General features: G+C 39.7%; 10 protein-coding genes across 12 annotated transcripts; 4 read left to right on the forward strand and 6 right to left on the reverse strand.

The window, feature by feature from the left end:
- Positions 1-14,665: 14,665 nt before the first annotated feature.
- On the reverse strand, positions 14,666-18,598 carry emx2 (empty spiracles homeobox 2). Its single transcript, XM_030772556.1, has 3 exons — positions 18,208-18,598; positions 16,626-16,810; positions 14,666-14,833 (listed from the first exon to the last, which is right to left on the reverse strand). Exons 1-3 carry the CDS (start codon positions 18,596-18,598, stop codon positions 14,666-14,668), a joined length of 744 nt encoding a protein of 247 aa, XP_030628416.1.
- Positions 18,599-27,580: 8,982 nt separating this feature from the next.
- Positions 27,581-40,433, reverse strand: eif3s10 (eukaryotic translation initiation factor 3, subunit 10 (theta)). The gene is made up of 22 exons (XM_030773056.1): positions 40,385-40,433; positions 39,118-39,308; positions 38,204-38,340; positions 37,666-37,829; positions 37,326-37,525; positions 36,836-37,044; positions 36,499-36,670; positions 36,209-36,313; positions 35,863-35,961; positions 34,644-34,760; positions 34,051-34,236; positions 33,485-33,832; positions 33,243-33,347; positions 32,901-33,014; positions 32,124-32,246; positions 31,746-31,899; positions 31,305-31,489; positions 31,009-31,091; positions 30,117-30,541; positions 28,943-29,081; positions 28,463-28,635; positions 27,581-28,321 (listed from the first exon to the last, which is right to left on the reverse strand). Exons 1-22 carry the CDS (start codon positions 40,431-40,433, stop codon positions 28,134-28,136), a joined length of 3,666 nt encoding a protein of 1,221 aa, XP_030628916.1. The 3' UTR covers positions 27,581-28,133.
- A 649-nt stretch (positions 40,434-41,082) lies between these two features.
- On the forward strand, positions 41,083-47,511 carry dennd10 (DENN domain containing 10). The gene is made up of 10 exons (XM_030771402.1): positions 41,083-41,201; positions 41,698-41,767; positions 41,965-42,161; positions 42,409-42,488; positions 42,859-43,007; positions 43,327-43,438; positions 43,742-43,842; positions 44,933-45,040; positions 45,536-45,630; positions 46,049-47,511. The coding sequence occupies exons 2-10, from the start codon at positions 41,722-41,724 to the stop codon at positions 46,214-46,216; spliced, it is 1,056 nt and encodes a 351-aa protein (XP_030627262.1). The 5' UTR covers positions 41,083-41,201; positions 41,698-41,721; the 3' UTR covers positions 46,217-47,511.
- A 464-nt stretch (positions 47,512-47,975) lies between these two features.
- On the reverse strand, positions 47,976-52,077 carry sfxn4 (sideroflexin 4). The gene is made up of 14 exons (XM_030772561.1): positions 52,035-52,077; positions 51,725-51,790; positions 51,375-51,437; positions 51,260-51,286; positions 51,018-51,072; positions 50,874-50,899; positions 50,661-50,714; positions 50,517-50,579; positions 50,207-50,275; positions 50,001-50,091; positions 49,519-49,634; positions 48,967-49,052; positions 48,394-48,511; positions 47,976-48,269 (listed from the first exon to the last, which is right to left on the reverse strand). Exons 1-14 carry the CDS (start codon positions 52,071-52,073, stop codon positions 48,192-48,194), a joined length of 951 nt encoding a protein of 316 aa, XP_030628421.1. The 5' UTR covers positions 52,074-52,077; the 3' UTR covers positions 47,976-48,191.
- A 565-nt stretch (positions 52,078-52,642) lies between these two features.
- On the forward strand, positions 52,643-56,216 carry prdx3 (peroxiredoxin 3). 2 transcript variants are annotated; one of them, XM_030771094.1, is made up of 7 exons: positions 52,643-52,720; positions 53,166-53,283; positions 54,014-54,155; positions 54,490-54,625; positions 54,893-54,996; positions 55,258-55,423; positions 55,895-56,216. In XM_030771094.1, the coding sequence occupies exons 1-7, from the start codon at positions 52,685-52,687 to the stop codon at positions 55,943-55,945; spliced, it is 753 nt and encodes a 250-aa protein (XP_030626954.1). In that variant the 5' UTR covers positions 52,643-52,684; the 3' UTR covers positions 55,946-56,216. The 2 variants fall into 2 exon arrangements, with proteins under 2 accessions (XP_030626954.1, XP_030626955.1); XM_030771095.1 differs by having other exon boundaries at positions 52,685-52,728; positions 53,171-53,283.
- Positions 56,217-56,958: 742 nt separating this feature from the next.
- tm9sf3 (transmembrane 9 superfamily member 3) lies at positions 56,959-68,585 on the reverse strand. Its single transcript, XM_030771579.1, has 15 exons — positions 68,419-68,585; positions 65,243-65,438; positions 64,619-64,741; positions 63,631-63,791; positions 63,367-63,444; positions 63,033-63,164; positions 62,653-62,819; positions 61,962-62,056; positions 61,455-61,585; positions 60,802-60,941; positions 60,392-60,460; positions 59,699-59,845; positions 59,345-59,428; positions 59,073-59,149; positions 56,959-58,677 (listed from the first exon to the last, which is right to left on the reverse strand). Exons 1-15 carry the CDS (start codon positions 68,503-68,505, stop codon positions 58,610-58,612), a joined length of 1,755 nt encoding a protein of 584 aa, XP_030627439.1. The 5' UTR covers positions 68,506-68,585; the 3' UTR covers positions 56,959-58,609.
- A 504-nt stretch (positions 68,586-69,089) lies between these two features.
- On the reverse strand, positions 69,090-73,991 carry LOC115809213 (lysophosphatidylserine lipase ABHD12). Of its 2 annotated transcripts, none has more exons than XM_030770787.1 (13): positions 73,798-73,991; positions 73,387-73,475; positions 73,127-73,232; positions 72,730-72,849; positions 72,105-72,135; positions 71,970-72,015; positions 71,470-71,599; positions 70,966-71,003; positions 70,384-70,463; positions 70,085-70,167; positions 69,851-69,929; positions 69,597-69,721; positions 69,090-69,254 (listed from the first exon to the last, which is right to left on the reverse strand). In XM_030770787.1, the coding sequence occupies exons 1-13, from the start codon at positions 73,899-73,901 to the stop codon at positions 69,227-69,229; spliced, it is 1,059 nt and encodes a 352-aa protein (XP_030626647.1). In that variant the 5' UTR covers positions 73,902-73,991; the 3' UTR covers positions 69,090-69,226. The 2 variants fall into 2 exon arrangements, with proteins under 2 accessions (XP_030626647.1, XP_030626646.1); XM_030770786.1 differs by having other exon boundaries at positions 73,354-73,475.
- An 876-nt stretch (positions 73,992-74,867) lies between these two features.
- polr1b (RNA polymerase I subunit B) lies at positions 74,868-83,177 on the forward strand. The gene is made up of 15 exons (XM_030771206.1): positions 74,868-75,044; positions 75,337-75,504; positions 75,859-76,005; positions 76,252-76,384; positions 76,485-76,621; positions 76,977-77,200; positions 77,445-77,616; positions 77,966-78,134; positions 78,412-78,693; positions 79,219-79,352; positions 79,862-80,032; positions 80,364-80,520; positions 80,877-81,073; positions 81,610-81,860; positions 82,295-83,177. Exons 1-15 carry the CDS (start codon positions 74,868-74,870, stop codon positions 83,175-83,177), a joined length of 3,402 nt encoding a protein of 1,133 aa, XP_030627066.1.
- A 347-nt stretch (positions 83,178-83,524) lies between these two features.
- On the reverse strand, positions 83,525-85,288 carry nanp (N-acetylneuraminic acid phosphatase). The gene is made up of 2 exons (XM_030771207.1): positions 85,180-85,288; positions 83,525-84,358 (listed from the first exon to the last, which is right to left on the reverse strand). The coding sequence occupies exons 1-2, from the start codon at positions 85,267-85,269 to the stop codon at positions 83,720-83,722; spliced, it is 729 nt and encodes a 242-aa protein (XP_030627067.1). The 5' UTR covers positions 85,270-85,288; the 3' UTR covers positions 83,525-83,719.
- A 35,744-nt stretch (positions 85,289-121,032) lies between these two features.
- cyp1b1 (cytochrome P450, family 1, subfamily B, polypeptide 1) lies at positions 121,033-123,892 on the forward strand. Its single transcript, XM_030772323.1, has 3 exons — positions 121,033-121,126; positions 121,391-122,383; positions 123,283-123,892. The coding sequence occupies exons 2-3, from the start codon at positions 121,392-121,394 to the stop codon at positions 123,890-123,892; spliced, it is 1,602 nt and encodes a 533-aa protein (XP_030628183.1). The 5' UTR covers positions 121,033-121,126; position 121,391.
- The last annotated feature ends 7,652 nt before the right edge of the window (positions 123,893-131,544 follow it).

Here is a 131,544-nt window from a genome sequence, read left to right on the forward strand (position 1 = left end):
TTTTTTTCTGTTTTTTGTTTTTTTTTTGTTTGGAATTTCCCCTCATTTGAGGCCAGTGACCCAAATTCTACGCCTAAATCCTAGCAAGTATTTTAAACTCACCCTCTTTGGGTCTCACTGACATGTGCAGCCCAGGTATGAGCATAAAAGGGTATTGGGCATCAGCAAAGAGGCTTTTGTCGGTGAGTGTAAACAAAAGCTCTAATTCTAGATAATAGTTCACTTTGCAGGATGCTCTGGGAGAGGCATTGACCATTCTCAGTGGCTTCATTATCTGGGTAATTTGTATTAGTGTGGACCAATCCTCCCAGGAATAATTACAGTATCTACTGTGTTCATTCCTAATGAGGTTAAACTTCAGGCCTCACAAAGAATAAGGGTTCAGCCTTAGCGAGTTGTGAAAAAAAACAGTATTGCACATGCTTGCATATGTTTTTTCCACTCTATTTTGTCTTTTAATTGTTGTGTGTTCCTTCCCTGTTCTCTTCTTGTTGGTTCAAGATGGCCGACCAACCCAAGGCAGTTCCAGCGAACAACGAGCCCAGACTAAGACGCAATGGTAGCTGCCATACCGTCAGAAACATCACCGAAATCCCTCTTACCGAAGAAAATCACAATAGCGAGGAAAGAATCAGCACAGGTTAATTCTAACGCTGGCACTTCCTCATGCCACAAAAATGTTCAGACTGGCAAGCTGCTGGTAGATGATGGGACCGTGGTTACGTGAACTTAAATTTATCACTGGACACTCCCATGAAACTCAACAAAGTGATTCACATTACTTTTTGTGCACGTTAATCCCACGCAAAAAGAGGTGAGAACTAGTTCACTTTTTAGTAAACTCATTTTGAAGAGATGAGAAAGGTCTAACCCTCCAGGTCACTCCAGGTCTAACCCTGCAGGACAGCAGTTTCTCTGAACATAAACTGGATAAAGAACATATCAAATACAAATGGATTTTTGACAGCTGCCCAAGTCACTGTCATCAGTCAGTAGATTTGATCTCGGTCCTGCTGACATTTACTTGGAAACTGTAATATTTAGTAGTGCCGATATGTTTATGTTTGCTCACTTGTTGACCAGCGTATAGTCAGTGGTGTCAACAGTATCTGGGTTTGAGTTTGTTGGGTTTGCTACCAGCATGGATCAAGTGAAAAAAAAATGTGATTTGTGTTTCTGTGTGAGATTTGAAGTTTCAGGGTTCATGTGTGCACCTGTAACAAATTGTTCTCAAACCTTTCAAAGCTCTATAGCTTGTTACGGGTCTGGGTAGTTTTTATTACTGTCAATTTTATGTGTTTCTCTCAGCATTTATTAACACACTTATTTAGAGGCATTTTATGTATCAATGATATATAACATAAAGTTAACCTTAACCTTAACCTTAACCTTAACCTTAAACTTCAGCTTCAACTTCAACTTCAACTTAAATTTAAACATGTTCTTCGGACAACTCTGAAAAAAGAAAGAAAATTCAGATGGTTTTCAATCATCAAAACCCTGAACATTCTCTTTAAAAAGCACTCAATAACCTGTCACCACCTACTCACTTATTCCACACACACTACACACGCACACACACTCAGCATACGTTTCCATGTATCCCTCCTCATTACCGAACAAATGGCAGTTCTGAGCGCAGGCAGGTTTAGGAGAGGAAAGCACCTTATCGGTGACTGAGGGGATTTATTAGTGAGAAAAAGATAATTGTAGCCCAGAGGCCATAGAGGGCTGATTTACAGCCACTAATATTTAGGATTCCTTCAGCTGTTCTTCAGCCTCTTTATCTTCCCCTCTGCCTGCAGCACAGAGTGGAGGAACGGGGTCAGAGTGGACGTGGAGGGGTGGGACTCCAAACAAAAATTCTCCAATCGCTGTTGGGTTTTGAAAATGATTGATGTATGAGGAAGAGGTCAGTCTGAATTTACCCAGAGCTTGGAACAGACACACACCTGTTGCTTTAGAAATAACCAGGAGGACAGTGCTTGTGAACATTAGTTTACATTAATGTACTCGTTGGCAAATCTGAACTACTGTATTCACTCAGCTCTGAATGTCTCCATCTGTCTGGGGAAATATTCACCTAAACCAATATAGGTGTGATTTATGCTGGTAGTGCCCTGGAGAGGTGAAAACCATTACTATACCTGAATTAACAGCTTTATGTTCAAACACGACATGTTAACTAGTGAGGAGCATATGCCTGATGTGCTGCTAAGTGCAATGGCATTAAAGTAAAACATTCTTTTGTACTCTTTCATAAAAAAACACACAAAGACACATGCCCCCCTTTCTTTCTGTCTCTCGCTCTCATACACACACACACACACACACACACACACACAGACACATGCATGTACACAGTCACAGTCTTATGAATATATACATTAATTTTTCAAAGTAAAAACTGTTCATTGATGTGTGTGTGTGTGTGGTTGTGTGTGTGCGTGTAAACACGCATGTGTGTGCGCGCATGTGTGTGCGCGCATGTGTGTGCACGTATATGAATGAGCAAATGTGAAAGCATGTGTATCTGCGGCCACAGCTGTGCAAATTACATTTTAGCTCCCCAGGACTTTCCTATGTTAAAAAACATTGACAGAAGTACCTGAACACAGGTGAAACGATGTTTTTTTGGGGGGGGGGGGTGCAGGGCGGGGGCAGTTTGAGGCAGGAAAGAGGAGGGGGGCGGTTTGAGGCCAAACAGGAAATGAAGACTTCTGGGGCTGTCTGTCCACACTGATCCCCCCAGCTGACTGGGAGGCAGTTGGGGGGGGGCTCCAGTGAGTGTTCTCTACCAGAGGGTCATAGGTTCAGATTGCAGGTGTTGTGCCCTGCAGCGGGACACTTCCAGTCTAAACAGTGTAAATGATTTTCAGGAATGCTAAAGCAGGCCTCAGATCAAAGAACACCAGACAAACAAGAACCCATCTATAAACAGTATCTCTGGAAGAGACATCAGGACAGCCTGAAGACATGGGCCGTGCTGTATGACATATCACTGTGTCTTAGAGAGGATATCTGAGTGTTAAGAGTTAAGCTCATTTTGGAAGGTGTTTAAGTTGACTCGGGATGTCCTGGGACAATTTATAGCTGCTGTGCTACAAGACCAAAACTGTAAAACATCAGTAATTTTACAAGGTTAAACCAACTGAGAGTGATATATAGAGTCTATGAATTAGATAGAGACATTATTGACCACAAAGAGATGATTTAGTGAATTGTATTGGCTCATCTCATATGATGACTTACATTTCTGATAGGAAATGTCTAAAATATTACATTTTTGATTGGTAGATTTGGATTTCACGATTATACTTTTGCTTCATACAAACACAGTTGAATACACTTTGCTTAATTTTAAGGTGATTTCAGATAGGACGGAGCTTAAGTCAGTAAGTATAAGAGAACACTCATGACTTACCAAAATACATACAACACTTAAAACTAATTCAAATTCATTAAAAGCTTTGCAAGTTTAATGGGAAAAAATGTACAACCATTAGACCCGCTATTTTCAACGTGTGTAAAAATTTTAGGTGGAGAACAAGGCACAATTTGACGGTGCTTTGTTTTGATTCAATTTCCACTCTCCATTCCTTCTTTTCTTTTTCTCTCTTTTTTTTTCTTTTTTTTTTTTTTTTTTTGCTGGAGATGTCACTTCATGAGAGCATTTCATTCCTCCTGCGTATCGCCGCCTCTTTAAAATAATCTCCACGCCCGAGCAGAAATCTCACTGAAGGATAATCGGAGATAAATATGCCTAATTGAGGCCAAGTGAACTTTCTCTATCAGCACTACAGTCAACGAATCTAAAGTAAACGAGATAATTAGAACGGAGCAGCTCTTCCTGCAGAATGCTTAGTGGATCTGTCTGGCACAGAATGGCATGCCTGTCCTGGCACAGACAGAGAAAGGAAAAGACAGAGAGAGAGAAAAGGAGAGCGAGAGAGACAGACAGAGACAGACAGAAAGAGAGAGAGAGAGAGAGAAAAGCTTCACACACGATCCTAATGGGTGATGTCATAGCACTGAGTGAAAATAACCATGTTAAAGTATTGCAATTTGAGGCAGCGCCATTTGAACATCTTGTAACTGCTTGTAAAAATTTGACTTTTCCAGAATGATATGGAATTAGCATGGTTAGGATTTACGGGGAATTTAAAAGAAACTCATATGACTGAAATCGAGACATTAAAATGAAGTGCTTATTGTGTTCCTTCACTCTATAAAAACATGATTTTAAAGAAAGACAATTGACCCTGCCAATTCCTCTACTAAGTGTTACTCTCTTTGTGCCGGGAAACAAAAAAGTATCATATATTTAGAAATATTTGCACCTCTATAGACAGATCATCTCTATTTCTGTTCAGACACAACCCATATCTGCAGAGGCCTGGCTCAACTCTGTTTGCTAGCTTGCTGCTGTCTGCTAACAAGGTTACATCTTGACCAGGACACAGAGTGGGAAGATAGCACATCTCTGCCAGCGGACATGTAACAGGCTTGGGTCATAAGACAGTGAAAATTAGCATTCCTCTTTCTTTTTGGAGGGAGGCCTTAGATGCCACCTTCCCTGGTCAGACTTGTTGCCTTGTGTTCTGATGAGCCTGGACCACTAACACCCAAGGGAAGCTAGCTCCTAATTACCCATTGTGCCTGACAGAAGTGCCTTAATTACAAACTTCATTAGCTGACTGGTCTTTGTTTTTCTTCGGAGGGGGCTGGCAGAGTGGGGGATGGGGCATTGCGGCGGAGACTGAAAAGAGTTGGTGTTTTAGCACCTTTTCTCTCCTCTGTTCCACTCATTTCTTTTTTTTTTTTTTCTTTCCCTTCAAGGAAATGTTGAGACCCCAGTCAAAGATCTAATTAGATTCATGGTGAGAATCAGACACCTTTTAACTAGCCTCTGGAGTCCCCTAAAAGGACAGCAAGAAGCTGGAGAGAGAGAAAGCAGCAGAACACACAGACACATGCACTCATACTCAGCCTTTTATGTGTGAAGTGGCCAGTTTTGCTCTCCCCCCCCCCATCATCAAAGACAAAACAACCTCTGATACACACACACACACACATACGCATACACAAACATATGCACAAAAGCAAAATATGAATCTAGAATGCTTAATGCGTATTACTATACTTATGAGTGTGTCTTAATAGTTATGTGTCTGAGTCATCTGAACTGGGAAAAGATGGCGTAAAAGCCACTGTGTGATACACTTCAGTGGATATAAATAATGTTTTATATTTATTTTTTTGTATGAGCTTTGATAAAGGTTTGCGTCAAATGGTTTTTGAATCTTGTCTGTTTTTAGTTTGGATTATGTCCTGCGTACAAAACTATGACATCATGTATCGGATTCAGCTGTTAACCTTTGCAATATCACCTGAAAAAAAAACTGGGTAAGAGATTTTATTAAATGACTAATAGGACTTAAAACACTAATTATGTTTAAATACAAATGGCCTGTGCATATTGACTGTCCTGCCAATCAGCAAAACTATCCTTAGGAACAGATATGCTTTAAATGAATCAGTAGTGGTGATTCTTTAGAGAGACCGTCTTTAGTGAGATGTCCTTCAATGTCTCTTTCGGCCTCTCGATTGAAACTACTCTGGAATTCAGTAGTTGGTTCATCCCACATGCAACAATACTCCTGCATGCTGAAATAAGTGAGGCAAGCCCTCTTGCACCTCATTGGTGGAACAGGCAGCCTCTGAAATTGTGACTGGCTTTTGCTGTACAGGTATCCAATACCCACACACCATACAATACTCAGTAATGACACCATACAGTACTCACTCAGAATAAGAACTTGAACTGTCTTTATGAAGATGACACAGTTTTGTTCAGACCTCATAAAAAAACACAGTGGGGTTCCTGCATAAGCCTCAGTTTCCCATACATAAGTTACAAGACAGTTGCTTTATGTGGAATGTGATAGCAGGATGCTTTGGATTTTATCAGTGTAACTTTTGTTCTGGACTCCTAAAGAGAGTTCTTAGTTTCAGTTGTACTTTCCGAGCCCAACTTTGCAAGAACTCATTCTCTTGAGACTGACTTTGGTTGTGACACTGACTATCGTGGCAGAATCTCCTTATGTTCCTCATGAGAAGGCCAAGGATGGAAAATTTTATAAGGTCCACTTTTAGCATCAGATTGTCTTGGCATGTGGAAGGGCCCGTTCCAGCTGAAATATACTGAAGCTATAGGAACACCAAACCACACAAAGAGGGTTATATAGCTAAAGTCTGATGGTGATTTATAACAGAGAGAGAGATCAGGTTTGACCCTGACAAAAAACTCAGGCATAAATTCAGCTGAGTTAGATGCAAAGCTGGCCAATATCTCATCCTCGCATTATATATTAAATCTTCTGATTACAAAAAAAAAAAAAGAAGCAAGTTTCAATCTGAATGGACAGATAATCTTGCGGGCTAGTTAGTGTGTTAATATAAATTGGAAATGATCTTTGTATATGAAAGCACAAGCTCTGAGAGTCTTCAGTCTTGTGTTAGAAAGTGTCAGCCAACCCTAAGATCACGTATGTTTGTGTGTGAGTATTTTGTGCGTACGTGTGTGTTCGTGTGTATTTTTACTTCAAACCACAGCATACTTGAAAGTTGACAGGAGACAGGTGACAATACTAACTGAGGTTTAAGCATATGTTGTCTTCTAAGCGCTATTTATGTTCATCCAAAAAGAGTATTGCTGGTGACTGTTGTGTCTGCTTTTCGAACACATTTGGCTAGTGAAGCTGTTCATAGCTTGAAGCTGGATTTTTTCATTGTACCCAAATGAAAGCACACAGGCATAGGGTATTCATGTGGTTACAGCACCCTACACACTGACATAGTGACAGAATTTTGGACCAAGTACACCATTGCAAAGACATTCATGTCTCTTTAGATGTATGCTGAACACTGACTTGGCTTTTTACTCAAATAAAAGTTTAGTCATGTTACGTGTCATTGTGTTTCTATAGAACATTTTCCCAGATATTACTTCCTGAAGTGACATCTTTGGTATTGCTTTAATTACTGCTTTAAAGGTGCACTATAGGCATTTCACATGTACAAACTAATGCAAAATTGTTTTGACACAACTGGGATGATATGGTTTTACATCATTACTTATTTAGGAGTAAGGAAGAGACTGAACCATAATTTGCTATTTTGCTTAATAATATGTATATTCTACTTGAAAAGATAGCATTCTACAATACATTATCTTAGCAAGAGGAAGACTTGCTACCATAGGAAAGGTTAGTTATAGAGGGGCTCTTCATGTTTCATCTTTCAGCCAGCTTCACTTACTTGTTGGCAAACAAAACCAAACACCCACTTATAACAAGTGTAAGAACCCTATTAATAGATATGAAAATCGTTTACAAGGAAAAGTTGTTCCAAATATGTTTTTGATAATTCACCAAAGTATCTTAAGTTGCTGCGTCTTGAACGGTACACTGTAATGATGACATTTCAAAACATATGGATATGTTCAACAGACCACCGTTATAAACTATACATCGCGATAACTTAACAAATATGCTGGAAAAGACAAGAAAATCAGAATGGTAACACGTGTGATATATTTAGTCAACCCACTGTTTATTTTATTTAGGGAATGAAACCCCTGAGGTATTTTATCAGGTGTACAGTCAGCACATATGCTCCCCATAAGCGCTCAGAAAAGGAATGTCAGTTGCAGATACATATGCAGTAAATGCTTTTTATTTAGTGTTCTTCAGAAGAGTAGGGCAGCAGACAATTTGTTTCGGAGGAAGGGGTGCGGGTAAGTGAGCCAATACATTACACGGGAAAACAATAGGGGAGCTGCGCAAATGTTCCTCGCAGTGGAAGCTCAAGGAAAACCTCTTGACTTTTAAGCCTCGCGCTGAACAAATGCAAAAATGTAATCTAGCGTTCAGAGAGCCCTATTACATCAGTTTATCCCCGGGTTTTATTCGAATAAACCAACCGCCTGCGTAGCTCCTAGAATCCCAGTTCTCAGGTCTGAGAACTGAGAACTGTTTAGCTGTCCGTCCTAGATACAGGCCCTATGCTAAATTACAATACTTTGAAATTTGGGATCTTTACGCAGTTGTTTTACTCGAGTGCTATGGACGAGGGTAAATTGGTCTACGTGGGAGGCAGAGTTTAAATTAAAAATGTTTCATGTTGTCCTGAACTGCGGGAGGGTCAGCTCACCATGCAGGCCAAGTGCAAGCAGAAGCCGAAACTCCCCGCGTGCCATGGGACACGCGCCAACGTGTCCAGAAGTCTGATGAGAAACAGAGAGATACAGAGACCCCAAGAGACAGTTGCAGGTGGAAAAAGTTTCGTATTTCTGTGCGTTCCATCGTTCCGACATGCAATATGAATGATTAATTATAAAATGGGCCATTTGTCAGTATGTAATTTCGCTGACTTTGCGACGTTTCCTCATCAAATATACTCCTAGAGATTGGCATAGCAATACGTGACTAGTTGCAGCGTAGCCTATTTTCTGTTCAAACTGCCATACAAGTGCGGCCCTAATCGCCAAGCTGTCCCCATATCCGTTTTAGATTAAGAAAGCTCTTCGCGATTCTTTATTTCTTCTGCGGACCAGACATAAAAATGATAAAGTTAACTTTAGTCATGATATAGGCCTACCCGCAAAGAGAAACACAGGCTACACAAAATGAATGGGTACATAGCCTAATTGATTTCAATTATGACTAGTTAAGTCTCCAGTATGATTAGGAACGGTGTTCTCAGTGCATCGTACTAATTACCAGAAAACTGCAAATCAGATAGGTTACAGCTCATCGACCAGTGATAATGATATGTCCTTGTCTTTGAATGGTGGGCTTCATTTTATTTAGCGTGCGGAAAGGATCACTTTTCATTTCAGCGTTGCCTCACACTTTCAGTGTTTGCCGTCTGACATTGAGAAAAGCTCGGCACGTTGACGTGTTATTGCGCACTCTAGTTGTACTAGAAAGTCATTCCAGTGACCTAATATTTGACGTAATTTGGCCAAGATATTGCTCAGCTATGTAATGTCAGTGTTTCAGTTTGAGCTACCTATATGTTTCAACCATACATTGTTATTTCAAACACTGATTGTTCTATTTTATTATTTTATTATTTTTATTTTATTATTAAACAGGCAAAAATACTCGCGGAGGTTGTATATTTGTCTGTGTGATTGAATTTGTGTGTGTGTGTGTGTGTGTGTGTGCCCTCTTCGAGTTCTTTGAAAAGCATTCAAATGAGGTTGAAAAGGACAAATCCCTGAGAATGATCTGATGAGCGTTGCGGTGGTTGTTCTCTCGGAGTCGCTGCACAACTGTAATCATAGTCTGCTGGATAGGAGCGAAACGGGGGAATATGTAAACTCAAAGTCCAGACATTCCGAATTGATTGCCCTCTAATTATGCACTTTCTTCGAATGAACTACATACTCCATGGCTGGTCCAGGTCAAACTCACCCACAAGAACAATATTTGATCGATCAAATTATAAAACTGACATCCAAATCGTCTCTTGCCTATTGTTACATTTCTGCTCATCTTAAATCGACATATCTAGCGCCAATTCACACAGAATATAGACTACTCTTGTTGCTGTATTCATACTATTGTTACTAGAAATTTTTCGAATGATTATCCTTTTTTGTAATCATTGGTCATCAATAGCTTGATTTAATGTGTTTGACCTCACAGTTTCACATTGCACATCTGGAACCATTTTCGTCCATAAATGCACAATAGTGACAGCATTCTCCTTACATTTTAATCTTAAGTATTGGTGTATTCGTGTGCGCGTTTGTGTGTGTGTGTGTGTGTGTGTGTGTGTGTGAGAGAGAGAGAGAGAGAGAGAGAGAGAGAGAGAGAGTCCGTGGGTTTGGTTATTTTAGTCAGTTGTTTTCTATATTTAAAGAACTTATACCAGATATAAAAATAAAGGAAACGCACCTACCGTTTTTAAACTATATAATTTTGTTGTACAATTTTCACTGTTTCATAATATATGGGCCTTTATATTATTTCACAATCTGTTGTCTGAAGTAGTAATAGAGTCAAAGGAGTAGTGCCTCGTCAAAGGTTCGTTTTGTCTTATTTTTCTGTTTCTAAATTATTTTTATAACATAGCAAGCCTAATATTCTTTTCATAGTTCATAAAACCGTCATATTTGTCCCCATGCCACAGAAAATGAGAACAAAACGTGTTCTTCGACGATATGCTCACATAAACACGTAGTGCATCTCATTTAATAATTAAGGCAGAAGCTGAATATGAGACAGAGTGATATTTAATTTATTATATTGTAAGCTATTTGAAGGGTGATTGTATGGTAATTGCTCATTAGTCTTGTATATTTATCGCTGTACCTTATGTCAAGGCCATGGGAATTATGTAGGGTCCAATCTCTGGTTTCAAGGATCAGTTTCAGAAGCAATTTGTGAAACGGGATAGATCAAGTTTGTCGTGACGTCATATTCCACCACCGCGACTGCGGGGAACGGGCTATAAATATCACCTTAAAAACACACGCGCCAGTTGGTACTTTGCACGAGATCAACCAGAGGGAGTAGGGTGGGGGGTACGAGTACAAGTAGAAGTACAGTATAAAATGTTGTAGACTACAGACAGGCGGCGAGGTTCCGGCGCAGTAACGCCATTTAATGATGCGGATGCTCATCAGTTCAAATAAGTTTGTGGATTAAATAGGACAGGCAAATCCAGAATCAAATATTCAGAATAAATAGTGCATTACTCATGTATCTTATCGTATTAATATGGATTACCCCTTTCTTCGGTTATAATGCCTAATAAATGTTTTTGGGAAAGATATTTAAACTGAACCTGTGTGCACCTAAACTCTCGCCGTCCACCGTCCTGTGAAAAGTGTTATTCACATTAGCAGGATCAGCGGACGTAATTAATGCTAGTAATTGCAGATTAGAGGTTTTGGGTCAGTGGGGTTATTTGATAGGAGGCTGTTTTAAATGACGGGTAATTATTTAACACCATGCTAAGAAAAGGGCCCAAGTTTTACACCTCGTTTTAAACCTTGAGGTCCGTTATAGGAAAAAAAAAAAAAAAAAAAAAAAAAAAAAAACAGCTGCAAGCTAAATCGACTCTAGACTTTGTTTAAGATAGTAGGTATTGTATGGTACACTTGGACTCTCGGGGATTGATCGCTTTCTTATCCCGGAGCGTGGCTTTTTTTATGTTTTGGTTAATGTTGCCCCTGAACGAGTTATCGCAACAGGGGGTTATTTAAGCAGGTCAGAAGGTCGCCGGTACTCCTCTCTCCAAAGCCCAGCATGCTTGTTTGGAAAAGTAAATCGATTGATATATGAGGTCGACTGCATAGGCTAATCCAGAGCTCAGTGACTCCGATGGCTGATCAGTGGAAAGGAAACCGAAATTAGAACGGTTGGAATAATACTTAATACTGTCACTGTGGAAGTGGCAGATATGAACTTTTTATCCAATTAAAACTTAATGCGTTTCAGTTTCACTGTGATATCAGTATTGCCTGTTACGATGTCTACAGTGTTGCATCCACGCAGACTTAAAATTTGCATGCAATTTAAGCACTCATTCCTACATTGCCTTATATTTGAATTGCATACCCTGAAACTGAAAAAAAAACTCTTTTATATGTGTAAAAATAGACACTATTTCAAAGGGAAAAAAATATAATGGACAAAGGAGTATTTATACATGCCAACAAGTCGGATGAGAAGTTGAATTTAAGTACTGTGTTATCAGTATTTAAATTTTAGACTTTTCAGATGGAACCATTGTATTTGTTTGCAGAGTTACACGTCGCACATTTAAATCTCTGAGCAGGAGCGGACAAATTCTATGTGAATTAAAATTTTAATTTCCTTTAATGAAAAGTTTCCAGGCCTGATTGTGCTTGAAGAAAATAAAATTTCACCTCATTTAATTTGATCCGATTGTCCGTCGTTAAATTCAAAACACTGGCACATTTTAAATGGAGGGTGCAAAATTAATAACAGGAGAGCGGGCACTAATGAGGGGGCTGTCCTGCCTTTTGAGGCTCGGCGAGGAGAGAAAGTGCGCCAAATTTGTTTGCCGCGGATCAAGGCTCACCGCCTTCACTGCACTTTCTTTATCTTAATTCCAACTTGAAAAGATATAATTATCTAGTTTGAACAGGACTGCTATCAAATCCTTCTTTAGGCAGGGTAGGGAAAAGCTCGAGTGGATTGCGGGCTCTGAGCCGCTCGGTGTTGCCCGAGATAGGGGTAATGAAGTTGTGGAGTCCAGAGATACAAAGGGCATTAACCTCATTACCATGAAACCTTTTCTTCTAACTATTGTGGGACCCTTTCAGCCTCCTAATCCCTCTATTTCAAAGCTGGGTTTGTAATAAAGCTTTTAGGGGTTTTTCAAAGCTAATGGTATTCTCTGAAGATTTTTTTATTGCCGTTATAGTCCACAGACCGTTTTAAAATTCCCCATCCATGGTGTCTATGTAAAGTCCCCCTCCCAATAAAGCTTCATTATCAAACCGTTAAAAAGTGTTGGACAGGAAGAAATCTGAGCAAAGTATCTAAACTCAGCCTATAGCCTACCTCTCTCAGATATATCTGACTGTATGGTGAAACGTTTGAAAGTGAACCAAAGCCAAAGAGGCGATTATTTTGCGCCCCTCGTGATGTCTCATTGTCTTATTGAAACGACAAAAATAGCTAACAAGTTCAGCACTGTCCTGACCAGAAAGAAGGGGTTTCTCAGGTCCTACCATGAGTTTTCTGCACAAATATAAAATTCATTGGTTTATTTTATATTGTTTATGGCTAATTTGCGGAAACGGGGCATGCATTCACATCCCAACCGTGTCTGTCTGAGACAAGATTTTAAACAAAGCTCCTATTTTGCGGCACATTGCAACCTTCCCTTATCGCATAGTGAGGGGTAGTCAGATTGTACTAAATTATGTCCAACCAGGCCCCCTTGGATCCACGGATTAAGAGATTAAAGTGGACCACTGGGCAATGCATCCCCTTTCCCCCCTCATATTACTCGTATGATAATTGCCTACACTGATTTGCACTTTCACAAAAGCTCGGAGGACTCTTTGTAGCCTGAACAGCCCAGGCGCTGCAGCTCCGTCAATGGAAGTAAACCTGATTAATGCCGTCTATCAGACTGAGAAGCAAACGGAGAGAAAAAATAAGTCCTTGGCCCCCGAAAAAAAACGAGATTTAGACTGGTAACAGCAGTCTTTTGTGTTACGTTTTAACCAGTTAATTTCTGTGTTACGCGGTTCTCTTTTCAGGTTAATCATAAAGGCTAGCCGGTGTTACTATCTGCCCTACTCCACCGTTGTTACAAAAATTAAAACGTTTCAAGTGTCCAGTGAGCCTGCGCAGTGGGCATAATTTGAGATCGTTGACTCAAACGGCAGCTGAACTGCCAGTAAAAATATGCGCCTTTGTCCTCCCAACGACGTTGTGACAGTTTTATCAAAACTACCCCAGCCATAATGTGAACCCTAATGAAAATCCCAAACTATTCGCGAGGCCCAAACTATTAACAACCGATTGTCAAAATCAAAACCCTGTGATTTTATTCTGAGCAACATATTGATAAAACTTTATTGACAAAATATTGACAATTACATACTTCTTGGAAGTATACTTTGCGTTAAAATTGTAGCAAACTTAACACAAACACAAATTATTTACATTCTGGTAAAAGAGAATTAAACAGAAACATTAATTTTTAGTATCTCTATACATGGAATACGCTCAGTGCTTGAAGTTTTGCTGCCAAGGCGGCCGTCAATTCGCTCATTTAGTCCTTCGTGGCAACTCATAATAAGAGGGGCGAGTCCAATATATTCCACCGAGTCCACCAAGATTAGGGAGTCATTGTAAATCTTAAATTTTTAGGAATGTTGTGGATAATTTTTTTCATCGTAAGTACTCTCATCCGTAGTAAACTTTTATAAACTTTTTTTACTTGAATATTTTCATTCGTTTTTTTTTCTTCTTGGTTAAAAACACTAACGCAGCACTGCTAGTTCTTTTTGTTTTCACAATCACTTGAACACGATAATCATAAATTCAAAGACGCCACACTGTCATAGAAAAAAAGGAAGACAACATTTCGGGATTTGAAAATAGAGTCAAAACGAAGTTTGTTTTGAAAAAAAAAGTCAAATTAAGATATGTTTGCTCTACCATGCATTTCAGGTTTTACAAAAACAGTTGAATATTTTGGTATTTTGAGTGGAACGTTCATGTTTAAAAAAATACAAAATAAAACTTCGAGAAGTGCAAACGTCCTATGCGCATTGAGCTGTATTTTAGTTGGCGGTTTGTGAGGGAATAGTGGTGATGGGAGGGGGTAGGTGTGGTGGGTGTGGTGGGGGCAAGGTGGACTGCAAGTGATACCTGTCAATCACATTGCCATGACAACGTGGGAAAGTATTGACAGTTTATTCGTTGTGGCAGCAGTGCCACCAATCGGATCTCTCACCCTCAAGCTGCCGATCTCCGAAGAATCGAAATGTGACATTGGCTTCACTCTCTCTCTCTTTCTCACATTCTGTCAGTACACAACATCCTTATCCATGTCATCCAAAAAGCCACGCGCTGTCCCGGCTTCGAACAGTTTAAGTCTTTTAATCGTCTGAGGTGACGTCTATTTCCTCGGGGCTTCCTTGTTTCGTGGCCAGTCTCCACCGGTTTATGTGATGGGTCCCTTTCTTCTTTTGCTGTGATTCCGAACCCTCCTCCTCAAGTTTCTGTCGTTTGAACTTCGTTCTTCGGTTCTGAAACCATACTTTTACCTGTGGAACAGAAAAAACGAAACCTCCGATTAACAATGAGTACACACACACACGTATGCATATACACATACGCACACACATGCTTTCTCTCTCTCTTTCTCTCTGTCTCCCCCAATCTCACGCACACACACACACACACACAGCCACAAACCAGCCCATGCAAACTCTGAAAAACAGAGGTACAGATAGCAGTCGGTTAGTGATACTTAACAGAAAGTATCAGTAACGGACCTAGGAGCCTAAAAGACTCACACAGACAAAAGGCTCGCCAACCCCCTCGTGCATCTCGCATTAATGACAGACCAGCCCAGAACAAATTCTCTTTCAGTAAAACACTGTGAATGATTTTACCAGAAAATAAATAAATAAAAATACAACGCGAAAATCGAATAAAGGAGATTAACGGGAATTTAGACAGAAATTGTGTCCTTCTTCTCAAAAATCGAAACTGGGCTGTTTTGTCTAATAGCCTACCATGCGGTGACGGCAAGCAAAAATGGTCTGTTCAGCGAATACATTGACTGAATTCCCCAATATGAAACCAAAGCGATGACGGCTGCAATAATAATAATAATAATAATAATAATAATAATAATAATAATAATGTCCTTTGCCGTGATGTATAGTAATGTTAAAAGACAATTTACTATTGTTTGAAATTAGAATGCCACAATAATCATTTTATTGCTTTTAAAATCCTTTGAATGATAGTACATTGTATAATGTCTAAAATGTCGTCTTAGATTCATAAACGAACCTTATCATTCGCAAGACTAACAAGAAGACAACTTGGCAAGTGAAGTGTATTTAATCTGCTTTCAGTGTGCTAATTGTAGTACTAAAGAGTAGTTCATTCCTCTTTCCAACACTTAGGCCTACGAAAAAATCCATTTATTCATTTATTTATTTAAAAAAAAAACGCCGATGCTGTTAGTAGGACAAAAGGCTCCGACCGGCTCAAAGTGCAGCAGGCACAAATGCGATCTTAAACATGGCAAGGGAAATTCATCGATTCCGCCTCTTTCTTTGAAGTATCCCTTTTAAACTGGTTAACTGGTTAATTGCCAGACATTTTGCGAGAGAGCTCTTGTCTGTCTGAAGCAGAGCCATTCAGCCTCGCAATAATCGCGGTTACATCATGACCATGAGTATGATCAAAACAAAATCCCTCCAGCTACGACAGTAAATATTTATTCTCAAGAACAGTTATCGCAAAGCCAAGGAGCAAACGCAGGTAAATTAAATGACAGTTCTAATGAATAGTTGCTTACTTTACGGGTTATTTCACCGCATAATTTCGTAAAACATATTGTATCTGGTTCAATAACTGATACTTTTTAGGGACTAAGTACAAAAAAATATAAATAAATAAATGATGGTTTCCCGTGAACCGCAAAAAAACAGACATGGGTCAAAGGGCCATATTAAATTTTGTATCACTTTTGGTGACGATCACATTATGAAAGGATTATATTATGACTATATTACGAGGTGTAGCCTACGCCCAGCGTCCAGATCCGATTAACAGAATGGAGTAAAATTGTGAAAGGTGACAATTGTCCAAACACCGTGGTGTACATCGCTTAGTACATCGCTCGTCATGATAGCGCAGCAGATTATGCATCATTTGGATTCAGCGTTTCCAGAGAGAGACTGGGCCTGTGTGTGTGCGTGTGTGTGTGTGTGTGTGTGTGTGTGTGTGTGTAAGTAGGCCAGTAATAATAATAGGAATAATCGAGATATATGAATAACAATGCATGTGAACCCCTCCCTCCCAAAAATATCTCCTTACCTGAGTTTCTGTGAGGCTAAGGCTGTGCGCGAGCTGTTTTCTCTCCGCACCGACAACGTAATGGTTTTTTTCAAAAGCGTGCTCGAGCCGCAGCAGTTGCGACGGTGAAAACGCTGTCCGGATTCTTTTGGGCTTTCGGGCCAGTGCATTGTGCAAAAGGAAGCTTTCCGGACTGGTTTCATTACCTGGTGTAAAGGGGAAACACCAGAAGAATAATTACAATCTGTCCTATGTGTCTCATAAACAGTCTACACTTTTGATACTAATCTCAAATTTATTAGCTGCAGACGAGGACCAAGAGTAGGACCACTCTATCTGTAGCTGGCAATTTGGTGACATTTCAAACGAATAATGCGCTATAAAATAGTTGTTCTTCTAAGACAGGCCAAACTGCATTTTAATATTAATTGATGGAATAGCCTCGGATAATTTCGTAATTGTTCGCGTACTAGCCTTCAAGAATGTAAAATATGAGAGTGAGTAGGCCCAATTGACAACGTTTGTTTAATAACAGTTCTGTAATGTTTACTCAGCGTGAGGCTGTTTGACCCACATTAAGGACAGGTATTAAAAATATAGCATTTGAAGTCAGTTTGTGTTTATCGTTCAGTAGGCCAAGCACAAACTTTGTAATGACAATAGTACACAGTGACATTGAAACACAAAAAATGTTGTATTTCTAGAGTGTTTCTGATGTTGTAGCCCATGATAAGAATGAAATTCATTTAAAATAATTATAAACTAGACACCACATGACAAATTTGAGAAAATGATCTCTCGCAGCGGAGCAATGATACAGGCCAAAGTCTAAGACCATAAACGTTCGCATCGCACGTACAAGCAGTTTCACAGGATTCATTTGATTAATCAAATGCACAGGAACATACGGATAAATCTGGCCAAATAGAAAACTATAACACACTGACCACGAATAAAAAAGGGAAAACTGGAATGTATGAAAATGAATGCATGCGATCCAGGTATAATTATTCTATTACAAGGACCAGAAAAAGGAACTCGAATCTGTTAGCAATTAATCAAATCCTTCACGAACTGCATTGTTTATTAAATAATATAACAGTATTTGTACTTGATTTCTTCCAACATATTTTATTTGGTTGAGACTTTAAGCTGAAGTCATGCTTCTGTTTACAATTTTTCTATCTGCTTTTTTTTGCGATATTCATTTTTAAACAAATCTAATCAAATACATTTTAAAGGACTGATATATCGTTACAACTATTTTATAATAAACCTAATGTGTAAGCAGTTATTGTAAATTCTGCCCAGAGAAAACTGCATCTGTTTTTAAAGTACTAAGCGAAAGTACTGAAAATGTGTCAAACAAAAAGTTAACATCTTTTTTATATAGTTTCTTCGAAAGCTATATAATGCTCCATATTCAGCTTCGGAATATCGCACGGATTCAGAACTGGAATATTTGGGGAAAAACAAAAGCAGTTTTGCCTGGCGGTGAATTTGTGTCTAAATTTGGGGCTGCAATTTCCCATCATAACTAGTGCACACGTAGAATACTTCCTAAATCCGGACGTATGAAAAGAAAGTAAAAATTCCAACCTACCTTGGAATCTGTGACCCAAGTATCTATATCTGTGTATTAACCATGGGTAAAAAGTTGAAGGGTCTCTTTGCTGGCTCGCAAAAAGAGGGTGCGGGCTATGTGAGGACGAAAGCGGGTGGGCAGCCAACGCGTGAGGAGGGGGAACGGGATGCACTGGGACTGCTGAGTTTGGAGGATGTGAAACAGCCTCCGCGAACACCAAGTCCGGGTTAGAGTAGACGCCCCTGCTGCTGGAATGAAAGCCGTTTAGAAAAGGGTTCATCTGGCTTGAGTTTGCATAGCTGAGAGCCGCTGGTCGTATGGGCTCCTCGGATCTCGACGCTGGCAAAGGATTATCCTTCGCTACCAACGATTCTATAGTAAAACACCTCTTCGGTGTGGGTTGAAACATGGTTTACCAGTTCAAGATTCCCCAGTTTAGATGAAAGAGGTGCCCAGTGCTCTCGCTCAAAAGTACTCCACACACCAAGAACCAAAGTTTTGTCAGCAATAAATAAGTTCGGGTGGAGAAAGCACCGTAGAAGATGGTTGCCAAAAAAGCACAAATCAACAAATCGCAATAGAGATGGTCGACTTCTCCAGACAATCCATGGATGTGATCGGTTCCTCACCAGTTGTGCTAGCGATTTGTTAGTTCATGAGCCTAATTAGCGCTGGAGTCACATAAACAGCTTCCTCTGAAGCCCGTAATGGCTCGGTGATTGGTTGCTGCTGCTTGCCTTAAGGTTGAGGGAAGAGTCTTTAAGTGCGTCAATAGGAACGAGTATGGAGAGGCGGATTCAAGCAAAACGGAACGGATTCGCCCAGAACCAGAGCTCTGGAGTAATTTACATACGTCGCTGATCCATGGGAGAGGCTTAAGGTACTTCAACATGTATTTCTGTACAGTTACCGGGCCTAAGGACAAATATACCGAATTTTAACAAACCGTTACGATTTTTTAATGTTTTCATGTTAAAGTAAAAGTCTTTGACGTCTCTTACTTGCTAGGGTTAAATATGTCAAATGTTTTCCCGTTTCCAATCTGATGTGCGCTGAAAAAAATCACTGAATCTATATTCCCGCTAAACAAAATAGTTCCAGAATTTTCTATTGCGGAACCATCTTCCACTTTCACAACCTCTGTCTTTCGATCATGTCTCTTGATCGGAATCACCTCTCAAGTTTTGTGGGGCTTAGTCTCGTCCTGTCTCTCCGCGTTTTCATTTTCTCCGATGGGTTTCTGATTAGTTTAGGGGTGAGGGCTCCTCTCTTTCTATTGGCCAGTAGATTGAGATGAGGCTTTCTAGACACACAATATTTTCAACTCCGTTTGTTTGTCGTATTACTACAACAGTCTACTTTCAGTTAACCACTCATTAAATTACAGAGGTTCAATCACACATGAGGTGAGGCTATTAGCGCACCTACATAATCTTTCAAAAAAAGTTCCGAAATACAGGAATGGCCGGTTTCAGTCTACCGAGATTTAAAGTCGTATATGAAACATAATTATGCTGTTGGAGTGGACTGATGGTTCCAATTCGATCTGAGTCATCGTTCCCCTTTCCTCACCTTGTATCTGAATAACATACACAACGAACACACGTAGGCCTTAAAGCCCAAGTAGTTACTATATGCTAACTCATGCGACAGTGCTGCTGAAAATATTTAGGCTCGATAATATAGGCATATATAATATAATACAGACATACTTCTGAAAGGGTAAAACACTGGCATTAATTTCGTTCTTATAGTGGCATTAAATTGTTCATAAATCATAACGATTAAGATTTATCACAAAGGTCCGCGGAATTATTCGGGAATATTGCAATACAAAATTGTGCGAAAATGTTCACATTCCAGGCAATTTGGTGACATGATACCAACTTCAGGAGCAGAATGTTCTCTCCATTTTTCCTCTTTCTGTTATTTTTTATTTATTTATTTTTAGATTTGTCTTTGCATTGGAGGGACTTGTAGCCTTCGCTACTGTCTCCTATCAGTACTCTGCACTAAGACGGCGCTATTATTTCTGTCTGTTATGGCCTTTAGCTGATTTTTTTTAACAATTGTACCAGTTACTCTGAGCAGAGGGTGCTCTTGGGTTAATTCTACATATACAATGTTTTATTGTAATTATGTTAACTGGGAAACACAGGGACTAACAATCTTATCCACCATCACGGTAATGCAAATCAGTATTGTTTTTCTGTAGTGCATCATCTAATCTGAATGTATTTTTCTAATCTGAATTCTTGTCTGTTGATGTGCAGATTGATGCACGTGTGTGTGTGTGTGTGTGTGTGTGTGTGTGTGTGCGCGTGTGTGTGTGTGTGTGTGTGTGTGTATGTGCGTGCGCCCACGAACACGAACACGAACACGAACGTTTGCCTGTGTAAGGGTCTAGAGTTGAATGCCAATTTGAGAAATAATTTGATACATTTCTTTCATATTCGTTTTAAGTGGCATTCACGGATGGGATTATTATTATTATTACTATTATTATTATTATTATACATAAATAGGTAGACAGAAACCATAAGGCGAAGAGCCGCACATTAGAACAAATGACGAAATATTTCGATATTTTTGTAACTGAGAGAGTGAACAGCTTTAATTCGGTTTGATGTCCACAGCGTTTTAGAAACAGTTCATCCACCAATGAATTCTATTTAACTCTGTTCGCATCGTATAGTAAATCCACAAAGCCTGATTTACGATTAAGCCGTTAAGTTTACAACATTTAGGTGACCGGTTGTGACAGCTTTTGATGAGTGTGTGTCGGTCCCTTTCTTTGCGTGTCAAAGTGTATTTTCTTTTTGCAGACAACGGGATTAAGTCATTCCACGGTGACAAGGTTAAAATCAAGTTGCCTCACGCTTTAGAAATCAGAAATAAAACCGTATTTAGACCTGTCCTGCCGAGCGCACGAACACTGTTTTTATTTGCAATGTCATAACATGCTGTCGAGGATTAGCTACATGTTATATGTCACTGTACGTACTGCCTGTCATTATATTTATTGCCATGTGGTAAAATGCAATATACAAAATACAAATTTTATGTCTTACTGCGAATTTATTATTATTATTATTATTATTATTATTATTATTAGTTGGTAAAGGCCTTTTTCACTACTTACGGAGCTCATTGCCAAATTACTAAACTGCAGCAACTGGAAAGTGCTATGTTCTGAGAAGTCCGCAGTTTTTTCTGTTAGAGGGTCAGACTTCTATCACTTAGCCGCTCGTCGCCAAGAAGTTTAAGACAACTGTGCCACCTATTGGTGCATCACTGAATTGCACCTGCAATCTTAGATATGAACCATACGCGCAAACAAATTAAGTCAGTACCTGAACATGTGGCCAAACAATCTATCAGCAGAAATATTTTCCGTGAAAGACTTTTTTACTTTATACCGAAAGGTACAGAGTAGGCGTTTTTGGCCGTTTGAAAATAGGTTGTGGGATGTTTAAAGTAGGCTATAGCACACTACCGGCCTCCTGTGGTCACTCGAGGAAACAATTATAAAGGTGAGTCAAAACGGGACTTGTGCGTAAACGTTACATGAAATCTAAAAAGAGGGGGAGCACTTTTATTTTAGTTTTAAGGGATTAAGGGCTTGTCTTACACTTCTTTCTAGAGCTGTGCGTTGCGCAGAAGAATGAGGGGGCCCTAAATTCCAAATTTAATTGTAATTCACTTTGACGCAAGCGTGATTCCCAAATGCATTCCTATGCGCGCCTTTCAGCAGTAATGATCAAGTAAGCATCGACATTAAGAAAGATTTTGACATTAAAATTAGTCCGTCATGCTTCATTTAATCGGAACCAGTGAGTCATTTTACCCCTAATAAGATACAGTCCATAAATCCGCCATCGACTATCTGTTGATTTTTAATGCATATTCACACAAGCAATACAACTCAGAAGGTCAACAAAAACTCTTCTGCAAATGCCATGTAGGACCGATTTGCGCACGCCTGTTTTTGTTAACGATTTAACTTCTTTCTCACTGCTGAACAGGTTGAAATTCTCAGCAGTGGCCTCGTGTTTCGTGCTAATTATTTGATGCTGTCTGTTTTTTTCTAATCTGATTACCACCCCAAGATTCGGAAAAAGACGGGGCAAAGCAGCAATGAACAAAGGCTTAGTAGCTCACTTAAAAACGGGACAACTCTGTTTATTGACTGAGCCAGACATTTTTTGCTCTCCTAAAGATGGCTAATCACGTGGTTTGCTACTGGAACTCTTCCATGAAATGTTAACATTATGGTCTTGTAATCGTTTGACTGAAACAACGCCCCTAACATTTAAAGTGAAACATAAATGAATAAACACAAAAGCCATTAAACTGGAATGAAAGTTGCATTTCAATCCATAAATATCTGTTAGGTCTACCTTGGAATTATTTATACATAGGCCTCCTCTGCGTGTATGTTCACCTTTGCGTATTATATTGATATTCCCAATCTAATATTTGTCTGCGCGCTGATATGAAAGAATGCATAGTCTGTCATTAACAACGACCGTCGGAGCGTGCAGTTGACTATGACGGCTCTTTGAACTTCACACAAGCAGAATGGTTCTACATTTCAGGGTTCCTTTTGTCAGTATGAATAGTCGTAGGCGTCTGAAAATTATTGTTGAAATCCTTTTTTTTTTTAAATCCTGTATAACTTCTCTTCATGTTTCAGGTCAAGTCTCTGTCTTGTGATTCAAACAGAGGTGGACACTAAGGACAAATAGGCCTTTTTACGTCGTATTGGCTGTCTTTCCGTAATTATTTGAGTACATTTTAAAATACGCTTCTGATGCTTTACACAGGCCATTCAGTGTCGGTGTTTTACACAAATTCGACTTTTGTTAAAATATTTGTGAAAAACTTCTGACTCCAAGCCATTTCGAAGGCTTTTGATTTATGATTATCTCATAAACTTAACACATGTTGGAGAAGAACATTTTTGTAAATACAGAGCTTAGGAATGGATGACAAAATGAACTTGAGTTATTTTTTAAAACGTAATTCAGAAGAGGTATTTATAGGCCTACTTATAGTCAGTGTCTGCATGAATAAACATTTGGGAGAGTGTCCATTTGGGGGGTCGTAACAGATCTGGAACTCAGACTTATGAAGATGTCAAAGACCTGGAATGATATTTTAGCGAGAGAAATATTGTGTGATTATGTATAGGCTACATTTAACTTTTAATTGTACACGTCATGAATGCATTTGCTTTTTTACGAATATAAAAAGTTATGAGTGAATAGATGTAAAAGTGATGCCTTGTGAACTGTGAGGGGGAGAGAGAGAGAGAGAGAGAGCAGTAAGCTCGTCATTTACATTTACCAGATCAGCTTCTCATGTTTGAGCTCATCCTGCACTTCTTCGGCGTTGCTCTTCCAGCACAATGCATTAGGCCCAATGCGTGTATTCTCAACCAAGCGTAAAGACGTGTCTGATACACTGGATGCGCTGCTCTGTAGAGGTGAATGTTGCCTTCAGATCGTCTAAGGTGTTTTGCAAACGTCAAATTAAGGTTGATTAATAATTTCCATCCTGTTTGTGATTAAATGAAGGGAAGTGTGAAAATTATAGTAGAAAACATGTTTGCATGTGTCGCTGTCGGGGTGAATGTTTTGGTCCATTTTAAGTAACTAATTGTTTACTAATACAATGTATTATTATTATTATTATTATTATTGATAATAATAATAATAATAATAATAATAATAATAATAATAATGTTAACATGCCATTCTGATCATTAACCTATTGTGGCAGAAACTTTCTAATAACTTTATTCAAATGAGGCCTTTAAAGTAATTAGAGGAGTTTCTCTCACAGTGGTGCTGAAGACAACTCTGATGGTGACAGTTAGGCAGGCAGGCACCTGGCTTCACTGTTAAAAACCATGACTATGTAATAATGCATTTAAACACATAAGGATGTTTGCACCCCTCTGCGAACATATGGCTTTAATATAGGACGTGTTATGGTGAGCACGTGTTAGCTCTTCTGTGACCTTTCTTTGTATTCGTCATTTTCTTTCAAAGAAAGTTTGGGCCGATGAAGAATTTATTAGGTTACACTCAAGCTAGAAATCAACGACTTATTTTATTTCAGCCATCCGTGGACAGAGCTCTGTGGGTTTACGAGCGGTGTTTTATAACAGCAGAAATGGAAATAAATGCAATGTTTGCTACTTTCTATAACAGCTTACCATAGCGGACAGGTGTAGGTGTTTCACTCCATTTAATATTTTAATATGCTCCTGGGGTTTTATAGCTATTTGGGCGATGAAGTAATAATTGTAAACAGTAATATTGTTTTTGTGCTGAGTAAATGGTAAATCAAAAGGTTACATTTTAAAGTCACATTACAGGAGTGAAAAACTTCGAGCAGTAATCAATTATGACACAAGGCTGACTTTTGTAACTGGTGGGCTAAACTTCGGGAAGGGGTGGAGGGTGCGAGTATGTTCTTAAAAATAATAATAGTGCTCCATCTATTCATGAAATGTCCTGATAGATAGTTTTGATTTTCTTTTTTTGTTTGTTTGTTTGTTTTGTTTCTTTCTCTCACAGATCAAACTTTGTCACTGTGGGCCTACGGAGAGAGGATCACGCCCCTCGACTGAGACTCATCATTAGTTTGTCTTCACATAATTTCTATTTAAAAACGAAAGAAAAGAAAAGAAAAGAAAAGAAAAGAAAAGAAAAGAAAAGAAAAGAAGTATTGACAGTTGCTCGATGCGGTAAAACTAAAAATGTGGTTTAGCCAGAATAAAAATGATGGCTAGATGACAAAGTGAAACAAAGTAGGCAATATAATAGTGCCATATTACAAATGTCAAAAATTTATGACACGGTCTTAAACTTACATATTACTTACATGTTGTCATTTTTTTGCTCACCTTGGGCGCCGGTGCTAACAGAACTGATGTACCAAAGGCCGGGGTGTACTCATTTACGGGTCAAGCAAACAGATGCGCAGAGTTTGCGAGTTCAGGGGCACATCCAAAACACGCTCAGGATGTCAGAGATGAGGTCAGCATCGTTTACATACAGTGACCCAAGATCAAACCTCACAAAGCAAAGCTTTTCAAATATAAGAGTCTAATCTAGTTTGGGAGTTCATAACCTTTAGCGTGGGAATTGGGGGGATTCAACTGTGAATTCATTGTGTCTAATTGTGGATTTTGTGTTAAAATGCTGCCAGACAAAAAAGAAAAAAACAAAACCAACGTTCTTCTAAGCTCCGAACTGTTTCACAGGGGTGTATTTTCTTCTACCAAGGCGTAATGATCCACGCAAAAGTTTGTCACCCTCTCATGCTTGATGAACCGTGATCCGGAGTCTCTTTTTCGTTACGCTGGAGACCACAGAAAAGAACAATAGGTATTACGAAATTAGGTTTACCAAGGATTAGACCCACCAATGTGAGTGTGTGTGTGGTCTGGTGGTATAGCAGTTGAAAGCCAGCTACGTTAGACTATACGTGAGTCTTGGGGTAGATTGTTTGAATGTCCAACTCAAATTATTTCGTCTCCAAAGTATTTTACATTCTTCTGTATAAGCTAGACTATTGATCCATTTATCTTGGCACAGCGGAATAAGTTTCTTCTCATACAACACAAAAGAAGTGGTCGCAAAAAACAGTACCTTGTAGCTATATCAATGAATGGGAACAAAACGTCGCCTAATTAGCAAACGTAAAGACACGTATTAAGCTTAGTTCTTCTGAAGTTCGGTAATTTGATTATAGGCCTATTTGTAAAATATACAACAAATCTAAACTGAGAAACTTCACAACTTTTGACAAAATGTCTCCAGTTCATTCAGATTGCTTACTCACTGACCTAGCCTACGTTAAAACAAGCCAAAAAATACTCACCTACCCTACTTTCGATAGGTTGAAGCCATAGACTAATAAAACATACTACTGATACTTTTACAAAAAGAACGAAAAACCTTTGTAAAATAAAATTCCAATAGGTCTATGTCTAACCTACAAATGCGGATACACTTGTGCTATTTCAAATAGCTTTGCTTAATGTTTTTTTTTTTTTTTTGCTTAAGGTCTTTGTGCGTTTGACAATAATGTGCCTTTCTGAAAACCTCTGAAGTCTGTATACGCCTTCTGCATTCCAGAGATTAAATTGAACTAAATGTACATCTGTAGGCCTTTTACATTTATTACAGTAAACTGACAAGAGTTGTTTCAAATAAAGAGAAACAAAACACATTTATTAGTAAGATTTCAGAATACCAAAACTGCAAAATATTACGTGATAACAATCATACAATTTACATTTATTTACGCAGCTGCTCCTCTGACGTGCTGAAGCCAAAATTTCAAAATGTAGACAAAGTGTGACATCTGGTGGCCAGTCCGGTAGTTGGTCGTGTCTCTTTCCCCAGTTCCAGTCAAGGTCATTCGCTGACTGTATAGCGCAGCAGTGCTGGTACTCCAGATCGTGCTTGAAGTGTCAGAATCCAAATGCAGGGCATTTAACTGGCCAGAGTTCTGAAGAACTGGTCAGCAGGTTCACACGGGTCTGCCATTTTATCGAGACAAAAGAGAACATTAAATTTCTGCGATTTATAGCTACAAAAGGTATTTTATTCATCTAGATAATTTTACAGTGTGGTGAAGAAAATAGTACCTGACGTTCCAATCTTCTTTGAGACTTTTTCTGTTGATATCAGATGTCAGGTAGCCCAACATCGTTTAGTGCCATTTCATAGTCGGTTTCTATAAATAGCATGGATACACGTAGGTATACTGCATGAATTACCTGATTATACACTTTTATTTTTTTATTATTGAGTATTTAGAAGTTTGAAATGCTAGAACGTTGATTACTGTTAATTACTGAGCGTATGCTTGCGAACTCCGGCACAGCATCCTAAAATGTTTTTACATTCGCCTTCAGTGTGTATGCATGCCACCCATATGTTATTAGTTAATGCAGTCGAGTCATTACTTAAGACTTCTTTGGTTACATAATTTTGTCCATATTCCGAAGTGCTGTTACTGCATTAGTAGAAAGGACACGGTAGATAAATGCTTGACTTTTCCATTTATAAGTTAAACGTGTTTTGATTCATACAATAAAGCCCTTGATGACATTAGTTAAACCCGCTGTATCAACACTATACTAGAAAAAAAAGCGAGCAGCATTTTTGGGTCCCCTTGACTGGGCTTGGGGAGCACCAGTATAGTTAATTACCTCAACAAAGTCAAAGGACCTCTTAATATTAATGTATTTAGAAGGCGAACAAACAGCTTCTTTTCGTTGTTCTTAACACAAGTGTTAAAACATTTTTCTGATGACTCACTTGCTCTTACTTTCTCAAATTCAAAAACACACAATAGTGACCATTCATTCAGCAAATGACTTTATTAATAAATTGTTTTATATTGTTTTAAAATGCATACAACCATGAGGAATAAGCAGCTATGACTAGAGTGAAGACTCATCTGTGCAGATAGAATGTGCGGACCTCACTTAAAAAATTGCCCACGACTGAGGTTTTACAACGTTCAGCCAAATTAAATTGCAACACCTGGCCGCCCCCCCCCTCCCCCCACCCGAGGAAAAAAAAAAACAAATCAAAACAAAAACACTAATTCATTTCAAGAGTGAGACCAATTTAACACTCTAAGCATGCACAACAAAAGAGAACGGGAATGATCTATGTATTCAATGGAGGTCAATCTGCTTTTTCAACACAGTCAAGGGATATTTTTGCTGATGTAATCTGCCGACTTTGGCACTGCAACAGTAGTTTTGTAATCCTATGCAAGAGCTTTGAATATGATAGCCAGAGCACTGAAAGACCCACAGAGATGTTAGGAGAGATTAGGGGGATATATCGATAATGCAGATGCCGATACAGACTGGCAGAAACACACATGCCATGTGCTAAATCTGGCCATCAGCGGCGTACGGTGGTCCACCCATCGTCGTCAGCCTCATTCTTGGAGCGACGTGGGGTGTCCTTGTCTTTGTCTGATCGCCAGCTCCTCTCGCCCTCCCGGTCTCTGTCGCGACTTCGCATTGGAGCATCGCGATCATCCTTGCGGTCCTCTCTTCTGTCGTCTCCGCCGCGCCGCCACGAACCACCTAACACACACACACACACACACACACACAACACAGACCTTTTAGTAACGCGATCCTGAAAACGTGTGTTTGTGGTACCGATGTCAGGTTAGACTGGCAGGACATGGTCGCTGCGGATCAAAGTGGGAGGATGTGTCTAACCGTCATCGTGGTCTCTTTGAGATCCCCTGTGATCGCGCTCTCGGTCGTCTCTGCGCTCTCTCATATCCCGACGGTCACGGCGATCTTCGCGGTCAAAGTCCTCGCGGCGAGAGTCACGCCAGCTACTGGGCTCATCTGAAGTCCCGCCACCCCTACGCCAACCTCCCTCATCCCTGAAACACACAGAAACACACTTTTAATAAAATAACCATCTTCTGCAGTGTACATATATTAAAAAAAAACACACACACAATGAGCTAATAAAATATCACATACATCTTCTACATCACAAGAAACATAGGAATGTCTATTTTTCCTGTCTCTAAAACCAATGGAATGAACCTTAAGTCTCAATAAGCAAATAATGACAGCTTTGAAGTCACTGTTTGTGGGCAAAAGACAGGCAGAGAGCATCTTAATGAAAAGGTTTTTCAGAGTGAGGGAAGGAATGAATGTGGTAAAGAGTGAAAGAGCCTTTACCGTGGTGGACGGCGCTCTCTGAAGCGATCGCTCTCGTGGCGTTCGTCTCCCTCTCTGTCATCCCCTTCATCACGACCCCCAGCCTCACGAGGAGGACCCCAGCTCTCTTCCCGAGCCTTTTCTCGCTCCCTCCATCCACCTGATAAAGACAGGACAAAGTCATGTAAGAACAAGCCAGAGCAGAGAATACCTAATGATTTAACAAGGTCGTTGAAAGCTATGTGGCAGAAGTCAAAACAATAATTAAGCTCTTAGTCACTGACTTTAGTGAAGCTCTCCTGATAACATTTTGAGATGAAACTAAAGCACTGGATTCCACGGTTGAAAGGCACAGAATCAACCAAAAGCTTAGAAACTGAAGCTCTCTCAAGATTCTGTTAGTACTTAACAGACAGCATTCTTAAACTCTCCAGCAAACTACCCGAAAAAATGTCAGTGCTCTCTTTTGCCTCACTGTGACATTCAAAACAGTACACAGTTCCTGAACTGGGTTTAGTACCTTCTCCAAAGCGGTGCAAAGATGAACTGGCATGGAGGCAGAAACAATGCTTAGCATCTCTTTGACGGTTTTGTCATTGACTCAAAAGAAAGGTTGCATCAGAATGTTTCCTTGCATTTAGTTACACAGTGCATACAGCATATGGCAAAGCAGTGCCAGGAAAACACTACAGCAGGATTTCTAAACAAACAAATTAATAAACTACAATAACCAAAGTGGCCCAGGCAGACTTGCACTTTTTGTTTCTCTTACTCCTAATATACATAATATTCATAGTTCCCATGGTGTGGTGGGAAAGCAAGTGCCAACTACAAGTTCAGGAACTATGTAGCTCACATTCTGGATAGTTCCAGAACTCTTCAGTGAACCTCAGTGGAAAAGCACCTAATTTAGGATGAGGCCATCTTTAGCCTGATCGAGTGTCCTGACAGATGTAATAAGTGCTAGTGACAGGGAAGTGAAAGGCTGCTTGTTCAAGACCTGACAGAGGAGTGCTAAGAAATCGTCACAGAACAGCTGCAGAGAGATAGGTACAGAATGTTGGCAGTTTCTTGCTGAGCGAAGCTTTCAGGACTACTGCATAGTAATGTTACATAGTAACCCTGTATTCTCTTGAGAAAAAAAAGTTCTTAGTCGATCTTCCCTGCTTAAATGTAGTAATGTACTGGTTCAAACCTGGTCTGCCCAGGGGTTTCCAGGGCCGGGAATCATCTCCACGCCGCGGCCCATCATCCATCCCGCGACGGCCTCCTCTCCCTTCATCGTCGCCTCCCCTGCGACCCCAGTCATCATCAGCTCCTCTTCTGGGACCTCTGGAGTCATCCATACCACGCCGGGGACCACGGTCATCATCGAAACCCCTTCTTGGGCCACGGTCCTCGTCCATGCCTCGTCTAGGAACACGGTCGTCATCACCTCCCCTCCTGTGACCGCGGTCGTCATCGAAGCCTCGCCTTGGACCACGTTCGTCATCGAAGCCTCGCCTTGGACCACGGTCGTCCAACCCACCACGTCGTGGACCGTCTCCACCACGCCTGAATGGTGGCTCTCTATCGCGTTCATCGCGGTCATGATCGTCACGGCCCTCTTGACGCCAGTCACTATCATGCACACACAGGACAGGTTACAGACAGAACATAATTATACTTTACACATTTATATTTAATGTGCCTCTCAGATCCCAGTACATCTAATGATAAAACACAAGAAGGGTGCAACAGAACAAAGCTCACAGTGCAGACCACAGTGGCCTCAAATGGACAAACCAGGTAGATACTGCCATTAGAACACATTAAAAAGGTAGCAGGTGGGTAATTTAGCAACACCTAAAATGTCTCAAACACTGTGTGACGCAGTGGTATTCATTCTGACCCATAAGGGCTACAGCTTCTGGAAGGATTTGTTCACAACCCCTGAATCAGCAGATTAACTTGCACCTTGAGCCAGGCAGCTGTGAGCATCCATTATATCAAGCATATCAGGGCTTGGTTTGACCCCTAGCTCTTGAGAACCACTGTTAACAGCAGAGATTGAAATCTCTGAGTGAAGATGGAAGCGAAGAGTTTACCGGTCAGTGCCTGGACGACGCCAGTCAGATTCTCCACCTTCAGTGCGCTTCCTCCAGCCCGGGTCATCCTTCTCTCCCCATTCCTGGAGATAACATACATGTTATACCACCCATATTTAGCCCCCCGAACAGGACACCAACACACGTGCATATTAACCAGGAAACTTGCCAAACCATGAAAACCGACGCTCATAACAGTTGCTTTTCATCGGAACCCAGACGAGTTGGTTCAAAGTCTTCTCAAGCCCAAAGATGGGATGAAGTTTAAATGAAGGTTACAAAATACGCAGTGTTACCTTGCTGGGTCTCTCTTCAGGAGCGCCTCTCCTCTCCTCCTCTTTACGACGCTCTCGTTCCTCAATCTCCTGCTGACGGGCACGTTGTTTCCTCTCCTGCTCTTCCAGTTTGCGGAGGCGCTCCTGGTATTCTCTCTCCTCCTCCTCTCTCTGCTCCTGTTCCAAACGTTCGCGCTCTTCACGTTCTGAAATGCACCAGTCACACACAGCCACCCGTTAGAGCTCGGTTAATTGCGTAGACTTACTCATTAAAGCTCCACTAATCACATTTAGCCGTCCATTTGAGTTCACTAAGTTACAAACAGCCACCAATAACAGCTCAACGTGGAATCCAACATCAAATGAAATGAAGATTAATGATAACTATGTTTGAAGTTTTGGTTTGGCTTTGTACAACATCTCAAACACTAGATGCAGTGTCAGACTGAACAACATCAGCACCTTTCTTCAGCTGCTCCTCACGGATTCTCTGCGCCTCCTCCTCTTTCTGACGGTAGAAGGCGTTACGTCTGTCTTCTTTACGCTGGCGCTTTCTCTCCTCCAAGCGCTTCTTTCTCTCTTCAACCAGGCGCTCCTGGAACTGCTTCAGTTTTTCCTTAACAAACAGGACATATATTTAATGAAATAATCTCAATAACACAAACTTTTGAGGTTCTCAACTTAAAGCAGCAACAAAACAGGTTTTTATTCGAACATGACTTCTGAATTTAAAACACTTCTTTTTAATGTAAAATCCTGTAATTTCTTGTCCCTATAATGTCTGAAGAGTAGGTAGGGTTAGTTGTACTGAGGTCATTGTGAGAAGCCAGGTTGTCTTACCTCGTAGATGAAGCTGCGTGCAGCTGTGATTTTGGACACAAAGCTTTCTTTGTCCTCCATCATCCTGGACATCCTCTGTTTGTGCTCCAGAGCCTTTTCACGCTCCACTTTCATGCTGTTGATCTGTCACACAGATGTAAGCAAAGTACAGTGAGCCTGGTTACTGGCAATCACACAGTTCCCCTCACAAACTCATACACACACAGCTCACTCACACTACAACTCAAATCGAACAAGAAACAAACACATCTGCCGTGTACCCATCTGGGATCTAAATTACCCACCATAAATCTGACAGTTGAAAATAAGCGCGTCTTAGGACGAGTAAACTAACTAACAGTCTCATCCAGGGAAAAATAAACTGATTTGTGCTGAGGAGTGATATACTCTTCCTGCTGAGCGGTTAACTAAATATTTCACAGTTTAACGACTAGAGATTATGCGTTATTCCACACGGAAGCAGACTTAAAATACTGTCTGGCTACCCTTACCCTAGTGAGATCAGAGCTCCTGTTTCAGTGAAAAAAAAAACTATGATTTGCTGAGGGCTCGACCAAAGGAGTCTATTTAAGCAGAGAAACTTAGAGTGGGCATCATCCTCTGGCTGGCACCAGATCCTTGGTTGAATTACTCAAAAACACAAATCTTTTTAGGGAACAAGGATGGATGGGTCTGAGAAGGAATACAACATTGTTGATGTAGGAGTGAGTCTCCTGTAAAACGGAAAGTGTTTTATGTAGTGGCCCGGTTGGTAAAGACTGCAGCAGAATGTCTTACCCTCTCTTCCTCCTGTTGCTCCCACAGCTCCATGTCCTTGACGCGCTGCTCCTCGTAGGCCTTCTTTATCAAGGGGATCTCCTCAAGGCGCTTTGCCCTCTCAAAGTAGTCAATCTGTCGCACAACACAACACACACAGCTTAACACCACATCCAGTCCATGACACCTCATGCCCTGAAAGCACCTCAGTGAGTCCCTGGACATAACACACACAACACTGCTCAAATGCCTGGGCACGCATGCACACATACATACATATATATATATATAAAATGTAATAAATAAAAGTGGTAAGGTAAAAAGTGCTGATCAAATGCACGTGGTGGACAGCGTTATCTCCACCTTCTTCTCCTGGTTTTTCAGCCGTTCCTGAAGCTCCTTCTTCTCTTTCTCAAGCTGCTCCACCTGTTTGGCCATGATGAAGTCAGGGTCCAGCTCCTCCAGGTCCTACACACACACATACAAACATCCAAGTTAACATCATGTTCCTTTGTGTCCCTGGCCTCTGCTTTGTCAACAAAGAAAATCTTCACCAAGCTGTGGTGGTATTAACCTATTAATTATTATTATGATTTTTTTTTTACCTCAATATCAATATCTTTGAAGGCCTTGGCACCCAGCTCAGTCTTCTTGATCTGCTCCAGACGTTCACGAACTGTCTTCTTCTTAATCTGTTCGTGTTCCTGCATAATTCGTTCCTTCTCTCTCTCCTTTGCCTCCTGTCTCAGACGTTCCTCCTCTGCCTTGCGCACTTTCTGGAGCTCCGCCTCTCTCTGCTCCAGCTCCTCTTTCTCTCGCTGTATGTTCAAGCTCTCCAGGCGTTCCTTGCGCTCCTCAATGGTCTGACGACGAGCCAGGATACGCTGGTGCTCCTTACGGGCGTTCTTAAGGTACGCCGCAATGGCCTGCTGAGATTGCTCCTCACGCTCTTGCTGTTAGAAGAAAGGGTAGAGTTACACGAGACAGAGAGAAGAGAGATGGATATCAATCAGAACAAAATAAGTCACGTATGCGTGACTGGTTAGAGAGAGAAAAGAAGAAAAAGAGACCATAGTGGAAAAACAAAAGAGTAGTGGAAGATCTCACATGCAGGCTTTGTGGGCAGGCATTGTGGAAAAATCTGAAGGAAAGGAGCTGGAATTTCTCTTACCAGGATGGAGGCAGGTTTGATGACCTGGATGGCCTTGGCTAGAGAGGCTGACATGGCTGTGAGCTGGTTCCGGATCTGTTCTGAAGGCATGTTCTGGAGGAACGGACCCACTGGGGCATCCTCTTTAGTTGAGTAGTTCAGGTCAGATCCAAAACTGAGGGTGCGAGTTGTGTGGTCAATTCGGACCTAGAAAAGAACCAAAGAACCAGGTAAAGATCTGGGGAAAAAGTTACTGCTTTGCCTTAAAACAAGGCCATGCATAGCTGAACTTGCGGTTAGTGGCAAAAAGTATTCTTTATTTTGAAAATTTGTTAATCTTTCTACAATAATTTATCATTTTGCATCCAGTGATGATTTTGATCATCGCTTTCTACAATAATTTTTATACATCACTTGGGCATATAAACTATTTCAAATAACTTTATGTATGAAAATGTTTATATTTAAACACAATCATTTTTATCAGTGAATTAATTACTCATGTATCATTACTATGTCATATTAACTCATTTTTCAATAATCTTGAATGAATGGATTAATGACATAATAGACTAGTTAATAAACTGAGAGAATTCAGTAGTTCAGTACTCCACCTGCAGGTCACAATGACGAGCAGCATCCACAATGGAGCGCTCCAGTTGGAATGCATCCACAAAGGGCACAAGAGAGGCCAGCCTGCTGAACTCAATGCTCTGATAGATCTGTGCTACCTATGGCACAAACACAAACACAGATACATGACTCAGACAGAGAACAGCTCCTCCAGAAAGGTCAAAGAAACATTACTGCACATAATTCAATTCTACACAGGATTTGTTCCATCTTTGCATGATGTGCCGCTGGGGTCAACAATGTTGTCAAAATCTGTATTTGTTTATCTGTATTACAGAAGAGTGTTCACTCACAAACGCAATAAAACACTATTAGTCACATACACACAGGCTGCACTACGCTATTCAGCAAGGTAAAAAATAAGTCTTTTTATAATTCATGACCTTGTTCAGCTGGAAATGGACCAGGGGCCTGTACTACGAAGCAGGATTTTGGGGTTAGCGAGGTAACTTCAGGTTAACCCTGGATTTTCATTGTCACGACAGTGGTTCACTTTTTACTGGGGTACATCACCATGGTAACTTATGCTGCACACCTAACCTGCTCCGGAGCAGGTTATGCTCAAGATAATAGATCAAAAGTTCAATTCTCTTAGAAATTATTGTCACCATTCCTGGAGGATCCCGTGGACCCCGGTGCGCGGATTACATGACTAATCTCATTATTTTAATGGCCAAATTTGATATCTATAAATGTAAATTTATAGGTAAGATACCATGCTTTATTGCATTTAGCAAAGAGTTCAAACACATTTATTCAAATCAACACTCTCAAACAAAAAGCAATTAAAACTGAAACAGCTTGTACTGCATTAAAAAAATTATACAGATCCTTATTCCCCCCAGCTTGAACTATAAAAATCTACAAATCTAATGAACAATGAATATAAATCTATAAATAATGCAGACCATATGACATGTACTGTTGTATCTTGAGTGAAATACGTGGCTATAGATCTCTCCATGTTTGCGATTGGTCATTTGGTGCCAACATGCCCCTTTTACATGAGCGCACTCAAAGCTAGATTGAGAAAACCTGGGTTGACTTAACCACTTCATAACCACTGTCTTGACATCGCTTATCCGTGACTATGGTTGTTAGGGTTTGTCAAGCCAGCTAATGGAAAGATACCCTGGGTATGCTGAACTTGCTTTGTAGTACAGAGTACAGACTCCAGGTGGGTCAGGTTTTGAGGCTCACCTGCTGCAGGAGTCTGAGGATGGTGTTGCTCTGGAGGTGGGGCACATACTGCTGGAGGTCAGGCTCCTTCTCTGCCTGATCTCTCACCCAGTTCAGCACCTGGCCAAGGGCAAAACCATTAAAATGCATATTCAGTGAACCAGAATTGCAAGCCACAAAACAGATGACTCAGCAGGTGGAGATTTGCAATGTGTGAAGAATTAAATTAATCTAGATGCACAAAAGGATTCTTTAACATCTAGCTAATGGTAGAAGGCATAAAAATAACCTAAGTGAATGTGTCATTTAAGTGGAAAACAAAGGGACTTAGGACTTCAGAATTGGGTCAGAAGGTAAAGTGAATTACCTTGGTGACTCTCCCACAAAGCTTGAGAGGATGGAAATCAACCTCAAGCCAGTTGTACAGCTCCTTGACTTCAGTTACAATGTACTGCAGCAGATTAAACCTCACCTGACAAAGGTAACACACATCAGAGTTCATCAACAAACAGCATGAGTACTACTCTCAGGATTTAAACAGATGAATTCCAAGTCCATTTATTCTGCCTGTCATTAAACTGGGATCTGCTGGCTTCAACAAACTATAGGTCAAACTCAAATACTCCACGTGGGAACACAAAGTTGTTGCTGCGTTACCATGTCATTGATGAGGCTCTGGCGGGTAGGTGGGGACTGAAGGCCCAGCAGGGTGGCAAGTCGGCGGTGTTTCTCAATGATGATGCCATCCATGTCTAACAGCCGGGCGATGTCCGTACGCTCCGGAGTAATGGGGATGGACAGTGTGGCCAGCAGAACTCGAGTGGACATCCTAGAGAGAGAGAGAGAGAGAGAGAGAGAAAAACAGATAGAAGGATAGTACACCAGATCAGGGAATCCACTGCTAAAAAGTGTTTCTCAGAACAATTATAATGTAGAATCAATGTAAATCCCCAAGCTCTGTGGTAGCAGTCTACCTCCACAGAGATTCATTCACCTTTGCATCTCCTCCTGGGTCAGATTCTTGCGCATCTCTCTGGAGAGGTGGTAGAGGCGGTGCAATGTACAGGCATGGAACAGAGCATTCCCTGACTTCCAAAAGACTGTGGACACCTTGTTATAGTAGTTGGCCATCAGCTGAGGTTTGGGGGGTTTCTTAGACAGGGCAAACAGACCATGGATGTCTTCAACTGCCTTGAAAGCTTCCTGTAAAAAGACAACAGTTTCAGAGGTATGTGCCAGCTTTGAAAAGACATACAAAACAAGTACAAAATAATCTAAAATTATTGTTCTGACCAACTATGGTTGGTACTGGTCTAATAGTTTAAGACCAAGAGTGGACTGATCAACATAGCTTCCCAAAAAACGCAGATTTACTGCATAAAGTCAATAACAGAAAATACAAATCAGTACTGATTGGTCAGCTGACTCATTGTAAAACTCATTTGCTGACAAAACCGAAGATTGGTTGTTTGGCGTGTGCGTACCTGCCAGAGCTCCATGCTGATGGCACTGTCCAGTTGGACCAGTCGAGTTTCCAGGTGCATGGACTGACTCTCAGGGTTGTTGAGGTTAATCGCCGTGCTCTGGTTATGGTGGCGCTGGATCTGACCCAGATGCATACGCAGGTTATCACAGAGCTTGCGAAACTCTGCCTTTCGGGTGTACTGCAGACAGAACTTGAAAGCTGTGGACAAACAAGAAAGCACTCTATTAATTAAGATTAATTCACTGTTAAGAAAATGTGTCACATCTGCATCTGAGCACTATAACTGGCTACTGCCCTCCTGCTTATGAGGGAGTACTTAAAGACATCTATGAGCTGACCTTGCTGAGCGATGTCATGGTAGAGACGTTCCACTTTAGAGTTGTTGCGCAGCAAATCCAGGCACTGACGGTATGATTCCCACAGAAACTTCACCCAGGGAGTGAGCAGCAGCCGGTCAGTACGATCCTGAGTGTCCTCTCCACTCACCGCACTCAGCAGCACACTGACAGCACACCACAGATTTCAGTTAACAGCCATTTTGTGATAGAGGCGCAATGTACACTGACATCAGAAAAGCAAACACTTCAGGTGAAAGCAGATGCACACACTGATAGCTCAGAACCCACTTATAACTAGACAGACGGTTTAATCAGGGTCCAGCTGTCATACCTCAGAGTTGCAAAACTTAAACAAGTAGGCTATACGGCCAAATGTAGAGAGACTGACACTACATAAGCTTGTATTTGGATGCATTTAAAACCAAATCTTTTGAATTTCAGCTCACTTTTACTGTCCTGTAAACAAAGTAAAAATACATGAATTACACTGACAGCTTTCACTGCTGGAGTGTGTAAATCATTCCTGCCTGTGGCATACCTTTCTGGCGTCTGAATGTTGTCCAGGTCCTCAATATCTAAGACCATCTGCTGGGACTCCTCCTTTGCAGTCTCAGTCTTCTCCTCTGCCAACTTAAGATAGGCCCGCACCACATCCTCCAGAGACTTGATATTCACCTACAGCGCAAAGGATATTACACTCATAAATGCTCTCTATCCCAAATCTCATAACTCAAAAAGAACATGTAAAGGCAAATCAGCCCCTCCATAAATAGATTAAATGCAGCATTTATCCATCTGAAAAGCCCTGTCAACTGTGAAGACTATCATTACTGTTTCCATGATAAAAAGTGAATATTTTTCACTGTATAAAAGGATGCTATTTTGTAAACGTTGTCACCCTCGTACATACACTACCAGTAAACTGATCTCTACTTCGTTCCAACTTAGCAATTTAGTAAGGCCAACGCTAAAAATTAAACACACTAGCCTCTTCCTTGTTATCCAGTGAAAAAACTGCCAACACAACTGAAAACACAAGAAAATAAGAGAGTAGCCTTCAAAACCATTATGGGAAATCCTGCCTGCAGGAAGCATCTGTGCAGCTTCCAGGACACCACACTGCCAACCTTGAAACACCACTTATTCTGGCTTTTCATGGACGTTTCTGCCATTCTGGCCTGTCTAGTCCGGTTGTGCCCAATATACATTAAAACTACTTCTAGTCTAAACTGTTTTTTAAAATGGGGAAAGTCCATTTAACAAGCAACACAATTTAAAAATAGGGCTAAATTATGTCTGTTCATTGGAAGGATAAGAAAACACTGATCACTATAAATTCTTGGGTCTCAGTAAATTTATAATAAAGATATACAATGGTCATGCTATTGTCAGAAAAAAATTGTAATTTTGTAATCATATATTGTGGTAATGACGTTATATATCAGGACTCACCTGTTGGCAAATGTTCTTGTACTGGTACAGTCCCTCCTTGGCCAGGTGGCTCTTGCGCAGGTCCACACACAGCTCCAGGTACTTGAGCATGATTGGCTCGTGGATCTTCTGCCATGTTCGATGCTTCTTGCTTTTAATAACATCATAGAGAACATCTAGAGCTGGCTGCTTTTTGCCAACCTCAAGGAACTCTGGAGAAACAAATCACAAAACATCTGTGTTCAGTTCTGAATAGAAACCAAATCTTTCAAAATTCCTAAAATTACTGCCTGGACAGGAACATGTATAAAAATTCTATTTGAAGGAAGTCTGTGAGAAAAGAAAGGCATGAAATTCCATAGACAGATATCATCAGAACTAACAGCTCAAAAAAAGTCATATCACAAAGTACTGTGGGAACGAGTAATTTGGATTTCAAATACTGAAATCATTTCCTGCATGAACTACCTCAAATTTACTATGGAAAAATAATAAAATCGCGGGTGTCGAAATGGTACTCAGTGTAGACAATTTCGCTGCCAATTGTTTGCTGTCAAATTTTCTTCCTAATGTCCCATATTACAACAGAAACGCACATTTTTAAGGAGAAAATGTGACCAACATTTAATAATACTGCGTTCTCCTGTTTAACATTTGTATCTCAATACACTAGATATACCCAACAGCGAGCTCTGTTACTTAGAAAAGCGCTTTGGTGCCATTCTTCAACGAGCAGCCATATGCTAAGGTTAAGCTGCTGACCAGCATACGTTCCCCCATGGCTTATCTATACTACAATAGCGAGAAGCTACGACAACGTGGTCTGTCAACAAAGACAAATGGTGCACATATCATTAACTTTATTTTTATTTTCAGAAAGGGCCACGACGTGTGGCGCATTTCAAAAGATGGAAAGCTAGCTGACGAGCAACCATGCTGTAATGAGGACAGCTAGCTAAAGCTACACTACAGGAAAGTTATCCTGCTATCCTAGCATAGCCCTTACTGCACTTGCCATCTGGACTAGTTTGACGTTAACCATAGAACTGCCACTTCACCAAAAAACAACACAACATAGCCATTTTCATTAAAAACAGTTTAAATGAGTGAAGTTATACTACTCAAAATCAAAGCAAGAATTCTGAAACTGAAAAAGTAGAACTGTGGATGCCTATTAAGCATTTTCATCTGTAACATGGCTTCCCCCGCCATGCCATGACGACTGTGCATGAGGAGGTTAGCAAGAAGGCTAAAGGCGAAAAAAGGTTCACCTTGACATATAACTCACCGTTTGCTCTTTTCAGAGCATTTTCCGGTCTTTGGAAATATGCCGGCATTGTTATGGCTTGCTTGCGGAAAGAAATTCAAGTTGTCGAGTGTAATTTCTACAAAATCGACCAGTCCATCCGCACCAGGCACTTCTTTCGGCTGAGCCAAGCTCCTGAGAAAGAAATGAGACATGTGAGAGATCCCCCCCCCCACCACTGACGACAGAAGTTCCCGTATGTTCTCATGTAACTATGGATAGAAAATATTATGAAAAAATAAAACAAAAATCTGTGTTCAAAATTCAAAGTAATATCTACGTTTTACGGAAGATTAAAGATTTATTTATTTTTTTAATTTGAGAAGTTGCTTCTCAATGAAAATATGACCTCCGAAATAGTGTCAAATCACGCTGTAATGTCCTGACACAACTAACGTTGATGTGAATTAAATAATGGCTGTGACTGATGTTGTTTAAATAATTAAACGGAGCAAACTATGGTGATCATATAGAAGGTTGTGGATCTCACATTCTCAACGGAAATAACATTTAAAATGTTAGACTAAATGTTAGATTTAAAATGTGATAGTTCCATTTTTAGAATGAATTAATAAATAAAAGTGTGTGTGTGTGTAGAGAAGGAGAGCACCTCCAGCACATTAGGTGGCAGTACAACGCAGCTGCATATCTATTTCAGCGTTTGGAGATATTTGCGGAAGGGTAGGAAGGGAGTGCATTAACTTGATTGTTTTATATTGTAATGGCTAGTTGTCTCCAAGCTATTTTTTCCTGACCATACCCTTTTATCGACGGTAACATGCAGAGTTAGACACACTCGGTAACTTCATCATTTTTAATGTATTATATCAAGCCAAGCACCCAATCCTGATGCATGCTCAACTTCTGATGATTTCTTCCTCAATTGGTGGTTTAAGTTAAGGCTAGCGTTGGGTTTAAGATTAGTTTAACCATTCGTATTAGATAGGTAAATTAGACGTCCACCTCGTAAAGTTGGTTAAATACGATAAGTGCAAAGATGCTTCCTCAGTTTCTGTGCTGATTTACCTGGTTTTTGACAGCGCCGTCTTGCTGTCTGTTGACAAGAGAATTCAGACTGTGTGTTTTAGACTGGAGTTGTCTTTAGTACTCTACATAAGATTTTGCTTGATTCATCATGTCATTCATTCTGTTAGCATCACATACTTTTTCACATCGTTAAGATCTTTTGGGTCGTCAGGTGAATGGGGTTTTGTCGTTTGTGAGCAGTAATTTTGGCAGTGTTTAATAAGTTTTGAACCGTTAATGAGCCATCACTTTTGTGGCTTTTCCAACAGACAGACGTGGAAGAGGAATGGAATATGGCGGCAACTGACACTCAGCTGATGTTGAGTGTCGGACTCATCGGTAGGGCAGTTTCATGCATTTATTACATTGTGTATGAATCGCTTGCGGCGACGTCTTGTACAAAAGGTTAACAACCTAAATATAATCCTTGAGTTGGATGTCAATAATGGATACGGCGACGACGATTGCAGTGATGATAATATAATCTGTTGCTGTAATTTTGACCATTTATCTTTCTGTCCTGTCCCTGGAAACAGAGAAAGACGTGAATGCGGATACTCTGTGGGTCTGGTGTTTTCCATCAGTAAGTGCTGAACTGAGGGAGGTCCTGCTGAGAAAATGCTGTTTGACGCAGGACAGCAACGAACTCCATACGTTTGTGTTCGGACAATTCTGTCGTACTTGGTACTACATCACCACTGTGGAGGTTCAGGAGCCCACAGTCTTAAACAAGGTTGGGACCTTGAGCTGTATAATTTCTGTATTTCCTTCTGACGTATGTCTGTTGATCATTTTACAAATGAAAATGTTAGACTGTTGCTGAATGAAGTTTATATTTACAACAAATGGAATACTTTTCCCAACATTAACATGCATTTTACAAATGATTTCTCTTTCCTACTGCCACGTGAAATATTTTAGCTTGGCCTAATTTTAACTTTGTTTGACATTTAATGAGCTTAAACATTTATATTTTCTAGGTTACACATTTTTCAGTAATCATTACAGCCAAGGACTTTAACCCAGAAAAGTATGCTGCCTTCAGCAGGGTCCTTTGCAGGTATGACAGCATTTTATTAATTTGGGGTGTTAAATTCAGAGGATTTCAGTTCACTCTTGCCTAACTTTGCTGAGGAATACATCCATATGTCTTTTGACATACAGAGGAATAGGTTATAGAGTTTTAGGTCATTTTCTGTGTGTGTAGGATTAAAATACAATGCATCAGTTCACTACTTTAAAGAAGAGTGTCTTCTTTCTCACACAGAAAGATAGCTCAGGGAATGGGTTATTTCAGATTTGCATTTTTTTTAATCATTATTCCTCCCAGTCATATACCACACTGAGTAACATATGGTCTTTGCATGTGTTAAATAACAGAGCTGCCTGTGCTTTACATTTGATCCTTAATGTCATGACTCCATTCTCAGGATGTACATGAAGCATGGGAGTCCGGTAAAGATGATGGAGGGTTACATTGCTGTGCTGACAAAAGGCATCTGCCAGAGTGATGAGAACGGTTCATTTTTCATCAAAGACTATGATGTCAGAAAGGCTTACCTGGCAGGCTCAATTAAAGGTCAGAAACAATCACATTATGCCAGCATTTGACTTTTTCTTTACTTTTTATGACACGGTTACTTAATATACAGTTTTACATGTAGCAGCAAATGAAATAACCTATTTGTTTCTTCCTCAGTGGTAAAAGTTTACTAACTGTTAATTGCTGGTTCTGTTCTCCATTTCTTTGTGCTGTAGCAGTCATGAGTATTTCATGAGAAGTATTGGATAATATCAAGATTTTGGGGAAAATGGTCTTGTTATTAGCATCATAGTGTCTCACTGAGATAAGTGGTAGGTGGATAAGTCACCAGTAGATGTCATATCTGCCATTTCAGATGTGGTGTCTCAGTTTGGAATGGAGACTATCATTCTCTACACAGCGCTTATGCTGAAGAAGAGGATTGTTGTGTATCACCCCCGAGTTGAAGCCCTGTTGGAGTTTACGAGGTGACAGCCAGTGTTCTACACTGTGCCACTCATAACACTGACTAGAATATCTCTCTGATCTGTCTTTTCACAGTGTTCTTTTGAGACTGGCTGTCAGAGTTTCTTTTAGTCTTTTTTACTTTCACCTGTCATTTTATGACCGAAAGTCGGTTAAACGTCTCCTTTTCAGTGAATGGTCTCATTCCATTAATATTAATAAATACAAAAGGCAAGGTCCCCATTGTTATCATGATAGTTCATATGATCCCAAAGGATATAGAACAGTTAACAGGATGTGTCCCTTTCTTTCCTCCGATGAATCAGAGCGCTTCCAGCCCTGACATGGCACAGGAAAGACTGGTCTATCCTTCATCCATATGTTCACCTGAACGACAGAGAGCTGGACAATTTGCGGCTGTGTACAGGTACTGAGGTCTTCAATGGCTCATTCTCTACTGGGATCAGGATAGAAACTGCTGATATTTACCTGGGGGGGGGGGGGGGGGGGGGGGGGGGGGGGGCATACAAAATAACTGGATATTTGTAAGGGAGGTTTACTACTCCAAACAGCTATCTGCCTCTCATAAATGGCAAAAAATTGGAGGTACAAGGGGAGAAATTGTACATCTACTAAGGGATGCAGTTGTTTTGTACCGAAACTAATAACCATGGTTTTGTAATCCCCAGTCTGGTTCATTGTCTTTGTGTGGTGAACTGTGGATTATTTTTTTTTCCACCTCAGCTCTTATAAGTGAAGTTTTTTTTTTTTTTTTTACCTCAAATGTGGTGCCAAAGCACAGGGAGTACATATTCTTTGTACAGGAGAAAACTCTACACTGCTTGTTAAGAATAATGTCATTCATAATTTGAAGCCGGTATGACTTTTCTTTTTCTTCTCATTTCTCACTGCAAGAAATGATATACAGAATGTTTATCAAATGGTGCTCATGTATTTTAACTTGGCAGAAGGTTGACATTGTCAACTGAGTAGCCATTTTTAATAACAACAAAACACAGGTTGTCATTACACAGACCATAAATAATATGAATAATGTTTTGATATATGAATCCACTCAAATGAATAAAGTAGATCTAGTCCCTAGGCTTCTCTCAGCAAGAATTTTTTTTTTTTTTTTTATATCAAAGTAGTCACGCACTCATCTGAAAAAGGTCAAAGTAGTCTGTCATTATTTTACACTTGTCACATGATTCCTTCTCTGCTGAAATTCCCTGCATTGGGGATAGTGCAAACATTGCCCTGTCTCATTTGGAATTGTATAGCTTCAAATTACAAAGAAAGTAAAACTTCAGTTCTGGGTTGGTTCAGTTTTCTCTCAAGTCAAACTGTGATACAACCATACCTGTGGTTCAAAAACCAATTCAAACTGTGAGTCAGGCGAACTGTTAACAACTCTACACCTACAATAGTAAAGTAGTAAAGTTTTGCAGTAGTAAAGTATGTGACAAGGCCCTCAAATCAGTTATGCACTCATAAATGTCTTGTCTTTTTTTAAGGCTATGTTGCCGGGTTTGTTGACCCAGAAGTCAGTAACAGATCGGACCTGTTTGACGTTTACGTGAACCTTCCTGACAGTGAGATCACCATATCCCAGAGTGCCAAAGGTGAGAGTGAGCCTCCCAAGAGCCTGAGTATAAGATCAGCTTATTTGTATGTTTTCTGAATTTAACGTGTTAGATATATGATGGTGATTCAAATGAAAACAGTAGAGTTGGAACAAATTTACAACTTCATATGTAATGTAAACTCTGTGCTTAGCGGATATTGTTGCCGTAGAATGTTGTTGACTCTATAGAAAATAACTAAATATTATTCAGACTTATTTGAACAAACTTTTTTTTTTTTTGGATAAATTAATCTGTTTCCACTTGAATCACTTTAATATTCAACTAGAGGACCCCGTTCCTTCTAAATCTGCTGCATTTGAATCTTTACTTGACTCTGCCTCATCACTGTTCTGAGGTAGCAGAATTATCATATTTACTGTCACTGTGAAGACAAAAATAAAATAGTCAGGTGTACATGACTACATGAGGGAGGTATGATGGGTGGAAGTGGACAGTAGTTGTCTTTATAAGTCTTTTATTATGTCCATTCAGAAACCATGGCGATGGGGAAACTCCATAAAGAGATTGGTCACTTCATCGTCCAGTCAGCAGAGGATACTGACCGAACCGACGCTCAGGTCATCAAGGTAAGCTCTGATTTTGAGAGAGAGAAAATCTCTCTCTTTCCCTTTTCTGAATTTAAGAATACAAGGTTTAACTATATCTTTTACAGAAAGGGTTTGCAATCAGGGTCAGGGTTTGCAATCAACTTTGGGATGCAATTTACTTGTGAGTGTGTCTGGAAATTAAAATCTTCTAGTGAGTTATCCTAGACATCACTCAGAAAAGTAGATTTCAACACCCACCAATACTTGTTGCTCTGAGATTATTTTTATAAGATAGATATGCTTTTCCGTAAAATTACGTCATAAAAATGCAGTTTGATTCTGCTCATGGGCTGTGAATGACTCCAATGTTCCACAGTTAGTTTGAATCAAATGGCATTTCAAAATATCCACCTTAACTCCCTTCAAAAACTAAGGTACAGTGATGTTTTTCTCTTAGGATATTTCTGTGAAGACACGGGAGATTCTCACAAATTTAGTGTCTCTAGCTGAAGAGTGTGAGAACTCAAAACTCACCTTGGAGTCCCTGAAACAGCGACATTTCCCCCCAGCAACTGAAAACTTCCTCTTTCACCTGGCTGCAGCAGAACAGCTTCTTAAAATTTGACCAATCAGTGTTCTCCAGAAGCAGGTGATGTCACAATATGAGGAAACAGTGTCTAACCCTATCAGTCAAGAACAAGCACTTAAATATTTTTGTACATGGTAAGAGAAAACAGGTTTTGGGTTCAGTTATGGTGAACATTGATAGCTGTGGAAATTACTATGATTTGGACTGAAGTGGGACCTGTTACATTGTGATACCGTGTCCATACTTTGTGGTTTGATGTAAATTAAGAGTTTTATGGTTATTAAATGCTTAATATGAAACACAACTATAAATTCACATGACTAGTGGATATCGATGACAAACCCCTTTTCTTAGAAAAACTTTACTGTGCTGAAGAAAAAGTATTTATAAAAGTCCTCATGGCCCCCCTGTCTGGCACATTTTTTTAAAAAAAATTTGTTTGGCACAAACACATCTGATTGAGCTTCTTAGCTAACGATCAAGCAGTGGATCATTTGAATGAGGAATGCTAGAGGAAGGCCGAAATGTGAGGTACAGGGAATCCATGAGGACTAGGACAAAACACTCTGCTAGAACATTCCACAATGTGTCATCTTTAAAAGAGCGCATCATCACAGATTTCTTCCTAACTAAGTTAAGACGTCGAGTGAAATATCATCATAACCTTTTCCAGTTGATTTTAATGTTCAGCCTTCAGCTAAACCGTGAGTGCCAGACTATAATGAACTTCCATTCCTACAGGGCAGTCATGGTTACAATCATTTGTCTTGAATATGGAGGATTTTACAGTTTTCCTCATGTACTTGTTTGCATATGGACTGCTCAGTCCCTCCTTCATGATTGTTTCTCTGTTCATACTGCCATAGATTTTGATATTTTAAAGACATGCTTTTACGATTCTTGCTCAATTACATTGTAAGAATTGACCATTAACACCCTTGTTATCAAGGGCTAATCTTTGTGCCTATTCAGAACAAAAATGATACACTGTACATTTGTGCAATACGTGCTGAGATTGAACAAATATTCAAATGTATTTTCTTACATGCTGAAAAGTTAAGTTGTAATAAATAATGTCATATATATTGCATGCAAGCTAACACACACATGAATACATTGGTTCAGATTGTTGTTTAGTAAGATAACCCAGCTACAATGTGAAGATTGCTGTGAAATTCTAGCAGTAATTTAGAGAGAAGAAAATTAATAAAAAGAATGCAAATATATGACAGCAATATTAAATTTTTCATATGATTTTTTAAAAAGTGCTTAAGTAAGGTGTGTGTATTTCCTGAATTGTCAACAATACATTGTCAATACATTTATCAGTGCAATGTTCAAATCCATCCACTAATGCATAAAATACAAATGCAGCTATTAAATTGAATGAAATTTTAAACCCTCACAGCCTCAGTTCATTGTTGTGAGACCACAGTTTATTTTATAAATATTTTGGTAGAATTCTCATCACTGTACATAGTTCATGATGAACTTGGCAGAAAGTCCTCTGTAACAGAACTGCATGCACTCTTCAGCCATTCCGTCAAAAAATACCGGTAACAATAATTTAAACAGGTCCTTTGGAATAGCTCTCACATGTACATAAGCTCCACATTATGTTGTTATAAGCACAACAAAACCACTGACAAATCTAACTCAACAAACATAAATTCCTCTAATGCAGCTGCTTTCAATTTCTGAATATGTATGTATGGATTCTACCTGTTTTATGTACAGTTTATGCAGTGGTTACAGAGTCCTGTTGTAGGATTACTCAAATAAAATGTTAGTAAAATAAAAAAAGTGATTCAAATGAAAAACAGCAAACATCATTTTCACCTTCATTTGTACTGTAAAATGACTGTATGCTTTTTCTTATGTGGAAATTTCATCAACAGTTTGAATATTCGCATAGAGTTTGCTCCATTGTTTTCAATCACCCTCTTATTTATCTGACTTCTTCTGTCACTGTATCGTATTTACCAGAAATGCAGAGCGATAAAACACAGTCTCACAGCCCTCTGTGGTAATACACCTCCTCCACCATGTCCTCAGTCTGCAATTCCTTCTCTAGACACTCCTTCTTAATCTGGAAATAGAAGATAAAGTGAGTTCATTTCAGATCGTGTGTGTGAGAGAGTGGGTGGGTGTATTTTCATACTCAAAAAGGTTTCAGTGTAGCGTAGTGAGTGGTGACAGGCTGTTTTGTGCACCTTGCCCATCTGTGGGAAGAGACTGAAGGAGACCGGGATCATCAGACCCAAAACTATAGCGGTGCTGATGTGCCGAACAGGTGCCAGCAGCATTGGGTTTCTCTGTGCAAGCCTTGTTCTAGAGCAGCAATATGACATTAAAGTTTAATAACTGTATATGTTGATTCAAGATGAAAAAAAGTAAGATTGTAACATATATATATATATATATATATATATATATATATATATATATATATATATATATAGCTGGAGCTGAGGAAACTTCTCACATTTTAGAACAAATATTTTACAAGCACAACCGTTTTAGCGCTCCATATCTAGGATTTGCAGACAGATTCACAAGACCAGCAGATGCTTCTTTACTTATTCTGTTTGCCCACACGGAATGCTTTTGTAAACCAGACATGCTGAGGTTAGAAAAAGTGCTGTTTATGTTAAAATTTCAAGATATCTTACTTGTGTCTACATCATATATTATGTTGAGGGCAATTACTCTGTCGTTCCTACTGGGGACACTATTTGGATCAATGAATTACATCTATCCATACATCCATCAGTCTATCCTTTTACCTGCGGAGGAGGAATACCAGCAGGTTGGGGACTGCTGCAGTAGTGCCCAGTAGTACAGCTCTGGACACAGCAGTTTCCTTCACCGCCTGGTGAGGAGAGACAAAAACACAGATTAACTGGCTTCATGTAACCAAGCTCAGGCTGGAATGGGCCTGGAGCAATAATCCACAGAGTGAAACACTTGATTGGACAATTATATAATGCAGTGTTTTCAAAAGATGAAAACAGACAAACAAGCCAAACCATACAATGATCCAGGTTTAAAAGGAAAGTAACACTTATGTAGATAAGGTGCACTAATGACAATGTTGTTAGTGTGGAATAACTCTTGCCAAGAATGCTCATAAGTCAGACAAACTTCAGGTTATGAAAAAAAGTCAAATGTTGTGTATCTGAAAGTTATGGTCATGAAATATGATCATCCCATGAGCTGTTTTCACATATCACCGTTCAGTAGAAGAAAACATTGGAAATCATATTCAAACCTAAGTGGATCATCTGTAAAATTAAAATGTTAATATCATGTTCCTTCAGCAGTAGTGGAATGCTCACCTTTGACCCAGCTGCCCTTGAGATCCCAACAGCATTTCCTCTAGAATCAAACACCTGAATTCCATTCTCAGACTCCTCATTCCTCACCAGAAGGACGTTACAGGCAGCTAGGAAAGCTAAGCAATAAAGGGTTGACCATTACAACTACGGATATCTGAATATGAAAAGTTACATTTGTCTAAATACACACTGTAACCCTGGAAGATCTTAATAAACAAGATTACCTCTTTTTTCTGTGAATGATTTTCACTTGACAAGTAATAACTTGTCATCCAAAGCTCAGTGGACATTGAATATTTGAGGTACAATTACATTATGTATAATGTATTATGTATAGTATATTAAAATTTCAAATGTTACATTCCATTGTAAATTACATGAATTACAATTTCATGTAAAGGTCACTATAATTCAACACCACAAAACAGTATTCTAAAAGCAGCTTAAATCAAGGGTGGTGCTGACTTAACTAGGACTCTTACCTGAGAGCGGTATGGGTAACACAGACCTGAAAAATAACTGAACCACAGTACTTCTCAGCTGCAATCGCTGGATCACTATCTGAGGAATCGCCTGAAAAGCACATCATGTGGTCAGAAGCATTCCACTCAAGTTCAGTACTCAACAGACAGACAACAAAGACACCCATCACAAAGCTGAGACAATTCATTCCTTTAAAGTCACTCACCCCAGCAAGCGTTGAATATCCAACTGTTCCCACAATGAGAATGGACTGTTTTAGAGATGCTGTGCTATCCTAGATAGGGTGAGACAGCTTGACTGAACTATGCTTACGTGACTTGGTCAAAAAGGCAAGACAAAGAGACGCATTCATTCGTTCGAGGCTAACAGCCAAAGCAGATCTTTTTTTCATGGCAAAAAGGACAGTTTACAACTGACAGTTTTGTTCACTTAAACTAACTTGATTAACTGGACACTGTACATTTACGAGTTTGTAAAACAAAAACAGTGATCAGAAAATATAAGTTCATAATTACCTTTGGACTGGTTGCATTTCTGTTGGCAAAATTAAACCCGGCAGAATAACTTTGGAGCAGAAACTGTTGATGGACAACAAATATGATTGTGTTGCCATTTATGATGCACATATGCATTGGGTTAATATCTCACGTTTGTCTTACCTGCCAGAAAACAGCAGGTTTCACCCCTCTATGGGGCAAAAAACTGGCAACAACCTAGAGTAAGGTAGAGTGGAAAATAAAAATAGGACATATATTTCACATTCTGAGTGACAGCTCTGAGGAATAATAAATGTTTCGTGATATTAAGATATCTGTGTTTGTTTACATTACATGAGACTCATGTTCTACACCAACAGACTGCAGACCACTCACCAAAGGGCCTGATATAGGCAAAAATGCTGAAAAAAGAAGATTTGGCATCAACGTTAAGACAGCATCTTACATGTGTCGGTTAGTGACTTTAATGTAATATTTTAAATAAGAGGACCATTCTGCAGATCAGATGATTATTTTTACCTTGTGGACGGAACACAGGTGAAATAAGTTTTCCAGTGTCAGGGTGAACAGAGGACTAAAAACACAGAAGAGATTATTTAAGCACTACAATCACAAATTGCAACTCCAAATTCCAACTCCAACTCCTACATTACCAAATGCTTTACTATACTTTATTCATAGCTGTATTTAAAGTATACAATTATTAATAACAGTTATTTGTGAAATATCAGAAAATAGTTGAGCAGTCAATCTGTACTTACAAGTGACAGTAACCAAGCATCAGTGACCTAAAATAAAGTACATTTTGAAAAAAACAAATGCAGTTAAACAGATCTAAAGAAGTATAATAATAAATAAGTGGTTCAGAATCATCACCTTTTCATTCTTCAGGGGATTTGCTTCAGTGCTGAGACGAGAGCGAGCTTTTTCAATTTCAGCCTGGGGAGACATGTGCAAACATTTCCCTCATCTTTACACATAGGTACATGCTAGAACGGTAACCTAGGACATGCATAACACACAGTTTCACATTGATTTTTAGCTTTATTGAGAAAGTCAAATTTTATTCATTGAATAGGCCAATGTGTCCTTAACTTTTTTTAATTGTTATTCTGATACAGCACTACCTCATCCACTCAGTTACACAAATGCATGATAATCAGCTATACATTCATTTCAGCAGATCGGGTTAAACCTGAAATACAAAGTTAAGACCGCTCACTCACATCAGAGGAGAGGATGGAACTCGGGTCCAAGACACTGAACCAAATCCGCAGTCGATCCAGGAACGACTGCAAAACCAGCATGAAACAAACTCAGATAGTCCTCTAGCAACGGTCATGCACACATGCACATACATATACACTGGAATCATAACACGAACCCTGAACAAGATTCAGTGGATCAGTTGTGAATCAGTTACGAGAACGCAGGGATCAATGAAGCCTAATATTATTTAGTATAGCCACTGGCACTGTTATTCTTCTTACTCATCCATGAACAGGCAAGTCACACGCCATGCAAAATAAAACGCACCTGTCCTTTGCTCTGCCAATACTGTAAATTAAGATCCATCTGCACGTGTCAATAGTCCCTGGCACTTATATCGAATTTAAGATCAAAGATTCCTTGTGGACCACATAGCAAGCATGTAGCTGAAACAGCCTCTTTTCTCACTGTTAAGTTTAAGGTCACGTACAAACTACATTGAATAGAGTTCCTTCAGCACACTTCCCATTACAACACGTGCTCTGTGCAAGTAAGCCAATGAGCTGCAAGTTGCTGTCGAGTGTGTTTAGAGCAAAGTAATGCGGCATTTTAGCGCACAACTAGTGGCAACTTGTATCAACTGACATAAAAAACATTTTATGAAGAAATCGTTTGAACCTTGACATCAGAAAGAAACTCTAAAATAAACTCACGAGAAGCAGTGGTGTCTAATGGTCAGAAATGAGCAGGGAATAATAGTATTAAAACCTTTGGGAAATTATTCTTTGGCATTGTTATCAACAGAGTTAACAGAAGGATTCTACAGTCATTAAATGAAAGTTTATTTATATCTTGAAAATTATACGGTGCAATGACTTGTCCATGTGTGAGTGAATTGTCTGTAAATGTATGCGTAAATAGTGTGCGGTCTTGATTCCAAAAGTACTAAGACACTTTGCAGTTTTTGCATTTTCAAAATGGCGTCCACCTTGATGAGAGTCCTGGGGACTTCTGTAAGTGTGTTTTTTTCTGTTTGTATTTTCGTTCTGGTCGTTTGTTCCGTTGTGCACTTGATCATATGTTTGCACATTAAGGCATTTATGTTCAATTAACTTAGTTGTCAATGCAATATTGTTCCGTGTCTGTTGTTGGGTAATCTTCGAGCCAATGCATTAATATCCACCGTGTTCACCTTCTGGACAGACTGCTTGGCAGTCGGTAGTACCTCACGCTGCCAGCAACATTTAGTTAAAGCATTTGATTAAATATTAACTGGACAGTTTGTAATATTATATTTCCATACGTGGGTATATCTGAAGTTGTGTATGTGGTTTTCTTTCTTTCTTTTTAATTTATTCATTTTTTCATGGTTCAGTGACTCACTTTCCCATGATTTATGCATTCCAAGTTAACCCGAAAGTAAATTTCGCGGTCATTTTCTTATCATGTTGATAACAGGCAAGCAGGGTTGCAGCCCACAGTCTGAAAGCGATCTCGTCTCAGAATGGAGCGTCTGCACTTAAAGTAGCCAGGCTTCTCCCCTGCCCAGCTGCACAGAAAGCCTGCTTTTCTACAAGTAAGTGTAAGCCTACCTCTAGAAACCAGCAGATAGCTCTGGTAGAGATATACGGCTTAATGATATGCAGAATAAGGAGAACTGAGCTCTTTCATTTTTTTTTTTTTTTTGACAAATTGAATACTTGTAGAGGACACTTTGAACACTTTACAGAAGCTCTGGCAATTAGCTATATTTTCATCTTTTAACATTGCTTCAAGTTATGGTCCTGTAATTTACATACCATACACAATGGTAACTGCTACACAGTAGAACTTTTTAAAACCGCACCTCCATTACAACTTGTGCAGTTCTTAGTGGGTACCTCTACTGCAGTCCTGGAGGTCTGGAATCCTGTTAGTTTTCATGTCAGAAAAATGCAATGTTCTCTGGTTGTCTGAAGAGTGTGCACATTTCTCATAGTCTAATTATGTGGTGAGAGCACATTTCTCATAGTCTAATTATGTGGTGAGAGCAAAAACCAACAGAACTCTGGACCTCCAGGACTACAGTTTAGGAACCCTGTTCTAAGTAATGTCCTAGAGATTCAGGTAAAGTGTCTCTGCCAAAAATTGCTGTCTTACTACCAAGTCTCCCCCTTTAATCTCTGAAGTATGTCATAAAATTGCATTTCAGTTGAAACATTTGAATGGGATGGCATTTAAGTAATCAGTTTTAAATACAAGAAACAGTACAATTCTAAAAGAAACTGTCTTTGTCCTGAAGTAACTAAATTATTGTGCGTTTGTAGGCAGTGCTCGATGGGCCCCAGCTGTCACTCAACATGCACCTCACTTCAAAGGCACTGCTGTTCACAATGGAGAATTCAAAGAGATCAGCCTTGATGACTATAAGGGCAAATACCTGGTCCTTTTCTTTTACCCGCTTGACTTGTAAGATGTCAATGTTATTGCACTATTTGTAGGTTATGATCTTTTTTATTGATTAGTAAGCATTTTCAGGTTATATGTCCAAATGTTCATCAGTAGAACCTGACTATGATGATCTCATTAATGTGGATAGTGGCTCTGATATAGAACTACACCAAGACTCCAGGAATAAAGAACACAATCTGAGTTAAACTTTCAGTGCCTTTGTGTGATCCATACTAAAGCAGTTGTTTTCTTTTACTGAACAGGTCTATGTGACACATATGTGTTGAACTTTGTCTTTGGTCTGTGTGTTGCATCATTTGACTTTTTTTTTTCTGTTTGTTTTCCTGTGCAGCACATTTGTGTGTCCGACAGAGATCATCTCCTTCAGTGACAAGGCCAGCGAGTTCCATGATGTCAACTGTGAAGTGGTGGGCGTATCTGTAGATTCTCACTTTACCCACCTGGCATGGACCAACACTCCCAGAAAGGTATAGCCAACCGGAACTGGGACGGACTGTAATGAAATTAAAGTTACAGGGTAGCGAAGGATTATTTCAAATGTCTTTTTTTGTATTCCAGTTAAAAAAAAAAAAAAAAAAAGTATGAGTCTAATAGTTCATGTTTTAGAGCATCGTGGTTGTATTTTTTTAAGACCACATCAAAGCAGACAGTAACAAAAGGCGTTTTATTACTCCTCTGTCATACGAGCTGCACACCCGTTACTGAACTTTACCCCTTCTCTATTGTTCTCTTAGAGTGGAGGGCTTGGTCAAATCCATATCCCTTTGCTATCAGACCTCAACAAGCAGATATCCAGAGACTACGGTGTGCTTCTCGAGGGGCCAGGCATAGCACTGAGGTATTTGCGGGGTTTAAAAAATACATGTACTTGTTTCTCTCAGAATTGAAAACATTACCAAAGACTTTATTTCATCTTTTGTCTACATTTGGAGTAGTTCTCGCTAACGCTGGCTTTTAGGGTTTTGTGGATGTAGATTTGACAGGTTGTCCAGTGACAGACTCAGTCTAAGCGTCATAGTTATTTAGTGCCTGAGCTTCTTCTTGTTCTTCTCAGTGAACTTTTTACACAGTTTTGGTTTATTCCTTTCCTCCTCCACAGGGGCCTGTTCATTATTGATCCTAATGGTGTGGTCAAACACATGAGTGTGAACGACCTGCCTGTGGGTCGCTGTGTGGAGGAGACCCTGCGGCTGGTCAAAGCTTTCCAGTTTGTGGAGACTCATGGGGAGGTGTGCCCTGCCAGCTGGACCCCAGAGTCCCCCACAGTACGTTTATTCTTCGTCAGAAACCGTTCTTTAGGAATAAAGAGAACGTGAATCCCCCCCTTTTTTTATATGTATTGTCCCTTTTACCATTAACACGGTGCATTATGTTCATAAGTTCATGAGTAGAGCCTAACTTTGATACTTTTACTTAAGCACTTTGGAAAAAATATAAGAAAATATAAAAAACCCAGGGAAATACATAGGCCGTTTTGAGACGTGTGATCAGAAGATCAGTCATAAATTGGCAGGGTTTTTGTCCACCATGTATAGGTAGGCCTGACATCTTTATGCTGAATCATTAAGAGTTCAGACAGCTTTTTTAAAGTAAATGACTATCATATATTGTGAGTGCTTCTCTTCATTTCCAGAAAATAAGACAGAGAAACTGTCTGAACACCCTTAGATGAACTGAGAATGGTTTATTTCTTGTTTTGGTTATGTAGCATAACTACCCTTTTTTTCTGTTTCCAGATTAAGCCGACTCCTGAGGGCTCAAAGGAGTACTTTGAGAAGGTCAACTAGATGACCCTGAAAAATCAAGTAGAAAATTCAGAAGCAGAAACATAGACCATAGCCGAGCTTTCTGGGAGACAGCACTATCTGGATACATGCATCTGTCCATTCAGTTTACAGACATGAAAACCTGCCGTTGCTCTTTGACAGAAACACAGATAAATGAACAGATCTTCTCTGTGATAAAATAGCACTTAAATGTTTGCTGAAAATATTCTTACTGTGGATTAATGGATCATACTGCTAAGTTTGGCTAGTAAATGACCATTGTTAAAATGAAGTGTCATGAGTCAGTTTACTTGATCATTTCAGTATGTTGTGGGGAAAAAATAATGAGTAGTATTGATGGAAGAACGACACTGGTTCTTTGTGATGCGATAGTGGCATCTTGCTACTACATACATAGTTTTTAGGCAGCGTTTGTATTGGTTATACCCATTAAGGCATTATTACTATAAACTTGGATATGTCTGAGAAAATCAAGTGCTGGAAGCCCTTATTGTTCTCAGGTATGATTTTTCAGATTAGAATCCAAAGTGTAAACATGCACTCCACAGTACATCCGATATCATCTACAAAGTGGAGTAAAACACATGGCTTGACATTATTTGCTGGTAAATTTTCATCATAGGCTCAAGACACTAATAAGGCAAGGTGAGACTACCATCAAACCATTATTTTATTTCTTTCACTGGGAAGTGCAGACATAGATTGTGTGTTGCTGTCAGATCTGCCTCTACCGATAGCAGGGTTTTGTCTCCTTTACTTAAAAGAGAAATTCAACCAAAAATCTTCGAGAGAACTGTACCTCAATGCAGTAACCATACCTACATAACCCCAGTGTACGTAAATGTTGTTTATTTTCTTTTTTGTGTGTTTTACAGCAAGTTAAGAGCAAATTTAAAATGTCTTTTTTCAGACATTACATGTTATGTGAAGTGAAGTGAAGTACCAGAAATCAATTCCGAATTTGGGAAGATTGAAAAGGGTTAGAAAAAAAAAAGGCATTGCCACTTCTCAAACATTTTCAGGTACATAGTGTATTTACACAACAAAACAACAAAAAGAAGACAACATGGTGGAAGTACTCCGTAGCACTTTCTATAGTCATGAAAACATCAAGCAAAGTGTACAATGACTTTGTACAGTATGTCTGCAGAAACTGAGCAAATACGCCTCAATTTGCCGGACATTCACAACGTTGGTTCAGGTCGTAGTTATCAAAGTTAGCGTGAAAGAGATGGCCGACCAACGTACGGAGAGCCTTATAAAGCTTTAAATCAAAGGAAATATAAACAGACAAACGAACAAAAAGCCCATGTTGACTAACCTCCCCTACGAGCAGCACAAAGTACGTGAAGCACTTTGTTTTGTTTTGTTTTTTTTGAGACAGCCTCGAGATCCTCATGACCAAAATGAACAGGAGCCATTCGTGCGCCAGCAATTAGAAACTTTAGAGGAAGAAAACGTTAGAGAGGAAAAAAAGAAAAGAGAAACGGAATTTGATGTTCTTTCAGTCAGGTCAAAACTTCATGCAATCTCAGGCAAGATGTAACAGTGCCACCCATTCCAACCCAAGCTCCTAAAAATAATCTTCCGATTGAATGTCTTTTAAAAAAAAAACAAAGCACACCCTGTAATAAATCTGTACAACCAAAATACATATTTGGGATCTACATCTACACTTACATTATTCAGGTTATATACATGGTTTCCCCCTACCCATATATTATCTTTGAGAAGACTTCATCGAACCCAGACATTTAAGATAAGACTGAACGGGAAAAACGTGACCACGTCAAACGTCCAATTAAAACATTCTGCAACGAGAACTCAATCTCGCGCAGACAACGCGCTCCCACTTCTCTTTACCTGCACAGGAAACCAGACTAAGACAAGTTTGTCCCAAGTATTGGCATTAGGTTAATGCATTGAAACAGACTGTAAATAGCAAAAAAAAAAAAAAAGAAAAATCATTCTTCATCTTGGGAAAAGCTCCAGCAAGTGTCCTACAACAGCCCAGTATATGAGCTTTTAAAAAGATATTTCTGGACGTTTTGAAGCGGCAAATCATTGAATCCTCTTGGGTGTAATCGGAGTGGTGTAGCTATTTAACCAGAATACTTTAACGATGGCATCCTATGACTCAGTAAAACAAAACAGATCCAAGTTAGAGCAAGAACACAAACCCAACTCTCCAATATTCTCATATAATAGAATAAAGGCCTCCGACACACTTTTGCCTCTTCACTGAAGAGATCTAGACTATTCCGTCAACAGAACACTATACTTACAGTCACTGTTGGTAGTGAGAGTAGGACTGGGTTGATGCTGTTGTGGTTCACAATTTTTTTTTTTTTTTCTTTTTGTTGCTTACATTAACATTTTCAACCCCAAACATTTGTTCCAGAACACAAAAACAAAAACACCATTGGAAAGTAGTCGTTTAAAAAAAAATAATAAAGTTTATATTTATTTATCTCCTATTTTGCCATGTGTACACATCATTTAGGGACTTGAATTTGTTTTTGAAATATGAAAAAAATTCAATTTTGTACAAGGTAAGATACCGCAATCTCTTCTTGCAAAAAAGGAAATGAAGACTTGTGCCTGCCAGTGCTAGGGGAGCGTGGAGGCAGAGCCCGCGTCTCAGCGTCTCTGTTGGTCGGTTGACTAGTCAATCTTCACGTTTGTGTAGATCTTCCTAACAAAGGCACTTGTTCCAATGTAGCCAACAGCTCCTAATATATACAACAAGTACAAAAGAATAAAACCAACCTCATTAGACAAAGACAGACAACCGTAAATTTATTTTTCAAAAGACACGACCAAAAAAATTGCATCAATTTAACTGATTTAGTGAGCGAGTGGGTTCCTGCTGTTTAGTGTTCCTAATGAAAGTCCACAGAACTGTGCTGCTACAGAGGAAAGCCTGTTCATGATCCACATAGCTTTGTGAGGTGTAGGTTAGTTTACATTTAATGCATGAACAAAGGAGACTAGAACTTTAAACACTGATCCAAAAACAGCCTTCTTGAGTTAATCCCATTGTGGGAATTGCTGGATATCTCTGAACCAAATTTGGTAAATGTTTCTGAACCCAAAAATCTGGGTCAGAGAAGCAGACCAAACTCACCACACATGATCCCGAGGGCAGTGCTGAACACAGCCATGTAACCAAAGTAAAACGATGTCTGAAACAAACCATACATCCTACAGACAAAAAAAAAAACATCAGGTCACATGACAGCAAATTTCTTATAGGAAAGTACAAACAACTAAGTAAAATGCAATGTCAACAGGATAAAATTTGGTACAAACAAAAAGATATTTCAAAGATATGTGCTTATTTGTTTAGCGACGCGTCCAATTTCTAAATAGAACAAAGATGCGATATCAGGTACTCACTTTGTTTTGAAGAAATAATAGTAAAAGGAATACATGTAAACATAAACTGCTGTGGATGCTGCAGAAAGAAAGCTTGTCCACTGCCTGTATAAAGACATGAAATACAATTCTAAATTCTTCAGAAGATACAATCACTTTGATGCTTATCTGTATCACAGTTTGTCTGCTGGGCGGTAAGCCATTACTGATCACACCATCTTGTGCTAAAAGATGTACTCAGACAATGAAAAAGGCTCAGAGACAAATGGAGAAGCGATAGATAAATAAATAAATAAATATTAACAAACAACAAAGTACAGCTACAATGCAAGAATAAGATAAAAAGAAAAATTCATCCGAGAGAGAAAGTCTCACCATCTGTAGTCTTCAGCGTTGAGCAGGAAATAAGTGCAGACAATTGTCACACACACAGTGACAATACACAGGATAACCAGCACCAGCATCATGAAGCCGTACACGTAATAAATCTTATAGGCCCAGAACGACGTGAAAATAAAGTACCTGAAAAGGGAGGGGGCAATGTGTATTAAGATCGATGTTTCTTCACGTTACTGTGGTCAAACAGATCTTGGTTTAGAGTTAAAAGCACAGGAAGAGAAAATTAGAAGGCCGTTGGCTTGTGCGAACTGACAGTATTGGAAAATGAATAAGGTCCTGAGGAGGAGTTGACTAGGATCCCTGACACCTTCAACAGGGCACGCTGCCGTATGTCGTCTCATGGTGTGATGCACTTTGGCCGACTCTACGCTTGGACCTCTAACACACAGAAACTCTGCGGACACGCAGTGATGAAGCTCTGCTGACACAGGTGCAGCAAGAAGGGGGGGGGGGGGGGGGTGGGCATTTCCATAGCAAACTGGACAATAGTCTGTTTATGAATACTGTACGTTTCAGCCAACAGCCGTTCGTCCGTGTCACACGCATGTTGTTTAAAAACAGAATGAAAATAGCGAAATTCATGGATACTTGAGTGGTCAGGTGATGCTGATGTAATGACCAAACTAAAATAGTGCAGGTGGAGTAAAGGGAGAATCAGTGCGTCCTTACATTTCAATGAATATTGAGCCAAACGGCAGGATCCCTCCAAGACACACAATGACAGCCGGCTCCATGAACCTGCCAAACACAGGAAAAAACCTCAAATCAAAGCGGATATCCTCAAATTGGCTTGATAAAAGAAATTACAGTTTTTATTAACAGCGACAGACACAGAATGCGATTAATACTAATTTGAATTGAGAAATATATTGCTGGCTTAATTCTTTTTTTTTTTTTTTTCCACAGCACAGAAATCCCTACAGCAATACTGACGCTCACTTTGCAACTGCGAGCGACACAAACGTGGCTATTTCAGCTGACTGGTTCTGTAATCTCTGAGCTTTAGCTGTAAATGACTGGAATATGTGCATTACAATACGTAACGTAAACAGGATGTGTCAGCTGGGAGTGAGGGTTACCATTTCTTCTCCGGGATGGGCCTGGGCACAGCATTAACTCTGCAGGGGAAGTTGGGCTGACCAGAGAGATTCCTGCCAAGAATCGTCCCCACCAGGTTCAGAGGTAGGATTACAAAGAAACAGATACAGCAAACAGCAACCTGGAAACACAAATCAGGAAACCATGAAATCAAGTTCGCTGAAATGAACACACGCAACGTGCGTTAATATGTCTACACGTGATCCTAATACACATACGGTGCCGAAAAGCGGCGCTGTGTGTACATGTAGTTAGCTCGCTAGCTAGACAGATATTCTTACCTACTGCCAAATTTGTACTGGCTAAGAAACAGATCTGAAACATGTAGCTGTAGCTTTAATATGACTCCTCCCTCACCCCAAAATGACTCTATATCAAAGAATCTCAATGAATTCTCGCTGAGAGGCAGCACTGGCACAGAGGTAAGGAAAATGGCGGGTAAGGAGAATTGGAAGGTTGCAGGTTTAATATCTTAACACGATGGAAAAATCCTGTCTGGGTGCTGGAGAGAGCCGAGTTAAGGCTCCCCTCCAAAAGCTAATGAATGAGCTCTAGGGGCACTGAGTGCTTGTAAATCTGACAATCCAAAGGGTGCTCCCATTACGATGACTGATACAGACGTCAATGTGCTCACCATGGTGCCGAAAGGGATAGCCCTGGAGGCGTGGTAGTAGATCGCGATGAAGTTGATGAAGAAAGCTGTGCCACACACCATGGCAGGGATCAAAAATGCTCCTATAAACATCTGTTTTATCCATCTTCTCCCTGAGATAACACACACACACACACACGCAAGCACGCACGCACACACACACGCACACAGGATTCAGACAAATCTTAACGCTTCAATGCTTCAGTGTGTTTAACAGGCTTGTCTGTGTGCCAGTATATGGTCGCTGCTTCTCTTGGAATTCTGCTCCAGGTCGACAGTCAATTTCTCTGGTTAAAAGGTGTCAGGGCAAATTACCGTCTCTTATGTCAGTACGGTCTGCAGTTAAGTCAGCACAAGCCAGACAGATAATGCTTAAGCTAAGTCAAGATGCTGTGCACAGCGAAGTCAAACACGACTCTTAGCATCACCTGTTCAGAAGACCCCGTGTGGTTATCAAAGCATTAAATGAATACTTATTGATTCACTCACCGCCTTGTTTTGCGTACAAACTGCCCCCGAAGTAGCCATTCACTGGGGAGGTGGCGGCGTAGACGAATATGGCCGTGCTCAGCATGGACCCTCTCCTGCAGAGACAAAGACAGGCAGCCTTTAAAAGCATGCTCACTGAGATTCTGCTCTCACTGGACCATCCTCTACAGAGTTAGCCTTACATGAATTGGTTCGCCTTGTGTGACTTCTTAAAGTTATCCTCATACTACACTGTGAAGAACCTTATATAACTTACTGAATACATCCAATACAGCCTAGGCCTTTTGAAAGAGTTAGCCTTATATAAGATGAAGTCATTGCTATGATCTGTGGGGAATTGGCCCCACATGCTGTAATAAAGCGCTAGCCTCATATGGTTTAATCAAGAACCTAACATGATATCATGAAGGCTTATCTTTGAGTAATCCTCAAATGCTCTCAAAATCAGGTTTGTTCAAAAACAGTTAACAGGCCAAGTTAATGATTAATCAGGTGTACTGATTTTTAGCAGCCTTATACATCTGTTTTGTTTCGTTTCTCTTCTCTGCTCAATAGAGAAACAGATCTGAAACAGATCTGAGACGTTCAGTGTGTTTCTCCATACGTCTGATGTGGTTATCTATTTTAAGGATTCTTACAGTTACAAGTAAGAGTCTAACTCTAGTTTTTATTGACTCTGATGAAGACTTACTCAGTGTAGAGGTCCTCGATCATGGCGACGATGATGACGATGAGAGAAACGGAGAAGATCTGACAGCCCGAGCCAATCAGGGAGGAGAAGATTAATGGATGGCTGGAGGGTCTGAACACGTCACCATGGACCTGCTTCCAACCATACTCATCTCCCAGGTCACGGTCCTGCAAACATTGTAAATGCCAAGGACATTAAAATGTGTGTGTGTGTGTGTGTACATAACATGTGTGTATGTGCAACGACGTCAGCTGCTGCTCTGATATGACAACATTTCCTTCATTGAGTCCACTTACACTAAGCTATCTATATTACTGAGCTATAATATGAAAACCATGGACTTTGATGAAGTCCCTAAGGGGGAGGAGAAAAGGTCTCACCATATCATCCATCTCTTCCTCTTTACTGTATCTGGCATAGTCTTTCCTCAGTGTTCTCATCAGGATCATAGAGACCAAACCCACCAGGAATATGACCATCATGAAGGAGTTAAATATGGAGAACCAGTGAATCTGTGTTTACAAAAAGACAACAACAACAACAAAAAAACAAAAACAAATACAGTGAGACAAGACATCTCTCCACATCCAGATATCACATCACACGTCTGTAGGTTATCTTTTTGACATTCTACATCATTTTCCATTACTGAGATGAACAATCTTTTGTCTTCTCAGATACAGTGGCAAAATATATTAGTAATCTCTCACGTACTCTGTGTTGAAAGAAGGAAGGGTCAAGATATTTGTCAAATCTGTCTTCAAACTTCACATCCGACTTCTTCCATTTTACCTGTGACAAAAACAACGCAATTTACTTCACTTTGATCACTCAGTGTCACTGATGACAACAGAATCCTACACAGGCTACACACTACGAGGTAGCTATGAGTGAAATACCAATCGCTATACATGATCAGCTGTAATTCATCTACATCAACAGGTCTGTCTAAAGCACTGGCATTGAGGATCTACTCACAGAGTAGGACATGGCGATTCTTGTGTTTGGCACAAGCTTGACTTTGCCCTCACTGGTCAGATTAACGTCCACTATCCTGTTTCCATTGAACCCAATCTCCAGCTTTTTGTAGGTCCAAAGATAATGATCTTCCCCATTCTCATCTGCCTCTCCAACAATTCCTGTCACACACACGCGCACACACACACACGCACACACACACACGCACACACACACACATATTAATGACGCACTATTTCATTAATGTCTGTTTCTTAGTCCTAGGTTACATCATTTATAAATGAGAAAACACAGATTGCACGCAAAGGCCTTAACAGTTAGAGTGCAGGGCCTGTGATTCAGGTATGCTAAGAATAAAGAAGTGGTTTCTGTGTTAAACACCAGACTATGAAGGGAGTGTTTCTGCAAACACTTATGCAGTAAATGAACATATCCACCCACTCACTCTCAGTGGACCTGCAGCCTAAGCCAGTGGCAGCACTCATCATCAGTAGAAAGCAATACATTATTACTACTACAGCAACGTGGCAGGGGCCAGACACTGTATTTACTTAATCTTTACCACGTACACCAGGAAGGGAGGAGAAAAAGACACACACAGCAGAGAGAGAGGGAGGGAGCAGAGAGAGCAGATAGAGATAAAGACAGAGAAAGAGAGAGAGAGAGAGAGATTTTCCTCATGCTCTCTTCAGAAAGATTCACACAGGGCATCAAAACCAGACTGCGAACAGCATAATCCAAAATAGCCTTACATTAATGATTGTGTCAAAACATCATACACTAATCCACTCAGCTAGTGAATAGACCACATAAACAAAAACGGAAAACAAAACAGCAAAACACTGATAAATAGAACAAACACAAACATATACGTACTTTGGTTCACACTACAGCTGCTTAGTGAAAGGTGATGAACCCCTGTTCTTAGCGGAGAATGGCCGTAAAGACTTTGACAGGGTAGAGATTTTTTATCACTAGCACAACTCACCCCAGATGGGAAGGTCATCAATGTACATCTGGTACCAATAATGATTCTTGATGGCGTAAACAAAGGCATCCCGCTTGGCTTTGTCCAGCTCGATTTCACAGTATGTCGTCTGCATCACTTCCTCTAAGGACAGAGAAACAGGACCCAAATTTAAAAAAAAAAAAGACAGGTGCATCAAGCCTGATTGGGTCTTTGAGTGTTCACAGGGTCATTATACCATAAAAAGGTTAATGTTTACCCCAAAAGCCTAAGCCTGGCCAACAGTCATTATACCTGGTCACATTTATTACACTCACTCATATTTCACACCTTGACCAGAAACAGATCACGGTATATCACCACCCCCATCACCTTTTAGGGGGATACAGGTTGTAATTCAATCATACCCAACATTACAGTGTCCATCGGCCCACACACTTCATCACACATAACTATGGCATTCATGACAGAAAACCGTTTTCATGATGGATTTCGGCAGGAGAAGAAGAGAAAAGAGGGTAAAGGAGGAGTACATGAGGAGAACAGGACAAGTAAAAGAGCAGAAAAGGAATAATAAGGGATGAGCAAGGGGAGAGTAGAGGAATAAGTCAGGTATGCAAGTAAAGATTCATTAGAAGCAGATACCTTTAAATTTGATGTCTAGGCCGCTGAACTCGAGCTCCACTCCCTGCAGTGCCTCCCCCAGGGTCTCGTGGTAGTGGCTGATGGTCTTTTTGGAGCCCGCGCAGAACGGCAGAGAGAAGTACTTATAGGTCTCCTGTCTGTTGTGATACGGTCCCACCGTATTCATCCATAAAACCACCTCCTCTTTATCTGTGTACTGCAAATTCATAGAGAACACTTACCCTACGGATCCACATACAAACACACAAGCACCTGGAGGGGAGGAGGGGTTTATCTCTTGATGGGATTTCTAGGGGAGCTAGATAACCTCAGTCCATCTGCTGTCAGATGTAAAAAAAAAATTGTGTTATATGATTAAAGACTAGGATAATTCTGTCCAAATAAAAGACCGGGACAATTCCTTTTGGACAATTATTTCCCAAGATAATGAAATAAGGATTGTTATATCTCTCAGTCCTTCAAACCCTTTATTAAAAACAAAAGAACAATAGGATCAATTAGGCAAGATATAGTCCACTTGACTAAGCATGGGTGCTATTCACAGCAGCTGGAACGAGTTTACGGAAACTGCTCCCAATCAGGTCTTGAACTCAGTACATACAACAATTAAATTTCTGTGGGCTATGTGTTCAAATGGAGTATTTCTCAGTCTTGCTAATCCAGTTAAACCTGTGAGACTCACTCAGGCATGGAGTTACTATTTTGCTATTAGTTCTGCACAAAGCAAATCACCATTGATACAAATGCTAGTTTTACATTCCAGCTGGTTACCAGGCATTTCTGAACACGATCTAAAGTAAATAAATTCTCATAACTTCAAGGAGTATTGCAACTTTCCCCCAGCCAATTTAGGGACTGTTTTATGTTGACTTATAGTTCAAAACCAGTTAATCCCTGATAAAGATAAACAAAAGTTGAAAGAGTAAACAACATAACTGTTTCATTTGAGCGTGCCGACAACCATAAAATATTCATCAGAAGAGCAAAAGGAGAAGAATGGCATGAAGTCTTCTAAAACTAACAGAAGGGATGGATATAAAAAGACTCCCTCTTTGGGTTATAGTCTAGGATGTGTGATTCCACTGGGCACTAACAGATCCTTCACCATCAATCTGCAAAAATTTGGTTGGAATGCAATTTCAAAATATTAGAGGACCAAACATCCACGAGTCTTTGCCAGAACTGACTGACATGTAAACAACCCCCATCGGTTGCTCTTTGCATGTTTTCTTTCACTTTAATACAAATCTGGTCCACAAACTGACAAGCCAGCCAAGTTCTATATAAACAACAACAATAACATACGCTATCTAGTCAAAAGAGACAGAGAACAGTACAGGCCTAATCTGAGATACCCATCCGGAATATTCTCTGTTGGAGATTCTCATGAAGGCTCAGTGGTGCGTCAAGAAACCAAAATGAGGCAATAAGCCACAGACAGTTAGAGATGTCTTGTGTGATTAATAACATTTCAGAGGGGCCATACAAGAAAAAGTTAATTTAATTTCAATTGTTCTCAAAACTACAAACTAGACAGTTGAAGGGGTGGGCGTATACCGTGTGTGCACACATTTGTGTGTATTGGAGGAGGGGATTCATTTCTCTCTTTTTCTCTCTAGATACGTCAGAAGCAGAAGGCGTGGAAATGACGAGAGATGAAAGAGTCCCTTAAAGATCATGAGGACTCTTTGACAGCAGTCTCTGAGGTAAAACCAAAGAATTATACAGAAAATACTCAAAGTGTAAAATATGGCCTGCACTCTACAACATGTGTGTTTCCCCACCCCTTCACGGCCTAAGTAGGCCTAATGAGCTGTCGCTGACCATTTCAATGAGAAATCCCACCTAAAAAGCTGGATAAATGTCCGTTCATTAAGTAACTCATCTGTAATAGATCACAGGATCTGAGCTGAATTGCTAAGGCAATATGAGGTATGATCGAACACTTAAGATTTAGCATCTTTAAAAGTACAGACAGAGAACTACAAACACATGAGTATCTGTAGGGAACTCGGCAAGTAAAATTAATGCAAAATGATTGATAACCTCCCTCAGGAGAAAGCTCATTTCAAACTGAACATAGGGTAATCCCACTGTATGGCAGCAAAGGAAAAATAGTGACTGACATATCAGTGGAGATTACAAGGAATGCACTACAACTCCAGAAACCACAACGCATTATTATTACTGTGCCAAAGCCATCCGTGAAAGTGTTCTTGCAATGTTACTGACACAATATGGTAGCATGAAGCTAACACATACTTGTGAAATGATGTATTTACATGAAGAATCTTTGGGTGATATCATAACCTACAAATATGAAATGGCACAATGCTACAAAGCATGTTGTAGCATGTCTAACAAAACCGGCATCACAATGACCTTGTCCAAAATTCAAAACATTATATATCGAGCATACGACCTCAGTCCTGGAGTATGCACAGGTGACAGCAAACTCCAATTGCGATGTGTCCCTGCCAACGCTTCACATCATACTAGTAAACCAAGCGGAGCTGTCACATTTCATTTTGACCAAAAACGAAAAAGGTACATCTGTTTAAGAATATTTAAGTACAAGTGCAACAAAAGACAGGCACGAACTACTACCTTTCGCCAGGAGAAGGATTTCTCCAATCTGTCTTGACTATCACAATGTCCTATTTGTCAGGCCCGAAGAACCGGATGTATGTGTTGTGCACAGACGGACATATTGTATGATTACCGGAGGATATGCACAAGCTTATCACAAAATCTGCTGGAAAAAAAACCCCAGCACATCAGCGGTCTTCGTGCAAACGAAGACGAACAACAACACATAAAATATCTATCTGAACCCGTGGGAAAATATCAAAGAGAACTGAACACATTTTATTGAAGGAGGTAACCTAACTTAATGTTGATGCTAACTGACGGGCTAGTTTTCGGTCTCTGGACCACGTAGCCAGCCATGCTAGCTTTGCATAGAATTAGCGTGCTAGCTTTGGCAGGTACCTGCGTTAACTTGAGATATGCATGCCGTGTAACTGCGTTCACATAATATGACATTCTCCATAGCGATATACGGCTGGACACTGAATTAAAACGCCAATCCTCAGATTTTAGAGAAGAGTCATCAACCGTCCGTTAGCATTAGCAAAGAAATGAACATACTCTTTACCCTGACTGCGTTTTCTCACCGTGTGCTCATGTTCATCTGCCCGGGCTGGCAACAATAAGCTCAACCAGATCACAGCTGCTATCTTCCACCTGGAAGATCCCGTCATTTTCAAGGAACGTTTTCTGACAGATTACGGGATCTTAGCTTTTTTAGGAGCTATCCCACCTTCCTTCTTCCTGGTTGTATGACACTGGATGTCTTCGGATGCTCTCCTGCGCATATGTCGTAAATTGTTTCACGAAGCACTTATCGCACGCAGCTTCCATTGGTAAAAAAAGGTCACATGTGCCTTTTCATCCAATCGATGCCAAAAGCGGTGAAATATATGTTGATTAATCGAACGCTCTCCCCAAGTTCTCTACCACCTTCAGCCACGTCATCTGACTGCAAAGTTAAGGAGCGGAAGACCTTACCTTTATAACACAAGAGGTATTGTGAAAACTTTAGTACTCTTGTCAGCCGAGATCTCTAAAACATGGTCAAATAAAAGTACCCTCAAACTACATCTAAAAAATTATCAAGATGACAACTGAAAGGGGTGGTCCATATATTTTACACATTTATTTAGTCTATCTGTAAACTGCATGAACTTCTTTCCTCCTCCTTGTCATCCCACTAATTATCATCATCGTCGTCGTCGTCGTCGTCGTCGTCATCATCAACAACAACAACGACAAAAACAACAACAGCTTTCACTTTGTAAATTTCCTTTATGTTCACAGTAAAGAAACAGTCACAGATTCACTTAATTACAATGTAGTCAGTATACAGGCATTCTGGGAGTTAAGTGAACATTTGGATTTTGTTTTCAAATCTCTTCCTCTGGCTCATGATGACAAAGACTCCACAAATTCCCTGAAATGCCAGAACATAATTTTGATGAATCACATTATGGTACTGGGGGGTATTCAAGAAAGGGGGATTAGTGAAAACTCAGAGTAAGTTAACGCAAAGTAGTAAACCTCCTGGCAGAAGAGCCCTATGGATTCATTCTACTAGCAAAACAAAGCCGAGGGGCTTTTCTATTAGGAGGTTTACTACTTGCTCTGAGTTAACTAACTCAGAGTTTTCACTAAACCCGCTTTCTGGAATATCCCCCTGGTGTGCTGTGTATTCTTTGAGACCAACAAGTAAATAGATGAGTTTAAAAAAAAAAGCTTTTAACATTATGCAATGAAATGTGGTTCGTTATGTTACCTTATGATAGCTGGCATACGAGGGTCTTTGTAGCTCCCGTTGTGGACATACCCCAGTTCTTTGTTAAACCTCACCATCTTCACTCTTTCCTCTGAATTTTGGGCACTTCGAGCTATGTCGTATAGCTGAATGGGGAGACACTGAAGGTTATTTTTTTCCTATGTCCAGATTATTAGGCTAATATGACTCGAAAGGCCATTTACATAAGCAAACCTTTGCTTTAATTTTATGTGTATTAAATTCTAATTTCATACCTCCTGTCCCATGTGGAAGGGTACTATAAGGTCATCTTCAGCATGAAGGATCAGAAGAGGTATCTTCAGCTTCCTCAAACTGTGAAAAACATGAAGCACATTACTAATAATGTCTCAGTAAAACTGCAGGAAGAATATAAATTTTCAGTCCTCCATGTCTCTATGATATCTCCCTTTCTTTACAGTTTACACTGATATTGGTCTCAGATCATGTCCATCCTGCAGTGCACTTACTTATCATCATTTGTAAAGAACACGTGGTTATCCTTCAATGGATCCAGGAAAAAGTAGTCAAACCAAGGGAACCTAAAGTAAAACTGGGAAATATAAACATGGAAATGTCAGAAACTTGGCTACTTTCATAAACAAAATTCATTAAAAAAGCACATGAATTCGTAAAGTTTGAACTCTGAAATAAGATTAACTTTGAGCACATTTCAATACTTCCTATTCCCTCCAGTTTATTGTTTTAAGTTTTATACAGTGTCCCTTGCAGATCCCTCTGCTAAGTGGTGAACTGTTGTCTTGCTTACCCAGGCAAATGGGTGGTTTTTCCCTGCATGTCGTGCATTAGTAAATGGAGACTCTATTATCACACCGTCAACAGAAGTTCCTTATAAGTAGAAAAGATTTAAGAGAGGACAATTCATCAACACACAGCATTAACCAATATTACCCACTGCTCTGCTTTGCACAGCAAGTTTCTCAATGTTCTGTTAATTTTATTAATGTAATTTTAGATTATATTACACTCATTACTGTATATGAACACTCATTGATTTATATGGTTTATAGACATTTGTATTTGTATCGCTCACTCTTACTTAAGTAACCACAACATAGTATTCTAAACCAGTGCCCTCTTGTAAGTAACTGTAACAGTAGGGGTGTTAATGGAATATACACTGAAAACTACAATTCCAGGAACTTAACCCACAAATTTGCTGAGTATGTTTCAGTGACAAGTGCATTATAGGTAAAAGGTATGGAGAGAGTTTTTTTTTCATGGTCATGCATTACTGTACCATTATATGACATTGCCCTGGAATGAACTGTATTATGTTGTTCACTTCACCAGCAGAGGGAGACAGAAGAGAGTGGTGTCGGGTTTTTACCTTGCTCCTGTAACTTCAAAGCCATGTTGGTAGCCACTCTGTAAAGAGACAGATGTGATTTAAATACTTTTTACAATTGCTAGTTCTACACGCTAATTACTGTTTAATTACACTTCAACACATGACATCCTCACAATGTTTGTAAAGAGGCCCTTCATTCAAAAATAATATTTTAAATGCAACAGGTATTTCTGAGTGAAGTGCTTGGTGGTAGGGCCAGTGACTAAAATAATGAATAATGACTTTGTAAACTAACAACTGAAAGGAGAATCCTACAATGCATGACCTTAAATGTCTCATGTTATGATGCCAAAAGGGGAATAAGATGTACCTTCTCTTACAATAGTTTACATATTAACTGAAAACAGTCTGCTAAGTTAATCTCAAAATCTCAATGATAAAATGTTCATGTTATTTTCTGAATGACTGGCCAGCACCAATAGAACTATCTAGGGAACAGTTTTGGTTAGGGCCAGAGAGGTCCACGGGATGTGATTGACTCACCCTGTGCCTAATGAATGACCCCATATACACACCAGGCTATTTCCACTGTGGGCTTTTACCCACTGGTACAAATAAAGAGCATCAGTGGTCAGCCCTGGCTCCGTGGGCTCGCCTGTCGATTCTGCAAATCCTGGTTAAGTGTTGGAAATGTTAGTTAGACTGTACATACATAAACCCACACACATATATGACCATGCACACATGTGCACAGTGGCACACACAAACAAACAGAATTAAGCATGGTCTCCCGGTATTTCATTGACCTACTATAAAGCAATAGTTTCTTATCATGCCTTCCCAAGAGGACATACTGTACCCGTCTTTTAATTTCCCTCTTTATAAAATTAAGAAAGAGGCCTGGAGAAAGTAACTGGCTTTGTAGCATTTGGTTTTCAGGGACAGATCAGCAGAAGCGCATGCTTCAGACAAAAAAGACAAACCATGGAGATCACTTAAAAGGTAACCTGATATACCTATTCAAACACTAGGTGATTACCAACCTCTGTAGTCCAAAGACAGAACATGATATCCAGTAGCACTTAGCACCTGTGGATCAAAATGGCCTTTTCTCAATATATGTGGATACTTTTTGGTCAGTAATCTTAATGTTTAATCGCAATAAGTATTTCACTCACCTTCACAAGGCCAACTCGATGAGAAGCTCCCCTGTTAAAAAAAAACAAAACAAAGTCTAAGAGACTACATTAATGAAGGTATCAAACACTACTCTTCTAAATGCTGAATAAACCTCTCTATATGTGAGGAAAACAAAAACAGAAACTTCAAGTCAGGTGATCACAACAGCATGCGCCTTTCCATTAGATGGACACTAGTGTCTCCATTGCTATAAAGTAATATGGACATGTGTATTTACAGACAGAACATCATTTTGAGTCCTTAGCTGATTACAAAAAGAATGTGTCCTTTATTACCATTTTACTCAAGCATCGTGCAGCTCTCAAAATCTCAAAAATCCAGACTATGAAAGCAACCACTGGCAAAGAGCCATCTGACCTTTGTCTTACTCACTGCACTTTGAGCAACACCCATCTACCCTTTCCAAAACTACAGCTTTTTGTTGTGGTTTTTGTTAATGTCTGTACATTATTTCCTCTTTTAAATGTCTGAAATGTCTAATTAACTATAAATGTGTGTGCAGTATAAATACGTCACATATGACAATATAACCCACAATAGAATAGAATAGAATAGAATAGAATAGAGTGAGAAAGCTGTACATTCTGAGAAAACTTCTCTCACCTGGTTCCACCATTGCCATGGAGATAAATGAAAATGGGGGCTCCATTAGCCAAAGACTCCTTGTACCAGTCAGGACCCTTCCCCTGTGCCTCTTCCCACAGACTGTCAGGGACTGTGTGCCTCGAGTGTGAAAACAACCACAAATAAACAAACAGACTAGGGTAACCAAACAAATCATATTATTATAGTGTGATAATGTGTTAAGTTGACTGGTAAACAATAACTCCGTTTTAATAAGGTTGAGGAATTTCCTTACGCACATCAAATTAAATAAAGCAATATAAAGCTTCATTCGTGTTTGTAAATATAAGGCTTACAGCATGTTTTTATTGGTCATGTGTTTCCATGTGTGGAACCTTGTGTATGAGTTCCGCGAGAAAATGTTAAGACGACTAACCACACGGCAACAGTGATTCCATCCTCGGGTGTCAGGTACATATTTAGAGTGTGGTTCAAAGACAGGTCAGCTGGGCGACTCAGGTCTGTGAAGAACGGGACTCTAACTGAAAGAATTGTACATTTCGAATGAACCACGGACTGCTGAGCCAGACAAGTAATTAATATTCTATTGTGAACCTTGCTGTGATTTTCAACGTTCTGATAATACACTGCTAAATCACACACCAGTGTGCGCATATACCAGGAATTTCACGACACCTGGAAAGAGTCGCGGTGCAAAAGCAGCGGACACATAAATGACGAAGAAACCAATAAGTCCTCGTTTCATCCACGCCCACCATCCAGACCTAGGAAGAAAAACATGATCGATTAATGGCTCCGATACATGTTAATAAGATGGTAGCCTAGTTTACAGAAAATACACTGTTAATGATCACTTTGTTGAGAACGTTGCAACATTTTTGGCTGTGGATTTGACAAAACTTAAGGCAACGTCCTCACTCCTAAGCCTTAACACGGAAGCGTCAGTTAAGGAACCCAGATCGTACATATTCAGACTGTTACTACTGCTCGAGTGTTTGTTAGTGCATTTAGTAAGTTGATGCCGTGGTGTGCAAAACATCACGACTTTGCAGACTTCTTTTATCATTATGGAGAGATATTACTAACCTCGTTGTCACACTTCCAGGACTTGTCCCCCTTTCCTCTTTCTCTGAAACATGGCTATCACTTTTTGCAGATCCTACACCACTTTCACCGACTCTTTTTCTCATTACGTTATGATGTTTAGGTTGCTCCTTTTTGACGAAAGAAAAAGCGGTCGATAAATATATCCGGACACAAGTACACTGTTCAGTCACTGGACAAAGTCTGCTAGTGCGATCACTGCGCTTGTGCGCGCAGGATGTAGTACAGAGATCACGTTTTATGTCGTGTAGAGTTTGTTTGGAAATCAGAAGGGTTATTCATTGTCATCATTACCCAGGCCAAATTTGAAAGCGTTGACTGTTCAGAATGAAAACTCCTACTTTTGCACAGAGTTTTACATCAACCTCTGAAGTTGTCTTCTCTGAATGTAAAATTATGTTACAGTTTAAAAGAGATAAATGCTAATAATTTATTCAAATTATTCAACTGCGTAACTGATATGAAAATTCAGAGAATTTAAAGGATATGATACTGACGTGAAAAATGAACGACGTACTCAGGAGGAGCAACATAACAAACTAAGGATGAAATTGCAAGTAAATACTCTTTTTAAGTCATTTAATATTACTTGAGGCACAGTCAGATATTAAGACACACCGTATAGCAACTGTGTGGCACCTATACCTGACTGCCACTAAAACGTGTTTGGGGAGAGGAACTACAAATAAAAAAGTTTACAGAGAGACCAGGTGTCAGAAAGTCAAGAAAGAAACAGTATGGATCTGTAGGAGGGACGCTCGCAAAACTAGCCTACATGTTAAGTGACCCCTAGATGGCGGTAATCAGGCATTTTGTCATTGTCGCAAAAGTACAAAAGAAGGCAAGCTGGGGACAGAGACTGTAGAATATATCTTTACAATACCTCTGCGATCATAGCAAGCTAACTGCATAATTACACCACACGCTGCGTATATGGCCTGAATGAAACCTGTTAGAATAAGTTATTATCAGGCTTGTACTGGATGTACTTCCTGTGCCAATTTGAGGTCACATCCGTTCCGCCTTCACAACACATGTGAGCAGAGGCAAAAATGGATTTTTCTGAGAAGTGGAGCAAGCTACCGACTGCTCCAAGCCTCAAACATCTCACAGAGCCTGGGTTTGGCGTGCCCAAGGAGAAGCAACATGAAGCAGTCCAAGACCTTGTCAAAGCTCATATTGAATCGTTTGATCAGGCAATTACTGAGGGACTGGCTCGCGTTGTGCAGGTAAGTAGTGCAGAGGGAACAGCAACACACGTGGGGCAGCAACTCAACAACTGATCAGTTGCTATAGAGTAACTAGATGTCATCCAATAGCACATATCCTATATCCTGAAGTTCCAAATCTAAAAAGAACATTGTTTGAAAATTCGTTTGCTCCTTATTTGCCTGAGCTAAAGACAACTAGTCACCATGCCATGCGTGTCATGTTGTTCTACTGTAATATATCCAGCTGAACATCCTTTTCCACACAAATCGTCGATATGAAGCTGTTTCTGAATGTTTTCTTTCATCACAGGCCATTCCTCCCCTGGAGTTTATGTTTAAGAACGACAGGGTCAGCTTGACGTTCGTGGAGGCGGCTGTCCATAACCCTACAGTCAGTAAAGGAAGCATTTGCCGAGATGCGAGAGTTTTTCCAGCAGAGTGTCGAGGCAGACGCTGTACCTACAGAGGAAAGCTGGTGGTACGCTTGACTGTCAGCATTTCATTCTTAGAGACGTCCAAAACTCATGATGCGCTCTGGTTTAAACCGTCCTGTGAAAAAGCATCCCACCAGTGTCTACACCTCTGGACACATTTAATGGCTTAACACGTGATTAGTTCCCCAGAATAACCTTTACCCTTGAACATATTCGTTTGTTGGTAACAATGTAGTTAGATATTATAATGTCATTTTTAAATAGATTGTTGCCAGGCATAATAATATGGTGTAGCTGGTATTGGATTACTAGTTCTCTGTCAGTGCCGTGTAAATGAAAAGTGATCATTTTTCCTTTTTTAAATTAAGTTTGTGAATGATGTTCATTTAAAATGACAGGCGGACGTCAACTTGTCGGTGAATGGCATACCTAAAGGAATCGTCAAAACACCTCTGGGTCAGATTCCCATCATGGTGAAATCTAAAGTGTGTAACCTGCATGGACTCTCTCCTAAAGAACTCATCGAACACCATGAAGAGGCAGAGGTAAAGCTGGCTTACCACGCATTTTACTTACAGCACACTACACAAATATATTACATGTATCATAAACTTTTACTGTACCATCAAGATTGGGAGATTACTGCAATACTGCTCAAAATACCCAAACTCCAAAATCGATTTCGATATTAATCCAAATTTTTTTAAGATAAAAAAGTGAATGTGTTGCTTGTATTAGAGTCGTTATTTGCCTGCCCTTAAGAATTCTGAACATCTTTTTCTTGTTGTCAGGAAATGGGAGGTTATTTTATCGTGAACGGCATCGAGAAGGTGATCCGTATGCTTATCATGCCACGAAGGAACTATCCCATAGCAATGGCAAGACCCAAATGGAAGAGTAGAGGGCACGGTTATACTCAGTACGGTGGGTACAGCACAGCACATCATATCATGTTTAAGTATACTTAAAATCTTAACCTTGTGTCATAGCCAAATATTGCCTGAACGATTGTCTCTGTCTCCAGGCATCTCCATGCGCAGTGTAAGAGATGAACACACTGCGGTTAATTTGAATCTGCATTACCTGGATAACGGCACAGTCATGGTGAACTTCATCTACATGAAAGAGCTGTTCTTCCTCCCCTTGGGTTTTGCACTGAAGGTAATGCAGACTATGTGGGCAGGCTTGGTTGCTGTAAACACAGCTGTATCAGTCATATCAGTGACACAGAATTGTAGATCATGCTGGAATTGTTCATCCAAAGTGCTTCAGACAGTTCTTTGAAATCCTAATACATATGTATTGTCAGAAAACAGATTTTAATAGTCATTGCATAATATCAACTTTCAGCTGTCTAGTTTCAGCATGTTGTGAAATCTGCATATTATACTGTATATTGTACTGTTTCTTTCAATCTAAACTTTCATCACAAAATCTTAGTATTGATGATCTTTCCTGTACTGTAATTGGAGTCTTGCTTTTCGTTTAACGTAATGTGTTTTTGTGTCCATCCAAGGCCCTGGTGGACTTCTCAGATTTTCAGATCTATCAGGAGCTGATTAAGGGACGTGAGGAGAATTCTTTCTACAAGAGCTGTGTGGCTGAGATGCTCAGAGTGGTCATGGAAGAAGGCTGTACTACCCAGGGAAAAGTGCTAAACTACCTGGGCGAACGCTTCCGGGTCAAGATGATATTACCAGAGTGGTACACTAATGAGCAGTGTGCTAACTTTCTTTTAGAGTAAGTCTGCTCCCGTACATATATATATAATTTTTTTTAACATTAACCATACTTATATGTTTTGCTTATTTGAACGTTCAGACATTAGTCATTAATTCCTACTTGTAAAACCAGCCTGTGGTTAAAAACTAGACATTGTTTTCTTTAGGGCTAAACTTAATCTTGGCCTTTATAAATGTACCATATTTTAAAGTCAGAGGTTTGCCCTGTAACTGATGTTTAAATCTTCTCTCTCACTCCACAGTCAGTGTCTGTGTGTTCACCTCAAATCCAACATGGAGAAGTTTTACATGTTGTGTTTCATGACACGAAAGCTGTTCAGCTTTGCCAAGCAGGAGTGTATGGAGGAGAACCCAGACAGTCTGATGTGTCAGGAGGTCCTGACCCCAGGACAGCTCTACCTCATGTTCCTGAAAGTGAGTCCACAAATCAGGATCTTCTTGATTCTGTCATTCCAGCAGTAGTCTAAACCCTTTCCTCCCCTCTAGATTTGGTAGATCTGGTCGGATCATTTCCCCTAACTCTGTATTGTAAACAAGAGGAATGTTGAGTATAAGAAAACAAGAACTTTAAAAATTTCACTCCCTACTGTTTTACTTAGGATTATGTCTAAAGTTAAAAAAACAAAAACAAAGCAACTCTATGTCTGGGAATGCTGCAACATTCAGAGATTCACCCCTTCTACCTCATTATCTCAGTTATCTTAAAATGTGCATCTGTTTATTGTGCGTTTCTTTTTCAAATGATTTTGACTGTGCTCTTCAGGAAAAGATGACTGCCTGGCTGGTCTCTGTGAAGCTTGCCATGGATAAGAGAGGACACAGGATAGGCACTTTGAACACTGAATCATTGGGGAAAATGTTCAACATGGGTACTGACCTCACAAAACCGTTTGAGTACCTTCTGGCTACAGGCAACCTGGTGTCAAAGACAGGTATGGGTTTTTAGTGGCCTTAACTTTAGGTTTGTCCAAAATCACAAGAATTAAACACACTAAAAAGTCCAGCCAAACATGCCTTTTATTTAATATTTTTTCATTCCTTTAAAACAGACACTCTGGGTTTAAAAAAAAAAAAAAAAAGATTATGTGTAATTTAAATTTGTCAACCCATTTATTTCAAAGTCCTAATCATAATTTTAATGCCCTTTTTTTTTTAAAAAAAATAAAATAAATAAATATTGATGGTTTTGCTGATGTTCCTCCCTCTCAGGTTTGGGGATGCTACAGAACACAGGCTTGTGTGTGGTAGCCGACAAACTGAACTTTGTCCGGTACGTGTCACACTTCCGCTGTGTTCACAGAGGGGCAGCATTTGCTAAAATGAGGACGACGTCTGTGAGACGGCTGCTCCCGGAGTCCTGGGGTTTCATGTGTCCTGTACACACCCCTGACGGAGAACCGTGTGGTCTAATGAACCATATGACGGCGCACTGTGAGATTGTAGCTCCCACACTCATGACCACTACTCTCCCTGCCCTACTCTGTTCTCTAGGTCAGTGCACTGCAGACATCACTGTGCATGTTACTGAAATATGAATACTGAAATATGACTTCATATTATTAATACTGTTAATCATAATGAATCAGTAGTACAAATGAGGACACCTTTGATTTGCTGAACACCTTTTATATTACAGTCTTTGTAACTAATATGTGTGTGTGTGTGTGTAAAATATATATATATATATATATATATATATATATATATATATATATATATATATATATATATATATATGTATGTGTGTGTGTGTGTGTGTGTGTGTGTGTGTGTGTGTGTGTGTATATATATATATATATATACACACACACACACACACACACACCCTGATGACAAACAAGAGTTTTGGTTGAAACTGTTTTACAGAGAATATTTTCATTCATTCCGGCAATTTTGTAACAAAAGTATTTTGCCTTAATCTTAAGCAAATTAGTGATTAACAGTATACCGACATATAGCTTGCAGATATCCATAGAAGTGTCATACGGTGTAAGATGACCGGTATTTTTTCAACAGGTGTAACCCCAGTGGACAGTACCCCTGGCCAGCCATACTCAAACTGTTATCCAGTGCTACTGGATGGAGCCATGATTGGATGGGTGGAGACGGAGCTGGCGCCCGCCCTGGCTGAGTCGCTCCGCAGGTTTAAGGTGAGGATGAATCTGAGGAAATGGGAGGGATTTAGTGCTTTCCATGTAAATTTTGCACGGAATATTGACTGTTCCAAAGTAGGAGAAAATTGTCTGTCACTTCACATTTTATGTGTCTTTGATTATTAATATTAATAAGATGACTATTTAATATTGCCACTTTGGCATAGAAAGACTCTATACTATAACCGTGTTTTCTCACTCAATTTGATTGCACATCATGTAAGCTGCTTTGGATAAGAATGTCCACTTAATCTCCAATTAAGAGATTTCAACATGAGTATGATACTACTGGTTTTATTATGAAATTCAGTTACCTACATTTAATATCCCTAATTGGGAGCATTACTTGGTCCTCTGTATTGACATGTGATGACATAAAGTCTCCAGAATGCTGGTAAACATGTGAAAACACACACTGCACAAACACTGAATGAAGACAGAAGTGAAGGTGTGGCTTACTGAAGTCTCTCTTTGTCCATTAACTCTGTGTTCGTCCATTAACTCAGGTGCTTAGAGAGAGAAAAATCCCGCCATGGACGGAGATTGTTTTAGTTCCTCAGATGGGTAAAGCCAGCATGTTCCCAGGTCTCTACCTCTTCACAACACCCTGCCGTATGATGCGGCCTGTTCAGAACCTTGCCCTTGGCAAACAGGAACTCATTGGCACCTTCGAACAGGTACTACACACCAGTTGTGCCATGTCATAAAAAGGTTGTCTGGACAGAAAGCCTTGATAATGCCTGGCATTTGTTTTTCTGACAGGCTATAGTAGGTACTACTCATACAAATATGATAAACATAAGCATAAACACCTCGTTGTTTGATGTCTTGATTTGGACATACCAGAAGCAAGCTGGTGCACTGCTCTTTTGGTTAACATATTTGAGACTTTTGTACATAAGGGCAGATTGTCAAAACATTTTATGAGATATGTGTATTTTTTTAATTCATTGAAACCATAACATGTTTGATTTCATATCTGTTTCCTTTCCTCCTTTGTGCTGTTAGCTGTATATCAACGTTGGGATTCTCGAGAATGAGATTGTCCCTGGAGTGACCACGCACCAGGAGCTCTTCCCGCACAGTATGCTTAGTGTGGTAGCTAACTTCATCCCTTACTCTGACCACAACCAAAGTCCCAGGAACATGTACCAGTGTCAGATGGGTGAGACTGCTCATGCTTTGAATCATGGGACTTGAAGTCAATTTGTCATTCAGTTTGTAATATCCCTTTCTCGTGTGGACTGGTTTGTGGACCGCTCAGAACCAATAGCAATGCAGAGTGTATTTTTTTTAAAAACCAGCAGAAATTTTTGTTGGATTTTTTTTGTTTTTTAGAACCACTTGGATTGTGAAGTGGTTTATTTTTTTTTCTTATCATTATTTTAATCATTTTAATTAATAACAGGGATGGCAGTTGAAATGCCACAGTCGGCAGCATTTTATTCATATTGTTAATACATATTAGACATGATTCTTAGATCATGTCATGGACTTACGTGCATTTTGTGTTGTGTGCAGGTAAACAAACAATGGGCTTTCCTCTACACTCCTTCCAAGAACGCTCAGACAACAAGCTGTACCGTCTGCAGACCCCCCAAAGTCCAGTAGTCAGACCCCGAATGTATGACCATTACAACATGGACAACTACCCCATTGGCACCAATGCTATAGTGGCGGTCATCTCCTACACAGGCTATGATATGGAGGATGCTATGGTGAGGCCCAGGAATGCTTCTACATCCTTGTTGTTTCATTACGGCCGCACTGTAGTGGTGACAGTTGTGATTTGCAAATGTGAATTATTTTCCTTTCTAAGAAAGTCCTCTGTTGTCCAGTGAGCATAAATATAGTTGGCCATTAACCATATTTAAGAGGTAAATCATTAGTTTTTTTCACTCTTCGTTTTTACAAACAGTTTTTGTGCACAAAGGTAAACTGGGCTGAGCGGTTTTGGTTCTTTCCCCAGCAAATTTATATCAAGTATTTATTTTTTTTTTTCACAGTTTCCCACACATTCCACATACTATGGGATGTATGAGAATGGGGCTATTTTATCATGAGGTGTTTTTCTTACGTTTCTTGAGTGTTACCAGTCTCTTCTCTCAAATGGGGGAAAAGCTGGGCTGGGGAACTGCCAAAGGGAATTTTCTCTTTAGGGAACAAAGCGATTGGCACCTCAAACATACACTACACATCTGAATTTATACACTGACCACACTGACAAATTAATTGTGTCTCTCTACCTTGTTAGATAGTGAATAAGTCGTCATGGGAACGAGGCTTCGCTCATGGCTGTGTCTATAAGACTGAGTTGGTGGATCTGACAGAAAAGGCCAAAGGTGAAGAGGGTGTGGTATTTGGGGTGAAGCCAGGAGACCCTAAAGTTGGGAACAGGCTGGATGTTGATGGTCTCCCACCGATTGGGTCAGTTCTGAATTACGGAGACCCATTCTACAGCTACATAAACCTGAACACGGGCCACAGTCACGTCACCTTTTACAAGTAAGACAGCTTTTCAGAGCTATGCCTGAGATGGATTTGAATTCAGTTTTGCAAGAATTTCTAAAATTTGACAGACCTCAAATACGTACACTGTAATATATAAGAACCATTAGTTATCTCTAAGTATGATATTGTTTAAAAACACAGAGAGACCATTAAACTGTTTTCAGACATCTCACTGTTCTCTCAGATGCATTTTGGTAAACAGTCAACCATGTGCATAGCATGAGTAATGCCAGTGTTGTGGCATTTTGTAATTAAGTCTTGTTTAAAGTTGTATGACTCATTGAATTTTGCTCATTTTCCTGCTTAAATCCCTTGTAATTTTCTCTGTGTCATGCTGTCTCCTGATTTGACTTATTCCTTTATTCACGTGTTCCCTTATTTTTTCATCAGTGTTCTGATCTACTGTGTTTTTAAACCCTCCCCTTCAGGAGCCAAGAGAGCTGCATTGTGGACAATATCAAAGTCTGCAGCAACGACGCCGGCACAGGCCGCTTCAAACGAGTCTGCATCACCGTCCGCGTGCCTCGAAACCCCACCATCGGAGACAAGTTCGCCAGTCGCCACGGTCAGAAGGGCATCCTGAGCCGTCTGTGGCCCGCTGAGGACATGCCGTTCACGGAGAGCGGAATGACTCCCGACATCCTCTTCAACCCGCACGGCTTCCCTTCCCGGATGACCATTGGAATGCTCATCGAGAGCATGGCGGGAAAATCTGCCGCCCTTCACGGCCTCTGTCACGACGCCACGCCCTTCACCTTTTCCGAGGACAATTCGGCGCTGGAGCACTTCGGAGAGCTGCTCCGTGCTGCCGGTTATAACTACTACGGCACAGAGCGGCTCTACAGCGGCCTAAGCGGACTGGAACTGGAGGCGGATATCTTCATCGGAGTCGTCTATTACCAGCGTCTTCGTCACATGGTCTCCGACAAATTCCAGGTGAGGACCACGGGGGCCCGGGATAAAGTGACCAATCAGCCGGTGGGAGGCAGGAACGTGCAGGGTGGGATCCGTTTCGGAGAGATGGAGAGAGATGCCCTCCTGGCACACGGTTCATCCTTCCTGCTGCACGACCGTTTGTTTAACTGTTCGGACCGGTCGGTGGCTCAGGTGTGTATGGACTGCGGCAGTCTCCTCTCCCCGTTGCTAGAGAAACCACCGCCCTCTTGGTCATCCACACATCATCGGAGAACAATCTGCACGCTTTGCAACAAAAGTGACTCTATCGATACCGTGTCTGTTCCGTACGTGTTCCGTTACTTCGTGGCTGAGCTGGCAGCGATGAACATTAAAATCAAACTGGATGTGAAGTGAGATTATGTAAATTTATTTACTGTGCCTTTACAGCTATGCAAGAAAGGTTAAAATAGTATGACTGTAATTGTTAGAAATTCTTAGCTCTCTGAGGAATCGTCTCTCCACATTGGAGTTGTGGATTGTTTCCAAAATGCTTGCTTGTTATAGATAAAAATTTAACTAATATTTTTGTGTCAATGCCCATTTTTTTTAGTCTGGTTGAGTTTTTTTATTCCCACATCTATGGTGAACTGTGAATTCAAACCTTCTGTGCACGTGAATGTTTGCCCCCTAGTGGTGCTTTATGAGTACTACAGTTAGGCCTGAGAGGAGAAAGCATACCTGTGAGGTCAGAGAATAATCTCTGAAAAGTTTTACCAAACTTATGTTAGAAAAGACCACAACAACAATGTCTGACATCACAAAATGTAATCTCTATGGCACCCAGAAACAGTGTTTGAAAATAAATCAACAACTCCATCTCTGTCTGATTTGTTATAAATCAATAATTCCATTTCTCTCTGATTTTTGTAAGCAATTCCCATTGTCTATTGCAAACGTCAATCCAGTTGGGCTAATATACCAGGTAAGTCCAGCACTGATGGAACTGTATAGTCTGGTTTGACAGAATCTTCTGGAAGAGGTACTCCTTTGCTGTTGATCCATACAGTGGCACGGACCCTGGCGTTGAAGCCACCTACTATATCTGTGCTTAGTGAATCCCCGACCATCACACAGTCCTGTGGCTTGACTCCCAACAACTCGAAGCAGTGTGAGAAAATGGCCACAGCCGGTTTCTCTTCGGCATGCTCGCCGCCAACGACCATGATGTCAAAAAATGCACTGCATTCTACAGCCTCGATCTTCTCTCTCTGTGTCTTAGCCTCTCCATTGGTTAGTAACAACAGTTTGTAATTTTTCTTTAGTTCCTCCAGCAGGGTTTGAACCTGTGGCGTGAGAGCCAGATGCTGTAGGCGGGTGTGTTTCCAGGTGTAATAGCAGTCTGATGCCAGAGCATGTCCTGGATCTGAACCTTGGACCTCCTGTATGGCCTCTTGCCAGTGGCCTGTACGCACATCATCGATCGTCCTGTCCGCAGATGGATCGAATGACTCGTGGAGAAGTTTCCGGGTGAAGCGATCACAGATGTCGCTGACGTTGCATTGTGGGCCAAGTGTGGTCCTCAACGACTCAGAAACCTGTGAAGGATTTTTTTTTTTTTTTTTACATATTATATAAAACATCAACACTGGAGAATGTTAAGTGAATCATCTTAAGTTTAAAATCATTTTTAAGTTAAACTGACTCATGGTTCAGATGGAATGGTACCTCAAGACCTGAAGTTTACTGCAATAAGACAAGAATCAGCAATCTCACATGAACAGACATGTCACAGTATATTAGTATCATTGTGTACACTGACACTCATATTGCCTCTTGAACTGCCCAGTACTTTCATATCTTGTTGGAGGTTGCATTCATATCTGACAGCTAGTTACATACAGTCCCAGTGTCGACAAGGAATGTGACAGTTGATTGTTCTCTTAAGGCAACAGATAAAGGTGTAAACGTGGCTTCCACTCACAGTTGGGGTGTGTTCACGAACCTCAGGTCTCCGCACCCAAACCTGTCTTTCTAAGGCAGGTGACGAAGCTTGGATCGAGCGATAACGCGACCCCTATTAATGCTAAACTGTAAGATATTCGTCATATTTAATCTACTCATAAAATTTGCTTGTTCGTCCTATTTTATGTGAGCACTGATATTAGGAGAGAACAGTAGCCTTGAAAGGCTAGTCTGCCGAGTCCGGAAAAATAAAATGAAATCTGCGGACATTTTTAAAAAGTCCTGGATGTTGCGTGTCCACTCCCTCAGTAAAATTGCAGGGGAACTAAAATCGTGATTCCTTCAAAATGCAATAAAACCTGATTATGAAGCTAGAAACAGAGTTGGCTCTACAGTTGTAAAATTAGCCAGTCTGCGTGGTCTTATGTTACAAATTAGTCTGTCATTCATTTACCTTTTGAATCGCAATTCGACCCGCACCTGCCGTGTCAATGAGCGTATTGTCCAAGTCAAATAATATAGCTGATATCCTTTTCTTTTCCATTGTGTTACGATACAGCAATCTGAACTCAGTTTTCAAAAATCCCTGACGCGGAAATGACTCAAATCGTGACTTCTTCAATGAGGAATTATGGGAAGTGTAGTTTATTCCTGTCATATGTTCCGTTCATAAATTGTATAGGGACTAATTGAATTCGTTTGTGTGAATTCAGTTAAACAGAAAACGCACAGCTGTTTCAAATCACGTAGAATGTATGTACCTCATTTACATAGTTTTTATGCTTTCTGTTATGATTATAATATCCCTCATTTTATATCAAATTGCTCAATGACTCACACTCTCCCATCAGCAACTTTATGCAATATTATAATGATCACCTCATGTTTCCTCACTGTCACCTTCTCTTAAGGCACTTCTGATGTCTGTAATTCACACCCTCCTTCAGTATCCCTTACACACATGTAAAAGAGTCCCACTAAAATAAAATCTAAAAAACAGCAACGACAACAATAACAACAACAACAAACCCTCAGGTTAAAAGAAAATGTACTGGATAACAGGAGTGACCTTGAGGTCATGACACAGCTCCGCAGTGACGGGTGTTTGGCAGTGCAGTCTGCGGTGACACGTGCAGGTTGGCAGCACTGTCAACGCAGTTACTGGGAGACCTCAACGTTTCTGGCTACCTTTATCTAAAAATCCCCTCTGTGTGGTTTCTTATCAGATCAGGTGCTTCTGTAGGCTATGTGCTGTCTCAGGAAGTCTCTGATTATAACTCCAGTCAGGGCACGCAGGTGTGTCGGCCTACGTGTGAGGAGCGGTGTCCTGAAATCTGCGTAAGCTTTGTGCTGAATCCTTCAACAGATGCTAAGATCAAGATATGATCCCAGGCCAAAACATTCTAACCATCCCTCTGAGTTATAAATATTAATGCTGGAAACATCTAACACATACTTTGTAAGCATTCTGTGATATATTTTCTATTTACGTGAAGGGCGAATGAAAGACATATGTCTCTTTGTACATCTGTCTAGAATTCTGTTGATTTACTTTAGAAGAACAAGCAAACAAACAAACAAACAAACAAACGCTGCTAAGTCATCGCTGCTAAGTCATTATTCCACACAGACAATTACACAAGAAACCCAAAAGAGTATTTTCCCTGACCCCTTTAACAGTATCACAAAAAAACCCATACTTTTTTATTTATTTGTTTGTTTGCTCATTTATTTATTTATTTACTTTTTTTTCAAGTGCAATCGAACCTTGTCTACATGTTTGTTTTTCTAACTGCTTATCCGCTTTCGCGTTGTTGTTCTTATGTTTGGTGAGCCAAAGACAAATTTCCACCATGGTGGTCAATAAAAATACATTCTATTCTGTTCTATATTCTATTCCACTCAAAATTACAGATTTCACCTGCAATGTACAGTTTTAAACATGATAAATATCTGTAATGGACAAAAGACGTCATCATGATTCCTAGCCCTGCCACTCTCTGGGAAAATTAATCCCTGACTGAAATGTTAAAGATGACAAATCACTTTCATTTACATGGTGTATGGAACAATTCATTTGTTTCGCTTAAAGTAGCCCAACTATGAAATATTAACTCTCCACCGGAAGGGCAAAGACACACCTGAAACTTGTCAAGCTTGACTGATCCCCAATTAATCTTTTCCTCACCACGACATGTCATCCCTATTATGTTTTGATTAATGTTTGTTCTCACACATATCTAAACAATTACTTCTTTCTTCACAGCGTTTCAGTGAAACTAAGAACAAAGATAACTGTCACATTATCTCATCAAAGAGACAGACTAAGAATGACTGACATTTCAAGTTTTTCAAGAATGTATGTGGTAGACCAATGTATATCAATAAATAGACTCACCTCATATCTGCTGTTTCCTTCAGTGACATTTACAGTACACAGAATCCAAAGTGCAAGTATTCATTTGTCTCAAAAAAAAAGAAATAAAATAAAATAAAAAATAGAATTTAAAAAAAAAACAGTCTCAAGCTCAGATCTCAGAGGCGCCAAATAAAGTTGGAAAGATTTGTGTGCAGATAGTTTTTTGATACAGATTAAAACTATAACTAACTTCAGAGCACTGTGTGCATAAATCTGAGCTACTTTCAAAAACGTTATTTCAAAAGGTCTGACCTGTTCAAACCACTGAGTTGATCACAAGCAAGTTCTTGCTGAAAAGGGAGACAAAATGGTTTTTCATGTAGTGTAGACATTTCTGAGAGTTTTTAGAAGAATCAACATTTTCAAGTGTCTATGTAATACCTTTGTAATGCAGAAAGGATGACCTACTAGTTTAAAATGGATACCATCCTGCAGTTACAGTGGCTGATGGTAGCTTCGAGAAAGATGCTAATCTTTATTTTGCAGTGCAACAACATAATACATCAACACATCGGGGCAACTGCCTTGATTACATAAAGACCTATTTATGTTGGCATAAATGAAATTAACTGGAATACCAGAAAAGCCACGGTAACGTTCCTTTTGGGGGGGGGGTCAAACAAGTTCACGGTGCTTCTTGCAGCCACTTATAAGAGTAACCACTAGAGGGCCTCCATTCATTAAAAACATGGGATCAGAAATTGTTAAGAACCACATTGTAGTCCACTTACAGCTTCTAACTGACTTCTTGATTTTAGAGTTCTTGTCTCAAATAATGTCAGCTGTCACTGTGCAGAAGTTTGTCACATGCGCAGGACCAGCCACGATGATTTTGATCAGTATATATTTTTTTTTTTCAGTGGAATAGACTGGAGAAAAAAAGGACTGGTACTCTTGACTGTGTTCTTGCCAACACAGCCTTCTTCTTGAATACGTGTGGACCAGCGCGTCATGCACTGAAAATGGGCTGAGGACTCTAGGCAACACAGGGGAAAGGGGAGAAAGAATCACTTTGCTCAAATGGAGCAAAACGAGAGAAGGAGCCTTCATCATACTGGGCTTTCTCTAAACTCACTTTACAATGAGTTTAACTCCCAAGGCATGGAAGATTTTCAGGCTGTTGTTTTTTTTTTTTTTTTTTACTCTACCATGCTTTATTGCTCTACTCTATAGAAACACTACACACAGCTGACAGGCTAAATATGTAGGCCCATTTTCAATTGCTCTTATTAAACTATCTCTGGAAAACCCCCTCATTTAATCAATATGAACCATGTCATGCAAGTATTCATTCATTCCTTGTCATGTGTACTAATGACCAAGACAGTCTCTTTTCATACTTATGTCAAATAAAAAAGTTGTAGTTCATAGTAATAATTGTTGTAACAAAAGAGGTTAGGTCAAGGGTTCATGTTAGGGTTAGGGTTATCTTATGGTCACAAACTGTTTTTGAGCCATAACTGTTTTTGTGGAAGCTGCACGCACAAACAAACTCCATATGGATTGAGAACCATGTAAATACATTTGACAGAAAACTTGAGACATAGAGAATAACGTAGGTCTGATTTAATATCTTCATTGCGATGACAGATTTTGTTTAATGGCTTTGACATTTTGATATGCTGATACGGAACAAAGACAGGTTCTCAAAAACAGAATTGCATTCAGTTCAGCCTTCCACATTCTGTTGGATTAGTGTGTTAATCAGATGAAAGGGAGAGAGAGAGGATCCAAGGTGCAGTTGAAGGAATATTCTGGAGTGTAGATCACTTGCGGATATCTAATTAATATCTCCTACTAGTATTTTAATGTGGATCATATTTGGATACTCTGTCCACCAAATCTGTAAACCAAACCAGATTAAAAGCAATAATTGTATGACAAAGAGATTAATAAATCTATCAAGTGCTTGTTAGGTGGGAAAATAAAAATATTTCCCATGTCTGCTTTCAGTGTGGCAGGGAAATCACCGGTTATAAATGTGTGCGTGTGAGTGTGTGTGTATGTGTGTATGTGTGTGTGTGTGTGTGTGTGTGTGCGTGTATGTGTGCGTGCGTGCGTGAGTCTGTGCTTGGTTTATTATCAGGAGGAAGCATCCAATGTTATTACATCCTACTTTAAGTTTCTGCAGTCTACACTTACCTACAAGGGCTCAGATATCTTGCATTATGTAACCTATTCTCTGCAGCTAGCGTGCGCTCACACCTGGCTGCGGGCCAAATGTTCACACGCAAAAATGTGTCAACGCATACTATTCTCTAGCCAAACCCAATCAGAAATTGGTGTATTTCTCACGCATTTGGATTGTAGTCATTGCAAGAGTTTTTAGTCTTGTGTAAGCAAATTGCTGATGTCACCTATTCATGGAACAAAGCTCTAAAAACAGCTCTGTAAACTACAGTTTCAGGAAATAGTGTGAGAGAACTAACCTACTTTTATCTTCCAAAACAACCAACTCTGCCCTGAGGTGGTGCATGCAACAGATGAATCTAGACTAACAGAAACTAACTATCTCTCTCTCTCTCTCTCTCTCTCTCTCTCTCTCTCTCTCTTTCTCTTTCTACAGATAACATGACTAACTTTCAGTTTATACAAAAATTTGTGCAAAAAAATTCAAAGGCATAAATTGAGCCAAGAACAAAAAATAAATCACAACTGTAAACTGCAAATTATTTATCAGTATTATTATATATCAGTCTGAAAGTCTGATTTTACAGAATTCACCTTAGAATATAAACATATAAATCGAAGCTTGAATATTTGAAATTCAAAGTCTCTATTCAGAGCGGCTGTAATCCAGCACATGCCGGAACACCTGTGCTTTGATAAACACGCAACATCATTGGAGATATAAGGGATGTAAATATCTCCAATGAAAGAGCTGTAAGTCAGTCTTTCTTTCTACGCAGGCAAACGCTTTTCATTCTATTTCTCTCTTCCTTTTTCATCTATGTGGGTGGTCAGAGCTGTGTAGTCCCACTCTCTCTCTCTCTCTCTCTCTCTCTCTCTCTCTCTCTTTCTTTCTCTCTCAGTCTCTGTGTCTTTACACCCCCCTCAGAGACAGAGCTGTTGCTCTCCATATTACACATGTTCAAATGTCTCAGATAACACCTGTCCAAGCACAAAGAGATAAAACAAACTCTCGGGAAAGAACTCAAACTTTATGATGTCCCAGGTTAAAGCTTGTCTTCATATTGAGTCTCTGTCAGACAACACTGAGTGCTATGTGCACATGTCTGTCTTTAGGGTATAAGTGATTAGTACAGCTGTAGAAAAAAAAAAAAAAAGATTTATCTATTCTTGTGATTGTGACGTTTGAGATTTGATTCTCATAATGAATGTGACAATGATGTTCTGGACTGGTTTTGGAGGTGAAGAGGGCTCAAACACACAGTCACACACGCACAAACACACGCACACACACGCACACACACACGCGCACACATGCACGCACGCACAGCTGCAAGCCCACACATACATGTGAGATTTTATCAAACGACAGGGGAATGTATGAACTACAGTTAGACCACATGTGTTTTAGCCACTTTCTTGCAACTTTGTTGTGGCAACTAGGAGAGACTGGTAACCTGCACGTACACACGCACAAAAAAAAAAAAATTATCTCACGCCAGGATTGTCCTGCTGGAGGCCCCATCCAAGTTGGTTATATAATGAAAGATTAACAGATATCACATCTTACATAAAATATACAAAGACAGACACTGCTCGATCACACTAAGCATAAATATACAAGAGGCAATAGAGAAATAGGCTATGTATTGATGCTTATATATTAGGAAATAACATTTGAATAGTTCTTCAGTGTTTGTCACAGGTTCATTGTGCATAAACCATACTAGTCCTTTTACAGCCTCCACCCAACTATTGTGCCAGTCATCATCGCCACAAGACAAAACTTGCACAGTTAAACAATCAGATCGTGTAAGCTGCTGGGACATTACATCATAATGCATAAGTAACAGGATTAATATGTCTAGGAGTGACATCATTACTTATTAAGCAAAGCAAAAAGATTAATCCCCAAATAACCAACTCTGCCAGTTCACTTAAGACACCGCATTGAGTTAAGTCTTAAGATACTATGAGCCCCTGAACACGTGCACACACGCACACACACACACACACACACACACACACACACCCCTACGAGATGTTTAATATATCTAGAAATGTATAATGTATCAGCTTAGTACAACATATTCTATTTCAGGTAAATATTTGTAAAGTTTATTTATTAACATGGACAGTGTTATATTCTGCATCTGATCATGTGTATTTTTCTTACTATATTTGAAATGTTGGTAGAGCTCCATATGAATAGTGTCCCCTGTATAAACTTTATATTGTCAGTTTTTTGGACACAGCTCTCACATTTTTTGCTCTGTGTTATGAAAGTTTCATTTATTTCCCTCTGAGGGATGCCTTAGAGGAGGTCTTGGACAGGTCGAATGGCAGGGGACCGAGTTAGACGGGAGGAAAAATAGAGAAATACGTGGGGGTGGGCAGGCGGGCGAGCGGGGGACAGGAGAGAGGGGGGTCTCTGTGATTTTTTTTTTTTTTTGAGGAAAAGCAGGACCTCCAGGAGTAATTTGGCAGATGGCCAATGACACCCCCCACCCCCTCCCCATGTCTCCCTTTCCCTCCCCACTGAGACCCTCGGTTCCAGCTGAGCTGTCCTGACCGGTGGCTGAACTGCGGCAGTAACTGGGAGAGGCGGGTGAGGTGGGCTTCCCCTCCACCCTCAGGGCTGCAGTGGTGGTGTGTGATCATTGGGCTGCAGCCGTGAGACCAGAACAGGAACAAGCGGTGAAACGAGACGAAACTTTGACAGCTCTCCCTTCATTACTCCCTTGGAGGAAAGAACAGAAATTTCAATGTTCCAAGTCTTGGACTAAAATTTGAATGGTTGGCTCTGTCCCAATATTTATATATGGACCCTTAGCTTGTGTGTTTAATCTCTCTTGATCATAAATCTAAACAGATTTGACCCAAGACTAAATCTGTGTTTTGAAAAGCATTGTGATCAAGGGTCTGCGTAGTATTTAAGAAGAGTTCGTCTGAGTAATTTCTACAGCCCATTTTAGAAGAATAACATAAGAAATAAGAATAGTTAAAGAAAAAAAAGGAATCATTTAAGACTACTGGGAGTAGAGCACTGGTGATTTACACATAACAACAACACTGTGCATATTTTGTCAAGTGCATATCTTTAATGCTGTATGGGAGAATACATGATTCTAGACTTTCCACTTGCTGACACTTAACCCTCATATACTCTACATTGTCCATCTGTCTTGGGATCTCCACTACTTTGTGGGAAAGTTACTTCAGACTGAAATTTTAGGTCCTCTCTTGTCTGACTCTCTTTTGTGTTGGTTGTCTTGGCATACCTACCTTGTGTTACCGGAAGGGAGGGGAGGGGGGGGGGGGGGGTTCAGGATGATTTCAAGGGCCCAGCACTGACAGGGGGCCCTCATAGGACACACACATAGAACATCATTTTTACTATGATTATTATGATGATTATTATGATGATAATGTTAATGATGATGATGATTATTATTATCATTATTATCATTATTGTTATTGTTATTATTACTATTATCATCATAAGTATATTATATTCTTTCATAGGGCCCAAAACTTCTAGCCACACCCCTGCCTACCTTAGAGAGTGAATTAGCTTTTCTACTAGAGACACTCACTGACTACATTAATAGAAGGATTTCAAACTAGAATAGCTCATAGGTGGTGACTCCACATCCACTAGTCTGACTACTACAAGCATTAGTACAGTTACCACAGCTAATTACATTCAGTCATCCTTGCTTGCCTTCTTTCCTGTCTCCACAGTTATAAGGCTGCTCTACTTTTCACATAATTAAATATGGCAATGTTCCACATGGAATATAACTATTCCCATAGGGTATCTCATCACCCAGGAATGTTCTGGGCCACACCTCCAGTGGCATTAATGTGTTGATTGATCTATTCAAGGCTTGTTGACTCAAACAGAGCCTCCACCAAAGTTTTCATTGCATTTCTGACTCAGAGGAAAGATATTGGGACACCCCAGAGCTCTCCCTCATTCTAATTGGTGGAAATGGGATTGATATGTCTCCAAGGAAAGGGAGTTCTTGTTGGAAACGTATGTCACCCATCACCAAAGGGGCCTAATTTTGGAGCTGACTGGCCCAGGAACAGATGTGTATGAACAGGTCAGTCTATGATTCAGAGAAAGTATCAACTCAACTGCAACACCAACAAAAACAATAAAACCAAGGGCGTAGGTTTGGTCTCAACACTGGTAGGGACACAACAACACTTTTTTTAGCTCCTAGTTCAGGACAGGTACTTTTGCAACGCAATAGGAACCTTGGGTGACGTAGGTGTATGGCCATTGGTCCAAACATAGGTATACGGAGATTGCAACCGCCATTTTTAAAAATCAGTGTAAAATGTAAAGTCTTAGAACGTTGTAAATTTAGTTTTGGATATTCAGGTCTAATAATGTCTTAAAATGTCTGGAATAGTAGGAGGGGAGGCATGTTCAGTTTTCATGTTTTATTTTATCGGTATTTTATATTCCATAACAATGACCATTTCCACAATGTCCAACGTCCTATTTGTTTGTACGTTAAAGAGTTAGCAAATACTCTGCCTCAGTAGGTGCTTGTGTGTCTGCTTGTGTGGCTGTGATCTGTATTTTAACCTAGAAGAAGAATGTGTATATCCAGCTTATGATTTGAGGCCTGCGGCGGGGAAAAGGGAAAAAAACAACAACACAATGCTGCAAGCAAGCGCTATGCTAGCACCTGAAAAGTACCATGCCCGTCGAGTTGTTCACTGCTACTGCGGTGGTAAATGCAGGGGGACATTTTTTTCCTATTGGACTGGATCTATCGCCATACAGTTTTATTTTCGTTAATGAGAAGGCAGTTATGTTATCTTATGCTCACTGAATATTTCTGTCATTCAAATTCAATAAAACTCAATAACTTTATATACTAAAGTCTAGTTTGTCGATTTCTTTTGCTGCAGTAATGGCATTATTTCTTTAAATTTCATTAAATCATATAATTTAATTTGTACTTAAAATGTGCAGCGACCCTGGTGAGCCATGTAAACAACAGCTCGACCAGCTTACATCACTTCAGCGTTCCTACTGGCAGTGCAAATGCATACAGACAAAAAGCCCTAGAACATATGTAGTTCTAAGGGGAGCTCCCCTGGGGGTAGTTCCTCTTGAATGAGACCCTAGAACTGTTCTTCCCTAGACCATCTTATGTCGGTCATTCACAGATACAAACTGTCAGCAAATATCTTTAAGATCTACTTGGTCAAGAGCCTCCTGATGCACATGGCATACAGCTACATTATTAAGGTGCTGCTGAGACATGGTAGATCCTAATCAAGTTTTCAGTCTTTTCAGTGCACTGAAGCGTTGTTCAGCTTCAGCCGAGACCACAGGGACAACCAACAACACCCTAACAAGCTTCTCAGCCTCATCGAATAAGCCTCTTACCTCACTTGGCATTCCTCTTAGGATATCTGCAGCTTCATGACTTGACTTGAAGGTATTCTTTGAGAGAAACATTGACAGCTGAACTTTCAAGCTATCTCTCTTTATCTCTGGATACTGTCCAATGACATCATCCATTTGCCCAGTAAGGAGAACATTCTCAACTTTTTTCAAGATCTGCAAGTCTGGTTGGTTTAACTGTTCATTGAAGTGAACATCTCTGGTGTTTTTGGCTTATCCTGACTACCAATGAATCTTTTGGGGGGATTTCTTTGGTGAGCGATTTGAATCAGCTCAATACCCAGGGAGTCTGCCTTCTCAAACACTTCTTCAAACTTTTCCTCATTCCTCTTTTTTTGAAGTGTTGGGCTAACATAGTCAACAGCAGCCTGCATGCCTTCAGTTGTTTGGGACTGCTTTCACAATGACTTGCTTCAGCACTCAAGCTCTCCCACACATCTCTGATGCTACCAGCAGTCCAAGAACAGTCTTGGCCTTCTGGAAGCGATCAAGGAAACCATTGGCCCTTGTGCCAGAGTTGGAATCAACTGAGGACATTTCCTCCAAACTGGACCACAGCCTCATACTGACTTAGAACTGTATCAACAGCTTGCCCATGCACTGTCCACCTTGTCAGACACAGAGGCTTCACTGTTTTGGTATTCCCCTCTGAAATTGCCTGTCCAGCCAATAGCCCCTTGAATTTCCCTGATTGCTTGCTAAGAGTACCAAGTTCATGGACCAACTGCAATGCGTCATGTACTAGGGGAGAGGCACTGCAAGCACATTGTTTTATAAGATTTACAAAGTGTGCACCACAATGCACATACAGAGCCAATGGCTGTTCTATCTTCAACACTGCCTATGCCCCTGAGCACTTCCCTGCCATATTAGCAGCGCCATCATACGTCTGACCTCGTAGGCCTGAAATTGGAATATTCAATGTCAAGAGCACATCAGGTCTTGGTCCACAAATTCAAAACATATGGAAATTTGCTCTTATCCAAGTATTTCCTGAGAGGCCATCCATTATAACTGAAAACTGAGCCACTGGTAAGGACCTGATTGTTGCTGCATTGCCTCTGACAATTGTGTTACCAAGCAGGGTTAAGTATTCATTTTGGCACTGTGGACTGACATAATCATGGCAACAGGTGAGCAAAAGGGAAGAACAGAGTCATCATTTGCAAGTAACCTCACAAGGTGGTACAAATCCCCTTCATTTGCCTCATGTCCTTGAAATGCTACTCCCTGCCTAGCAAGATACCTTACAGCACCCATTATCTTCTCCAGACAGTGCCTCGCCTCTTCCTGCATTTTAGCCCATGTATTTGATATGTGTGTGTGAACTGGAGTTTGCTCCTGTGATTGTAACAGCATGATCGTGTGCTTTCCTGGCTTGGGGTTGACTAAAGCTACCTGTGGCATTCTTCCAATTATTGAAACCCTTCATGCAGAAGGCATTCTTTTTTCCAATGTGGTCTTTTTTTAGGGTGTATGCTTTGACACACTCAAAATAAAGAACCTTTTTCATTGTTGGACTATAGCGAAGCCATAAATACTGACTGTACCAGTTCAGCTGAAACTACAACATCTTGTTTGGAAGTTGCTATACTTCTACGAATTTTGGATCAGGTTGATATGGCTTACTCCCCATGTCCATGACACTGCCACACTGACTTGCCTCAGGATCATACTCATTCACAATGACTGTCTCTTTAAGAGAAAACAAAACTTAACCTGGTCTGTATCAACATTAGCAAATTATTCTTTTAGCATATGTTTAATTGCAGTATCATTTTAAGACCTCACCTGAAGCCTGAGGTTCCAGCTGCTTCTGCCTCAACCTGCCCTATGGCCTCTTTACTTGATTTCTGAGTTTCCTATGTGTAATAAAACGATGCACTGATGAATAAGATACTGTATATACAATCATGTTGTTCAACTTGGGTTCCCATTTATTTTTGAGGGCAATTTTAAATATTGAGTGAATAGGATCTTATGAAACCAAGTTGCTCTGAGGTAAGATTTTTTTCAAAATAAACTCATGATCAAATATGTTGACTTTCAAAGATTATATTTGTAGAAGATCCTTAGACTAACTTTAGTGCTGATGCTTCCCTATAATTCCACACTATAATTCATAGTTAGGACCTCACCTGAAAACCTAAAGATGTACCTGTTTCCTCATCAGCCTGCTCTACTTTTCTAGCCTGCTGCTGTTTTTCCTGTATACAAAGTAATCCATTAATGGTGACATTTTCATGGGATTTCTAGACTGAAATTCAACCCATAATTTGATATATCCAACCATTTTATGTTTACTCCTGCTAGCAACCTGATTGCTAGCCTACAGATGATAGAAGCCAGGGTTCTTGCTAATTAACGCTAGCTAACATGGCATGGTCAACTGATTTTGCCCATAATTAGCATTCTGCTAATGTATGCTGATTGGTTGGTTAAGGATTTACAACTGATGGCAAATGTAATAGTATGCTAACTAGTCATGGTGGCATTAATGACTGCTCCACACAGTCATTAAAATGGTTTGAGTGCCTTAGTTTGAGAGCCATGTTCTTTGCATATCTACAGGATACATAAATTGGAAAATGAAATTAAAATAAAGCCAAGTTTAAGGTATATTTTGTTGTTGTTGTTCTGCATCCCAAATAAATGCAGTAAAGCCGTAATGCCGTAAAGTGGCTCACGGTGCGTGATGTCACAAATACTTACAGAAAGGAATTTCACCACAACTGAAAACCATAAAAAAAATCTAAAAATGGAACTATATCTATTCTCCCAACCACTTATATCAAAAACATCATGAAAATTGCAAGAAAAAAATTGCTTACCCCATGAAATTTACATTTTTGGGGGCACAGCTCCATAGGCCCCCATTCATTCTGGACTTACTCATGAGCAGCCCTCTGAAACAGGAAGTTCTGAGAGTGGAAGTTCTCTCATTTAGAAATTCTCTGCTTACGTGCTGGGTGGTGAAAAAGCTCCTAATATCCCCTCTCTTTTTTGGTGGCATGATATCTGCAAAGTATAAAATGTATTGGCATGTACAAAATCACATTATGTGTGCTGTGCAGTGCAGGCAATAGAGGAGAGGGAGTAAGTCATCTGAAAGACTAAATTTTCACCCATGCTTCAGGTATGGACTGACAGCCCTGATAACTTACTGTTGTCAGCACACTGATCAGCTCTTGCCTCCTCCGTGTAAATATATGGAAGTACATGGCAGCCAGAATGGAATTAAACACAGTAGTTACAGCATTGTGTGCGACCAAAGGCAAAGGTCCAAAGTACTGCCAAGCCATGGTCCAAAAATACACATCACAGTGCACAGTCAGACCAGCAACCTTGGCTCAACTGGCACTCCCTACATCACTCAGAGCTGCCAAGCCACTACTTGCATATCAGTGCATCCCAAAACGCCGGCTTTTTAAATCATTCCATGATGTTAATTATGCTCTCACCACTTAATAATTGCATCATCTTTGCACTTGCACGTAGTGAATTCTTGTTTATCTTTTCACCTAGCACTGCAGTTGTATTTTTCATACAGTTTGTGTTACAACGGAATTTGTGCCTGCGGGAATCTGCACTTATGTTGTTTCACTGTTCCTATATACATTTTTAGTACGTTGCTCTGGATGAGAGTGCTAAGTGAATAAATGTAAATGTTTTCATCCCTCCCGAGAGGATTTTAGATTTGTTACAAATGTGAAAAACAGATCTGGGGTTTCTCCCTCTCTCTCTCCCTCTCTCTCTCTCTCTCTGTCTCTCTCTCAGCAGTATATCAGTGTACTGTCTGTATATTCTCAGCTCCAAGACCCCTCTCTGATGATCTGTGTCTAACTGGGTCCAAACATATCCCCACAAGTCCATGTGTAACCAGATTGGAAACACACACTCCCACTGCTTACACTCTGTGATTGGCTCAAGATGTGGCGGGTGCTGCTGCTGCTGCTGAAAAAGAAAAAGAAAAAAAAAAAAAGCATAAAATGTCCCTGGGATTTGGAAGAATGGATGGAGCACCAGGAGAGAAAACGGCAGGCATGGCCGCCCACAGTGCACAGTATCACATTCCATCTTCTCTCCTCTTTTTTTTTCTTTCATTAGAGAAAAAGAGGAGTAGGTGCTAGTCAGAGGTGATCTCCAGATCGCTGGTACAGTTGACTGTGGTGGTATGCAGATATTACAGCATGTGAATGTTGCGTGTCATTCCTATAGCAGTGGGATATTCCACTGTGACATCATACAGTACTCAGTGTCTTACTTTTATGATGTTTCCAACAGCAAACACACGAAACAGACACAAAGTCTACTCTGAAGTTCTCGCTTGTTTACTTGCAAAACAAGAAAAGAACACAATTACAGGCATTATGTTAGGACAGTGGTGCACATACAAAACAGTGTGTGCACATGTGTGTATGTGTGTATGTGTGTATGTGTGTGTATGTGTGCGTGTGTATGTGTGTTTGTTTGCACCTATGTATTTAGTGTGTGTTATTCATCTCACAGCAGTTTGTGGAGGTTTCATCTACACACTTCCTCCCCCCTGAAAAGGCATTTTTAAGATTCACATTCTTATTTAAGCTTTTCGGCTCATAAATCACAAGGAATACCAGTTTCTCAGTGCCATAGCTTAAATCGACATGATTTCAATTATTCATAAGACTAGTAGAACAGACAGTTAAAGAGACAGATTGATAAATGCACAGACATAACCACTGGATAACATACAGATGTGTGTATGTCTCCAACCTCAAAACCATGCGGAGGATGGAAAAAAGTGATAAAAATTCAGCTTTTAAAAATTATGTACCTCCTGATCCTCAGGATTAAGTTACAAGGGTTCAGCGTGAATATGGCTTTTTTTAAACATAGAGCATACGGAGCAATCAGCAGACACACAGGCAGTTTAAATCCTTCATCTGGCCCTAGACAAGACCTTGCCTCCCACATGACTGTTTCATTCATCAAACTATTCTTTTAATCAATCAAAATATAACTCTTCTGACCACAGCGTGGATATACCGGTCACTGGAGTCAACATCTATGAGAGATGATGAGGATGAATGATGGGATACTTGAAACACATAGCTGGCCTATTTTGGACTCAAATTACAGTTAAGAAGGGGGGGGGGGGGGTGCTCAAATCAGAGGTATGTGACAAATGGTAATAAGATAGAGATGTGAACATAATAACATGGTGACAAGGCCTTGAATATGAAAGATTATCTGTTTATCAAAGAGAGAGAGAGACAGAGACAGAGAGAGAGAGAAAGAGAGAGAGACAGGACTGGAGAGGGAAAGAGGGGGGGTCTTTTCATTATCTACACCCCACACATTCCTTCAGACTTCACATGCACACTCCTCTCTGAACTTCAGAGAAAGACTGGATAACACTGATATGAGCTGATGAGAGATGCCTGTGTCGACCTCAGACCCCCTCCTGCCCAGGCCCAGTGGGGAAACTAGTCCTTCCCATATCTTACCTGAGTGATGGGAACATGACCTCTGACCTGGCTGTCTGTTGTCAAGGAAACCTTTGTTGTTACCATGACTGTGCAGAACCCCCAGAACAAAGAAGGTCTTTCTTAGTTTTCGACAGCATCACAGTCTTGTTCTGTGTGGGGAATTACACCTGTGCCTTTTTTTGTCCCTGAGCAGATGGAATACAGTGTGAACCTGTTTGCATTTCATCACTGCAATGGCTGTCCTAAACAATTAATTGCTGAATATGAGGAGTTTTGCTTTTGAGCATAATGCATAATGCATGCTTCTGTAAGAAGCCGTTTATCAGTGTGAACTATAAACTGCAGTGAAAAATGTGTGTGTGTGTGTGTGTGCGCGTGCGTGAGTGCATGTGTGTGTGTGTATTGAGGAAATATAAAAAGGCTTTCTTTGTTTTGATTAACGTTTCCATAGAATTAAAATGTCATGTGGAATTTCCATACATAACAAATTCCGTGTCAGAAAATACCTAAACCTGAACCACAACACGTCAGGGGAAAATACCCCTAAATACTTACAAGAGTGGCATATTTGTTGAATATCCAAACTGAAATGATTTTTAAAATGTTGATGTAGGTCTGGAAAATCCCACAACTGCATTTTAAAAAAAAATAGATATAATAGAATGCACGAAGGAAATCGACAAAGGAATGAATGAGTAAATGAATAAATGAATGAGGAAATGCTGATGAAAAACAAAAACTCACACAGGCTAAGGAAATTTTGGTAATTGTTTGCATAACATACTTTCTTTATATAAAACATATTAAAAAGTCCACAAAGTTTCCTACCTCTACCCCCACTTTCCACAACTGGCATGAGCCCCAGCACCAATGAACACCACAGTGGAAGAGTGTTGCAAGCCAATCAACAGTAGGAAGAATGAGGTCATTGACATGACATCACTCATACTCTCATTCTGATGAAGAAGTCTATGAAACAACATGAACTGACGTGATTTTGGACCATAGTACATTTTTCCATGAGACACAGGGACTGAAGTGACTAACCTTTTTGACAGAGTGTGACTGTCCAATCAGGTACACAGATTACACCACTGAAGGTTGGAATGTTGAATTATGGCCACAGATTACTGCTATGTTCGTGACTCAAGCAGTTTTCTCAATGGAGAACATGTGTTCATCACTCCCATACCATGATTGCTAGGTTACACTAAGGCTTATAGGGTTTCTCCATTCATATGCCATTCATTTTCAAGGCACCCCGGCCTCAGATAGCTGAGTAATATTCACCTATTGGAAAAAATGAAGGTAACAGCTGTTTGCCTGAGGCAGAAGAAATGCTTGGGTAATTTCAGACACGATCATGAGCACAAAGAATCATGTTGAGCATTACTACCTGTTCGCCCAATCTGACCCAAACATGACACTTTTGGTGGGGTATGTCAGCAACAGACAGCTGTCCCCAAAGTATAAGCAAAAACTTGTGCCTTTTTTTTTTTTTGAAGATGGAAAACCAAGGAAAAGTAATCATTAGAGGTATGCAAAGGTTACATGCAGGCATTCTATGCCACATCCTAAAACGAAAACGTAAAGCATTGTTTTCTTGGAACTTTTGGAACAGGAGCATTGAAAAAAACAAAACAAAACAGAAATAACATGCCATGAAGTGTGGAAGAAGCTGTTACCTGGTTAACGCTTACTGTGTGAGCAGATTTTGTACTGATTTTTTTGGTAAGATCAGAATATACTGATAGAAACTGATAAAGATCAGTGTGCCTTAATCCAAATTCCCCACTTCAGTGCAGACAGCCAGTACGCTGATCTTTCAGATGAAAGATCACATTCAAAACAGGTATCACATTGCTAATTAAAGCATTTTCTCAGCTGCACTTTTCCTTTTAATATAAGAATATAGGGACCATGCAAAGATACAGTGCCAGATATATGATAGTAGTCCTGAAAACACTGGCTCTCTAGAGGGGTGTGAAGAGGATTAGCATGACTTCAAAATGCACATCCACTTTGTAATAGCTCTCCAACTGCAGTGTCTCAAATAACAGCAAGATATTACCACAGAGAATTCTAACAGCAGCTTCATAGCAGCACAGTCATTTCTGGCCAGCAGCTCTATTCACAGCCTGAGTTCTCTCCCCTATCATAAGACTTGTCTCTCCTTTACAGATCATACCATCAGTTACAGAAATGGACTGGAGAGTGAATACTCTGAAAAGTCTGCATCTAGGAAACGTAAGGTTTAATATGATTAAAATTGTACAAAACCACGATGGTGATGATTAAATCATTTGCAGTTTGTGTGAAATACTGTCAGCATATGACAAAAAAGATGGATTCACTCATCCCCCCCACCCCCCCACCCCTTTTTTTTTTTGTTAATGATAATTTAAGACAAAGTTTTTAACCGAGTAGCAGGCGCCGCCGCTGGTTGTTTGGATCTAGGATTTACTCCCCGCTGAAACTGATATCAGAGACTTTGAAAACAAATCCAGAACACATATTTTCCTCTTCCTTTTCACGTCGCTGTGCTTTTTCCCCCCTTTTTTTCAGGTAACTGAACCAAATACCAGGAAGCAGCAAATGGCTTGATAATAAAGACAGACAAAGTGGCACCAGACTGTTCTAAACCAGCCGTCTCCATGACCTGGCTTTTATTTCTGTCCAAAACACCAGAAAAACAAAAACAAAACACATCTCTGCACATTTATAGACCCTCCACAAACAAGTCCATACAGTGATCACTACACACAAACACACACACACATATCTCCACACAATCACGCACCCTCAGCCAACAAGTCCATACAATTACCACAAGCACATGAAAGACACATCTCTGCACAATGATATATCCTCCACAAATAGGTTCAAAACCCCCATCACACACACACACACACACACACACATATGCATTTCATTATTATCATGCACTCTAATACAAACACTAACAAAAAATTAAACAAACAAATGAACAGATAGTGTGGACAGTGACCTTTTGCACAAGGTCGAAAATGCCTCAAATAACGTTCGCAAATCCCTCGTGATGCTGACACCAATTAGCAACACAAAAATAAAAACAAAACAAAACGTCTGTTACTAAGTCTCAGCAAAAGTGTCAAATTCATCATGCCCCTCTGAATGAGAGAGGGATTCAAACAGCTTACATAGCACCACAAAGGTCTGTCCATAAACCAGTCAATAACCGAATATTTACGTCTCCATGCCAACTCCCGCATCAGGAGAAGCTAGATAAAACCCCTTATAAATCTAAACGTCACCGAACATGAAACACCTTTGTTTAATCCGGCTGTTAAAGCTCGTAAACCTGCACTGGTCACGGGATAAATAAGCATTTTGTTTGTGAATGCTCGCACACAATGGGCCATGTATTAATGACCTGGTAAGACCTGATGTCATGGTTACCATCCTATGTTTACGCCACAGAACGTTTTCACACATCTGCATCTGCGTTCGTATCATACAAGGAGGAGGATTCATAGCCTAAAGGTTTTGTTTGTTGCATACCCTATTTAAGAAAGCCACGGCTTAAGGAAGGCACTCTAGCTCTTTGTCTGGAAACGTGTCGCAAAAAGACGTACGGGCAGGGGCTCTAACACGGGTGGGGCATGTGTCATTTTTATAACGTTCTCTGGCATGAGATGAGGGAAGTAATTGTCGCTCCTTCAGTCCGGACTATAAGTAAAATTAGAGTTGCTATTGCCTCACATATTAAATAAATATAATATGAAATGAATGATTCTGTCGAAAGTTGCAAGCAAGCACAAGATGCCTAATATCACTTTTGTTAATATCACTTCTGACCATCACATCTGTTGCAGGTATTGGTATTTAATTGATACTGATATATTATTAAGTTGTTTCATATTGTTTATGTTAAGAATCGTACTGCGTAAAGCATATGTATAAAATATACAGCGATGTGTGGGGCACATAAATAGCATATGGGCTACAGTGTTAGGGCGTATGTTTAGGATACAGTATTGTGCAGGATATATGCTGGTGTTACGTCACTCTTTTCGAGAAGTTAATCTTTGTAATTATAAACACAGCTACCATTAATGAACACCACACAAATATAGTTGTGAATACTGAATATTTCTGTATTATTCACTAAAACTCACATAACAGGTCTGCACTTTGCGTGTCCATAATCCTGGTGCTGCTCTCGCTGATTAAACATAAAAATTGCTAACATAACAAATACACCTCACATTGTACATCTTGGATTTGTAGATCTAACACTCACTGTAAATTACTTAAAGGTGTGTGCATAACATCATTTGTGGGTTGAAACTCCTTTTAAAAATAAAATCTAATCAAATTGGTCTCTGTATAATGCTCCCTGTCAAAGTCATGAGCAACTGGAACACTATGAAATCCTGGGCTTTAATGTCCTTCATTCATTCTGACGGTCAAACGGAGTCTACACGCTGCTTAAGAGCAGACAGTAGGAAGTCAACGTTTTAGACCACCAATGTTGAAATAAGATCTTTATCATTAGCTTAGCTGTAATTAGGGAAATGTTCTTTTTGCTTAGGTTTTCTGGTTGGAGGTCGTGTGAGATTAATAGGGATTTTCTCTGGACTTTAACCGATGCTTATAACCTTATTATTATTATACTTAAATTTTTCACTTAGAAAAACATCAGTCTAAATTAAACAAAAGCAGCGATATGCATAATTTTCTAGGTGTAACCCTTTCCTTGATTTGGCACGCACATCTGCTTAAACATCCATAGGTTTTATATAACGCAGACCAGGATAATGAAGTTTAAGAGGAATGCAGGCAGAGAGAAAGGGTAAGTCTATGTAAGAAGAGAATGGACTGAATTGACGATAGCTTGTTCAAACATCTGACCGTTCTTCTTGTCATATTTCTGTAGCCAGAGAAAGGCAAGGTTACGAGAGTTCAGCCCACAATGAACTCCTCTGACTTGCCTCCCCGTGAGCAGAAATAGTCTGTCTGTTATGCCAAAATATACATTCTCTTTGCCAGCGGGAAGAAAGTAGGACATGAGTGGTTTAAATAATAAGAAACATCAATCATTCTCAATGTCTGTGTTAGCAGAGACAGCAGAGAAACATAGACAGGAAAGGAGATTAAATTTGTAACAAGACAAAGTGAGTGTGAAAGAGAGAGAGAGGGATAGAAAGAGGGAAAGGGAGAGAGAGAGAGAGAGAGAGAGAGAGAGAGAGAGAGAGAGAGCCACAGACAGGGGAGAAAAGGGGCACATAACTTTACTGAGCTGGGTGCTTAATGAATCGAAACAATAATTATAGGTACAACACGTGCTATGGTAAAATATGGGCATTAATTCATGTAAAAAATATTGCAGGATACAAAGGTTTCGTGAATTTCACATGGGAGACTTTCTGGAAACACTCTCAGAATGACAGTGACACCTTAGAGGAGGGATGGATATCATGCATGAAAAATGGTTGTCTCTCCTTCCCCCACTCCCTTTCCTTTCTTTTTCCTTACAGACACACACTCATCTACTCCTCCCTCCCTCTCTCTCTCTCTCTCTCTCTCCCTCCCTCCCTCTCAGAGTCTTTCGTGCGAAGACACTACATCGGGGAGCTGCTGGGACGGGCTGGCCACAGTAACAATAAATCTTCCATGGCTCATCTTACTAGCCATGCATGTCCACAACTGTGACAAAGAAATATCATAACAATGCCGTAGCGCTGACACGCATTCAGATTCATGCATCACAACTACAGCGCATATTAAAAATAAAATCATTGCACCCTGTTATATAAGTTTGGAAGACACAGTGTGCACTTACTAAGTAAATTCTGCTTAGCAAAAGATAAACAATAACCCTGTGTAAGTATTTTGCAGTGCCTTGCGGTCTGAACATTGGAAATGCTATGATTTTTGAGGAAATATGTGCATTTAAGTTGAGTGTGCAGAGATTTTTATGGCATTCTGGACTTTGCACGAAGTTGGTGTTTGGCTACGTGTGTGCGTGCGAGAGTTAGGAGATTATAAAGACCTTGCGTGTTTCCTCCTCTCAGACCTTGCCAATCCAGTTTGGCATGCTCCATTCAGGTTGACACATATTCCATTACCAAGTTACATAAGGAAATGTAAACTACGAGGAATGCAACAGGTCAACATGTAAAGACACATGCACTCACTACACACACACGCACGCACGCACACGCGCACGCACACACACAAACACACACACACACACGCTGCCACACTCTACAGACAGCACGTCTTTTATCAATGGGATGAAGGGAAAAGCTTTCTCTCTCCCCTCATGTCATTCATAAATCTACCTGAGTGTTCAGTAAAATAAGTCAGAGGCACATTCCTCTCTGAAAAAGATTAATGTTTGCCTATTCAAAACATCCTGCACTGTGCACAAAATGATGCAATATCACTCATGTGAATGAAAATGTACGTGGACTAGACATCTAAGTAGATAGATGTTGCATTCCACATGTATTGTAGATGGTTTAATTACTGCTCCAAACATAAGACACGTGTTCACGCCACAGAAGGGGTGAATGTTCAAAATTATTGCTGTAATGTGACACAGACACGCAATAATTTCCCCCTTTAACCCACCCGTTCTTACAAATATACACACAAGTGCACACACACACGCACACGCACACACACACGCACACATGCACACGCACACACACGCACACACACACACACACACCAACAAATGTATATACATGCATTTCCTTGCAAAACAAAACAAAGTGCTCATTTCTCGCTGTTGAAAGCGTGGGCCAAGTCTAACAGAGAGAGAGGAAGCCAGGGTTCCTAAGTGTGTACATTCTGTCTCTTACTGTCATCACTCATCAAAGCCAAGCCAGACACGAGTAGTCCAAAGTGACAGTTCTTTGGCCCCTCACCTCAGTGTTAAAACAGCTCAGCTATATCAGCATCTCCTCTCGGCAAGAAAAACAAAGCAGCCAAACATCACAGTGGCCGACGGGGCTGAACAATCCGGAACATTGAACAGCTGTTAGGGAGCGCAGATACTCAGGGTACATAACAAGCGGAACGAACCATCAATAATTATTTTATATTCAGATACACTGTTACATAGTGGAGTAAATATTGATCATTGGAAAAAATATTGACTGATACTTTGCAGGAAACAAAGTATTGTGAACCACAAAGTTAAAATGTGCTTGCAGTCAACAAAAGAAGCATCTGAGTGACGTGTGAGGATAATATGCTCAGAGATGCGTTTGGTTTGTCAGTTTTAAAACATGACACCTAAAACTTCTGAGATCTGTTAGAGGCTTCTCATGTAAGGCTGCATACAGTGGGATATTGGATATGTGGCAATGCTCTGATTTACCATAGCTCCGTCACGCAAAGAAAAATGTTTTATTCTCACACATAAACCTAAGCTTTATTCATCTTTACAGATATATACACACACATATTACATTTTACATTTCTTAATTTGCATAATGTGAAATAATAATAATAATAATAATAATAATAATTCTCAAGAGATTTTCATCCATGAAGTCCATGATATTATGGTATATTTTATTTATGTCCATGATGTTTCATCTCTACTCAAATAAAATTAGATAGGAATTCACATTTAAAAATACTAGACTACTTCACAAAACTGAATATGAGAAAGTCTGGGTGAATATACTGACTGAGTATAAAATATGAATAGGGCACATGTTGTGAAGCTGATGAGGTGGAGTCACTCTTCTATTCAGTCTCAGAGCTCTGGATGCAGACTCTCATGGAAGAACAGTCAAGGAAGTCTATGTAGCTTTGGACAAGAGCCCATTTTTTCAGCAAGAATATAAACAAAGACACCCATTTTAGTAGTGAAAAATGTAAGAGTTATACATATTACATTGCAGTTTTCAGCTATATAATTATATCTGTTTAAAACAGCTCAACCAAGCTCACAAGAGGCGTATACTTCCGTACATAGTCATATTCCTTTCATACATTGTACACATTACAGTATTTATTCTAGGTTTATGGTCATCTGAAAGGAAGTCCTAGTGGTTGTGGCTGCAAACTGCAGACAGGAGTATGAGTGTAGACTGGCGTTAGATTCAAATAGCAGGGTGTTGAGATGTGGGTAAGACTGTACTGTTGTTGTTCCTGCACTGTTAGTGGGAGGCACTGAAAAGGTAACTATCTACCACTGAACAACGACCCCCCCCCCCCCCCCAACACACACATACACACACACACACACACACACACATTCCATGATGAACAAAGTTATATATTTAAATAGACATCTATCAGGATTATCAGGGAACAAATCTCTTTGTGAACTCAGAGTTGAGGACACACAAACAGACAGTTCAGCCTAGTTAATGTTTCCCTGCTCCTCTGACTGGACAACTCATGTATTTTATCATGTTCATGTTTATTGTTATTTATTTAATATTATATTCATGGGATATTTTATAATCATAAATGTGCTCATTGTGCTATCTTCATCATGAAATAGAATATCGGTAGTCATAACTGTTGTTTGATTTTTAAGGAGGTGTGAATGAAAATACTGAATTTCAAAATTTAATTAAGTCTGCCTTTTCCAAAAAGAAAAAATGTTTCTGAAACAAAGTGGTAGTAAAACTTGTGGAAAAGAAAGAATGAATTTCTTCTTCTTTTTTTTTTCTTTCTTGCGACACTCCATGGACATTCCAACCAAATGAGCGGTAAGTTTGTGACTGTAACATGGCACGTACTCCTTGATACGTATAAAAAAGTATCAGTCGAATTTTCTACACACACACACCCGAAGTAAGAATGAACTCACGATATTTACGTTGTAAATAAGAGGAGTGGTAATTCTAGCATATGTTTTCTTCTTCTTTGCATTGCTTTTGTGAACAACCCGCAATCTCATCTTTCTTTTTCTCTTTAGAAACGGCTTGTTTGTTCATACATTTCGATACAAGTCCTACAAGTGAAACTCTTATTTCCCTCTTTCACTGGCAAAAGGATTCAGTTACACAACAGTCATGAGGCTTTATGTTCCAAGCTTTTCTCCCATATTGCTCTGATTTCGGTGGCGTGCAGACACGACTGACCCTTTGACCTTTGTCTGCTTTTCATTTTTTTTTTCTTTTTTTAATAATTCCTCTCACACAGAGGTCACACCAGGTCATGTTAAACTCTGTAGTGTAAAAAAACTTGAGACAATGAATCCACATCACGCAACTGACCTCAGTTTTTTATATCTTTCTCCAGTGCTTGTTAACTTCTGTGAAAAGAGACTAATAATGCAGTTCTCCCTTATATGAGAGTCATTCTGAAATATTTTTTTGATAGTTACAGATTCCAGCTGGTTAGAAGAGATATGACTTTTTTTTCAGGGATATCCTATTGAACCATGCCATATGAACAAGCTATCAGACTACACTTCTGTTAGTAATTATTTTTTGACAAAAATATGGGTCCTCTAATTTTTAGGTATTCAATATACCAAGCTAAAAAGATCTCTAGTCACGTAGTAAAGTGGTTACCAGGAAAAAAAAATTCATTGCATCTTCATTAGACAACACCAAGATCGTCGGACAGATATGTAAAACATTTCATTGCAGCCACAACAACAGCCTCAATCACCAAGAGCAGAAGGTGTCTACTAGTGTTCAGTAAAAATTCTAATTCAGCATAAAGCTCCCATAACAACTGCCTGAACTCTTCAATGAGACACTGATTCGCTGAGCTTGGCTAAAGTGACTGCAACATTCCATTGATGTTTTGGCAACATTGGGAGAACGTCTTGGTTGAGGAGACTGACCCTGTTGCTTGTCTGTGCATTTGCCCTTTCCGTGTGTGAGAGTAGTTTAGAATCTCCTCCCAGTGCGGCTGGAGATCCAGAAGTTTTTACGGTTAGTGAAGCTGAACCTCATTAGCGACAGACACAGCACCAAGTCATTTCGTGGTGTGCCTAAGGGTTGCTCATAAGACTAGACGTAATATCAGGGCTTTGATTCACACGTAAAATGCCCGAAGAGATGAATTTACCACAGTTTTTTTACCACACAAAATGCAGCCATGTCAGAACATACCCTTCAAAATATTTTAATACTTAGGCCAAGCATAAAAAAAAAGTTGCTTGCCAAAATTAATTATTTTATATAGTTATAATTTAAATGAAATAAATCAGTAGACACCTCCCCATTTTGAGAATTTTCTAACACAGTCACAAAGGTGTGTAACTTGCACAGTAGGTTCTTTAAACTGGTGAAAACTCACATTGCAGATAAACACAAACTCCAACAGACTGCATAATGAGTGATATAAATTCCCTATACATAGAACTGTAAACTTAATATGACCGCTCACTGAACATTTCACTGATGTAGGACAACCAAAAGTAACATTTGTACATTAAAAGACGGGGTTTTTAGTGAGACAGGCCATGTGCTGGAGCCGGTCTAAAATTTTTTAACGCACTCCTCCTGAACACTTCTCCACTCCTTTGTCCACCACACCCCCTCACTTGCGTACCCCCTCCACCCTTGCACTGAGACCTAGCCAGATTTCCCTTTGCTCCTATTTATCATCCTGCAATGGGGGGGATATGGGTGGAGGGGAAGTGGCTTGTTTCCACAGCTAACTCTGGGAATCGGGGGCAAAACGGCCATATGCCAGATGATGGTAAAGGCGTATGTGTGAGTGTGTGTGTGTGTGTGCGCGTGTGTGCGTGTGTGTCTGTGCGTGCGTGCGTGTGTGCCTATTTGTGTTCTGTGGCACAGTCACCTAGCATTGTTCTATAAAGGTCATATGTACGCCCTCACATTCTTTTCACCACATTTATGGATTATCTTAGTGATAAAAATGAATAAATATAACAGTGGACAGGGGCAGCCATAGAATGATGCTCATGACAACATCACAAATAACAACATTCGCATAAGCCACAAAACACTTCAGACAGTGACAAAATGACCAGAACAGAGGTCACCCAAGGTCTGCAATTGACTGCTTCACCAAATAGAGGTCAGTCCAAATATACACCTCCTTGTATTATCTGATAAAGCATGAATGGCTTATTAACAGCCACAAAAGGCCTGAAGGAAATGATTCTAATTCCTCTGTGAAACAATACTCTGGGAGTGAGCGGAGCTTTAAATAAAGATTAGCTCCAGGGGACTTTTTCTGTGTTCATCTTTCCAAATGAGGGGGATTTCAATTTTTTTTCCTTCTTCTTCTTCTTCTTCTTCTTCTTCTTCTTCTTCTTCTTCTTGTCTTTGATTCATTCTTCCTGCATTTTGGAATAGATCCAAATGTAAATCAGAGATCTCATATGAGTTAACAGGCCCCATTCTCTTCTAATACCCCAAAATAAACCAAAATGATTGCTAATCATATTCACTTACACTCATATGATTTTATCAATTATAGATATTTGTCCAATACAAACATAATATATGCACAATTAAGAAAACAACCTAAGCTTATTTATCTATGGGGAGAGCATGTGTACATTTTTAAAGAAAAAGAGAGACACAAAACAATTGTTAACCACAAAAAACGCAAAGAGTGAAGTTCCCTGCATTGTTCTGGGCATTACAATCAGCATGATAAAGCACTACAAAACCAATGTACAAAAAAGTCCATCCTCACCATGACAAAGGAAGATTCTCTTGCATATCAAATGAATGACACGATGTTTTCCATGATGATTGCTCTATTTGCATGCCACTATCTAGACTTCCTTTATTTCTCAATGATGCCTATAGTTAAATAGGAAACTACTTTTTGGCCCCTTGTGAAGTTGACATTTCCTTTATGGAAGACCTTGCCTCTTACTAGAACTGAAGTTTGTTGGAATTTGCTGCTAAGGGTGAAAGTAATTAAGCTTAACCTGGAGTTAATTAGTTCCAAAAACACACCACGACCAAATTGCACTACCTAATTGTACTCTGAGGAGAAGAGGAATACAGGGATGTGACAGAATCTAGCTAAAGCAGACAGGTAGAGTTACTGTCTGACTTAAAGGAAGACAGATATGTCTTGCATGTAATTCAAACTGGATTTGCAGGTCTGAGAACAGAGAAAAGTATAACTCTGAAAACTTGTTGAATTGGTGCCTTTTTAAATTTTGTGAAATTTCTTTACATAAAACAACCCAGGAGATTCTTGTATAGCCACTATGCAAAAAGTGAGAGTACATTTATTGAAGTGTTGCCACATGTTAAAACATATTCATCTCAGGCCTACAAGGCATCTGTAAAGAAACAATACTATCTAAAAACAACAACAACAACAAAAATCAGTGACAGATATTAATGAAGTTTGACAATTCTTCATGCTCTGTTACGGTCAGAGACTGAACAGACTCTTCTTTCTCAGATTCACACTGAGCGTGGACTTAAAGCAAACAACTCTTTTTCATAAAGATATCAAAGTGTGAAAATTGTAATGCTTATAAAAGTCCTCCTTAAACATTTTGTACGTGTGTAATGCAGTGCTCGTTTTTTTTTTGTGTGTGTTTTTTTTTTTTTTTTTTGTAGGTGTGTCTCCATCCTTAAAGCTTTGCGTGACTTTCAGCACTGCAGACTGAGACTGATCATGCATGACTGTCTGTCATCATTATCTGCTCGTAAAAACACTAGGAGGAGGCCGGTTTCCCTTCCCTTTTAAAGCCGCCTGACCTTTGACCTCTCATGGGGAGCTACATAAACATAGAAGAGGGGAAAAGGGAAACTTCGCTGCCTTTTTAAAAGATGAAGTTTGTCAGGGTTAGAGGAACCACATGGTCATTAGTGAAAAAGGTACCCCCACCCCCACCCCATATTAGGACCTCATCAACAGGCAACTGCAATGTGTGCCCCCATCCTCAAAACACTCATTCCTCAAAGATGCTTTATGTACGCAAAGATGAGTGTGAAGAATTTTCTGTTATAGTGAGAGAGAGAGTTTGTGTGTTTTAATTGTCAAACAACGCTGGAGAATTTGAGATTCATTTGCATTTGAAGACACTAGGTCAAAAAGTAAGGATTGAGTTGTCATGTAGTGTTACAGACAGGATCACCCACATAGCATGGAATTATAGCTCATTTGGATAAACTTGTACTTGCTCATCATGTTTGACCATTAAATGATTCACCCTGACACATCTTTTTTTCTCTCTCTCTCTCTCTCTAAATGACAGTGGTCTCACTGAACATAAACATTACATGAATCATACAACACATCAAGTCTCACTACTGAACCAAATGCAAATAGTTTCATACTCTTTAGTATAACAATCTTTAATTCACATGTGTCCTGCACTGAAACATTTTACATTCAATTTTTCATTTCTGCGTCAACCTTTTCATACATTACCACACTTAGATGTACTAAAAGAATTCATAAACCATGATAAAAGATGACAAAGCTTAAGTACTCTGAGAGAACAGTAAGAAAGAGGGCTCCAGGGATGGCGTGGTCAAACGTAGTCATGCGATCCATCACGTTGCATGAAGCCACGCTCTCACTCCTCCCAAACTGCCCCCGCCTCAGTTGTCCAATGCCGTCTTTTCACAAAGGTTTTAATCCGCCAAGATACAAAAAAAAAAAAAAAAAAAAGACTCAGTGCGCCGCCTGATTCCAACTGAAATCTGGGTAAAATGCCCTTTTAGTGTCAGAACAGGGAGAGACGCCTTCACGGACTGCTGACTACGCTTTGGCCTGGCCTCCGGAACAGTTGGCCAGACAAAAAAAAAGACAACAACAGCAAAAAAAAAAAAATCCCCACCACATTGATAGGCATATCTCAATTGGCTGTTAAACTGAAAGGTCATTAGGAGACTTCAGACTCTCATTAGCATCCTCTGTCTTTTGATTCGCTTTCACATATTTCTGGGCTTTTGTGGAAAAAAGAAACAGAAAACAAAAAGCGTAATTTAGAGTTTTCTGGGAAACTGCTAGTGAAGAGAGGCTGTGAGGGGATGAGTCGATATTTGGGGGGGTGGGGGGGGGGGGGTGTACTGGGAAGGTTTTCTGACCGTAATGAGTAGAAGGAAGCTGAATAGGTCTAGGCCTATACATGGAGAAAGGCTATGTTTCTGTTTTGAACTCTATGACTCTTCCCAGAGTTTAGCAGATCAGAGCAGTGATAGAACACTGACTCAGGCTTTTCCAATGGGAAGCAATTAACAAAGAACAGTGAGTGAGAGAGAGAGAAAGAGAGAGAGAATCAAATGTCGTTTTATTGAATATCATACAGACATAAGAATTGTTTTCTTTGTAAAATTGAAAAGATACAATTCTGCAGCGTGCACTATTGTTTAAACAACACTATTGTTTAAAAAGAAATCAGATTTATAGTAATGCCAAGAGAACTAAACAGTATCCGTATCCGTAGTTTTATAGTCACAGCAGCGTTCTAATTTATGGCGATTTACTGCAGTCTTTAACCGTACACTTTATACTTGGATTCTTGACAGGCATAATGGACACGACGGGGGCCTTTTCGTTCAAAACGCGACAATACCCAGCTGGGAGTTGAATACAATTTGAGCAGTACGTGATATGCTACACGTCTTTACAAAAGATTTACCTTATAAAGGAGAACAGCGTTAGGGCAGGCTGAGCGATTGTATGTGTGTCTTGCCCCACCGCACGCAAACTTGTGAGTTAGTAGGTCTTGGCGGCGTTTCCCCTCAGAAGTCATTCCTATGATGAAGTGCCTGTGCGTGACTGCTACGCACGGATAGAGAGCCCCGCGGCCATCTCCTCTGTTCGTCTGTTTCCCCCCCTCAAGTTAACAGCATTTTACTTCGAGACGGCGATAAACCGGTCCTTTAACGCACACCTTTCTTCAGAATGTGCATGTAGTCTTCCCTAATTACCAGCATAAATCAGGATAACGACCATATTTCCCCCTCTTGATTTATGTTTTGTTTATGTCTTCGTAATACCGAATGAGGATGTGAAACCTTCAGCAGACGGCTATGACCTAGTACAATATACTGCTTATCGTATGACAATGACAATGAACAAATTATGAGGAAAAAAAAGTCCCTGATTTGTCAAACACACTACGTCAAGAAATTTTGTGAGGTCGCAAAGTCATGAACTTACTTGACTCATCTGAAAATGTGGAAGTATGAAAAAAAATGAACGAGTATTTCATGAGTTTGTCAGTTACCAAGCTGCCAAAGGAAAAACAATACCTAACCTAGCATAACTGACATATGACACCTATGTAATAAAAATAATGCAATTTGCTCTTCAGATCATGTCTGGGGGACAATGTGCATCATGAATTTACTGTACGTTTAGATGTGTATTTTCTCTCTCTCTCTCTCTCTCTCTCTCTCACACACACACACACACACACACACACATGCCAGAGAGGGTGAGAGAAAGAGAGAGTTTTCACATGAATTTGTGTGCACTTTTAGGGTGTGCGAGTATGGAGGAGGGCGGTTCATTGTAAATGCCATATTGATGGATGACTGCTGTGAGAGGGACCTTGTGACCTAGTCCCTGCAGCTGTAAGGTCAGCTTAGCTCTTGTAAAGAAATGGCAACACTCATCAGAACAGTTACCCAGAATTTGTATAGCAGCTCAGTTCCACCTGGACTGAAGATACTGAGCATGGGTGTGTTCAGACCTGCTTTGGCTAACATGAATCAGGCCTCTTAAGTGCACAAGAGGTACCCTATACACCTACATCTCCTTTCTGCCTTGGGCTGCACCTCTGTTACACTCAATGAGCACTAAAGCTTTCACTTACTGACTGACTAGCAAGAATGGTTATTCATCTGGCTGACATGTTCAGTATTTTTATGACCTGAAATCAAGAAAACAATATAGGGGTAAAGAGTGGGATTCAGAGGACTGTTTTCTGTTCCTCCAACATTTTGAATGTTTATGTAAGTAATTTTTTACATGCTATCTAAACACACCTAAACTGAGATTAGTGAGTTAGTTTTTGAAGGATGTAGGGAACCTACTAGTGACTTGATCTGTGTTTCCCACAGTAACCAGTATTTTTATGAGGGTAATTTTATCATTATTTACTCTTTCTGTGCACTTGTCACAAAACGTGTTACAAGTCAGTCAATCAGTTGTCAAACCATCACAACATTCACTTCCCTATTTACTCTATTGTTACGATTTTAGTATATTTCATCAATGAGCAATATTTAGATATTAAACCTATCAGTGTGTTTAAAGGAATCCAATCACTCTGAAATCATTCGGGAACACTCAAGAATTAGCCAGTGAGCTTAAGATAGAGTGCATGGTTTGCCTGAACCTAACTCTGACCCTAATCCTACCCACTGGACTAAATCAAAACTGAACTAAACTCAATTCAAGTGTTGAAAAAGAACAGCCTATTGCTGAACATTGGAATGTCAAGAGAAATCATAAAGACTCGTGTCTCGGCCTGGGTAATGGTTAGGAAATGTTTCAGGATCATTTTGTTCTTGAAAAGCATAAACTCATTTGATCATTCTGCATGAAGGAGTCACTGTTTAATCACTTAATTAAACACTCAACAAAAATGTGGATTTCCTCATGAGTAAGGTTTTAGTCATGTTTCTACTTGTCTCTGAGAGCTGTAAACTTTTGGCAGCTCCATGTCTCTGTCATTTAAAGATATCAGCTTAACTGCTTTCACAGATGGACAACAGATGCAGCCACATGGGTAGAAAAGTATGTGGCTGTGTGCTGACATCTAGAATACGGTGTCCTTGACACGATCAAGCTAATTGTTCAGTCTTGCTCTCTGGTATATTCAATGCAGTATATTGTATGTAAATCTACATTGTCTAATTGTGTATACCATATAAACCAAAACTAGTTTAATAGTACTGAGTCTATCATGAAAATGTAAACAGTGGAAACAACAGTGAGTTGGTGAGGAAATTCCATCATTTGAAAATCTCTCTGTGTTTTCTCAGCAGATGATGATCTCTCTCTTTTCAGAATGCACCTGAAAATATGTGTCATTTGTAGTGCTGCAGTTTATGACAGACAGTTAGTCAGATCAATGTAATTTTCTCAGTTTAGTTAACATGATGGAGTTGTGTGACTGTGTTACTGAACGTGTCTTGTGTTACTGAACATGAACCAACACGAACTCTCATCAAAACAGTCTCACACATACATATGCACAGATGTACGCACACAATATAAACATACACATGCGAGTATGTAAGCGCTCATGAACATACATATGCACACACACTCACAAAATCTCTCTCTCTCTCTCTCTCCTCTCAAACAGTCTCTCTTTCACCTACATTCTACTCTAGAATTTCATAAGTATGTCTAACCATATTCAGATGTATAGTTCTCATGGAATTCTCTGGTGTGTGCTTGTGTTAGACACACCCATTTACAGCAGTAATCTCTGAACAATGTAACATGGAGTTCAGACACACACCTGTGTGATACACAGGCATTAACAGGCAGATATTAAAACTAATGAAATTACTACAGACACACATCTGATATTCTTTCTCAGTTAAATACTGAGAGTTGGCTGGTTTGTATTTATCACATTTATGTGAACAATAAATTGCTTGGTTGGAGAAGCAATCTGTGTATAAGAAAACATAGAGAAAATTCAACTAAATTATTGTACTAAAGGAATCCCTATTTAAGGGAAATTTAAAGGAAAATTAAATAAAATCATAATTCATCAGAACTTTAATCAGTATAACCATGAAAGTTTTATTTTTGACCATTTTGAAAACAACAAAAAGTACTTTTCAACCTTAAGCGGTGTGGATGTTTGATTTTTGAGCCTTTACGAGTTATTTCTTCAACAATTCTACAAATTTCTTTGAGCAGAATGTGGACTTCACAGTCAGGAAATCATTCTACTCTCTATTTGCCTTTCATGAAGACTGGATGCCTGAATCATTGAAGTTAGCATGCAAGACACTATGTAATTTGAATTTGTGGCAAATTCAATCAGCCCATCTATTATTTGTCCACCACAAGCATTTTAATTGCTATTTTTGACTCACAAGCAACCCTCCACCCCCCCCCCCTCTCTCTCTCTCTCTCCATCTATCTGTCTGTCTATCAGTCTCCCTGACTTTCTTGATTGTGCGTGTGTGAGTGTGTGTGTGTGTGTGTGTCTAAGTGGTGGAAAAAAAAACAAAAAAACAAAATACGGGTGGAATCCTACACGAGCTGTGAACGTGCGAAAGAGGAGAGCATACAGTAGTATCTAAATAAAGCTGTGATGTGGCATTGCCAATGTCAGATTTGTATAGTTCAGAAAGGTCGGATGCTCTCCTCCCTCTCCACCCGCGTCCTGTCTCGTCACAACAGAGGGAGAGCTCGCTCGCACGCGATCACCTTCCAAGGTGCAACTCTAGATGAGGGCAACTGACAGGTCCTAATGCCTGAGAGTTCACAGCGTCTGAGTCTTGCATTGCAAAACTGGTGAGCTGTCCTAAAAATGCTTGTTCAGAACATCTTTCTAGTATTGAAAAGTCACATGTAACGTTGCCTGATTAAAACAGTGGAGCACTTTCGTTCAATCCCCCAAAAGGAGATTTGTTGCCAGATTTTAGCATTGCGTGATGAGTTCGCGTGACTCCAGGCGGCAAAAATTTGAAAAATGTACTGGTGTTTTAAGAAGCCAGGGACATCACATTAGTGCGTAATGTTGTTCCTCTTGTTATCTGTATATCTGAGCTTTGATTCAAACGAATGTTAATTATTACTGATGATTTAATTTTATTTCCTGGATTTAAAAATAATTAAATATATAGATAAATAAATCAATCCAACATTCTGACAAACAGATTATCGAATAGCATAATTTGAAATTGAATTGATAACTGGATCATTTGTCAGTAAACGCCTGATTAGAGAAACAAATTTCATTTTTATGCGTGGGCATTAACGTAAAGTCAAAAACTCAAACGAACATCTATCTGCAATACAAAAGTGGTAGCCTATGGGGTCATGCAAATTGTCGAGGTTATCGTTCACGCACGCGCTGTCCTTGGTACTGAACTCTGGAGTTGTGTGTCAGATTTATATGAAAGTTTTATAGTCTCGGCGGCTTTGAAACGTAATAACAATCACGAAGGTGTTAAAAATAATAATATGATGTAATATGTGTTGATGAAAAGATTATTCTTTAAAAAGTTACTTTTTTGGGAGAAAGGATATGATATTATTTAGAAAGGCAACCTCGGGATCCGGCGTTCAGTTTTGCCGTCGAATAGGCTTCGTTTATTAACAAAATGCATAATATGGTGACTGATTTTATTTGGAACCCGTTTTCCTTTGGCATGATATACAATATTAGATTTCGTTTATTTATTTTGGACATTCTCACTTGTCGGTTTAATCCACACGTGCATTAACTCAACAGTGGAGGGATTTGACCTTAGCAAATTTGACACTGACTTGAGAATCGAACTATGAAATTACTTGTGGTGTTTAAAATATATCCCGTTTTATGAAATTGTCCTTATGTCGTGGTAGACAAAAATGACTAAATACAAAATCATATTCGACTTCCGTATGTACTTAACTCAGTTTCTCAATCTTACATAGCAAACCGAAAATCAAAAATTACATTTATTATCATTTCATGATATCACAAAATTTCATGGGCTAAAGAAATTTAAAGTCATTTGAAAAATGAATAACTGACAGCTAATGCTAACTTTAGATTTGTTTTTTAAATTTTTTGAGGGGTGGGGTGGGGGGGGTCTCCACATTTAAATTGTGTCAGTGTTGCATTCAGTCCGTCTTGTGTTTAATTATCTTGTGTTGTCATGGGAACTTGTTTTAAATGGTATCGATCTATTATTATTATTATTATTATTATTATTATTATTATTATTATTATTGTTGTTGTTGTTATTGTTATTGTTGTTGTTGTTGATGATGGTGATGTTGTTGCATCGGTTCAGTTTGCTAAAGCACAGCAATACGGACATAGTTCTATTTCCAGTTTTTTTTTTACTACACATACATAGTTGGTATATAGTTATAGTTAGTCGTAGTCAAGTTGATCAAGTTCATGACAGGTAAATATTTTTTGCCATTCTGTGTTATCGTCTCTCAGACAAAAAAAATTCATGTTTCGACTACTTTAAGGTCACCACTCACGAAAATAAAATTATTTGGAAAAGTTGCCATTCAGATACTATGTAAATGTTGGTACAATTACTTATTACAAGTGAGAGGTAGGTAGCGTAGAGTGACTGGCGATATGGTTTAAAATCCTGCCATCCACTGTCTCATGTTGTCACTGCACGCGCTTTTCTCTTACAACAGGGGCAAAAACTCAGCTCAACGCACTGATCGTTTCTAAAATCAGTCGCTGGCTTGCAAAGGGAGAAAGGGAGAGGTGGGGGAGTCTCTCTGAGTGTGTGTCCGTGTGATACAGGGAGAGAAAGAAGGAGGGGGGGGGGGGCGGCGGCAGATCAAGGAGGAGAAACCCTATAGCCTATGCAACAACCCACGACTCAGACGCTGACGAGCCATGATGTTATTTGTCAGTGTACAACTTATTATAAATCATTTGACTTGGGACCCACCACCGCTGTAATATGTACTGGACCTGGAGCAGACGGGACTACTTCGGAGCATTTGAAGCGACTAACTGTGAATCAAGAAAGCATTACGAAGACAAGCATATCGCCAGTTTTGAGGACTTAACGAAATTAAACTACATAAATTTACCCATACAAAGTTTGTATCTACTGCAACCAAGCGGATCTGAGAATTATTGGAAAAGCACAGCTCTCTGTGTGATACACGAGTCTGTTTAAAGCTATATGAAGTCAGTGAGATTTGTATGCCAAAGTCGAATATTTTTTCGTTCTATGTGGGAGTAATACCATTCATATCTTGATTATTTTCGAGCGTTCCTTGCTTTAAAACCCCCGGTGAATAGCAACGTCTGCGCAAAAAGAAGACAGAAGTAACTGATTACTACGTATCCCAGGTACATAATGTGACAATGCATCAGTCTTACTGAATCAACTTAGAACTGTCAATTTATGTGAAATCTGTGAAGTTACTATAAAAAATAAATGAACAAGATGACGTTAAAACAGTGTTACCCGACTGACGTTAAATTATTCCGGCTGTATGCCCACTGTTGTTTTGCAAAGATATCGGTATGATAGTCCAGTTTACCAGTAGCCTATGTTCAAGCCTTCTCACATCTGTATAGCCTACTTAAAAATGCTTTAACTGTTTTCTGCAGGATGGAAGAAGACTTCACCCAGCTATCATCGCGGACTATTTTACTAGCATCGCTTACTTCTCTGGTTGTTATACACCTGTGGTTCTGGTTGCAGCGGTACAGGAGCTGCCACGGACCACCCGGACCGTTTCCTTGGCCGATTATCGGAAACGCCGCACAACTCGGCAGTACCCCTCATGTCTACTTCAGTCGTATGGCTAAGAAATACGGCAGTGTCTTCCAAATTAAACTTGGAAGTCGCGCCGTTGTGGTTCTTAATGGAGATGCCATTAAACAGGCTCTCATCAAGAAGGGAATAGATTTTGCGGGAAGGCCTGATTTCACATCTTTTCAGGTCATTTCCAATGGTAATAGCATGGCATTTGGAAATTATAGCGAATGGTGGAAAATGCACCGAAAAGTTGCGCAATCCACTATTCGGTCATTCTCCACTAGTAATATCCACACCAAGAGAGCGCTCGAGAACCACGTTGTGGGCGAGATCAGGGAGCTCGTGAAACTCTTTTTGAGAAGAACTGAAGAGCAGGCGTATTTCCAACCCCACACTTACCTTGTGGTTTCCGTAGCAAATATTATGAGCGCAGTGTGTTTTGGGAACAGGTATTCCTATGATGACACGGAGTTTCAGCAAGTGGTAGGTAGAAATGATCAGTTTACAAAGACAGTCGGTGCTGGGAGCATAGTGGATGTGATGCCATGGCTGCAGTATTTCCCAAACCCCATCAAGACCTTGTTCGAACACTTCAAAGAGCTTAATAAGGAGTTTTACCAGTTCATTCTGTCCAAAGTTGTAGAGCATCGAAAGACCATCGAGTCCAGTATTGTCCGTGACATGACCGATGCCTTCATCTTTGCTCTGGACCAAGGAATGAGCGTCCCTCCGAACGTCTCTCTGGGGAAAGAGTATGTACCCTCAATTATGAGTGACATTTTCGGAGCAAGCCAGGACACACTCTCGACGGCTCTGCAGTGGATCATTCTCATACTTGTCAGGTAAGGCAATTATTTACGTAATGTTAATTATTTCCAAATAATTTCCAAATTTTCCAAAGTTCAACGTGTCTATCAATATTCAGTATTCATGGGCAGACCAACTTCTGCAGGTCCACCGATAACCTCAGCGTTCTTTTTGCTTGTTTGTATCCGTAGCTCCTTGAGCAATATGTAATACACTGTCATTAAGCATACTATTTTTACTGTACCAGCACAATCCCTCGAAAGCAGAACTGTTATCACTAAACAACTGCTCTTGTAGATTACAACGGCTGAGCTCAGTAGTTCATGGAATGTCTCCTGAAAAGAATTGTTTTCTTTTCTGTTCCATTCACCCCTTAGTGACGGTAGCAAAACAGTATTTGTCTGTTTATCATTGAAACCATATTTTTGGTAGTGTTAGAATAGCCGTGGAACAATTGAAATTTGGTCTCCTTATTAAGCAGTGTTGGCAGCTAAAATGTAAATTGTATTACTCGCTGGCTGGCAACAGTACATCATCATCATCATCATCATTCTTCTTCTTCTTCTTCTTCTTCTTCTTCTTCTTCTTCTTCTTCTTCTTCTTCTTCTTATTATTATTATTATTAGTTAAGGACTGTGAAAATATAATGATAATCTTCAAGAGAATTTAATCAGTTTTGACTTCACAAGAATGCATGTGTTCATATTTAGAATTACTTTATGACAAAACAATGATTAAATTAAAAAGAAAATCTCTTAGTGAAATTCAAAGGTCAGGAACGTATAGTTTATGATGGCAAATGGCATAATAGTGCTCACTTAATTTATACTTTCAGTTATTTATGTTTGCACACACACACAGAGCCCCATGACAATGTACAAACAACAACAAAAAAATCATTCCCTTCTATATTTTATTTTAATGTTTTTTTTAGGTACCCTGAAATTCAGAAGCGTCTGCAGGATGAAGTTGACCGAGTTGCTGACCGTAGCCGTCTGCCCAGCATTGAGGACCAGCCACGCTTGCCTTATGTCATGGCCTTCATATATGAAGTGATGCGTTTCACTAGCTTTGTTCCTGTCACTATCCCCCACAGCACCACCACTGACACCACCATTGGCGGCTACCCCATCCCCAAAGGCACCGTCATCTTCGTCAACCAGTGGTCTATGAACCACGACCCGACCAAGTGGGAGAATCCTGACGTATTCAACCCGCTACGCTTTCTGGACGAAGATGGGCAACTAAACAAAGACCTGACAAGTAACGTGCTCATCTTCTCTGTGGGTAAGCGGAGGTGCATTGGAGAAGACTTGTCCAAAATGCAGTTGTTTCTCTTCACCTCAGTGCTGATGCACCAGTGCAACTTCACCCCTGAGACGACTCCCAGTATGGACTACATGTACGGGCTGACGCTGAAACCAAACCCCTTCAAGGTGGCAGTGAGTCTTCGTGATGACCTGAAGCTTTTAGAAGAAGTGGTCAGGCTTCCTCTCTGTGACCAGGGTCATGCCGAAAAGACCAGTGAGGAATCTCGCAACTAAGGGCATTGCCACAAAATAAGACACTCTAAATTATGAAAAATGAAGGTTGCAAAGGATGCAATAACAAAACTGAAGTAGATTTTTATTCTCACGTGCCATCAGGTTTAACCTTACTACTGTATATTACTAAGAACAGAGATATAATATATTTATAGACTGAACACTCAGGCAAATACTTGTTTTTCACTTACATCCGTCTTTCAATCCCCATCTCTGTTTTCTTTCTATTTGGGAATTGTCAGTTGCCTGTGCTTGTGAGTCTCCTTTTCAGTGGACATTACTGTCATCAATTTAGGGTAGAATAACCTAGCACAAGCTCTCTCATATTTGTCTAAGCCAGCTAACACTCGTGTCCGCTTTGTTAGTTTCAACTAGTGACCTACATTAGCATGATTAGAAATGCTGTTAAGAATATACATTTGTACTCATGCGTTCTCCTCTGTTTTTATACATTCTTGCACCACTAACAATCCACCTTTTTGGTGCAGTTCTCTCTCTAACTCACTCCTTCTAACAACACAGTGGGTAACACACTAGAGTATATTTCTGTTTTTCCTGTTGATGGTACTAAAATTTAGACTAAAGTATCCCATGGGTATGACCATTAACAAGAACTGAACTGGGTCTAAAATTAAACAAATATATAAATACAGATTTCAGTGTAGCACCTTACATATAACATTTCTGTATATAGTTTTTATCTTTACAGATACATCTTCAGGCCCGGCATAGACTAGCTTAGTTTAGTGCTTTGTAACAGTAGGCTTTGTAATTTCCTGTGTTAAGTCATAAAACAAACAGATATGGCTGTATTACAGTGGGAAAAAATCATTATTCCCTCTAGTAACTCAAAACATCACCAGAAGATATCTCTTAATAGACCAGGGCATGTGTCAGATAGTCATGGCATTACACCTCTTTGATGTATCAGTGGTAACTGCTTGGCAACTATGATTAGCCACCTATTCAAACAATGCGTGTGTGGCAGCAGTCATCCACATTTGTCACATGCTCTCTTTTCTAGCTCTTTCCTTGAGAAAAAAAATATTATTTCGAGTTTCTGAGCATTTGTGGAGATCATACACATAGTAGGCTTGTTAAATTTATCAGTCTTATCAGCAAGACAGGATATCCTTTTACTGAATATATAGAACATACACAACTCTGCATGGTATATAACTGTTCAATAGCTATTGAATGATAGACATTTTTTTGTGTGTGTGTGTTTCTGACAAGAACGACTAGTGAATGACAAAGACAGACAAAGACTGACGTTTTTTTTCTATTTTCCTCTTATGTTTCCTTTCATTTAAGAAGAAAAGAGAAAGGGTACTCTCAGGGCTGGCGTTCACTGATGTACAGCATATGTATATCATAGTAAAAAATTTTTCTTGTCTGTTGCTACAAACTGCTGTAACATTTTTTTTTTAAATTCTCATAGTGACATTAGATCTATATTAGATCAGTGTTTTTATATACCAATATTTGCTAAAAAATGTTTATGAATGTTTCTGGAGACATATAAAATATAAACTGTCTGTATTACAAAAAATGTCACGTGTTTATTTCTTCCACTGTGAGATTAAAGCTTTTCCCTAGTTTATTTTTCTACAGTGTATAAGCTCAGAAATTCTTGCTGCTCTCAAAAATGTATTCAGTATGACAAATAAATGACTAACCATATTTTTGCTATGATTTTCTCTCTTATATTGGACGACATAATGACTGTTAATGTATTTGCTGCATTGGATCCCAGTATGATCATAAGGGTCACAAATGTATTTGAAACTCAATTAAACTCATCATTATATTATCATTTGTGCGGGCAATAGACTGTTTATTTTGTACTGTGGGCAATCCTTTCAGTTTAACCAGTCCAAGGCTCTGACCTGGAATGCCTGAGGTGTCGTGTATGGATTGGGAATTCAGTCTTTAATTTGTGCATGATGGGACATTCAACATTTCAGGAGAGGCCAGTGATGACTTTAAATGCTTTATCATTAATTATGAAATAGCGTGTTAAATATAATGAATACTTTTCTTCCTAAACGTAGAAGACACTTTTTGACAATTTTTAGTTTGGCTTACTGACGCAGATTTTGAATTTACCATGAAGAGGGATCCATGGCTTTCGAAGGAACCTTTTTTTTGTGAGGGAATAACTTGTGGATATTTTGAAATAGTAATGTTTCAGCCTAGTACACTGTGGTTCCTTTTCCAGATTTTTCACACAAACACAGTCTTGGTTTTCATTGTAGCTCTGTTCATTGTGCTCGTTGACATAAATGATAAGTAAAATATAAGCAAAATGATAATAAAGATACATTATGCATTAAAGTCCTAATTACAAAAATACATAACATCTAAAACATAATATGTAAAACATAAAACATAATATCACAAAAGAGGTGTTTAAAATTGCACTGGATTTTGAGTATGTTACTGTTTGGGCCGTACGCATCAAGTCAAGGACAAAGCAGAGAAGAATCTCTCTGGTTCAACTATCTTTGGGGTATTAGTATATCAATATTTACACTGGATTCATATGGACCCTTCATTTCTTTGCATGTAGTTCAGAGCATTTGTAGTATTAATAGTAAAAGCAAAATGCAGATGCATTGGTGACTGATATAAGTCTGAAGTGTTTCTTGTATGATGTTTCTTTCGTCGCCGCTGGAGTACCCAGGTGAACCAAATTTGCTTTTAAAGTGTGGACTGCTCATGAACAAGCCTGCCATTGGTGGAGATGACATTTCTGATAGAAGGAAAAGGACTTCACTGTTTCATTGTATAGGAATGGGAGGACAGAGCATTTACAATATGCTTCCACTGAGTTTGGACACCTGCAAGGGTGCTATGTATGCTTTGAAAATCTGTGGAAGCCTGTGAGGGAATGTTGAGATGAATAAGCGAGGCATTGTTTCATACAAACAGCTTTCACATACAAATGACTCTGACAACATTTATGTTGCGGAATTTAGTATTGTCAAAACACATATGGCCATCCTAGCAATGAATTTGGGGGCTACCCTTAATCTGCCAGTATTCAGAAGTCAGCTCTCACATCAGGCTTCAATTTCCTGTACTATAGTGAAGTCTGCTGTGAGTAAGGCTTGAAAACCTGTTCTGAAGACGGCCTATAGCTGCTAACTTTATAATCTTGTTCTGGAATACTAAAAAGAACACAACTGAAAACAGACCTCACCTACGACTGGCTGCATTTAGCCTAAATATAGCTAACCCTTTTTGGCTATAGCTAGTAATATTTGCTATTACACCTGCACTTTACTCAAAATATATCCATGCTTGGCTGAAACAAACAATACGGTGAGACAACATGACAACTCCTGAGGGTTTGGATATACTTAAGGATTTGTGCACAAAGGAGAAACCTATTAAATAAAATTAAGACAACTAGTCCATGAGGCAGAATCTACTGAGTTCAGTCCCTTAGAACTGAATGGGTTCACTGAAAGAAACTGATTCTTTTGATTCTTATCTCCCTAATTGTTTACGCACAAGAAGACTAGTGGCATGAGTAGGTACACAGATTTGTGGAAGCAATTCAAGGCTTTCGTGGAGTAACATGAGCTGGTCCCACTCAGTGTTGATATTCTGTTTGAAGTATAAGGGTCTCTGATGAACCCAACACTTGAAGTCAGAAATACATACAACCAATTTAAACTGCATGAAGAAAGCAGAGACTTCACAGGTTTTTATCACTGATGATAGCTTGGTATTCTAGGTACTCGAGGAAGCTGTATGGATTCAGTTCAGTTCGGTCCTTGCTGCTTTTCCGTAGATGATAAACACAGTCCTGCGGGGTCCTTGTAATGCACAATGCTATCTTGACGATGTAATCAAAGATGGAACATCAAAGAGGGACAGCCTGAATAGCAGAATTGCCATGCCGCACAGAATGAGCGGAGGTCACCTGAAAGTAAACCTGAGAAATGTCAGCTGAGACAGACCAACATTACATTTCTTGGACCACACAACGTCTTCAGATGCTTAACCTCCTGGCGAATCACATGTTGCCATTACTTTAAATGGCCCGGCATCATGAAACACCATTGCGCTCTTCTCTTAGCCTGATTCCATGGTATAACATGTTCTTTACAAACTACACCAAAGTGGGAGAACCACTGTTAGCAGTTCTTTGGAAAAACAGAACATTTCAATGAACAGCTGCAGCTCAAATCAGTCTCAACCAAGTCAAAAACCATGATTATGAGCAGTCTTGCCTCTGCTCTGTTTGACCTCAGGCTGCACATTATTTTATATTATCTTAAGGCCTCTGACTATGGAATGGGAGTGGCCCTGACTCAAGTCACCAATAGCAGAGGTGGGAAAACTTTTGCTTTTGCCTCATGCAGAATATTCCAAACGGAAGTACACAATTGTACAAAAGGAAGCAATGTCTGTCTGAGACCGTTAGACTATGACGTCTAGGAGGACTGGAAAGAGGCTTTCAGTCATGCTACCTATTGTCTTGTTAGACTGCCATTTCCTGACAATAAACATGACTGTGATGAACATTTCATGAAAGTAGAGTCAGGGGCTACTTCAGAGCGGTGTCAGAGCGGCTTATCGAGGTTGATTTTGATCCTTAATCAAATGTGCTCACAAAGCAGCGCAATCAGGTCTAAGACAACATCACGTGTCTATGATACTTTACTCTCAAATTCATCTTGATTTTGACGTTTGACTGTTGCATTATTCAGAGATAATTGCTGTCTGGTGGTAGTGCAGAAGTCAGTGCAGAGGACATTTACGAACACAGAACATGAAGAAAAAGAAGACATTGTTCATATAGAACAGTACTGAAAGGACTTTCACTGGTGGGCCAAGATGAATTTGCAGATAGAAACACTGTTTTAAACCGCCCAACCTACAGACAGCTTGACAAGACCTCTGTAAATCACAATACTCCACTGAATCCTATATCTTTTCCAGAGGCTTGCAGGGACAATGTCACCATGGATACTGGGGAACTTTTGACCTCATAGCACCTGATATCAGGTATGTCATCAGTGATGAACTGCCTTAGTGAGGGATCGAAAGCTGCCTTTTGCTTTTTAGCCACGAGAAAAAAATCTCTATAAGACTGGACCTCAGCTCCAATAATGGATGTAAGTTCGTTTAATGTGAGAGACTTCTTAAAACACTGGGTAATAAAGCAAGCAAAATCATCTATGCACCACTTTCACGCTGTTGAAGAAGTGGAACATTTTAACATTTAACAAAATGCAGAAAGACTAACTGTAAACTGCATCCATGTAAGGTGAGCCCTGGAAATATTTTTTTTTTGTTTTAAAGGATTAAAGATTTACTCCAACTGATACAATCAGAACTCCTCCATCAGAGGTGCTTCATTAGAGATAAATTAAGAATTTTTCATTTACTGGTCCTTGTTGTGGACGAATATGTTTTATCTGCAGTAGTTGCTGTAGTATTAACCTGCCAAACATTTAAAACATAGTTTTGAACATGTTTGGTGAAGAAGGAAAAAGAAAGCAATACACATCAAACACTACTTAAGCAGTCACATAATCCTATTAAAAACACTTTGATTCAAGTTGTGTTCCATTACAAACCTTGCAAAACATGCAACAATCCTTTGCTAAAAACATTACATGGGGCCATACTAGTTTAACAAGGCTTTCAAAATCGTCAGGCCAGTTATGTCACCTGCTATCAAAACGAGAAATTACAATGTAGACCTTACTCTCATTTTTTACATCAGTGGCTCCTCCATTGTGACTTTCAAATTAAGAAAAAGTAGCCGACAGAAATTCCAGAATATTTTTAGTTGGGGTTTTTTTTTTTTTTTTTGATATTGGTACTTCTTCATTCTTGTTCATTGTTCATTACATTTGTTCACCTGGCAAACTACAACATGAATGAAAGTAAGGCAATGACCCTTCTTCCCCTTTTTTTTGTGCACATATGTGTAAGTAGTCACATCAATATGCTTCCATAAAGAATAACAATAACACATTTTTTTATATTAACCTTTTTCTGATCTATAAAATACTTAAAGTGAAATATATTTCCATTTCCATTCACTCATTTAACAGATGCTGTTATCCAAAGCAACTTACAAGTCAGGCGACTGTGTCGCTGTATGAAATTACTGTGTGGTCATCTGGGTGTTCACTGATTTTTCCTCAGTGAAGAAACTGTGCTTTGGTACAGCACTTCTGCTCTACTCTAGTGCAAGTCTCAGAGGCATTTCCTCCATGTCATGTTTTATCTGACTCTAGCAGCACATCCTGCTCTTGATCGGTAAGAAAGCTACTGCCTGGCATGCAGCACTGAGTGCGTGACAAGTACAGATAAAGCCAGACGATTACTAAACTTCCCTACACCCCCACTTTATCAAATAAAAACGCAGAGGTGGAAAAAAAAAGGATCGAAAAAGAGAAAAGGAAAGTGCAGCTCTCTTGCTTCAACAGTTACTTTCATCATGAGAGAAACAGTGTAAGCGCAAAAGAAAAAATGCCTACAGTGAAAACAACATCCTCTGAAACGGATCAGCTAAACTCTGTTACGTGCCAAACAAAACATATTTATTTTAACTTTTCAGTATTTAGTCTAAATGCCACAAAATATTACACAGGAAGCTAAAATGAGATTACATTTTAACATTGTAAGTTGTAAGTCTTATTTATCATGTAAGTGTGTCATTTAAGAAAACTTAGCCCTGAATTTTGATTAAAGAAAAACTGTGATGAAACTTAAATTGCTGAGAATTTGCAAATGAAAACAGATGTTTATTTTATGTTTGGCACAGCATTTCTAAGATAAATATGAGAAAAATTTGATGACTCTCCTTATTAAGAACGAATAAAATGAAATACAGCATACAGGTAACTTATCTTGCCAGCACCTGCCCCTCCCAAAGTAACTTAAATTCCAGATGTCTTGTTAACATGGTTAGATATGACATGGCATTAGGATAGGGTCCAGTGTTAGGTATGACAGCATTACAAACAGGAGATCACTATCAGCATACAACATAGTTCTCACTAACTCTAGTGTCTTGGGTTACAGGAACATGGTGTCCATCTTCACTTGGATAAAACTCTGTTGACTCGAGACTCACACAGGGATCAAGGAACACGCCACGTAGGAGAGGCGCAAGCCAAGGACGTGCCCTGCACCAGGCAGTCAGAGAAGGTGAAAGTTCCTCAAGAGGACAGACAGAGTGGGAGAAGGGGAGTCAGTTACTGAAGCTACGAGGCTCTCGGAGAGCTGGAATGAGAGACAGAAATAGATAAAGGCAGAGGACGATAGATGAGGGTCAGAGAGAGAGAGAGAGAGAGAGAGAGAGAGAGAGAGAGAGAGAGAGAGAGAGAGAGAGAGAGAGAGGACCTCTCCACTATAAGGATTTTACAACGTGCACACTGACATCACACACACACACACACACACACACATCCAGTCTGAAATTCAACCCGCAGGAGCACAGGGTGGAACACAACAAGACCATCAAATTCAACAAGTCAAGTACAACAATTGATGCAGAGTCTGTTCTGGGAAATCACATATTTCAGAGAACAGAGATTAAAAAACACATGACTGGTCTGTGTTTACTTCTGACAGTAAACCTAAAGGCAAATTAATTCTGCATTAAAACTACTGTAAGA

The sequence above is a fragment of the Chanos chanos genome, chromosome 4 (genome assembly GCF_902362185.1).
Source record: "Chanos chanos chromosome 4, fChaCha1.1, whole genome shotgun sequence".
Classification (NCBI taxonomy): Eukaryota; Metazoa; Chordata; class Actinopteri; order Gonorynchiformes; family Chanidae; genus Chanos; species Chanos chanos.

Bases quoted from the DNA above. Each gene is read 5' to 3' on its own strand.
- eif3s10 (XM_030773056.1), bottom strand. From the start codon at position 40,433: ATGCCGGCATATTTCCAAAGACCGGAAAATGCTCTGAAAAGAGCAAAC. The intron at 30,542-31,008 runs GTAAACTCTTCG...TGTGCATGATAG, and splicing joins CGTCGTCCAGGCACTGACCG to TGACTGGCGTCAAGAGGGCC. The intron at 29,082-30,116 runs GTTTGAACCAGT...TGTCTTTATCAG, and splicing joins GAAACCCCTGGGCAGACCAG to GTGGATGGAGGGAGCGAGAA.
- LOC115809213 (XM_030770786.1), bottom strand. From the start codon at position 73,901: ATGAGAAAAAGAGTCGGTGAAAGTGGTGTAGGATCTGCAAAAAGTGAT. The intron at 72,136-72,729 runs GTGAGAGAAGTT...TTTTTTTAACAG, and splicing joins CATGGCAATGGTGGAACCAG to GGGAGCTTCTCATCGAGTTG. The intron at 72,016-72,104 runs GTGAGTGAAATA...TTTGATCCACAG, and splicing joins ATCGAGTTGGCCTTGTGAAG to GTGCTAAGTGCTACTGGATA.
- emx2 (XM_030772556.1), bottom strand. From the start codon at position 18,598: ATGTTTCAACCCACACCGAAGAGGTGTTTTACTATAGAATCGTTGGTA. The intron at 16,811-18,207 runs GTAGGTTGGAAT...CCTTTACACCAG, and splicing joins CTTGGGTCACAGATTCCAAG to GTAATGAAACCAGTCCGGAA. The intron at 14,834-16,625 runs GTAAGGAGATAT...TCTGTTCCACAG, and splicing joins TTAGCCTCACAGAAACTCAG to GTAAAAGTATGGTTTCAGAA.
- polr1b (XM_030771206.1), top strand. From the start codon at position 74,868: ATGGATTTTTCTGAGAAGTGGAGCAAGCTACCGACTGCTCCAAGCCTC. The intron at 76,385-76,484 runs GTGGGTACAGCA...CTCTGTCTCCAG, and splicing joins GCACGGTTATACTCAGTACG to GCATCTCCATGCGCAGTGTA. The intron at 81,861-82,294 runs GTAAGACAGCTT...CCTCCCCTTCAG, and splicing joins AGTCACGTCACCTTTTACAA to GAGCCAAGAGAGCTGCATTG.
- cyp1b1 (XM_030772323.1), top strand. From the start codon at position 121,392: ATGGAAGAAGACTTCACCCAGCTATCATCGCGGACTATTTTACTAGCA. The intron at 122,384-123,282 runs GTAAGGCAATTA...TGTTTTTTTTAG, and splicing joins ATCATTCTCATACTTGTCAG to GTACCCTGAAATTCAGAAGC.
- sfxn4 (XM_030772561.1), bottom strand. From the start codon at position 52,073: ATGGATCTTAATTTACAGTATTGGCAGAGCAAAGGACAG. The intron at 51,791-52,034 runs GTGCGTTTTATT...CTGGTTTTGCAG, and splicing joins ATTGGCAGAGCAAAGGACAG to TCGTTCCTGGATCGACTGCG. The intron at 49,053-49,518 runs GTGAGCATTCCA...TCTCCTCACCAG, and splicing joins CAAGGGCAGCTGGGTCAAAG to GCGGTGAAGGAAACTGCTGT.
- dennd10 (XM_030771402.1), top strand. From the start codon at position 41,722: ATGGCGGCAACTGACACTCAGCTGATGTTGAGTGTCGGACTCATCG. The intron at 43,439-43,741 runs GTGACAGCCAGT...CCGATGAATCAG, and splicing joins GCCCTGTTGGAGTTTACGAG to AGCGCTTCCAGCCCTGACAT. The intron at 45,041-45,535 runs GTGAGAGTGAGC...ATGTCCATTCAG, and splicing joins CATATCCCAGAGTGCCAAAG to AAACCATGGCGATGGGGAAA.
- nanp (XM_030771207.1), bottom strand. From the start codon at position 85,269: ATGGAAAAGAAAAGGATATCAGCTATATTATTTGACTTGGACAATACG. The intron at 84,359-85,179 runs GTAAATGAATGA...AATCCTTCACAG, and splicing joins GTCGAATTGCGATTCAAAAG to GTTTCTGAGTCGTTGAGGAC.
- prdx3 (XM_030771095.1), top strand. From the start codon at position 52,685: ATGGCGTCCACCTTGATGAGAGTCCTGGGGACTTCTGTAAGTGT. The intron at 53,284-54,013 runs GTAAGTGTAAGC...GTGCGTTTGTAG, and splicing joins GAAAGCCTGCTTTTCTACAA to GCAGTGCTCGATGGGCCCCA. The intron at 54,997-55,257 runs GTATTTGCGGGG...CCTCCTCCACAG, and splicing joins GGGCCAGGCATAGCACTGAG to GGGCCTGTTCATTATTGATC.
- tm9sf3 (XM_030771579.1), bottom strand. From the start codon at position 68,505: ATGACGGGATCTTCCAGGTGGAAGATAGCAGCTGTGATCTGGTTGAGC. The intron at 65,439-68,418 runs GTGAGAAAACGC...ATGAATTTGCAG, and splicing joins CAGATGAACATGAGCACACG to TACACAGATAAAGAGGAGGT. The intron at 64,742-65,242 runs GTATCTGCTTCT...CTCTGTCCTTAG, and splicing joins CCTAGACATCAAATTTAAAG to AGGAAGTGATGCAGACGACA.